At 38.8% G+C, this 120,586-nt stretch overlaps 2 protein-coding genes, 1 non-coding gene and 2 pseudogenes across 3 annotated transcripts; 1 reads left to right on the top strand and 4 right to left on the bottom strand.

Annotated features, from left to right (window-relative positions):
• Positions 1-4,072: 4,072 nt before the first annotated feature.
• Positions 4,073-4,454, bottom strand: LOC150021389 (small ribosomal subunit protein uS10-like; annotated as a pseudogene).
• A 5,554-nt stretch (positions 4,455-10,008) lies between these two features.
• On the bottom strand, positions 10,009-49,436 carry TOMM70 (translocase of outer mitochondrial membrane 70). The gene is made up of 12 exons (XM_090276089.1): positions 48,742-49,436; positions 33,096-33,269; positions 30,777-30,903; positions 28,333-28,442; positions 25,648-25,796; positions 21,033-21,240; positions 18,594-18,728; positions 17,555-17,662; positions 16,214-16,330; positions 14,009-14,106; positions 12,517-12,639; positions 10,009-10,310 (listed from the first exon to the last, which is right to left on the bottom strand). Exons 1-12 carry the CDS (start codon positions 49,066-49,068, stop codon positions 10,157-10,159), a joined length of 1,830 nt encoding a protein of 609 aa, XP_090132215.1. The 5' UTR covers positions 49,069-49,436; the 3' UTR covers positions 10,009-10,156.
• Positions 49,437-60,588: 11,152 nt separating this feature from the next.
• Positions 60,589-61,032, bottom strand: LOC150021387 (protein mago nashi homolog 2 pseudogene; annotated as a pseudogene).
• Positions 61,033-71,192: 10,160 nt separating this feature from the next.
• On the top strand, positions 71,193-85,420 carry LNP1 (leukemia NUP98 fusion partner 1). The gene is made up of 3 exons (XM_090257945.1): positions 71,193-71,354; positions 80,660-80,890; positions 85,271-85,420. The coding sequence occupies exons 1-3, from the start codon at positions 71,193-71,195 to the stop codon at positions 85,418-85,420; spliced, it is 543 nt and encodes a 180-aa protein (XP_090114071.1).
• Positions 85,421-87,002: 1,582 nt separating this feature from the next.
• LOC150021385 (U6 spliceosomal RNA) lies at positions 87,003-87,109 on the bottom strand. Its single transcript, XR_016513429.1, has one exon. It is a non-coding gene; the product is annotated as a U6 spliceosomal RNA (small nuclear RNA).
• Between the last annotated feature and the right edge of the window lie 33,477 nt (positions 87,110-120,586).

Raw genomic sequence — 120,586 nt, 5'->3', positions numbered from 1 at the left:
CCTCCCCTCTGATAATTGTTAGTCTGCTCCTTGTTTACATGCCTCTGGTTCAATTTTCCTCTTTTGTTTGTGTTGTTCATTAGTTTCCTGTATTAGGTGAGATCATATGGTATTTGTCTTTCGTTGCCTGGCTTATTTTGCTAAGCATAATTCTAGTTCCATCCATGCTGTCGCAAATGGTAGGAGTTCCTTTTTCCTTTCTGCTGCATAGTATTCCACTGTGTAAATGTACCACAGTTTTTTGATCCACTCATCTACAGATGAGCACTTAGGTTGTTTCCAGCACTTGGCTATTGTAAATAGAGCTGCTATGAACATAGGGGTGCATAGGTTTTTTTTGAATTGGTGTTTCAAGATTCTTCGGGTATAATCCTAGCAATGGAATTGCTGGTTCAAAAGGCAGTCCCATTTTTAGTTTTTTGAGGAAATTCCATACTATTTTCCACAGTGGCTGCACCAGTCTGTATTCCCACCAGCAGTGCACTAGGGTTCCCTTTTCTCTGTATCCTCGCCAGCACTTGTTAATTTGTTGATGATGGCCATTTAAAAATTTTTATTTTATTGTCTGATCTTATTTTCTTCTGCTTGCTTTGTGTTTCATTTGCTCTTTTTCATATTTTTCTTAAAGTGGATGCTGAGGTTCACTAATTGAAGACCTTTCCTCTTTTCCAGTAGTTGTTTAATGCTATAAAATTTCCTCTAGGTATTACTTTAGTTGCATATCCAACCTTAGGTATGTTTTAATTTTCATCCAGTTTAAAATATTGTCTAATTTCTCTTAATTTTTTTCTCCCTGTGATCCAAGGGTTACAGGATTTTCCAAATCGTTGTGGAATTAAATGGTAATTACCATTTAATTTCATTGTGGCTCGATGACATACCTTGTGTAATTTGAATTCTTTTAAATAATATATTGAGACTTGCTTTATAGCCCAGAGTATGATCTTTCTAAGTAACTGTTCCACATGCAGTTGAGAAGGTGTATTTTGCAGTTGTTTGGCTGAGGTTTTGTAATGTCAGTTAGGTCACATTGGTTGATAGTGTTTTTAAGTCTTTTATATCTGTACTGATTTCCTGACTACAGTAATATGCATTAAGTTGTTAACAGAGGGGTGTTGATATCTCTAGGTATAATTGTGGATTTGTCTGTTTATCATTACAGTTTTATCAGTTTTGTTTTCATGTATTCTGAAGCGTTGTTACGTAAATACTGTTATATCATCTTGATGAATTGGACCTTTTTCCATTATATCTGTTATTTTTTGCTCAAATAACTTTAATATTAATAATGTCACTTTTTATTAGTATTACCATATATCTTTTTCAATCCATCCTTTTAACTTCTTAAAAATTAAACTTTTGGGGATGACATGAGTTGATAATAACATAAAAGTTTCAGGTGTACATCTGTGATATGACATCTGTATATTCTATTTGATGCCTTTACCCTTTTTGTTCTACCCCCACCCTTCTTCCTCTCTGGTGACCACCATTCTTTTTTCTGTATCTTTGAGCTTTTCTGTTTGTTCGTTCATTTGTTGCTTTTGTTTTATATTCCACATATGTGAGTCATATAGCTCTTCCCCTTTTCTGTCTGATTTATTTACTTAGTATAATACTGTCATGATCCATCCATGATATTGCAAATGGCAATGTTTTTTCTTTTATATAGCTGAGTAGTATTCCATTGTCTGTACTCACCATGTCTTCTTTATCCAAATATGGGTTGACAGACACTTAAGTTGTTTACTGTCTTGATTATTGTGACTAATGCTGCAGTGAACATAATAGTACATACATCTTTACGAGTGTTTTCAAATTGTTTAGGTAGATACCCAGAAGAGGAATTGCAGGATCATATGGTAGCTCTATTCTTAATTTTTTGGGGGGAACCGCCATACTGTTTTTCATAGTGGCTGCACCAAATTTACATTCCCACCAGCAGTGTGTGAGGGTTCCCTTTTCCCCACATCCTCACAGCACTTGGTATTGATAATGGCCCTTCTGAAAAGTATGAGGTGGTATTTCATTCAGGTTTTGGTTTGTATTTCCCTTATAACTAGTGATGTTGAGCATATTTTCATACATCTGTTGACCACTTGTATGTCTTCCTTGGAAAAGTATATTCAGGTCCTCTGCCTGTTTTTTAATGGGGTGGTTTATTTTTGTTGTTGAATTATGTGACTTCCTTATAAAATTTGGATATTAGCCCCTTTTCATAGGTATTGTTTGCAATTATTCTCTCCCATTCAGTTGCTTGCCTTTTCTGTTGTTGATTGATGATTTCTTTTGCTCTGCAGCTTTTTAGTTTGATGTAGTCCCGTCCTTTTATTTTTGCATTCACTCTCCTTGCCTTTGGGGATGAGTTTACAAAAAACGCTGAGACCAAGGTCCATAACTTTAGTGCCTATGTTTTCTTCTATGCATTTTATTGTTTTAGGTTTTATATTTAACCTTTAACCCATTTTGAATTAAATTTTGGGTACTGTGTTACATAACAGTATAGTTTTATTCTTTTGCAAGTGGCTTTCTAGTTTTCCCAACACTGTTTATTGAAGAGCCTTTCCTTTCTCCATTGTATGTTTTTGACTCCATTGGTGAAAGTTAGTTGCCCATTATGAGTGTGGGTTTATTTCTGGACTCTCAATTGTTTCATTGGTCTGTGGTTTTTCCAGTACCATACTGTTTTAATTACTGTAGCTTTATAGTATAGTTTGAAGCCAGGAAGTGCGATACCTTTGGCTTTGTTCTTTTTGCTCAGGATTGCTTTTGCTATTTGAGATCTTTGGTTCCATACAAATTTGAGGATTTTTTTGTTCTATTTCTGTAAAAAATGTCATTGGGATTTTGATGGTGAGTGCATTAAATTGGTATACTGCTTTAGGTAATATGGCCTTTTAAAATATATATATTTATTTGTTTAGGGAGAGGAGAAAGGAGGAAGAAAGAGAGGGAGAGAGAAGTATCCATGTGAGAGAAAAATATCAATCAGTTGCTTCCCATATGTACCTGACTGGGGAATTGAACCGACAAACTTTTAGCTTTGTGGGAAGATGCCCAGCTGAGCCACATTGGCCAGGGCAGTAATATGGCCTTTTTAACAATGTTAATTCTTTCAGTCCATAAACACAGAATATTTGTGTATTCCATTTCTTTGTATATTCAATTTCTTTCAACACTCTCTTAGTTTTCAGTGTGCAGGTCCTTCACCTCCTTTGTTAATTTTATTCCAATGTATTTTTTCCTTTTTGTTGCAGTTGTTAATGGGATTGTTTTCTTCATTTCTCTTTATCATATTTTATTGTTAGTATATAGAAATGCAGCAGATTTTTATATCCTTTAACTTTATAGAATTTATTATTTTCTGATAGATTTTGGTGGAGTCTTTAGGGTTTTCTATATTTGTAATCATGTCATCTGCAAATAGTGAGTTTTACTTCTTCATTCCCAGTTTGAATGCCTATCATTTATTTATGTTGTCTAATTAGGACTTCCACTATGTTGAAAAAGTGGCAAAAGTGGGCATTCTTGTTCCTGATCTTGGAGAAAAAGCTTTCAGTTTTTCACCACTGAGTAGGATGTTTAGCTGAGGGTTTGTCATATGTGGCCTTTTTAGGTTGAGGTACTTTTCTTCTACACTCATTTTGAGTATATTCATCATAAATGTATGTTGTTTTTTGTCAAATACATCATAAACTTTTTATCTTTTGTTAGTGTTGTATATCACATAAATTGATTTGCAGTTGTTGAACCATCCTTGCTTCACTGGCATGAGACTTGATCATGATGTGTGATTCAATTTGCTAGGATTTTTGTATTTCTGGTCATCAGAGATTTTGGCCTGTAAGTTTTTAGAATCAGAGTAATATTGGCCTCAGAAAATGAGTTAGGAAGTATTTCTCCCTCTTAAATTTTTTGGAAGTTGACAAGAAATGGTATTAAATTTTCTTTGAATGTTTGGTAGAATTCACTCGTGAAGCCACTGGTCCTGAACTTTTGTTTTTTGGGGGGTTTTAATTAGTTCCTTTTTTTTTTTTTAACAACTGATAGTCAATTTATTACAAAGGTTGATTTAAGCATCTGCAGTGGTGAGTTCAACCTCCATTCTTGGTTCACTACTAATGAAACTAATCTGGTTAACAACCTCAGAAGGACTACACAAGTCAGTGAGGATCCTGTGGATCCTCATCTGAAAATGATTCAGTCTCTGCACCCAAAACTAATACAAAATAATATTGAATGTAAAAACTCCCCCAGGGAGTTTTTCTTATAGTGATTCTCAATATTGGTAGGTATTTTAACTGGTCCTTTCACTTTGAGGTTCTTTTCCTTTGCACCTCTAATCAGTCAGCACACACCTCCAAAGATTTTACATCGCAGCTGCTTAGATATTCTAATTTGGTGAATCACACCTCTGGATCCATGGGTGTCTTTACAGTATCTTTTAAAGCCATGGCTTTGGCATGGCTTCCTGAGCAAACAGCAGTGAGGCAGGAGCAGAAGAGGGCCGAATAGATTCCACTGCAGCTGCAGCCTCCTCGAAGAGCTGATAACTGTTTCAATTCCTTTACCAGTGATTCATCTATTTAGTTTTTCCAATTCTTAATGACTTGGTCTAGGAATGCTGTAATCTAAGAATTTATCCATTATTTCTAGGTTATTGAATCTGATGGCATATAACTTTTCATAGTATTCTCACGTAAGCTGTTGTATTTCTGTGGTGTCCATTGAAACTTCTTCCATTTCTGACTTATCTTTCCAATGTGTTCTTTTTTTATTGTATTTTTCCATTCATTTATCCCGTGTACTCTCTCCCCTGTGCAACCACCACATTGTTGTCCATAAGTCCTTTTTCCTCAATGCCTCCACCCTCTAACCTCCCCCTTGCCCAGAGCTGTCAGCCTGCTCCCTCTGAGTCTGTCTCTATGTTGCTTGTTAGTTCCGTTTGTTTTAGAGTCCACATGAATGAAATCATATTGTATTTGTTGCTGACTGGCTTATTTCACTTAGCATAATGTTCTCTAGGTTTATCCTTGCTGTCACAAAGGGAAATATTATCCTTTCTACAACAGAGTAGTATTCCATTGTATAAATGTCTAATAGCTGTGTTATCCATTCATCTACTGGTGACACTCAGGCTGCTTCCATATCATGGTGATTGTAAACAATGCTGCAGTGAACATAGGGGTGCTTTTGTTCCCTTGAATTGGTGTTTCAGGTTTCATTGGATAAATTCCCAGAAGTGGGATCACTGGGTCAAAAGGCAATTCCATTTCTAATTTTTTGTGGTATCTCCATACTGTTTTCCACCAATCTGCATTCCCACCAACAGTGCACTAGGGTTCCCTTTTTCCACATCCTCACCAACACTTGTTTGTTCATTATTGATGATGACCAGTCTGACAGATGTGAGGTGATATGTCATTGTGGTTTTAACATGCATCTCGCTGATTAGTGATGTTGAGCATCTTTTCATATGTCTATTGGCCATCTGTGTGACCTCTTTGGAGAAATGTCTATTCCGGTCCTTGGCCCAGTTTTTAATTGGATTGGTTTTTTTTTTTTTTTTTTTTGGTGTTGACTGTTTTAAGTTCTTTATAAATTTTGGATATTAACCCCTTATCAGATGTATTGGAGAATATGTTCTCCCATTCTATGGGTTGTCATTTTGCTAATGGTCTTCTTTGCTGTGCAAAAACTTTAGCTGGATATAGTCCCATTTGTTTGTTTTTCTATCTCCCTTGTCTGAGGAGATATATCAGAAAAAATACTGCTATGAGCAATGTCAGATTTTACTGCCTATGTATAGGATTTTTATATTTTCTGATCTAACTTTTAAGTCTTTAATCCATTTTGAATTTATTCTTGTGTTACAAGAAGGTGGTCTTGTTTCATTTTTCTTCACGTATCTGTTCAAATAAACTATTGAATAACTTGCTTCCTCTGTCAAATATTAATTGACCATAAAGGTGTGGGTTTATTTCTTGGTGCTCTATTCTGTTCCATTGACCTATGTGACTTTTTATGCCAGTACCATGCTATTTCGATTACTATTGGCTTATAGTATAGTTTGATATTAGGTAGTATGATTCCTTCAACATTGTTCTTTCTCAAGATCATTGTTGCTGTTCAAGGCCTTTTGTGGTTCCATATAAATTTTTGAAATATTTGGTCTAGTTCTATGAAATATGTCATTGGTATCTTGAGAGGAATTGTGTTCAATCTATAGATTGCTTTCGGTAGTATGGACATTTTAATGTTAATTCTTCCTATCCATGAACACAGTATGTTTCCACTCATTTGTATCTTCTTCAATTTCTTTTCAGTGTCTAATAATTTATCAAGTACAGGTCTTTTATATACTTGGTTGGATTTATTCCTAAGTATTTTACTCTTTTTGAATAGTGAATGGGATAGCTGATCAAAATGAACCTGAATTTGGTTCCCTTTAGACCATTGCAGTCTAAAATATTTAGAAAATATTTTAACTCATAGCCCTGTACTCTTTTTAATGAGTTAGGCAATGCTGTTTTTGAATACTTTGAAGACTGCTATCACATGTTGGAATCTGTCACCTGCAGTTTAGATAAGTTAACAGATTTAGCTAATTGAGGTGACTTCCTTACAGGGATGATAATGTATGCTGAAATACGGCAGGGTGTGCTGCTTGACTTGGACCTAGCTATTTGAAGTTGAGCTAACATAATGGGTGTTTTGTTGGTTGCAAATGAAGAAATGACTAACATTACAGGGTTTAAAAGGACTTTAGTAGTAGTCAGATTGTGACATCAAATGGATTTTTAGGGAAGGATTCCTTGCTGCCACCAGAAATTAGGTCCATGCCAGGTACACTAAGTGAAAAAGGGCTTAGACAAGAGTTGAGGTTGAAACTAGTGCTCCACTGGCTTGTTTCGTCGTTTTGTGCTGCCTCTTCAGCACTGCTGTTTAGGTTTTGGTGTTAAGTGGGTCTGATGAAGCCAAGGGATTAAAAGGGAAAAGGTGTGTCTTCTGTGATGTTCCACTGACCAAACATATTGCTAGTGCTGCAGGCTTCGTGTGGACTTTTCTCCTTGGTGCCTCACCTTTGTGTTGCAGTTTCGTATTTCATCAAATTATCATTCAGCTGGTTCCTTCTTGAGTGCAGGTTGGAGGATAGGTGAAGCCTAGTTGTTGGAAGACAATGCACTTTAGGATAGAATGTTCTTGTTAAAAGCAGGAATTAAGCAGCCCCAGATCTACAGATACCTAAAACACATACCTACAAGGGTACTTATATACTTATTCAATGATTACTTCGTATCTGGTTTTTAATTCACCAAATGAACAAGAATCTGGAAGAATGGAGGAGCACGGTAGGCAAAATATTGTGATTCTGCCTCTTCCTGAAATATTTTAAAGCCTGCAAATGTATTCCTTTGTGCTCAGCTATTCTTATTGTGTCTGTAGATTCATTCGCAATTTTTCCCTCAAAACAAAACAAAAAATATGCCAGCCTGTAAGATTTTTTTTCCACCCAGTTTCTTAAAGGACTCATTTCTGCACAGATGCCTGCAGCCCTATTCTGTCCTCACCATTCCACTTGTACTTCCTTAGCAAAGGTGACTGAAGATCTATTTGCAACTCTGTTTGCCTCCCTGAAACCTAATGCCATTATGAATTTGGTCCTATTAGCTCTCTGACCACTTTCTCATTGCTACCTTTGTCCCCTTAGATGTTGATGTTTCCTTGGGTTTTATTTTCACTGTTGTCAGTTTTAATGCTGTCCTGAAGTAACCTCATCAGCATGTATGGTCTTACATACATGCTGATAATTCTCAAACATGTAGTCCCACTATTGGTGTCTCCTTAACCAGTTAAAAAAAGTACATCTTACTGGACTCTTAACTAGGATGGCTTATTTTCAGCTCAGACTCAATGAACTTCACTTAGAATTTTAAAAACTTTTGGTTTCCCATCACATAAAAAGGTCCTTACCTAAATCCTATTTATCCCTCAAGTCCCAGACAAATTTACTATCATCTGCGTTTCCACACCATGGTATATAACTTTGGGCATCCATACTGGAAATTCTCCATAATTCAAGATAATTTTCCCAGCTCAAGATCCTTAACAGAATCATGTCTGCAAAGCTTATTTTTGTCATAGCTCATTTCTGTCATATAAAGTAACAATCACAAGTTCCAGGGATCAAGATGTGGCAATCTTTTGGGGGATCATACATTCTATCAGTGTGCTACAGCTTGCAATTAGATTTCAAGAACAGATAGAAAAGCTTGAATGTAACATTTATTTGGTGAATTTACATGTGAGGTCATTTACAAAAGTAAAGATACAGACAGATGCAGCTTTCAGTGCAGGTTAAAATATTTTTCAGAACAGGCAATAGTCCATGAGGATTTGGAATGACAGTATTGAATGGCACATGCTTCAGTTTCCTCTGTGTTTTTCTACCCAACCCCAAGGGGTAGGAAAGGACAAGAGCAGAAGAAAATATCAGTGTTCATGTAAACAGCCATGCAAATAAAAACATTTTTTTTTTAAATCAGGTTATTCAGAGCTGTAGAACATTTCTGTATTCAGAGGTTATTGTAAGAGCATAATTTGAAAACTAAAATGCAGAGTCATCTTAAGTTACATTAACTGCCCCCTCTAATTAGAGGCCCCCTCAGTGTTCTCCAGACTCTGACTTTGGAAGGGAGTCATTTCTAAGTTGTTAAGAAGATAGCATTTATAGACAAAGTCTTTTTGGTTTCAGGATAAAGCACCCTTTAAAAGAGGGGTAAAATGTTCCTTTACTCCCAACAATGTAAACTCGTAATTCGATTTCATTTCCAGAAAAGCATAACTAAAGGCTGGATGTTTCATTATTCTCAGGCTTCAATAAACCTTCCCATCCCAAAACAGCAGACCCCTTGAGAACACAACCACCAGAAAAATGCAGCATATAAGCAAAACGACAGTCTATAAAAGTGACAACTGGAAAAAACAACATAAAGTGGTTTCTAAGTAAGAAGGTATGGTAAAGAAAGAAAATGAACAAAACAAAACAATCTGCTGTCAGTATTCCTAGTGAAGACCTGGACATGGGCAGTCAAGCCAGCCTTAGAGACCGAGGTTAACTCAGGACTGAAAAATGCTCCACACACCCTCAGCATCTTTGAAAATACTGGCTCAAAATTCCTTCAGCACGTTTAGCCATAGCTGAAGCACTAAACTTCAGAAAATACTATGCTTCTGGCTCCAAGAATTATATCCTTTTTGAACCTTTAGCCACATTTTCTTCATTAGAAGTTTTAAGCTAATTAAATACTCCCACATGTCACAATTTTTATACATACAACCAACTTGCATTTTTTTAAAAAGTACACTATTTAAAAGTGCTACTATAGAAAATATCCATGGGCAATTAAAAACACTTCCATTTCACCTTACCTCCTTCCTGGAGTCTTCCAGCATGTATATCAATTAGAATATTAACTTCTGCGTAATTTATGACTATTACAGAAACCAGCTGTTGTGGACTTGAAGAATGATGTACATTATCCTTGAAGGGGGTCAAAGGCTTAATAGTTGCCACTGAGTCTAACTTTCTGTAGAATTAGAGGCATTGTGCATGCTGACATTAGTTAAAAGGGTTCCTCAATTTTGCTGCCTTAAAAACAAAATCCCCATTTAAGCTTTGTTTCCTTAAAAACAAACAAAAAAACCTAAAAGGGATTAATTGAATCTAAAAGAAACCTATTTTTCAGCATGTAAACTATGTTAATTTAAAACCAACAAGCTGTACTTATATTACACACAAAGACAAAATCATCCAGAACACAATTATTACCCCACCCTCCTCAAAAAAAAAAAAAAAAATCAAGAGTTTTTATTTGCATGGCCAATTATCACTTGTACTCTTTGCAACTTTGTTTTAATAACCCTTGAACAGGTTCTAAGCTTTGTTGCACAGGGAATAAAAGCTGCAACACTGCACACTTTCTTCAGCAGCCACACCCGCACACCCACACACGGGACAGATGTAACACAGGACAGCAGCACAACAGGAAACACCAGCTTCCACCATTCAACACAGTTCATGACTGTCTTTAGGGTTCAGTCAAAGGGGGGGTAAACTTCTTCTAAAAAGAGGGTCATGTCCCTTCCCCCTATTTTATAATGTCGGTGGTTTTAATCCATATTTCTTTGCAACTTCTGTCTGGGCGTGGGCAGCATCACAGAGTGAGTATAGGTGAGCCATCTCCATTTCCGACTTGGCCAGGTTAATAGCTTTGTTGAACATGTCAATGGCTTTCTCCATGTTTCCTCTAAAAGAACAAAAATTTTAAGCATTTCATTCAACAAACACTTCACAGAATGCAAGGAAGCTGTTGTTTACATGGAATCTGACTAGTGAGTTTCAACTATGATTCTAATAAAATGCTTTTTAACAAAACAATGCACACAGAAAGCAGTCAATGAATCTTAGCTACAGTTACAAATATGTGCTTATTATTATACCTGTTGTAGTCTTATTTTACAGAAAAGAATGGTGAGATACAGAAATCAAATAACTTATTTACAGTCTTCCTGTCGGGTTCCTAAGTTCTACATGGAAGTGACAGCCTCACTGCACAGTGATGGCACTGCGAGGCCTTCCCCTGTTGCACTGTCACACCAATACCTACACATACTGCTCAGATTACTTGCTGCCTCTGCTAGTCAAAGCCTTACCTTCCTAAGGCACAGTTCAGATCTAGTATCTTCATGAAAACTATTTCCTGCCCCTCCCCAGTGTTCCTGTTGTTCTGTGGTCATTCTATGCATAGTCAGATATTTGTTCATACACAATCTTACTAAATCCTTACTGGAAAACTCAATTTCTAGAACCCAGTACAGTGCCTGGTAACTATTATCTGATTTTTTAGTAAATGGGTATATTTGCTTGGTCAAAAAGTATAATTTACCTCTGACAGTCTAAGTATGGTTTGGCTTTATATAAATACCAAGAACCAAGAGCTGTTTTAAGTAGTATTCACTATGTATATATGCATGCATACATGTAACCTTACAACAAATACTTATTAAGGCCCTACCATATATATGTCAGTTAGACTCTTAAGAAGTACAATGTACCTTTGGGGTGACTTTTGAACCTCCTACTACAATAGCTGACTTATTTTTTTAAAAAACCTTTCAAGAGTTCAGATATCAGGTAGACAGATTTGCTAAATCCTAGGGTAATCAGCAATTATATTCATCCATTCACATTTATGTGTAACACAGGATTTAGAATGAATTCAAGTACAATTAACACAATAATTCAAACCCCATAAGTCTCTATTAACAACTTAAATGCAAAGTGTTTTTACATGTACATTATTCTAAGAAAAGTCCACAGGTTTGCTCAAAAAAGATTAAGAACTGCTACCCCATCCTATTCTAATACAAGAATATTTTATTCATTAACAGGCTGGCAATAAGTAGTTTAATATTTACATGCAGCTGCCAGCACTGAATGGTTCAAAAGAACCACAATAATTTCCATCAGCATCAGCACATATATATATCTATATATATATAGATATATAGACATATATCTATATATATACACTGCCTACTCTGGAACAGAAAGAGGACCCCAGGAAGGGATGAATGACGGAATTAAAGACAATTTCTACTGGTTCCTAACAAACAATAGTGGCAAGATCAGGTTTTCAGTATGAGTGAAATATGGGCTCAAGTTCTGTACTTGGCTCACTTAACCAATCTGGACATCAGTGTCTGTACTTTTTAATTACACTGAGGATCACATAATTACCTTCTAATTATAAAGACAGGTGTAAAGGTCAATAGAAATAATATTTGGAAAACACCTCAAGTGCAGTACCTGGCCATAGAGTAGATAGTCAAGTGGATGGCAACTCCAGTATTAAGATGGTATACTGCACTGAATTCTATAGCATCAACAGTTGTCACTTGTTAACGGTGGGTCTCAAGTGCAACTCTGAATAAATATTTACACAAAACAAGAAGTTACAGGAAGTGAGAGTTGCAAAAAATCTTACCCAACTCCCTGATTTTAAAGAAAATTTAGGGACTCAGAGAAGATGTTGCAACTTTCCCAGTCACCTGGCTGGTTGCTTCTTTGTAGCAGGATCTAGAGCTTCTGGCAACCTGGCTACCAATCCTTATGCTATCCTGCACTGCCTAAACACACTGCAGGCTTTTGTCTCCAAGAGGAATAATACAGGTGAAAAGAGGAAAGAACACAACAGTAATTAGAAAAAGATCAAGTTTCCCTTTGTAATGCTTTTGCTTGATTTAAACAACTTTTATGACTTTTAAATTGGACTAAAAAATGAAACAAGACAAATAAAAATTGTATAGTTTTGAGGGAAGCTTGTCTCAAAGACATAACATATTAAGACTTAACTTAATGGATATTGACAATAACACCTATAATAAGAGATGAAAAGATAAAATATCGATGGAACTGCCTTTAATTTCCTAAGAACAGACTCTAGAAGTTACCTTTGCACTTCAATAGTTCCCATGGTTTCATAGGCAAAATCACATTTACTGTCAATTTCAATAGCTTTACTGATAAGCTCCAAGCCTCTATCCAGATCTTGCTTCCACTGAAGTTGAAGTAAACTGCAAATGCAAAAAGGCAGTCAGATATGACCACGGGCCAGTATCAATAGGAATGTAAGTGCGTGACTCAATTTCTGCCCTCAATAAATTTATAATTTCATTTACAAGGGAAAAAAAATCTAAAACAGTGTATAATCATCATCAAGTTATTATTTCTCAATTATATTCATTTTGTATTCTAAATTCCTTATTATGATTAAAGTGTCAATGGAAACAACCCAAGTATCCATTGATGGGTGCAAGGATAAAGACAACATGGCATCTTTCACACACACACAAATATCAAGTCATAAAAAAGGAAACCCTGCCATTTGCAACAACATGGAAGGACACCGAAGGCATTACGCTAAATGAAATAAGTCAGACACAGAAAGTCAAGTACTGTATGATCTCACTTATACGTAAAATCTAAAAACCCAACCAACCAACCATCAACCAACTCATAGATCCAGGGAAGAGACTAATGGTTGCCAGAGGCAGGGGGTGAGGAGTGGGTGAAATGGTACAAACCGCCAGTTATAAAATAAGTAAATCATGGCAATGTAATGTACAGCATGACAACTACAGTTAATATTTGAAAATTGCTAAGATAACAGGTCTTAAAAGTTCTCATTACAAGAAAAAATTCTAACAATGTGTAATAACAAGTTAAGACTTATTGTGATAATCTCATATTTTTCTTTTTTTTTAGAGAGGAAAAAGAGGGAGCAGGGGCAGGGGGTGAGTAGACAGAAGGAGACATCAACTTGTTCCACTTATCCATGCGTTCATTAGTTGATTCTTGTTATGTGCCCTGACTGGGGATTGAACCTGCAACTTGGCTTACTGGGATGACACTTCAACCAACTGAGCTACCCGGCCAGGGCTCATTTCACAATAAATATAAATATTGAATCATTACATTGTACACCTGAAATTAATATAATGTCAGTTATACCTCAATTAAAAAGACTGTCCAATAATCTGAGCTCTATTACTAACTTAACTTGTAAACTTAATTTTTCACTTTGTATAAATTTAAGTGAAGTTTCTTTCTGACGACACAGGATAATTCAAGTCTACAAAAACGGTAAAAGCTTATTTTACATGTTTCCTATTTTGACACAAGTAACATTTGACAGGATGTTCAGAATTGAAATCCTTAAGCTAGAGTGAAAACAATATATTGATTAATTGCTATATGAGAATGAAATTAAGTAAAATTTGAAAGTTAACAGTGAAGCAGCCACAGCATTAATAAGTTTGCCAATTAACTCACTAATATTCTACACCACAGTCTCCTTCCTCAGTGACCAAAAGAAATCCATCTTATTACTATGCAAGAAATTTAGTTTCTCACTAGAACAAACAGAATCACAAAAATACATACCCTTTATGAACATATGTTGTGGCATTGTCTGGTTCCAAATCAATGCATTTATCATACATTTCATCAGCTTTACCAAATTGCTGTTGATCTGTTAATGCCTAGGTGAAGAGATACTTTAGTTATATTAACTGTCAAATAGTTAAAAGTATATGACTTATTATTAAAATTTACTTCATTTACTCATTTTCTTAACCAAATTATGACATTTGGGGGGTACAAACTTATTTCAAATGTTACAGCTTAATTATTGGAGATTTTACATGGCATTGTTATAAAAAGGAAATCTTAACTGTCCTCTATTTTTGACAAGTGGTTAAATGTAAATGTGGTAGCTGGAGAATACATAAGATCCCACTCTTGGTGCCAGTTCTAACACCAGCTTATTCATAATTTACCAAAATATATATATCCTAAAAGAATTTAAAGACAATACTCATTTGGAAGTATAAGTTCAGCTATGTGTGTTAAGTGTTATAAGTCACTCATTAAAAATCGATTGAAGAAAAACAGCTACAATTAACTATTTTAAGGCAAACCCCATGGCAGAAATGAAAAGGTTGGTTATGTGGATACCAGATCACACCCAAATGTAACTCTTGATTGTTGGCCAGCATCTAAGCCCAAATTTTGAGTTTGTTTTTTTTTTTTTTTAAGTTATACTGTGTAACTATATATAACTATATGTATATGTATATATAAAATTACATATAACTAAATATACAGTGAGGCAAAAATAAGTAGTGAAACCAAAGGACAGACATTTAGTGCAAACAGACTGTCACAATGCTAGTGCTAAGAAAGGAGCTCAGGTAAGTCCAAGCCCATCTGAAGGTGGCACCGTGGCGGGGAGACATGCCACTAGGAAAACCCTGTGAGAGCTGCTCCTAACACTGGTATCTTTAAAAAACTATCAGTGGCTTTGCTCTTTTAGCTGCTTATAGAAATCTGCACCAAGAATGCCTTTTTGAATTTCATTTCAGTGATGCAGGTGGTGCCACCTGGTTTGCCCCTAATAATATAAGGCATAAAACCAAGGGTACCTACTCAATACAAAGGGCATACAATTATAATGTGCATTTGTCCATCTTAACTTCTACACATTCTATAACATTTTATATAACACACGCTTTCTCAATTAATTAAACAGAGCAACCAGTGGTAGTCAGCAACTAGTGTTTCTTTCTTTTTTCTTAAGTTATCACCCCCTGCCTTGCCTTATAACTTAAGAACAAAGACTGAATAGATAAGATTACTTCTCACTGAAGTTAAGGAACTTCTGGGTTTACTTCAATTATTACAGAATTATGCACAACTATTAAAGACCCTCATGATAAACCCTCAACAAAAGTTTCACCCTGTGGAACTTTTTTTTTTGACTTCACTAAAAATAGTAGAAGAAACTTTAGAAGAAAAACAAGCAACCTTAAGAATGGGTTTAAAGCAGAAATCTACCACAGATGGCCATTTTAAAATGTCTCCTATATTTGAGATGTGTAGGTGGGTGTGACAACAATTCTTTGGAATTAAAAAATTAATATAGAGTATTGAGTATTATGTAGATACAAAAAGCAACTTTTAACTTAAAGGCTAAGAGAAAACAATCATTCAGAAATCATTTGGTTGGAATAAAAAGTCTTAACTGTGGCCATAAGAAGCTAATAATTTTCATTTAAATGGCTGATTAAAAATTAGTAAGTTTTCAAAGATTCCAGACTATAATTAAAAAGTGAAAATAATTCAAATTTAAATCATACTTCCCAAAGCTTCAATCCTAAAGAATTTTAGACAAACCAAAGAAGAGTTAAAAATGAACTGTTATAGCATATCTAATCATTTAAAAAGACAATGGTCAAAGAGAAACAAAAACCCTTTCCACAGACATTTTCCTTACCAACTGAGTATAGTAAAATGTCCTCAGTTAATTAAACTTTACAAATCCAATCCAAATGAAAACACAAGGGAAATGTTCTGCTTAAGCTTCCCCATGTTATGTGTTTAGGGTCATGGTTTTCAAACAGTGTAACAGGAACCCCTCCTGAGGTGTCTCAGGACTATCCTGGGGCCCAGAGAATCAGGGAGGAACAAAGCCATCGGCTTCTGCAGAAGCTGCATTCAGGGAAGCACTGTCTTCCCTACTGGGATTCAGCATACAAGTACAGATCTTTTAAAGAGGACTGGCAACTAAATATGAAATATCACATTTACCTGGGCATAGAGTGCATAGCCTTCAGCACACCTGGGAAATTTCTTTATGACCTCTTCAAAACCTTTCATAGCTGCTTGGATTTGTGAAGAATTGTTTCCTGTATATGCCTGGCGATACTGTTTTAAAAAATATCAAGAACTCAAAACTCATGGAATGTTAACATATTACAAAAGTCACACAAAATTACATAAATACTTCCAGAAAGGGAGGTGATCTCCTAATATAATTTACTGTATCTAAAAGGGTTCCAAGCGATGGGGGGAAAAAAATGGGACAACTGTAATTGAAAAACAATAAAATAAATAAACAAATAAATAAAAGGGTTCCAAGGAAATGGCTCAGCAGTAGGACACCCACTGTGCTACCAGTCATATAAAAAAAGTGTAGCACATACAATTATGAAAGGTACATTAACACTTGATACTGATATAAATGACGTTATTGATTCATGTATTTACTATACTAAACACTTCATCGCTATCTCGGCATGTACTCTTCCTACTTATAAAATGTTTGCTCAGAAACAGCATGCTGTTACGCAGGCAGCAGCCTCATACATCTCATGTTTTACCACATCTCTTAACTTCATCATCTTCTTGTACTTGATTCAGTAACACATTGTTTGGCACGGTAACGTGCTGTGCAGGTTTGTAGCCTAGAAGGAATGGGCTACACCGCACAGCCTACGGTAGGAGGCTGCGCCATCTGAGTGTGTGGTAAGTGCTCTCTATGATGTTTGCACAGAGACAAAAATCGCTGAACGACACTTTTTGCAGGACACTTCTCGCAGAACGTATCTTCATTGTTAAGTGGCACCTAACTGTAAATTTGTTTGTGACCCAACTTCTTTCTTTAAAAGAAAAATTATTTTAGGGCTCAAGCTATAGAGCTAACTAGAAATACCTCATCACTATCAATGCACTTATTTTACTTGATTTTCAGCATTGCGTTTCTGAATATTAACAGCTTTACAAAGGCGAGATAAGAGAGCAGTTATGTGGTGTTATGGTTGCAGTAATTCCTTCAAAATTCTTTTGTTCTCTGTAACAGCTTATGGTAGAGGAGTAGCAAGAACAGTGCTACTCAGAGGAGTGTAAAAATCAGGGATAAACATCTATCAAGATAAACTCGAATAACACATTCAGAGAAATACAGGAGCAGCACCTTAATGTATGTATATACTTCTAGTTCTCTAAACTAACATGTTTCCCCCCCATTGGCATCCTTTGGGGGAAAAAAGAAAAAGATCATTTTGTAGACAATGAGATACTCATTTTTTTTAACAATGGGGAAATAAACATCATTATGTTTGGGAATATACAAAAGAATGTAGAACCTACCAATGCAAAACATTTCTGAGCTTGTGCTAGAGCAGACTCAGGTCTTAATCTAATACATTCATCAAAATCTGCCACTGCTTCTTCAACTTGATCAAGCAGTATTTTCAACTAAGAGAGGGAAAAAAAACATAAACACAATTCAAAATAAAGGTGCACCACCAGTTAAGTACTTACTGTCTTATCACAGCTCAGCATACTACTAAACATGTAATAATTATTCAATATAGAATTACTTTCTGGAAACAGTGAACTAGAAAATTTATAATTTTAAATGAAAGCTTCTAAAGCTTCAAACTAGTGTCCAATTTTTTTCAAAGCACTATAAACCCATTTTTCTGTACTGCAATTTTGACCACCCTTAAGCAAGAAACCCTCTCTTCTAGAAAACCAGAATTCCAACACTTCTTCAAACCTTTCAGAAAGAAATATTAAGTAAAATTCTCCATTAGAAAGAACTTCAGCTTTTCTGTTATCATATGGATAGCCCATGCATTCCAACAAGTCATGTTAAACAAGCAGATTATAAAGCCATGTTTTCCCCAGAGGAGGCTAAAATTGGAAATGGTTTTCTTCACGACATATTTTTTACTAATGAACAAATATGCAGATTGTAAAACTCCATTCAGAAAAAAAGACTTCTTTTGTACTGTTTGAATAGTCCAGGCTAAATAACTTCTTTACGGCAAGAATCCCACAAAAAACCATTGTGTTGATTCTAGTACTAGCTAAAAATGCTCATTAAATGTTTTTAATGTTCTATTCATTAAAAACCTGTGAACTAGAAACACCTTAAAAACAAACTTGAAACAGCAAGCAAACATTTGTAGCCTTCCTTTTCTCCTTTTTAATAAGTAAATACTGAAATTATAAGAATAAATGTTCAAGAGGGGACTAAATAAATGTCAAAACAAAACGTAAACCACTGTGACAGTTTGTTCAGAGCAATTAGAAGTGATATAAGAAAACTTAAAGACATTCTCAGATATGGTACCAAATTCCTCAATCCAAAGGCCAGAACTCTGGGTAAGAAAACACTCACCTGTCCTCGGTGATGATACACATCTGCATTCTGAGGATCGATGTCTGCAGCCATGTTAAAGTCCTGAGTAGACAACAGAGGCTGCTGCTGCTGCATGTACATGCTGCCTCTTTTGATGAGTGCATTTGCTCGAAGCTACGTGCCCAAAATGAAAAGAGGTTCATCATTACTACTTTTTATTCCAATTTAGTTAAAGAAAAAAAAAAAACTGTATTGAGATATAATTCACATACCATAAAGCTCACTCATTTCAAGTCAGTCGTTTTTAGTATATTCACAGAGCCTTGCAACCATCACCACTGTCTAACTCCAGACCATCTTCATCACCCCCCAAAGAAACCTTATACACATTAGTAGTCACTCCTCATTTTCCCTCTATAATCTGTCAGTCTATTTTCTATTTCTATGAATTTGTATATTTTGGGCATTTCACAAAAATGGAGTGTTCTTTTGTATTTGGCTTCTTTCACTCAGCATAACATTTTCAAGGTTCATTTGTGTTGTAGTATATATATACCAGTACGTCATTATTTTTTGTGACTGAATATTTGTCTCGGAGAGGAATTGCCAGTCATAAGATTACTCTGCTTACATTCTTGATGAACTCCCAAACTAATTTTCAAAAGAGTTTTTACCATTTTACATTTCTGCCTGCAATGTATGAAAGTTCCAGTTTCTCTCACTGGTGCTTTTAATTGTCCATCTTTCTGACTACAGCCATCCTAGTGGGTGTAAAGTGATATTTCATTGTGATTTTGATTTGAATTCTCCTAATAGTTAATGATGCTGAATATCTTTTCCCGTCCTTATTGGCCATTTTTACATATTCTTTAGAGAAAATGTATATTCAGATCCTTTACCTGGTTTTTTAAATTGAGTTGTCTCTGTAAGAAGAGTTCTTTATGTATTCTGGATACAAGCCCCTATATTCTGATATATGATTTGTATTTTCTCCCATTCTGTACAATGTGTTTTCTATTTCTTGATGGCATCCTTTCACTCAAAAAAGTCTTAAATTCTGATGACATCTTTTCTTTGTTGTTGCACTCTAAGGTACTGAAGATTTCCTATGTCTTCTTCTTAAGAGTTTTATCATTTTAGCTCTTACATTTGGGTCTTTGATCTAATTTGAGTTATTTTTATTTTTTATTTTAAAATGAAGCCTTTTTTATTTTTTTATTTTTAAAGGTTTTATTTATTTTTAGAAGAGGGGAAGGGAGGGAGAAAGAGAGGGAAAGAAACATCAATGCGTTGTTGCCAATCACGCACCCTCAACTGGGAACCTGGCCCGCAACCCAGGTATGTGCCGACTGGGAATTGAACCCAAGACCATTTTGTTTGCAGGCCAGCGTTCAATCCACTGAGCCACACCAGCTAGGGCTGAGTTAATTTTTGTACATGGCATATGACAGACATCATTACTACTTTCCATTAAAAGAGAAAGTCATGATCATAAAGATACAGACTTCTCCAAAACCTTTTCAAGACAAAATTACATATAAATGTTTTCCTGAAAGAAACGAACAACAATGCCCCACAATTATAACAAAAACACTTAACAGAACATATATGTAATCATCAGGAACATCAGCAAATTAAAGATAATATTACTAAGATATCTTTCATTTTAAAATCCCATTTTAAAAAGAACTCTTAAATACTTAGTTGTAATTACTTTTGTTCACAACAATTTTAGATACTTGTTAACAAATACTTAGGCCTTGATAACAACTTTTATATTCCACAAAAACATGAATGATTCATTTGGAGGTGAAAAAAGCCAGTTTATTACTTCATTCAATAAGAAAAGATGCCACAGAGTTATAAACAAACTGGTAAGAAATGGGGTTACTTGGTAACTAAGTTCTGTCCTGTTACTGAGTAGAAAGCTTACATAATTCAACAGAGCTCCCCATCTTAATTATGAAACTACATATACATAAGAACACCTGGAAAATGAAAAAATGTCCAATGACACAACTGCAAAAACTCGGTATATTTCAGTATGTATATCATATTTTTAGAACCTGTTTTCTTCTTCAGGTTAAAAATAAAAAATTTTTGGCATCATCATAAAATCTTTCAGAACGTATTATTAAATGTGCTTATTTTTATCAAATGCATTTTATAACCTTGTACTACATATTGCATGTTACTTAAATAATTACCTATAACATTATCCCTACCCAAATATACCGTAAGCAGTGCTGTAAGGGGAAGCTGAAGCCTTCCTTTCCTAGCTAAAAATAAACATCATTGATACTTATAATGCAGTTTCAGTAGCCAACTCGATCATCATTAAGTGTAGTTCCTTGCAAAAAGAAACAGACTTCTGGAGAATGGCAACTGAAATGCAAAAAAATTCGGCAAAAAATTATCTAAAATCCTCATTTTTATTTATTAGTTTTTCACACACACAGAAACTTTTTTTTAACATACCTTCACATTAGCTTCTTTCAGACTGATGACCTTATCTAAATCTGGTTTTGCTGCGTTAGCATTGCCAATAAGCAGGTAGAAGGTCGCTCGTAGTAATAATGCTTCTGCCATGTATTTGCCTTGGGCATCTATTTCTTTTGAGCATTCACTTATGATCTTATCATAGTTTTCTTCTTCCATATACTGTTTGGCCTTTAAATATCCAGAACTGAAAATAAAAACAAACGCAGGAAATTATTTACTAAGAGAGAATCAAATGCTGAAACTTGCCACATTTAGTATACCCCCTTAATGAGTCAGTCAGTCAGTCTGTCTGGGACTGCAGTAGGGCAGGAGGGCAGGAGGGTAACAGGGGTTTTGATGCAGACTGGGATTTTCTTGATGCCTTGCAGAGTTTTAAAGAAGGAAACAGCAGGGTCAGCAGCAGAAACCTAGGGTTACTGCCCAGGTCTCAATATTTAAATATGCAAAAAGATAAGTGACTAGGGCAAGTCTTATTAATCTTCATATCTGTGGCAGGTTGATGGCACTAACAATTATTTCACGACTAACAGAAAGGATAGAAAAACAGGAAATAATCAAGTCATTTCAGGGCCACAGAAGCCATGGGAAGAGATGCGACCCAAATTGAACTTTGTAAAGATCAACAAGCGGGCAAGACCAGATGCAGAGAAGTATCTGAAAGGCTCACATCCAGAAGTTGTGTTGTTTTACCTGTAGAACAGCCCTAGAAAGAATAGGTAGAAATATCAAAAAAGCAAATTTAAAGGTAGATTCTTCCATAAAAAGGGGGGCAGGGGCACTTTAAAAAAACATCCTTCCCTACTTCTTAAAATACAATGACCACAATATCCTTATTCTGTTATCAAGGACACTTGCAGAAAGGATTTCTTTGAACTGAAAAGGAATTTATCCTAAATGAATTTTAAAGGGGTCTTGCAAATATAAGGTACTATACATTAAAGTTCATTTTCTCATTTCATTTGTTATATACTCTGAATAGAGAAAACTGGCAAATGACTTAAAAGTTGTTGGTCAAAATCTTATAAAGTCTGTGCTAAACCTTTCCTACAATTACATTCTAATACCCCCTATACTCTAATTTTGTTCCTCAGGTCACCAAGCTAAGAAAATATAATTATTAAATCATAATGGAAGTAATAATGGTTCCTACTTATTGAGAACCTAAGTGTTAGATGTTTACAAACCTCATCTTTAAAAACCTCACAATAATCCTCAACGGTAAGTATTATATCAGTCCCTGTTTAAAAATGATGAAGCTAAGGCTCAGAGTAAAATGGAATTAAAAACCTCAGGTCCAGTTCCAGTTAAGTGTTCTGGTGAGCAGGAGCTATGTCCTGCCACCTCTCAATATAGCTTTTAGAATAATGGTATTCTCTTCATTGTAGTTTTTCTGGGAAAGGGACTTTTTCCTAATCAGAAGAGGAAATTATTGGCATCATTTTAAAAATTTCCTTCCCAAATATAATTTTCTGAAAAGACTCAGTATCAACTAACTAAAATTTTAACATCTTGATACAATTATGAATAGTATCCTCACCCCTTAAAAGGTGGCCAAAAATGTTGGAAAATTGGGAGATACAAATTAAAAACAATCTATTTCCTGGACCTGAAGAGTATGATGCTAAGTGAAATAAGTCAGAGAAAGACAAATACCATATGATCTCACTTATATGTGGAATCTAATGAACAAAATAAACTAACAAAATACAAACAGACTGACAGCTGTTTAGAGTGGAGGGGGGCTGGGTGAAAAAGGTGAAGGGATTAATGAAACAAGCAAAGACTTCACAGACAACACCAGCACAGTGATTACCAGAGGGAAGGGGGGGGGGGAGTAAAAGAAGATCAAGAGGAGATAAATGGTTATGGAAGGAGACCTGACCTGGAATGGTAAACACACAAAACAATATACCCATCACATATTATAGAATTGTATACTTGAAACCTATATAATTTTTTAACCAATGTACCGCCCCTCCCCCCCAAAAAAAGTAAAAATAAAGAACTGGCTAGAAAACACTAAAAAAATATTTTTTAATTAAAAAAAAAAAAATCTGGGACTTCCGGCCAAGATGGAGGCTTAGACGGACACGCTAGGTCTCCCTCTACAACTAGAGAGGAATACAACTACTTCAAAACAAAGGATAACTAGAAATTCCAGAAAATAAAGCTACACGGAAGCCCAACATATGAAGTTATAAACCAGCGGTGCCATTTGGGCAGGTAAGAGTTAAAGAAGGCAAAGCTGTTTGCGGAGCGGCGGGGGGGGGGGGGGGGGGGGGGCGGCGAAAAATCCCGGAGGCAATCAAGCCCCTGGCGTGCGGGACTCCAATCAAGCCCCTGGCGTGCCCGACTCAGGCGCTGGGGAGCAGCCGCAGCATCGCCTTGAACAGTGAGGCCCAGGGGGGCGGGAGGACGGATCCCGGTCTCCTAGCTGAATAACTGTGTGAATCCATCTTGGACCCCCGCCCCCACAGAAAGCACCACAGAGCTGCGAAATAGGTCGCGGACGGGCAGGCGCCGGCGGTCGCTGATTTGTGACGCGTACGCAGGCACTGCCCCCTGCCCCCGACAGCCGGCCCAGGAAAACAAAACGCATCTGTCAAAATGAGGCAGGCAACTATAGAGATCCCGGTAACACAACTCACCAGGCAGCAGATAGAGAACCTGACAGATGAACAGATAAGAAACCTGTCAGAGGCTCAGTTCTGGGCCATTGTTATCAGGTGGCTTACAGAATTCACAAAAGAGCAGGAAAAAGACATGAAAGAAGCGAAAAACTTTCATAACGAAAGGAACAAAACCACATACGAGACAGATGGTGAGGAATCCAGAGTCCATTTCAACAAACTGGAATATGGAGAAGGAACAAGCAGTCAACCAATGCAGCGAGAGGAAATGGCAAGCAACAATGAGAGGATCAGAAACCTCTGGGACAGCTATAAAAGGCCCAACATAAGAATCATTGGTTTGCCAGAGAATGAGGAAGATGAACTAGAACTTGAAAAATTGAGTGAAAATATAATAAAGGAGAACTTCCCAGACTTGGGGAAGGGAATAGACTTGCAGATCCAGGAAGCAAGGAGAGTTCCCAAGAGACTGGACCCAGGGAGAACCACTCCAAGACACATTATAATCAAAATGTCAAAAATTAAAGATAAAGAGAGAATCTTAAAAGCAGCAAGAGAGAAGAAAAGAATTATGTACAAAGGGGTCCCAATTAGACTATCAGCTGACTTCTCAAGGGAAACCCTACAGACAAGAAGGGACTGGCAAGAAATATTCAAAGTAATGAAAATCCAAAACCTACAACCACGAATACTCTATCCAGCGAAATTGTCATTCAGAATAGAAGGACAGAGAAAGTGTTTCCAGGACAAAATAAAACTGAAAGAGTTCATTAGATCCAAACCACTGTTATATGAGAAGTTAAAGGGACTGGTTTAAAAAACAGAAGCTAGGGAGATGAAACAAAGGCAAACGAAACAGGCAACGAGAATGGAAAAGGAACTGTGGGTAAGGGAAACATAGTGGGGGGAGGCCAACAGGGAGGGGGAGTGGGGAGAGGGAGGGAGATGATATAGGAATTGGGGATCATGGTAGGAGGGAATGGAATAGACGGAGAGAGGTTGGGAGGAACTGTAAGCACAACTAATGGACATAATCTAAAAGGGGGGGGACAACTGGAGGGAGGGGGCCACCGGGTGGAGGGGAGCAGAGGGAAGGGAAAGGGGCACAAATGTAATATTTTAATCAATAAAACACATTAAATCTGAAAAAAAAAATAAATAAATAAAAGACAAAAAAAAAAAAAAAAAAAAATCTGTTTCTTTAAACCTTCCAATATGCCATAGATGCAAAATTATGCTTTGCTATGGAAATAACATTCCCTTTTCTTCCAAATTTTCTAATTTTAAAATGTCACTTTGGTAATAACATTGTAGCTTCTCTTACAGAGGAAAGCTAGCCTTAACAGCAAACATAGATATCGATAAATATAAAATGAATTAAGCTGGCTAGATGGCTTGTACACTAGAGTATATCACTGATCTCCAGTTGTAAACATGGCATCCTATTACTGCTTTCTACAAGAGCAAACACAAGAAGCCCTAGAATGGCATTTTCCTAGGCAAGCAGAAAAAATTCTTGAAGAAAGTCACTTTTGGGTACTCCTAAGCATTTCACAGTTTATAAATTACAAATTTCCCTGCACTAAAAGATTTGGATACTCAACTACATAATAATTTTTAAGCTATTGCCTCTATTCAAACACAGCCAATCACTTGTCTCACTGGAAATCCTCTTGGGAATATCATGTAGGACCCTAAAAGCAGGGCAAACTCCTGGTAAGAAAACCGTTAAGTCACCAGAGAAGTGACTCTCAGGGTGTAATAGATGTGTGAGAAATATTTTTATTATAATGCTATCATTACATTTAACTTTCATTGTATTTTTATCTATATAGTTAAGATTTTCTTTAGATGATTCAGAGCCCCATTTAGGGGCTATGGCAGCAAAAACAAAAAACAAAAAAACAAAAAACAAAAAGTTCACCAAAACAATAAGTAGATGCTAAACTTGACACACTTACTTTTCTTTCACTTCTAAAGCCTCCCCTTCCTTGTCTTTATCTTCATCAGACTTCTCTCCTTTCAGCATGGGCTGAGAAATTATATCATCAGTGAAAGAACTGAAGTAAGATTTGATAAATTGTGGAGACGGCATTAGAGGTTCACGGTTCTGAAATTTAATGTTTAAATACATCAAAATGAGAAAACACAAACCAAAAAGCAGATACATTTGTAGAACACTGAGAATGACTTGTAAAAACTGGAATCTCTTTTTAAAGAACCGAGGAATACTAGGCTTCATGCCACAGGATCACAGAAATGGTAAAGCTGTCAGTTCCAGCTGCTCGAAGCAGGTTTTAAGTGAGAACCAGTCCCCTCTCCAAGGTGTAAAATATCAAGAACTCAGATCCACTAACTAAAAGTGAAAGTAAAAGTAAAAGAAGGTAAAATCTGGAGCAAACGAGGCAAATAACTGCTGACTGAAAATTATCTCCTCTCCTGGTCCCTGTCCCAGAACTAACATCTCAGTTTACCACTGAAGACTATGTCTTGCACAGGCGCCGAAATGTTAAGAATGTTAAGTGCACATCCCATGGGTTCTCATCTGTCCTGCAGTTGTACTGCACCTGAATATGTCCACAACAGTAAGTGCCATGGAAAGTCAAATGAAATCACATTTCCTGTTTGAATTACTACTTTTTGGCATGGCACCTTACTCGTAATTATAAGAGTATTTTGTTTCTCCTTATAGTGCAATTATGAGAGAAGAGAGAGTAACAGCCAAAGGGCTTCATAATATATATACTGCATCCTTTATTAACAAAATCCAACCAAAAAATTTTTAAATGAAAACAGGGTATTTTAGAATGTATATCAAATATCAGTTTTGTTAGTTTGGTATATTTAATATCTATTTGAAGGAGAAAAAAAAGAATGGCTATGTAAGTAAATGTTCTAGTAATCTTGGATAGATGAGATTTCGAAAGAAGAAAACTGAATAGAAAATCAAAATCAAAAGGAAAACCTATACCTATGTGCTGTCTCTGGGGAGAGATAATAAATATTTTAAGTCAAATGGTGACCCACCAAGAAACAAATATACCTAACTTCAGTGTTTCACAGGAATATATAGTGGTAATCATTAGCATGTTAGGGGAAAACTTATGTAAAACACTTTTTTTTAAAGAAAAAACTTAAATAGCACTTACTGGAGGCTGAATAAATAATGTCTTTTAGTTTTTTATTTCAGTGTAGAAATGAAGCTGCCACCACCTCCCTGCCTTCCCCAGAGTTAGAAATTTAAAATGAAAATAATATTACAAGTAATGGACCCAAGTATCAAAGGAAAAAGACATAAATTCTAGCTCTCCCACTTACTAGCTATGTGACCTTGCACATTGTCATTTTCAGTTTTCTCATCTCTAAAATGCCAAAAAAAAAAAAAAAAAAAAAAGCCTTATTTATCTTACAGGGTTGTTATAAAGATCAAAACAATAATATGAAAAATATTTTTGTGATTTACAAAGTGGCATACAAACATTAGAAAGTACACATGGAAACTAATTTGGAACTGTGTAAATGAAGGATAACGTATTTTTTTACCACCCTGCAATTCAACCAATACTCAATAACAGCATCATGTAAATAAACACACAGGAACTAGGTTCCATCAAGGTTCAATTTGTGAGACTAACAAGATATTTTACAGTGTTTTCAGAACAATAGTTCTATGAAACGCTCAGGAGCAGAAAATGACGCACAGTTTAGAGACTGAGAACCACTGTAACTGTTTTCCTCTTAGAGATTTACAACACATCCTAGTACATAAAAGTCCTGCAGTGAAGGAACCTGTCTTAACTCTGTTTATCTCAGTTAATATTTGAAAATGTTAAGTTAAAAATAGACACAGCTTGTTAAAATTAATTTAAAAGAGAAACAAGTTATTATCAAGAAAAAAAATGATCAATTGCTAAATTCTGAAACTTAGCAGAAAACCTCCAGTGATATTTAGCGATGACTGTGGCATTCACAAAGCACCCCACTCAGATCCTCTGTGACACCTGACCATTCCATGCCTGTCATGCTTGTTACAGTCTCCCTTACTAAACTGGAACTCTGTAAGGGCAACGACCATGTCTTTGTACCCACGCTTCTAAAATGCCCACCATAAAACTTTGTTAAAAAAGAAGTTTCCTGAAGTAAACCATCTGTTACTGACTGCTTAAAACTAATACCCATTTATACAGTGCAACTTTAAAAGTTTTAATGATATAGAATAGGGATTGGCAAACATTTTCTATAAAAGGCCAGAGTAAACAGTAAATATTTGTAACCACTCTGTCATAACCACTCAACTTTGCTGTGGTGGCTTAAAAGCAGCCAAATATAATGTGTGAGTGGCTGAGTTAAAATGCAACACTATTTGTAAAAACAGGTGGCAGACTGGCTTTGACCTATAGGCTATTGTTTGGCAACTCCTAATATAGAGGTATTCTTTCAACATTATCCAGGTGAAATACTGAACACAGCCTACATTCTTATTAAAAAAAGAAGCCACAAAAGCCCAAGTTCAAAGGAAAAATAAATATAATTCAGATATAATTGCAGTTATCATTATAATTGTGCCCAAATTTAAGCAATATAAATTAGAAATGTCCACTCAAAATGTACACTCCCCCTCTATTAACCAACTCAGATTAATTTACCTTGTATTTTTCTTTGGCTTTCTCTTTTCCAAGAAGTTTAAGAACTTTATCAGCTAACAGCATGCTTTGTTGATTCTGGAACCCTTCTAATATACACACGGCAGTGACATCTAGAAATGATGGAAAAACAAGAGCTAAGTATGAATTTAGTGCAAAGGTGATTAGCAGCATCAAATGGGCACAATGTTAGCACAGAAAGCCAAACTAAATTCATAGCCTTATGTGGCTATCAATTTCATTTTCAATAAATTGATTCTTAACACTTTAGTCTGGCCACAAAAGTCTGTTCTGTTTTTTCCATAAAATAAAAGATACTTTTCATTTCTACCAATAACTTTATTGATGTGGATATTTTGAGTATGTCAGCTATCTCCCACTATTGGCTTCTAGTGGGTAGAGGCTAGGGGTGCTGCTAAACATCTTCCAATGCATGAGACAGCCCCATAGCACAGATTTGGCCAAAATGTCAATAGTATTAAGAAACTTCAAAACCACTTTTGACACATTCTATCAGTCACAGCACCTTCCCCACACACTGCACAGATCTTTTTGTGTGTTTCAGTTGCATTTTTACCTTTCATGAAATAATAAAGCATACTATGCCGAAAATCTTGCACATCTTCTTCCACCTTCAATATTAAAAGTTACACAAAAATTCACCGATTTTGATAAATTGCTTCGAACGAAATTAAAGACAACTGAGCACTATTACAGTCATCATATGGAAAGAACAGAACAGACTTTTTGGCCAAAGCAGTATTCTATGACCAAACTCAAAGCTTGGCAAGTCACTCCACTTCTATGGAATTCACTTTCCTCACCTGTGAAGTGAAAGGGACTGAAGTACATGACTTGTGGTATTTCTCACGGCACTAACATTTTACATAGTAAATAAAACAAAGAATCCAGAAACATTGTCTTTGGGCGAGTGACTAAAGGCTAAATCAACATAATGAGGCTCTCTCACATATGGTCTTTTTTATAAGCCTCAGAGTTATTCCTTGTTTCCAGAGTCATCTTGCCAGAGCTCTCAATTAAAGCTGCTTCAAAGTGCCATTTTCATCAGGTTATGCCACACCTCAAGATACAGTGGTTTAAAATTTAAAAGATAAGTGGTTCCTTAATCTCTCAACCTTTCATTCAAGGTACTAAAACAATGGCTGTCCACTTTTTCTGAACTCAATTTCTTAAAATTCCCAATCCTTGCTCCTCTGAACAAGTCTTTCTGCTATTATGTTCCCCTGACAGCCTGGCTAATGCCAGTATTAATGTCTTTTTCCCATCCCATTTTTCCTATTAGAACCTATTTAACCTCCTCTCCACAAATTATCTCAATAACTTTAAGATCTCACTCAAAACTCAGAATTCTCTTTTCCAAAGCAACACTACCATAGTTTGTGACACCATTAAAACCTCAAATTTTTCCAAAATGTTCTTTAAACCACTCTCACTTGTTAATCCAGACTTTTATAAATAAAACAGCATTTTTTCTTCTAAATAATAATGTTATTAAAAATAATTATGGCTAAATATTCTGTTTAGTCATGGTTTTAATCATGTAAGATTTAAATGTGCAATGAAAAGCACTTTCAGATTGTAGAGATTACAGTTTTGTTTAGCTCCATGTCACCCAACAGAATGTATAGTATTTAAAAAACCCCAGTGGTCTGCACTCTTAATTGAAGTTTTGGTAGCAGCATATTTACAGTATTTACTAAGAATGGCAAATTCATTTCATGCTCTGATCCAATTACATAATTTCTAATTGGGTATAAAGTAATGTTTGAAAATACCAAGGGTAAAATACAGAAATATTTTCTTTAATGATTCATTTCAAAATTATTTCACATTTACACAGGATATTAACTGAAAACATGTAGAATCTTGTAAACACTCTTATTTATGAAAACCTCTTTTCTGACTTCCTATTCATGGAATTACACTGGTGCCCATTAGCTGCCAAGTTTAAAATGTACAGTGTATAAACTCTAAATCTTAATATTCATTCATTTTCTTATCCTCATTTTTTTCATTGCTTTTGGAGAAAGAGGAAGGGAAAGAGAAACATTGACTGGTTGCCTCCTGTACACACCAAGATTAGGGATTGTACACCCTAGACAGGAGATCAAACCTGCAACCCAGGCATGTGCCCCAGCCCTGGAAATGGAAACAACCACCTTTTGGTTACAGGATGACGTTCCGACCAACTGAGTGGAGCAGACCAGGGTAAATCTTAATATTCATTTAATTCCATAGCTGGAAACGGAGGTAATACTCAACTATCAGCATGGTCAATTTAAACCAGAAAACTAAGTCTCAATTAGGGAAGAGTTGAACTTTTAATAAAACTAATTTCTCTATTCTCAGCCAGAGTTTCATATAAATTTACCAGTGACTATAAAGCCGTTAGTAATTTTCATAAGGAAACACAAAAATACCCTCACCTTCTAAACATTCCTTCTTATTGTCTAGCTTCTCGTGGGCTTTTGCACGTCTAAAGAGAGCTTTCACATATTTGGGATTAAGTTCAACAGCCTTTGTACAATCTTGTGCCACCTCTTTCCATTTTTGCTGAAATTGAAAGTATTAAAAAAAGTCACACTATAGGAAGCACTGTTCAACAGAAATCAGTTTTCCAACCTTAATAGGCTGAGTGTTAACAGTCCCACAACACACACAAAAAAGTTTCTATAGACACCAAGAATTAATATCCACAACACATTACACAGCTCATATAAATATCTGTAACTTGATTTTTAAAAACAGGGCAAGGACATCTTTCCATCAGCAAATCTACAAACCTACCTGCATCTACGTGCTCATCATCTCCTTCTTCCTTCCTGTTAGAACTGAGGAAGCGCCCCTCTTCATGAGAGGCCAACCCTCCGCTTGTGGAGCCACACTCTCCACACTTCAAGGACTTCACTGTTAGCCCTTCTCCCTCTCCATTACTCTGCTTCTCACTGAATCATCCCCAGGAGCATAAAAACACCTGCTCTAGTGTTTTCCATCTTCTAAAAACCCTCCGATGATTCCATTAATCCCTTCAGCTACTGACCCATTCCTCAGCTCCTCTTTATTGCCAAACCTTGAAAGAGTTGCCATTCTATTTGATTTCCACCAACCTCACTGGCTGCTCCTTCACAATTTCTTTCACTGAATTCTCCCTCTCTACCTGATGTCTACAAGCTGGAATCCTCAAAGCCTCATCTCTCTCCCTAAGTGATCACATCTATTGTCCTGGCATTATATAACATCTAAAGTTAGATGATTCCCAAATTTATCGCTTTGGCCCAAACCATTCTCCTAAAATAGACATTTCTCAAATCAACTGTCTACTCAGCTGTTTCATTCCTTCCCCACTCCACTGTCATTAAAATTCCTGCTTCCTTTCACCCTTCACATCCAGTGCTGTTGGACTTTAGCTTTCCTTCATGTCTCACCTAGGTTACTACAACATCCTTAGTTTCCCTGCCTCCACTCTTGCCACCCTCCAATAGTCTTGACAGAACAACAAAAGCAATAGATGATATTTCCCATTACACTTAGAATCAAACCCAAACTCTTTACTATTGCAAGGCTTTGCTTGATCTGGCCTCTGCTATTTCTCTCAATTTCATTTCTTTATACTCCAGGATCCTTTATACTTCATTAGTCACACCAAACTCCTTCCTGCTTCAGAGCAATTACACATACCATTTCTTCTATTTTTAACACTCTCTTCCCCACTATTTTATGTACCAACCTCACCCCCAGTCATTCCTCTATTGTAGAATCATGTGTCTTTCAAAGCATTTATCAAAATGTCATTTAGTAGTTCACTGTTTAGCTATCCTCAAGTTCTATGCATAATTGTTTGCTTCTATAGACCCAGATCTTCCTACAGTAACCTTCCACATATGACGTAGTCAATAAAATATAGTTGAACAAATAAATACAGAGAATACAAATGTCCAATAAACATAGAAAAGGATGGTCAATTCAGCAACACCTCAAAAACTGCAGATAAAAACAATTGAGACAGTATTTTTCTCCTACCAGAGTGGAAAATATTAAGACTGATAATCACGGTCAGCAAGAATACTGAATATCAAGCATGCTCATTGCTCACATGTTATTGTTGAAAGTTGGTATCAATGCTATCTTTTTATATTTCAATCTCTAGAATTTTATCCTCCCAAAAGTATGCAAAAAATACTTACAAAAATATTTACTGCAACACTGACTACAACAGGGACAAGAGGAAGCAATCCAAATGTTCGATAACAGGGAGATGTTTTCCACTATACAACCATACAACAGCTACCACATAGTCTTTAAAAAGAATGAAACAGATCTACGTGTGCTATGAAAGCTGTATAAGATAGGCAACTGAAAAAATATGCTGCAAACAATATGTATAATAGGAACTCATCTTTGGTCTTTCCCCACCCCCTACCTTTGCTACAATTACATATATGGAGACAAAAAGTTTAAGAAATAGCCTCAAACTATTAAGGAGAACAGGGTCTCCAGAAACTTTAGCTTTCTGTATTAGCTAATTTTATAAAATCTGATATATATAAACAACTCTGGATTACATTTGTAACAAGCAAAATTATAGTTCTCAAAAATGTTATGTAATTGAAGGACATAAAAATAAAACAAAAATCTTATAATTTCAAGATTTTAAAAAATATATTAATTTATTTGAATGGCATTACCTAAAACATCATACGAATAAAGAGATACAAAAAGAACAGAAAACAACTTAGGATACCTACCAACTGTTCAAAGGCAGCAGCTCTGTTTTGATAAAACGTGGAAAGGTCAACATTCTTCTCTGTAGGGCATAAACTGATAGCCTCTGTATAACACTGAATAGCTTGTTCATATTTTCCTGCTTTAAAATATTTGTTGCCTTTGTTCTTGGCTGCTTGGGCTCTATCAAGCGAGTTCTGAAATGAGGAAATAATTATTAACTACTTATGAATACTCAGGAATAGATAAGAGATCACAACTATTAAATGACAAACTGACAGAAGAGAAATAGAAGGGCAGAATGGTTCTTTACAGTGCAAGTTGCTTCGTATAAATATCTTCATGGGATAGTCGCAGTAATAAGATTGCTAAATCAAAAGGTTTATATATTTTTAATTTGAGACACACTCAGACTCTTCCCCCCAAAAGGCTTTAGTGCTTTAATGTACCACTTTCTTGCCAGCCGCAGGTGTGATCGCTACCTTTTACTATTCCAGTCTAGTAGGTACAAAACAGTGATTCCCAATTAGGGGTTATTTTACCTTCTAGAGCACATTTGACAAATGTCTGAAGACATTTTGACTGTCACAACTGAGGCAGGATTGCGGAGCTACTGGTATCTAACATTCTGCAATGCACAGGACTGCCCCTCCCAACAAAGAATTATCAGAATCAAATGTCAACAGTGCCAAGACTGAAAAATTAGGGTGTAAGATAATATTCCAATATTATTTTAATTAGCATTCTCCTCACTATTAATGAATTTGGAATTTTTTTCCTGCTTATTGGCCATTTGGTTTTCTTATTCTGAAAACCACTTATTCATGCATGTTGCTAGTTTTCTATTAGACTGTCAACAGTGAAGAACAGACACTAGAAACACTTTGCCGTCTTCATTACAATTATCCCAAATTTATTGTTTGCTCATCAATAAATTTTTTGCATCATCTTTATCTCAGAGTCTGATTCCTGGAACACTCAACTTACACTTTTTTTTTTAATACGTTTTATTGATTATGCTGTTACAGTTGTCCCAATGTCTTTTCCCTCTGCTTCCCTCCACCCAGTGAACCCCCTCCTTCCAGTTGTCCCCCTCTTTTAGTCCATGTCCATTGGTTGTGCATATAGTTCTTCTCAACCTCTTCCTGTCTACTCCACTCCCTCCTACTGTGCTTCTTAATTCCTGTACCATCTCCCTCCCTTACCCCCTTTCCCCTCCCTGCTGACCTCCCCCCAGTATGTTCCCCATGCCTATAGTTCTTTTTCCACTCTCATTGCCTACTTAGTTTGCCTTTGTTTCAATTCCCTAGCTTCTGTTGTTGATTGTTGTGATGCAGTTTTCATTTTAATGTTCATAGTTTTGATCCTCCTTTTTCTAAACCAGTCCCTTTAACATCTCGTGTAACAGTGGTTTGAATCTAATGAACTCCTTCAGTTTTACTTTGTCCTGGAAGCACTTTCTCTGCCCTTCTATTCTGAATGACAGTTTTGCTGGATAGAGTATTTGTAGCTGTAGGTTTTTGATTTTCATTACTTTGAATATTTCTTGCCAGTCCCTTCTTGCTTGCAGGGTTTCCTTTGAGAAATCAGCTCATAGTCTAATTGGGACCCCTTTGTACATGATTCTTCTCTCTTGCTGCTTTTAAGATTTTCTTTAATTTTTGACATTTTGATTATAATGTGTCTTGGAGTGGTTCTCCCTGGGTCCAGTTTTTCTGGAACTCTCTGTGCTTCCTGGACCTGTAAGTCTATTTCCTTCCCTAAGTTAGAGAAGTTCTGCTTCATTATTTTTTTACATAATTTTTCAATTTCTAGTTCTTCTTCTTCACCCTCTGGCAACCCTGTGATTCAGATGTTGGCCCACTTATAGCTGTTCCAGAGGTTTCTGAGCCTCTCCTCAGATTCCTTACTTTTTGTTTCCTCTTTCTGCACTGGTTGACTCTTTGTTCCTTCCCCATGTTCCGATTTGTTTATTTGAACTCCAGTTTTCCTTTCCCCACCACTTATGCGTTTTCGTTCGTTTCAGTATGTCTAGCTTTCATTCCTTCCCCATCTTGTTCCAAATCTTTTGTTAATTCTGTAAGCCACCTTATATGACTATAGCTCTGAACTGAGCCTCAGAAAGATTTCCTATTTGTTCATCGGGCAGGTCCCACAGCTGCTGCCTGGTGAGCTGCCATCACTGGGATTTCAATCATGGTCTGCTTCATCCTGACAGTTTTGTGTTTAGCTTTGCTTCCTGGGTGGGCTATAGGGGTTGTGGCGCCCCATGCACTCATCATTACCCGGTGACAGGCTGCAATCGGCAACCTTTTTCGCCGCACTGTGGCACTTTGTGTGGGGGTGGGGGTCCCAGATGGATTCCTGCCTTACTCTCCGCTGAGAGACCAGGATCCTCTTCCTCCATCCCCATACCCTCTGGGCCTCATCGTTGGAGGCAATGGGGGATCTGCCTTCCCCAGTGTTGTAATCGAGAGCTGATGGGTCTCGCCTGCAGCCGGGATTGCTCCCCTGGCGTTTATCACAGTCCCGCCGCTATCCCCGCAGCTACCACAGACAGCACCACCTGACCTTTCTGCTCCAATTTTCGCCCCTCCTAACAGTCTGGACGAGCACTGCTGGTTTATAACTTCATACGTTGGGCTTCCATGTAGTTTTATTTTCTGGAATTTCTGGTTATCTTTGGTTTTGAGGTAGTCGTATTCCTACTTAGTTGTGGAGGGAGACCGAGCATGTCAGTCTAAGCCTCCATCGTGGCCGGAAGTCGTAAACTACACATTTCTTATGTATGTACAATACAAAAAAAGTTGGTAGTTAATACCCATTAAGGACAGCTGTGAACATGTCAATCGACACGTGAGAAATATCTTTGTAGACAAATCAAGTTGTCCATGGCCCTCCTGCTGGGTCCAAGAGCTTTATGGTGCATCTCTACCCAAAACTCTGTTGTCAACACCAGCCTACTTTAAGAAATGTGATTATGAAACTCCTGTATCTCCAACAGGTAAGCACTGCTCCCTCAAATAACTTACAGGCTGTGAAAGTGAAGCTGTTCAGGGCCCAGGGCATCCCAGTCACAGCTGTCTTTTTTCCCTTACTCTCACTTCACTTTTCTTGGCTGCTTTTTTCTCCATTTACCTTTTGTTCTCTTCTCCTTTAGGCTGACTACAGCTATATTTAATTTTTTAAAAGTACAATGTGCAAAGAATTTGTAGGAAACTATCTACAATCAGAATATTAAGGAACTAGCTGGTGTGAACAAGGAATGTTGAAAACAAATATTTTAAAACTAGGATGCAGGAGGATGAACTAAACCAAATAAAGCACAAATAAATTAATAGATGAATATATAATCTTCCATTTGCCAATAGCTTTAATCATTTTCCATAAACTTGGACATTAAAATCCTCAGCACAAGACATACATGATAGAAGACATCTGGGAATCTCTTCTATAGCTATGGACCAGGGGAGGAAGGGCGACTATTAAGGCGATGGCTGGAAAGTGCATTTGAAGCAACCTCAACATTCCTTCCAGTCCACTAAAAAAAACAGAAGTCAGACTGGAGTAGGACTGTGTCAGCCAGACCTTGCCTGTCTTCCAAGAGACTGCACTGTCAAGAATTGCTAACATAAAGGAAAATTAATACCATAAAAGAGAGGTACCAAATTTGAATAGAAAATTAGTGTTTATGAAAGAATAAACTACACAAACAGAAAATTTAACATCAGAGGAATATGAGGTTATCAGTCATTTTAAAAAAGGGCTGCTGTTAAAGAGCACCAATTAGACACTGAAACCTAAAAAGGATTACGAACTCAGTGGATGGACTGTATATTAGAATGGGCATAACCGAGGAGCCAAGAAAGTCTGCCATAATGCAATAAAACAGAGGATGGGAAAGTGTGTTTGAAGGAAAAGTTAAAAGACAAGGAGTATAAATCCAGAAGTTCCAACATTTTATCTATCTGAAGTTTAGAAGGAAAGGTACAGAAAGGAGTATCTAAGGAAACATTAGAACCCAACTGGTGTCAGACAGTCTCCAACACTGGGTACTAAAAAAAAATAATGAAGTAAAAATTTCAAAGTTCTGAACATTATCGTCAACTTAAAATCACATAGTTAACCAAACTAACATTTATGGTTGAACACAAGAACAGAAACAGAAGTCTACAACTTCCTTAGCATTAAAAATAAACCTGTGGTGGGGCAGATGATCAATACAACAAAAAGCAGGAGGGGGTAGAGTAAAGGAAGAAACAAAACGGAGGGTACTTACGGCAGGAACATTGAATATGTCAATAATGACAATACATATAAATAGGTTACATCTCCACTATTAAAAATTTTTCAATTACTTAAAATAAAAAAACTACATGCTGCCTATAGGGCATGACCTAAATCAAAATGACAAGTCAAAAAATAATGTAAAGATACAGAAGGCAACTAATAAGAAAAAAGAAGGCAGTAGCAAATAAAATACCATTCAGAAGCCTTTGAGCACAGAACAGAAGTTTTATCAATAAAAGGTACAATCTTCCAAGAGCACACCAATCAGGAACCCTATATGCTTAATAAAACTACGAAATAATGAAACTCAACTGTTTTTGTTATCAAAAAGAAAAGAAAAATGTTTCAACTTCTTGCAAAAAGTATACAATGTTTCTAAGTCACTGAGAACATGGCTAATACACATACTAAATCACTCAAGTCCGTTTATATAAAAAATAATGTGGCATATTAAATGCATGTGAGAGGTATGTTTAACTACAAACATACTAAAGATTTATTTAGTATTTTTACTAAAGATTTGCAGATTAAATAGAACATTCTCTGGACAGAAACTTTGTTTCATTAGCACAAACAAATAATGAAGTTTTTTCAGTCTACTAGAAGTTAGACTACATGACATCACGCTGAACACAGGGAGAGACTGTCATAGCAAGAGCTGACAAATAAAAGAACAGAGAGGAATCTGGACAGCACACGAGACTTCACTTAGAAATATGGATACTTCTTATTTTTATTGAGCAAAGTCTCAGTCAACCTAAAACCAAGCAATGGAATCTTTCAATTAGCTATTTACCTCCATTTAGTCAAGCTTCATAACAGCTTCCTTTTTAAAATTTTTACAAATTCTTTAACTCTTAAAGCCAAAATCAGAACCTGTTAATCTCCTTTCCCTATCTTACAGGAGTGTAAAAGCATCAAATTACATAGGCAAAACACCAACTTGCAAATTTTCTTCCATTGCTCCTCCACCACCCATACAGAAGGCAACCAAACCACTTCCGCATAGATCTGAATCTTGGTTAACAACCCTATCACCTTCAGCTGACCACACCCCTCCCCCCATTACTTTCTGCACAACTGCTTTCCTTCATTAATAAAGTGGCAGAGAAAGAATGACATTTCAACAGGGACAGTGCAGTACAGAAAAGCTCATTATTTTGACCCACTGATGGAATTTAGGACAAAAAGCTGGTTAGTACAATGCCAGATTATCAGTCATCACCAGCTATATCAAAAACTAGACCCTATTTCACAAGCTTTGAGAGCAATATAAGGCAGAAATTAAAATAAATGCACTGGAGAAACAATGTTTAAAGCTACTAAGGAGATTTTTAAAACTGTAACTAATTTGTTAACTAGAAATCACTTTTGGTTTCAGTAGGTTCTAAACATTCCATAACATTTTACACTAAATTTCTGGGAAAATGCATCTTTCCCCGGCATTTCTTACAAGAAATTAGTTTCTAATTGATCTGAAAAATCATTTTAACAAGTAAGCTGAATTGTCATTTCCTGCTCAAAAGCCTCTAGTAACCTCCCACTACCATTGCTTACTCGCAAGAACTTCAAACTCACATTACTTCACTCCTCCCGCTCCTGCCTCCTGCATATAACTTTGGTGGGTTCAAAATTACTAATCTCCTTCCAAAAGAAAAAAAACAAAAAAACAATTGGAAGGCTTAGGTACTATGTCTTCAGTTTCCATAAGCAACAGATGGTCATAAATTTAAACTTAGTGAATGCTGCTAAGAATACAGGTGAATTATGAAAGATATCCATTTCTGCCTAGAATGTCAATCAAAGTATTAAACTACTAGAAAACTTAACTTTCTCCATTCAAGATTTGAGTAAGTTTCATCTCTTGATAATGAATGTCCACCAGAGTCAACTACATGAGCCTCAACAGATATCTGGAGTCAAATTTCATAGGGAATTCTGAAGTTAGAAGCATGAAGCACAAATCATTATTATTATATAGGTTTCCAGTATACAATTAACACATCTTCATTGTGTGTTCTCCACAAGGGTCAAGTCTCCTTCCATCACCATTTATCCCCTCTTTACCTTCTTCTATCTCCCCCAACTCCCCTTTTCCTCTGGTAATCACCATACTGTTGCCTGTGTCTGAGGTTTTTTTTTTTGAAAACTTAAGATGGAAGGTTCAGTGCTCTTATCTCCACTTCACATATAAAAAGACTGAAACCTAGAGACAAGAGATATTTGCCCACCACAGGATTCAAACTCAAGCAGTCTGACTCAGACTGCCTAAACTTAATTTCTGTACTGCACGGACTGTCATGCATGTTTTTGAGTATGAAGCTTTATTATTTGACTTACACCCAGATTCACACTCCGTAACTGAAACAAAAGGACACAGATTTAGGTATTACATCTTGTTCCCCACCACTGACTCCAAGATGAAAGGTCATTAACCAAAAGGCCAGAATCATCAGCACAATTAGATCTTTTTCTTTTTCTTTCGTTCTGCCAAGGAAGTATACAGTAGTCCCTTTCTATATCGCGGTTCACTTATCGCAGCCTCACTGTATCGCGGGATTTTTAAAAATATTATATTTAATTATTTATCGCAGATTTTTCGCTATATTGCGGGATTTTGCGGCACTGTATACGTATGTTGTTGAAGTTACGTAGGTTTAAGAGTATAGAATGAATGTAAGTTCCTACTTCACAGGGTGGGGCGTCTAGAATGTAATACTTGCGATAAGTGAGGGAATACTGTAATTGAATTCACTTTAGTTAAAAGCACATTTGATGTGACTCCACTGTACAACAACCAACAGGACAGTTTTCATTCCGAAGGGACACAAGAGGCCACTGTAGAAAACAAACAAGTATAAACTGGCAGCCTCTCAAAAGAATTATTACTGATCAAAGCACAGTTTACATAAAGAAAATATAACTAAGTGATTAGTAAATTGTATAACTAATAACCAAAAAATTATTAGTCCAGAGAGTAGGCGTAGCAACTGCATATATACAAAAATACACCCAAAACTATTTTGGTAAAACACAAGACTTAAGAACAAGTAACTCAGGACTTCCGGCCAAGATGGACGCTTAGACTGACACGCTCTGTCTCCCTCCACAACTAAGGCCTACAACTACCGCAAGAAAAGAAACAACCAGAGGTTCCAGAAAATAAAACTACAGGAAAGTCCAACATATGAAGTTATATAACCCAGTGGTGCTCAATCCAGACAGATAGGAGGGGCAAAACAGGGGCGGAGAGATCAAGCTGTGCAGCCAGCAGCACCTGCAGCCGGGTAGGCAGCAAAACTACCAGGGGAGCACTCCCTGCAGCAGTCAAGACCTGTCAGCTCGCAATTCCAACGCTGGGGAAGGCAGACCCTATTGCCTTAGACTGTGAGGCCCAGAGGGCGGGAGGACGGAGGAAAAGGCTAGTGGTTTTTCAGCGGAGAGTAATGGCAGGAACCCATCTTGGATTGCCACCTCCACACAAAGCACCGCAGTGTGGTGAGAAGGGTCGCCCAGTAGTGACGAATGCACGGGGCTCCGCCCCCTATAGCATAGGAGGTGTGACAGCCCCACCCAGGAAGCAAAGGTAAACACAAAAGTGACAGGATGAAGCAGACCATGATTGAAATCCTGGTGACGCAGCTCACCAGGCAGCAAATACGGGACTTAAGCGATGAACAAATAGAAAAGATTTCTGAGGCTCAGTTCAGAGCTATAGTCATAAGGCAGCTTACAGAATTAACAAAAGATTTGGAACAAGATGGGGAAGGAATGAAGGCTAGTCATACTGAAACGAACAAAAACACATATGAGACAAGTGGTGAGGAAAGGAAAACCAGGGATCAAATCAACAAACCGGAACATAGGGAAGGAACAAAGAGTCAACCAGTGCGGAAAGAGGAAATAAAAAGTAAGGAATCTGAGGAGAGGCTCAGAAACCTCTGGGACAGCTATAAGTGGGCAACATCTGAATCACAGGGTTGCCAGAGGGTGAAGAAGAAGAACTAGAAATTGAAAAATTATGTAAAAAAATAATGAAGCAGAACTTCCATAACTTAGGGAAGGAAATAGACTTACAGGTCCAGGAAGCACAGAGAGTTCAAAAAAGCTGGACCCAGGGAGAACCACTCCAAGACACATTATAATCAAAATGTCAAAAATTAAAGAAAAAGAGAGAATCTTAAAAGCAGCAAAAGAGAAGAATTATGTACAAAGGGGTCCCAACAAGACTATCAGCTGATTTCTCAAAGGAGACTCTGCAGTCAAGATGGGACTGGCAAGAAATATTCAAAGTAATGAAAATCAAAAACCTACAGTCACGAATATTCTATCCAGCGAAGCTGTCATTCAGAATAGAAGGGCAGAGAAAGTGCTTCCAGGACAAAGTAAAACTGAAGGAGTTCATTAGATCCAAACCACTGTTATACGAGATGTTAAAGGAACTTTTTTAGAAGGAGGAGGATCAAAACTATGAACATTAAAATGAAAACTGTGTCACAACAAACAACAACAGAAGCTAGAGAATAGAAACAAAGGCAAACTAAGTAGGCAACGAGAGTGGGAAAAGAATTATAGGCATGGGGAACATACTGGAGGGAGGTCAGCGGGGGGGCGAAGGGGGAAAAGGGAAGGCGATGATGTAGGAATTAAGAAGCACAGTAGGACGGAATGGAGTAGACAGGAAGAAGTTAAGAAGAACTATATGCACAACCAATGGACATGGACTAAAAGAGGGGGACAACTGGAGGAAGGGGGGTCACTGGGTGGAGGGGAGCAAAGGGAAAAGAAATTGGGACAACTGTAACAGCATAATCAATAAAGCATATTTAAAAAAACAAATAACTCAGGTAATAAATCTAAATGGTAACAATGAGAAACAGTAAATAAATGTGTATATTCTCTCTTCAATAAACACTGTGCTGAACTTGTCAAATAAGAAGCAAACATAGGAGCCAGTCCCCATCTCTCCCAGAGGCAAATCTATTCTGGAAAACAAGTAACATGTAAAGTCAAAACAACAGATATTGAAGTATAATCCAGGTAAATTTAGTGAAATTCAAAGTAAGAAAGCAATCACGGTTTGACAGTCAGTGAAAAGTTAGTTACTTATTAAGAATCTGCTCTGGAAGAACATGATTAACAAAGGACAGTCAGGAAAATACTCTAAGAAGGAAAAACAATCCTCCAAGGATTATTTAGCACACACAGAAGAAATTCAGAAGACCAAAAAAGGACCTCTAAAACAAGCTCTGAAATAATAACATAACGACATTACAGAAAGCTTTCACTGATACACATCTGGCAGTAAGCAATCACTGTAAATCATCTTAGCAAGTATTTATAAATTATCCTTACAATCACATGTAGTCACTGTGAAAGAAAATGAGCTAGAATTGAGTACATTGGTCCATGTATGAGAAAAATGAGCAACCAGTTAATAAACGAGGTGGCTTAATAATGCTTCTCTTAAATGATTTCCCTTTTTATTAAATTCCAAAAGTACATTTATTAAATTTAAATTCCAACTTTAGAAAGCATTCAACTCTGTAACATTTACTGAAAGAGAAACAATCTTTCAATGCATTACTGACCAGTTGTTACTTTTATGAGTCAGACCTATGATAAAAACACCTAATTTCCCATATCATATCCTGAAATTTAAAATATCTACAACCAACCCCACCTATTAAATCATAATACAGTGTGTTCTTTAGCTAAAAAGAACCTACTTATAAGAATGCATTATGACTGTAGTTCATACAAAATCAAGCAACTTATAAAAAGAATGCTTAAATGAGGTTTAAGACTGTTATACTAATTTCCAGGATCAATTGGTAAAATAAAAAGATAGGAAATTTGGGAAAAAATTCAACTTATAGAAAATATATATACAGGATGGGACAAAAGATTTACAGTTGTGAGTTTGCAAAACAGTTTATTCTTGTATTATTAATTACTGTATTATTTTTATACTAATAATTGTAAACCTACTTTTGTTCCATTCTGTATTTTCAGAGGGTAAAGAATGAAGGTTCATTCACTCAACACCTCTATTGTATTAGCATTGTATTAGGATGAGAATACAACAGTGAAAAAGAGCCATCCCAGTCTTCAGATTCAAGAGTAAGCAGGAAAGATATGAATAAGCAAGCCTAGTATAATGTGATAAGCACTACGGAAGGAAAAATTTCAGTGTCATGTAATAACATAGTGCTGTACTTAGGCAGAAAAAAAAAGGGGTTTCAGAATGACCTACATGTTGTGGCTTGAAAGCAGTGTTCACAGAACATCCAAGGTGAGAAACAAGAGGAAGTGAAAAGAAACGAAGTCGAAGAGGTAAGCAGGATCCAGATCATGAGTTTCAAATGTATCTTGTGGGCAATGAACAGAACACCACTTAATTGTTTCAAGCACAGCACTGCCAGGATTTACTGTGGCAGTGACAGAATGGATTGTGGGAAGGCAATAATGAGCAGCAGATACTCAGTTGAGAAATAATAGCAGTAGAAATGGAGTGGTAGTCAGGTATCTAAGGCCCAGTTTTTTGTACACTGGATGTGAAGAGAACATGAAAAGTCAGAAAGGATGATGCCCAACTTTCTGGCTTGGGAAATTAGTTGATATCCATTAATTAATTGATTAGGGGTATTCTCAGAAAAACAGGAGCCTGGATGTGAAATATTTGTGAAGTAATGATGATTCCCTTTAAATGTAAGCCTCTTGAGAGGTCTGGGCTACAGATAAGAAATTAGGTAGCCATCACTATATAAGCACTAGAGGGCAGGCAAGCATGCAGTGAAGATATGAGCATAAGAATGCCTATGGTAGAACCACGAAGGTCACCAAAAGGAGGGGGCAGAGAAAGAGACAGGAAAGGAGACTGAGTAGAATCAGCAGAGGGGGCATCAGGAAGTTTAAAAAAGGAAGGCAGGCAGGCAGGTAGACAGAAAGGCAGGCAGACAGGCAAGCAGGCAATCAGGAGAATGTAGTGTTTCAGAAGCCACAGGAAAAGTTATGAAATTAAGAAAAGATAATGTGAAATATTGCCAAGAATCATTTAAGACTGAAAGGTGTTAACTGAACTTATTTATATAGGCATGTCATTGGTGACCCTGATTTAAAAAAAAAATAACTAGAAACAGATCACTTCGGGGGAATTATTTAGATGACTGATAACTGCAGTTACTCTGTCTTTGATCCCATTATGAAAATGTTTAGACATATTTCTCCCTTCCAGTCTAGAGGGCTGACTTAGATTAGTGGTTCCTAACCATTTCATGTGGGATAATCCACTCCTGTGTAACATTAAAAAAATTTAATACTAGAATAACTGTATTTTTATAAGATTAAAAAAACAATTGGATTAAAAAATTACTATAAAGTCAATAATGCTTTTTAAATAAATGCACTTTTTTTTTTTAAATCACAGGTTGTTTAAAAAAGAAGTATTAAACATTTGTGTATTCAGGCCACCAGGCTTGGTGTATATGTGGGTGTGGTGGTCTCTTGTAATAACTCAGATCCAGAGATTGAGAAGCCCTACGGATAAGATGATCTTCAAAGAACTTTCTGACTCTGAGAATCTGTAATTCTTCAAGTTTTAGTTTTAAATTACTGAATGAATGGCACATCATGGTAGGTTTGATAATGGCCCAATATGGATGAGTTAATATTTTAAGTACAGCAGTCCCTCCTTATCCGTGATTTCCCTTTCCAAGGTTTCAGTTATCTGCATCAGAAAATTTTCCCAGCCATGGACATCGTCTGCTCCTGACATCCAACCATTAACATGGTCACCCAGAGCAAATAATCCTCCTGAAGGTCAGTAGCAGCCTAACACTACGTCACAGTGCCTGTGTCACTCACTTCACATGGTACCAGGAACGGTGAGTACAGTACAGTAAGATATTTGAGAGAGAGCTACTCACCACATTCACATAAATTTTATTACGGTATGTTGTTATAATTGTTCTATTTTATTAGTAGTTATTATCTTTTACTGTGCCTAATATATACATTAAACTTTAGTGTAGGTATGTATGTAAAAGAAAAGGCATAATATGAATCGTTCCTGACTTAACAATGATTTGACTTAAAATTTTTCAACTTTACAGAAGTGTGAAAACAATACACATTCCATAGAAACTACACCAAAGTTTTAATTTTGATCTTTTCCTGGGCTAGTGGTATGTGGTATGTCATTCTCTTGTGATACTGAGTAGCAGCAGTGAAATGCAGTCCCAGTCACCCACACAATCACAAGAGTAAACTAATACTCAATAGCATACCATTAAAAGCACTTTTGATAAACAATATTTTCACCTTATGATGGGTATATCAAGATGTAAACCCATCAAGTTGAGGAACATCAGTAAACACAGGATTACAACATGCTATCTGCAGTTTCAGGCATCCACTGGAAGTCTTGGAACATATCCTTTGTGGATGAGGGCAGACTACTGGACCACAATTCGGATGCTGTCAACTGTGACTAGATGCCTTTAGTGAAATCCTAAAATTTCCATTAATTAAACAAAATATAAATTTCTGCTTTTTCATTACAAGTGTTTGCTATCCCAGAAAAAAGACAACTGGATCTAGGCTATACTGCACGTGAAAATCTGAAACTCAATACAGAAAACCAGTAATTTTATTAATTTTACATAAAGGCAAACATAAGTCTAAAAACAAAAACCACTGGTTTTCCATATTATTCACTGATATTGAACCCTGAACTGACAATACTTGTCCATTCTTTCATTCTCTTAAAAATTATTGCTATTGATCAAGCAGATAAAAGGCATCAGAATTCTGCGAATTTTTCCATTAGTTGAAACAAATGTTTAAGTATTGGGTTTCCAAATAGTTTTTTTGTTTTGTTTTTTTTTACAGTGGCTCTAGTAGTACTTAGTTGTCTTTAACTTCATTTGAAACAATTTTGTTAGATTGTACTGTGACAACTGTCATATCAGTGTGCATTAAAAAATACTTATCAAATTGGTGAATTTCTGTGCAGCCATTTTAATACTGAAGATGGAAGAAGATATGCAACATTTCCGGCATGTTATGCTTTATTATTTCAACAAAGGTAAAAACACTGAAACGCAGAGAAGAAAAAAAAAAAAGATTTGTGCAGTGTATGGAGACTGATCGAATGTGTCAAAAGCGGTCTTGAAGTTCCTTGGTACTACTAACATTTTGGCCAAATAATTCTTTGCCATAGGGCTGTCTCATGCATTGGGAGATATACAGCACCCCTGGCCTCTACCCACTAGAAGCCAATAGTGGGAGAAAGTCAACATACTCAAAATATCCACATCAATAAGGTTACTGGTGAAAATGAAACCTGTATCTTTTATTTTACAGAAAAAAAACCATATGGACTTTTTGGCCAACCCAATACAAAACCCACTGAGGCTACCAATTTAAAGGTGCTACTCAATTATAGAGCAACTTATCCAACTACATATAATAAACAAATTACAATTAGGGCCAGTTATATTTAGATAGTCTAATAATAACTCTAAGAACTACACTATAAAAGAGAGAAGTCCTTCAGTATTTATTGGTCATGAATAGTAAAAATACAAAATCTTATTGTTGATTTATCAAAGAATCAGCTAGTAACTCAAAGCAAGATTATAGGTACAAGCTCACAAATTCCACAAGGTATACAACAGTTGTGCCAGTTTTATTTTGGATCAAAAATAATTATTTTAAAGCATTTCGAGTTACACAATAAGTTAATTATAAGGTCTAATTTCTAATGGCAGTCAGGTGAACAAAACTGATAAAACTACAAAATATCATGAAATCTAAAAATCACCACAGTGTTGACCCACACAATGCTGAAAAATTGAAAATGAGTTTGCTAGATTCTATCAAATACTAAATGCGTCAGGTGGGTAGTATTTGAAACTGCAATGAAATGTCAAAACCTAGTTTCATGTATGGAAAATACCTTTATTTTTGGTGATTACTATAGAATTGAGAACTTTTATGTATCTTTCATTCATCCACTACTTTTCTGTGATTAGAATTAAATTTAAAATGAACTAAGAAATGACCAAAGAATTTCAGGCACAGGAAAATGACATAAGTAATGACTAATTCAAAGAATCACCTGATTACCTCTCACTAGCAGCACTCACAATCACCATTTAGGGCTGGACGAAATGTAAGAGATCTAATTTTTAGTCATCTTATTTTACAGGATGACACTAAGGCCAGAGAGATAAATGACTTTCCCAAGGTAATTATGCCAGAGAACCCAATATAAAGTGCACATGTCCTAGCTCTCAGTCCATGTATTCTCCCACCATATTATAATGCAACTTCCCTATATTTAAAAAAAAAAGAGAGAGGCAATGTTTTACTCTATTGGAAAAACTATCTGGTTCTCATATGGCCTAGCATGACAGGCACATAGTAAGCATTAAACTATGGTAGTTATTCCCACATCAAAACTTCCCTTAAAGCCAATTTGACTGTTTAGCAACTAAACATGTCTTCAACGTGGAAATGACTTGCAAATGATACAAACTGGAGTTATTTAACCAAAAGTCTCTCTCACCTCTGATTTACTCTGGGAACTACCATTGTATAATCCTAGACTCAGATAAAACCCTCCACGCCACCCAATCCTAGTGTTAAATGTACCCTGGCCAACCCTCCCCCCGCCCCCAACCCCAACAGCTGTTAAGATACCAAAAGGATTTAACAGTTCAACAAAACCATACAAAGCAATTCACCAGATACTCCAATGCTTGGCCTAACATTAAACTCTGTTTCAGGCATGTCAGGCTCGGTCATGTAAATTTCAAGGTAAAATAAAAAATGCTTTTAAGATGTCTCTCCTCAAAATGTTTAAGAACTCACTCTCACAGATTTAAAAATGTCAATGAACACCACTTTGCTCTGTCAACCAACAGTCACTGTACAGTATTTGCATATCCCCCACCCTGAAACACTTTAAAAAAGGGGAGTGGCTCGTTATTAAAAGGTTGTTACCTATTAAGTTCTAGGCCTTGGAAATAACCAAAGCAATTCATAACACAACCTACCAGTCGTTACTGGAATTTGGTTTCTTTCACTGGGTCATTAAATATAATCACATTTGCAAATGTCCCTCGTGCCCACAACGCTAGGGATAAATGCTGTGTCACCGAGAAAAATATTTTTCTGAAACCAGAAGAAAACTGTCAAAGAAGGTCGCTAACCTGTGCCCTCGGGCTACAGCACTCCCTATAAAGGTAGGCAGAAACTACTCCCTAAGCCCACGTGCTGCTGCCTCATGGGAAGCCCCCTGACAGGCACAACCCGACAAGGAAAGGCTGCACCCTCTGGGTTCCACCTCCTTGGCCCAGGGCTGCTTCTCACCATTTCCAGGTGAGCACCAGGGCCTTCGAGATGTCCGCTACCCGGTGCCGGACTGGCCCTGCCCTCCGGGGTCTTCCGTTCACTGTTGCGCTTCAGGCCGCTACCGTCGCCTCGACCCCCGGCCTCTCGGCGCCGTCGCTGCCGGCTCCACAGGTACATGGCACCCGCACCCAGCAGCAGAGGCGCCCCGACCGCCAGTGCCAGCTGCCATCGCGGCAGGCCCCCTGTGCCCGGGCCCGCAGTCGTACCGCCGCCGCCCACCCCACTCCCGGAGCCGGACGCAGCCGCGGCGGCTACCGCCGCCTCGACAGGCTTAGAGGCGGCCATGACAAGTGTCCTTCGCCACCGCCTCCTTGCAGGTCGCTGGCGCCACAGTCACCAGTTGGCGTGGGAAGGAAAACCGGAGGGAGGAGAGCAAAGTAGTAAGCGATCGAGCACGCTAGGAAGCAGGAGCGTACAACAGAAAAGGGCCAGAGGTCACCGGAAGCCCAGGGCATGCCGGGCAAGAGCTGGCCGGCACTTCTCCTCCCTCCCCCTTAACCGTAGATGGGGAGGAGGAAGAGGGAGAACGAGGGAGAATCACTTCCGGGTCAAGAAAAACAGTTTGCTGTGGGCGTCAGGTGCGGGTCTCGAGCTGCCCTTTCTCTTTCAGGCCGCTGCTGTTTGTGAGACTATCTTCGCGGGTCTTGGGCCTTCGCTGGTAGCCGATGTCTAGCGAAGCCGAGGAGCGGCGCATATAAAGAGGGTTTTACGGTGCGCACGTGATCAGAGCAGAAAAAGGTTTTGCAGCGGCCCGAAGAATGGGCGAGAGTGGCAGAGGGGTTGTGAAGGTTATTGGCTGGCAGGGGTGGTGGGCGGGGCGTAGGCCGAGTTACCCAGTTTATTGGTGGAATTTGGACCCCTCGTTTTCTAGTTACCGCCACGTTGGCGCTTCTTAGGGTCCCACGGCCGTTTGCTAGGTTGTCTGGCTACGTGTCCTGGAAACTAAGGGATTGGAAGGATTTTTAAAACATGTGAGAGAAAAGAGATAAAAGCTGAAGATAATCTGCTGTATCAGCGATCTTATCTGTACCATGGTCAGATTTTAGTCTGGACTAATGTGAGACTATTGGGGCAACAATAGGTGGCAAAAATCAGGTTGCGTGGAAACCGGCAAATCTAGGATGGCTCAGTCGAAGCGGCTTGAATAGGGTCAGTTCGGCTCCCCGTCTGTACCCATTACGAAAGCGGTGACGTCCATATGTTGCTACCCGGTTCTCGAACTCAGTGGGTATCAACTCGAAGACCCAGAATTACCACCTTTTCTTAACGTATTTATATCTTGTACTGGATTCCGCCCCCGCCCCCCAGCCCACAAGATGCCCCTTGGAATACACCGCCCCCCCCAAGTGCTCTGATCTACCCAGTGTCCTTGTGCACTAGATGTGTCCCTCTTACCTCATTCCCAAATAGAAAGTTCAGAGCTATCACACATCTATAGCTTTGTCAGTTCCTTTGCCAGTGCTCTGCACCAGATCTCTTAAAACACAAAAAATTTTCTCTGCCAGGAATTGTTTGGAATTCATAGTATTTTTAAGAAGAAAAGACAAGTATTAATAGAGAATCAGAATTCAAAATTGGCTCCCCATTTGATATATACCGGTGTGCAGACATTTACATTAAAAATTTACAAGTAATCAATTGGGTACAACAGAGGATGTACAACATCACAGTAGAACTACATAAAGATTGAAATATAATTTATTAAGTGGCACCAAAATAGACTTATTTAGGCCTAGTTTGAAAGTTTAAGGATCATTGCTTTCCTCTTGCTTCATATAGGTTCCTGTTAGTAGATTGCTTTCAGGCAACAGGGTTCCTTAGCAACAGACTGAAAAGATGAGCTAAAGTTGATAAAAATAGAATTGAATTGATCAAATAGTAATTATTGCAGGCAAAGGGCTTCTCTCCCTGACTCCCAACCCCACAAATCAAGTCTTATGTCCCTTTACATAGTTTCTTCCTTGCCTTTTCAGAACAGAGTTATGATTTTTTTTCTTTTCTGAAATTTTCATTTTTCTGCAGCCTCACAGGGGATTGATATTAATTACTAACTATTGGTGGGAACTAAAACATTTATATAGTTTTTCAAAGAAACATGTGTTTGTTGGAATAGGTAATAGATTGTATGGTTACAACCCAAAAGTTACGTAGGGTTGCCCTTACTAGTGTGGCCCAGTTGGTTGGACGTCTGCTGCAAAGCAAGGGGTTGCCAAATCTTCTTCACCCCGGCACATGCCTGGGTTGTGGATTGGTCCTGGTCCAGTGTGTATTATACAAGAGGAAACTGATCAATGTTTCTCTCTCACATAGATGTTTTTCTCCCTCCCTTACCCTCTTCTAAAAATAATTTTTTTTTTTTTTTTTAAGTTACAACCTTGGCCGGTGTGGCTCAATGGATTGAGCACCCACCTGCAAACCAAAGGGTCACCGGTTTGATTACCAGTCAGGGCACATGCCTGGATTGCTGGACAGGTCCTCAGTTGGGGGCATACAAGAGGCAACTAGACATTGATGTTTCTCTCCCTCTCCCTCCCTGCCCCCTCTCTAAAAATAAATAAATAAAGTCTTTTAAAAGAAAGTTACAAAAGGTTTACTGTGAAGTCTTTCTCTAATCCCTGTCCTCGGCCACCCAGTTCCGCTCTCCAAAAGCAATCAATGTTAGAGATTTTTTTTTTTTCCTTAAGAATTTTATTTATTTATTTATTTATTTTTAGAAAGAGGGGAAAAGAGAGAGGGAGAGAAACATCACTGTGTGGCTGCCTCTCACGCGCCCCCAACTGGGGACCTGACGTGCATCCTAGTCATGTGCCCTGACTGGGAATCGAACCAGCGACACTTGCTTTTAGGAGACTAAATTTTCTTGGTTCTTATACTCTAACCAGTCTAGTTAAATGCTGCCCAATAGAACTTTTGGCGATGTTAGAAATGTTTTATAACTGTGATGTAAAGTATGATTGATAACCACTAGCCACATGTGGCTGTTGATAGCTAGTGTGACTAAATTTTGCATTTTAACTTGAATTCATTTAAATAGCTTTATGTGATTAATGGCTACCATACATCTTCCACAAGTATAGGAATCCTTAAGAATTTGTCCTCTTCTTTGTCTGCAATCTTTCTATTGTAGCCAAAGTATATCTCATTGCTGCAGGTATCAGTTCTCTGAAGATAACATCTCTTCACCTCTAGCACTACAGTTTCCTACTATATTTACTGAGCAGCTTTGCCTGGATGCCTCATTTTACTTTTTTTCATTTTTAATTTTTCAGTTGTAGTTGACATACAATGTTATATTAGTTTCAGGTGTATACCCCAGTGATTAGACATTATAGAACTTACCAAGCAATCATACCCATCTGACACCATACATAGTTATTAGAATGTTATTGACTGTATTCCCTATGCTGTACTTTACATCCCCATGACTCTCAATTTGTACTCCTTAATCCCATCATCTTTTTCATCCATTCTCCCAAACCCCTCCCATCTGGCAACTATCAAAATGTTCTCTGTATCTATGAATCTGTTTTTATTCCACTTATTTGTTTATTTTTTAGAGGGCATGAAAACGAAGAAAAATGTTTAAAAGATATTGCAAAGAATCATCAAGATTTCACAGCTGATCTTGTGTTTAGCTGTGTGTGCACCGGCACATCCACTTGTCCTTGGGTAGGTAGGGTTCAAAAAGAGAAAGGTCCAAAAAAGTTAAGGTTTCAATTATGGGTACCCAGTAAGGTAATAGTAATATTATGAGGGAAAAAGGATTACACAAGGGAAAGAATGAGAAGGAAAGATGACGAGTTACATATTTTAAAATGAGGCATTCAGGGTTTCTGTTCAAGATGGCCGCATAAGTAAACATGCTTGTTATTCTCCTCCTTCCACTACCACATCAAAATTACAACTAAACTATAGAACAACCATTATTCAGAACCACCTGAAATGTAGATGAATGGGAGTAATATTTCTATTACCTTACTGGGTACCCATAATTGAAACCTTAACTTTTCTGGACCTTTCTCTTTTTGAACCCTACCTACCCAAGGACAAGTGGATGTGCAGCTAAACACAAGATCAGCTGTGAAATCTTGATGATTCTTTGCAATATCTTTTAAACATTTTTCTTTGTTTTCATGCCCTCTGCCACTTCCCAGTTCGAATATGTGAAAACACTTAAAAGTATGTCTGACACATAACAGGTGCTCAATAAATAATATTTTCTTCCCTTTATTATCTTTTTCCCATTTCCTCATCTTTCCTGAATGCTGTGTCTCTTCTATGTGTTATTCTGCACCTTGATACTAGACTGATGTTTCCAAAGCATAACTCCAATTTTATTCTTGAGCTCAAAAACTCTCAAATCCCTGTAAAGTTAAATGTCTCTGCACACCCTCACCTCTTCTCATACACTTTGTTTCCTTGGTCCATATTTTAAGTGTTTAACAGTCTTTGAAATTTTTTATATGACCTGTCAATAGACTATAAGCTCTATGAGGAGAGAAACTTAGCTCCTCTTATACTCCAAGAGAACAAAATATAGTAAGTATAATGGTTAATTTTGTGTGTCAACTTGACTGCACCATGTAGTGTCCAGATATTTGGCCAAACATTATTCTGGGCATGTCTTTGAGGGTGTTTTTGGATGAATAAAGCAGATTGCCCTCAGTTGAAGAGCTAATAGAACAAAAAGACTGACTCTCCCTTGAGTAAGGGGGAACTTCAACTGCTTGACTGCCTTCAGCCGGGACATTGGTCTTTTCTTTGTCTTTGCACTGGAACTGAAGCATTGGCTCTTCTTGGGTCTTGAGCTTGCCAACTTTCTGCCTGGGCTTACACCATCATCTCTTTTGAGTCTTCGGCTTGCCAACTGCAAATCTTGGGACTTCTCAGCCTATAATTTCACAAGTCTATTCATATGTGTGTGTGTGTACACACACACATATATGTATACATATATATGTATATATACACATGTATATTACACTCTCAGTTCTTTTTCTCCAGAGAACCCTAGGTAATATGCATTTTGGCACTAAAAGTGGAATGCTACTGTAACAAATACCTAAAAATGTGGACGTGGCATTGGAGATGTTCGGTGAGTGGAGGCTGGAAGAGTTTTGAGTTGCATGCTAGAAAAAGCCGCAATTGCTATGAAGGAACTGTTGGTAGATATAAGGACATTAAGATGATTCTGGTGAGAACTCAGAAAGAAAAGAAAAGAACTAGAGACAAAACTTTCATCTTCTTACAGAAATATATAAATCATGAACAGAATGTTGGTAGAAATATGAATTTAAACACCATTCCAGTGGGGGACTCAGACATAAATGAGGAACAGGTTATTGAAAACTGGATATTTAGCAGAGGAGCCTTCTAAGCAAAGTATTGAAAGTGTTGCTTGGGTTGTCCTTATTTCTTATAGTATAATACAAGAGAAGAGAGACAAATTGAAGAAGGAACTGTTAAGTAAAAAGGAACCAGAACTTGAAAAGTTGGAAAATTCTGAGCCTATCTATATTGCAAATAATGAGGAAGCTTGTTCTGAGGAGAACTCTAGGGGTGTGACTTAACAACCATTTGATAGATCTTGAATGCAGTTCATGGGCTTAATCATCCATGTCAAGCAGAAGCCAGGGACAGAGATGGGATTATACCAGCAGAAACACTGTCAGGTGGGATTAAAGAGGGCTAAAAAATAGGACACAATGAAGGAAGACTGTCAGACTTTTGATATTTTACAAGATGGGACCACAGAACTATTCAGCTATGAACATTCTTTATCTTTCAAGAAATGGGAGAAATGACCTAAGGGCTCTTCAGATTCAGGCAGCCACTCCCACCACAAAACTAGGGGCAGAGCTGGTTCCTCTCTTTTAAAAGTGTGGAGCTGGCCGCCAGGATGCCTTCTCCCAGTACTTCAGGGCCAGGGACACCTTTGCAGAGAGTTGCTTGCATAGGGCTGCCCCCAACCCCACCCTAGAGTTGTGGAGGTGACACCACCGCCCCAGTGGGCCTAATGGAATTTGCCCTGCTAAATTTTAGGCTTGTGTGGAACCCATCACCCCTTCCTTCTTTCCTATTTCTTTCTTTTGGAATAGGAATGTCTACAATATGCATGTCATACCACTGTAGTTTGGAAGCATGTAACTAGTTTTACACATTCACAGCTGGAGAAAAATTTTGCCTCAGGGTGAATCATAGTTCACGTCTCACCGATACTTATTTTAGGTGATATTCAAGTGAAGCTTTGGACTTTAGATCTCAGAGTAGATGCTGCAATGAGTTAAGACTTTGGAGGCTGTTGGGATGAAATGAATATATTTTTCATGAGAGAAAAACATGTATTTTGTGGGGGGCAGGTGCCCCACTCCCTGTACCAAAATCTGTATTAGTTTGCTAGGGCTGTTATAACCACATATCACAGACTGGATGGCTTAAACAACAAAAGTTTCTTTCTCATAGTTCTGGAAGCAAGTCCAAGATAAAAGTTCTGGCCAGTTCTGTTTCTGGGAAGGGCTCTATTCCTGGCTTGCAGAAGGCCACCTTCTCACTGCATTCTCACATGACCTCTTTTTATGTGTGTGTGTGTGTGTGTGTGTGTGTGTGTGTGTGCTCACGAGGGGAGAGACCAAGCCCTTTAGTGCCCTTTCTTATGAGGGCACTAATCCCACCAGACCAAGCCCACCCACATGAAACCATTTAACCCTGATTACCTCCCAAAGGAAAGGTCTCCGAATACCGTCACATTGGGGTTAGGGTTTCAACATAAGAATTTGGGGGGACACACGCATTCAGGTTCTAGCAGCATAAATATTATTTTAGGGGAGTGATATGTGGGGGTATCAAGGAAGGAAAATATGGCACTCAAGATGGAACAGGTAGGATATTCATTTACTTGAAACAATATTAAGTGCATACTATATGTGGGCCCTTGTCTTAACTCCCAAAATATTTTTTTCTGAAGCTTTCTTAAAACATATCTTTCTACCTTGTTTTATAGAATTATACTGTGCAACCTCATCTACTAGACTATAAGCATCCCAGATCAGAATCTATGACTGATTTGTATCTTATACAGTGCCTGGTATAATGCCTCCTCTTACTGCTGTATGTCAGAGCAAAGGAGTATGTTTTCTCCTTTTGCGTTGGACCATAAAGTTCATATTTCTTCCCCACAATGACCCCATTGCCATAATTGTTTGTTTTCATGTATGCTACCAATACTCAATTCTGAGTCGTTGAAGGTGGGACCATGTTCTAATAATCTTTGTACTCCTCTCTCTGTTATGAGACTGGGCATATAATGGGTGTTGGTTAACTTAACTGCCCACCATAAAACATGGTCAGTGCTGAATAAAGAGTTGGCGAAGCTTTTGTTGAACAAGTTCCTGATGGCTGTTTTGTCTCCATTATACTGTTGCCAACAGTGAAGATCTGGTACCACCACTGCTGTCCAACACCATTGCTGCCAGCTGGGAAATCAACTCCATGTTGCCGCCATCACCACCATCATCACAGACGCTAGTTCCCAGTCCTAAGCATGCTGTGCATAGTCACTGCTGCCAGCTCCACCAACGCAGCTGCTCCCTTTGGGACCTGCTGGGTTTGTCCTGTGTCCCACTTATGATAATAGAAATCCCAGTTACCTCTGAGCCCCCATGCTGTTAATTATTCTCTAGTCTTTCTCCTGTTGGTTTCTGCCTTATTCAGCTTCCATCAAAGCATCAGTTGAGTGGGTGGTAATGCTTTGCTTCTCAGGAGGAATGTCACCTTGTGATTCAATTATGTGGCTGCTCTTTTGACTGTCAGAAGAAGCCTCTGCATTTATCTTCAGGGAACAATCAACAGTAACCCCAGTTCCCTCTCCTTAGCTATGACTGATAGCTCATATTATGCATTAATGTGCTCATTTGCTACCTTTCTGCCCACTCACACAGATTTATAAGGTCTTTCCATCCTCATCAACTTAGCTCATTGCCACCCACAAGAAATTGTGTCATTTGCAAATGTAGAAATGTTGCCTTGCATTTTATATTATAAAGATATCACATCTAGGTTAGACTAATTGTGCCCTGAACAAGGATGGTGAAGTCAGCTTGCACTTGTTCATCGCAGTGTGATGTTAGGCTATGTCTGCCCTGGGGAAGGTCCTCCTTTTCCCGATTTGCATGAAGATGCTGGTCACCACTAAGTGATGGGCCTGCAGTGGAGCGCCCAACTATTTAAGAGCATCATTTTCTAAGTCACTCCTATTAGACTAGTAGCCTGGTTGTGCAGGCCTGAACTTAGCAGTGGTATAGTGGGATAGCACTGAACCTGAGGACCTCTAGCCTATGCTTTCCTATCTTTTATCTTTTTAGTTTTCCTAAACAGTGGAAAATAAACTCAACTCCAAAAATGAGTAGGACACTCAATTTTATTACATTATGAAAAAATGTAAAACCATGAAAAATAGCTTCTGTACCTATGTTCTAGTTATCTATTACTGCTTAACAAACTATCCCAAGTGGTAGTGGCTTAAAATAACTATTGTATTACATCTCACAGTTTTGTTGCACAGGAATTTGGACAAGGCTTGGTTGACTTTTCTGCTGGTGTCAACAAAATTTACTATCCTGGTGGCTGAGCTAGTCTGGAAGGTTCATGATGGCTTCACTGGGTGTCTGACACCTTAGTGAAGATGCCTTGAAGACTGGACTGGTTTGAGACTCTCCAGTGCAGTCTTGTGGCCTTTCCAGCATGGCATTAAGGGTGGTCAAACTAATGTGGCAGCTCAGATTCCCTATAGAGTGTCCCAAGAGCCTCAGGCAGAAGCTGCAAAGCCTTCTAAAACATCACTTCTACCACATTCTGAGGGTCAAGCTTGTTACTAAGGCTAGCACAGATTCATGAGGAAGGGAATTAGACTCCAACTCTCAATGGGAGAAGTAGCAAAAAAGTTGCAATTATTTTTGCCACAATCTTCTACCAAGATTTAACCAGTGCTAATATTTTGCCATATTTTTTGTGACACAATTAGAAAACATTTTTATTATAAAACCTAATAAAGACCACTTGAAAGTCTAAATAAATATAATACTTAACAGTGAAATATTAGTTTTCTTATTGAAGTTAAGAACCAGTCAAAGGTTCTATTACATAGTACTGAAGGTGTTGGCAAAAATAATAAGACAACCTGGCTGCTGTGGCTCAGTGGATTGAATGTCAGCCTGTGAGCCAAGTGTCGCTGGTTCAGTTCCCAGTCAGGGCACATGACTAGGTTGCACGTCAGGTCCCCAGTTGGGGGCGTGTGAGAGGCAACCACACAGTGATGTTTCTCTCCCTCTCTTTCTCTTTTCCCCTTTCTAAAATTAAATAAATCAACAAACAAATTAATTAATTAAAATAATAATAAGACAAAATAAGGAAATAAAATATGTTGGAAAGAAAGAAGTAACATTTCATTATTTGTAGACAATATGGTTGTTGTCAGGGCAGCCTTGCTCTGAGAAATCACCGGGGAACGGGGAACGGGGACTCCCGGTCCTCCTCGTGGGCCCGTAGGAGTCCCACCTGCACTTCTGCAGGGACTTTTTTATACTTGTCAACCACACATTTTGGTGAGGGTGAGTTTGCTTATCAACATGTTCAGTAGATCATTTACATCTGATTGCCCGCCCCACCCCCACACACAGACACATCAAGTTAGTTAACATATGGGGCTAGGTCTATTACCATTTCCCCTGGGAATGGTTTCAGTCCATCAGCATATCTGTTGGGAACTGCTAAATCCATCAGCATATCTTTGAGAATGGCTAAGTCCAGGGCCAAGTTTATTAGCATATACCAAAAGTCCAGGTGTGCATTCTAGATGCCTCCATGTTCTGACAGTTGTCTGCTTAGAAAATCCAAGAAACTGTATAATCTACTAAGAGCAATAAAATAATTCAGCAATGTTGCTGGATAAAAGTTTAACACTTTAATATTGGTCCCTAGTACTTTCCAAACTATTAGCTATTTTGTGGTTCTCCTGTTCTCAGGTCTGGCAGATGGTTGCTTACTTCTTTTTCCTGTGGACAATTATATTAGGTTTTAGCTGTTGGTGGTTTGACCCCTCACCCTCCACTTGGGGGTAGACACATCAGATCACCTATACTTGTTGCAGAGTTGTCCATGGTTGTTATCCTCTTTGGTTTTTATGTGGGGATTCAGAGAGATTAAAAACCAATCTGCCCTCATTATTATCCTCCCAGAACACCTGTAGCTCAATAGCATTTTGATCCTGTAGCTCTCCATTTAGAGAAGTTTCTTTTTCTTGGTACTGGTCATTTTTTTAACTTGTATTATGAAATGATTATGGATTTACAGGAAGTTACAAATAAATGTACGTGGAGGTTCCATGTACCCTTCACTCCACCTCTCTCAGTATTGACAGCTTGCAAAGCTGGAGGACAATATCAAAACCAGGAAATTGATAGATACAATCAACAGTACTTACTCAGATTTCACTAGCTATACATTCATTCTTTTGTATGTCTTGTACTTTTGTGCAGTTTTAACACACATACGAGTATAGCTTTGTGTGTAACTAACACTACAATCAAAAAACAGATCTGTTTGATCACCACAAAGCTCCCTCATGCTAAACTTTCATAGCCACAACCTGCCACCATCCCTAATCTTTGACACTCACTAATCTGTCCTTCATCTCTAAGATTGCATTTATTAAACAATGGTATGTAAAGAAAACCATACAGTAAGTATCCTTTTGAGATGGGGCTTTTTTACTCAGCATTTTAATAATCTGAAGACTTTCCATTGTTTATTGAGTAAAACTTTAATCTTTCCAGGTTCTTTTACTAAATGTCATAAGTATTTTGCCATACTTCCTTTAAATGTTTGGTGCTCCCCTTCTTTATTGTACAGTGCAAAAACTTTGCCCCATTTATAAGTGAGACTCATAGGACTTTAATTCCCTCAGTTCTCCTCTGAAGCATTTCTTAGGAGGTGGTGAGATATTACCCTTAGATTCTGTGAAATTGCAGTTAATACCTAGGAAGAAGCCTTTTGTGAAGTATGACACACTGACGAATTGGACCATTAAAGTTTTGTACATAGTGGTAAATTTTAACAAATAGTATGTTCAGTCTGTTTTAGAATAATAGATTTTCAGGGGTCAAAAAGACCTTGAGAAATCATGCAACTAATAACACTCCTAGAGGCAAAGCTGCAAAGATGATCTTCCATCTCTGACACATGAAAATCAATGCTGTGTTTAAAGGTCTCCAGTAGAAGAGATGATGAATTGTCTCATAAAAACCTATTCCAGCCCTGACTGGTGTGGCTCAGTTAGTTGGGTATCATCCCACAAAGCAAAGGTTCACTGGTTTGAATCCCAGTGTGGGGCACATGCCTGGGCTGTGGGTTCATCCCCAGCTGTGGCGCATATGAGAAGCAACCAATTGATGTTTCTCTCTCACATCAAAGTTTCTCTCTTTCTCCCTTCCTTCCTCTCTCTTTAAAAATAAATAAATAAAACCTTTTTAAAAACCCTATTCCAACATCTAACAACTTTGTGCGTGTGTTTTCAGATTTTGATAACTTATTGGAGCAAAATTTCAACAAAACATGGCTTTTATTTACAGAACTTAATTTCTGTTGGGACTGTTCAGCCCACTTTAAGCCTGTTTATGTATTTTCTAATTTTCAGCTTGCATACAAAAAATGTGTTCACTTCACATACATAAAAATTCCAAAATTGTAAATGACAACACGCTCTTACCAATCCCTTAATTAAATATAAAAACAGCTTCAAAAAAACATAATTTAGATTGGTTTAATCTTGAAATGTAATCCAATAAGCCTAAAAACTAAATGTTTCAGGTCCTGTACCAAATAGTAAAATACTCAAAGTCCTTCAGGATCCTTTGACTGATTTACATCAGTAAGAGAACCTATTTTTGATGCAGTAAAAGAAATATGTTCATCTCCAGTTACAATGTTAAGCTCCTGTTGACCAACCCTGTCAGGGAGAGGCCACAAAGCATTATCTTTTGTAATTTCATTGTCATCAATAATTCTCTTCAGTTCTTCCATTACACTATTATATACATAAGCCTCTTTTCTGATCATGACATCATTTTTATAACTGCTGTTGTTGGCATATCTAAGCTTTCTGTCTGGCTGAAACTTGAACTCCAGAAACTCATGTCCAAACTTGCCCTTGTGCCCTACATAGTAGCTCAGGTAGAAATCACTGGCCGTAGCCATTTTTGTTTCTTCTGACGACTTTGTTATGAAGCCTACCATCAGCCAAAATCCTGTAGAACTTAATGTATAGACACTAGATGCCAAAGTAACTGGATATTTATATAACCAATATTCTTGTAGGCAAAACTCTGAAAACACATACTTATTTTCCTCATATTTTTTACACTGACATTGGTCTATTTTAAAAATAATTTTCATAATATAGGCTGCATAGCTTTTTAAAATAAAAATAATGATGATGTACTCCCATGCACATGCTTTAGGATACTTGGTTTACCAAACAATCTGTTTCTTTGATGACCATCACAAAAGGGTGGCAAATTTTACAGTGTAACTTGATAATATTCATGGAAATGGATGACTATGTTATGGCATTCTGCCTACAAAAGAATATTTTGACAATCAAGATATTAAATAGAACACAGCACACAATTTCAAGTATTCAAACACCGCTTTACAATAAGGAAAAACTGTCTAAAATCATCAATGTATTTTGAGTGTATATATTAAAATTGATGTAGCAGCTTAGTTCTTCTATACATAGTGTTTCTTTTCCAGAATGGGACTGGCTCAAGCAAGCACAAAAGCAGGGTAAGGAATAATTTCTTCCCTTTAACTATTAAGGAAAAGAAACTAAAAAACTAAATTACTATAACAATAAGGGCTATGGAGAATGAAATACCTAAGGAAAACAACTGAATGAAAGAGAGAATGAAATAAATAAAAGGAAAACCATCTGTTCATTATTGCAGTCTTCTGAAGCAGATAGAAAGAGCGGTAAAAAGCCACTTCATTTTTACATAGCCCAGGGATAATTTTCACTGATTACCTGGGCACCAATCATGTCTGGTTGCTTTATGAGAATACATACAAGCCTCCTACCCTCTAAAAGAGGGTAGTGCCTTTCAAGTTAGGCATGATAAAAAAAAAAAAAAAAAAGCACACTCTAACTGCAACTAGCTGTCTCTGCTACTTGACACTTTGGGGATACCCTGTGGGTTTGGCAAAGCAGAGCATAGAGCAGTGTCAAAGGGCAACTCCCTTCCGTCCTATGCCTCTGGCAGCATCTCCTCAAGACAGGTGTCCAGGTTCCTTCCAGGGAAAACTGGCAGTTGTTCTCCCAGAGTGGAGTAGGGCCTCATCCTGGGCCTGGGGGACAATCCCGAAGAGCAGCTCCCTGTCCCTTAGCTGCTGGGACTTGACACCTGCTGCTGCTCCTGCTCTTCTGCTGCCCCGGTTTGTTATAAGAACCTTGGTCCAGACAAAGTGGGAAAACATCTTTCTTTCTCTCTTACTTTTAAAGAAATGGGATTAACTAGAAAAAAAAATAGAGGTGAACTAATTTTATATAATATAGACCAAGTTGTTTTTCTTCTGGGGGTAAATTTATATACCTTGTTGCCTTGGGAGAACTTTTGGCAAAAGATTTGAAAAGTTCCTTTTCTTTCCTGTATTGGGGTTCCTGAAGGCCACCCCCAGGTCTGCTGACTCTCTAAAGGACTCACAGGGCTCAGCATGTACTTTACTATACTATAACTACTTTACTACAGTGATATAAAACAAAATCAGCAAAGTGAAAAAAGCAAACAGGTGAAGCCTGGAGAAAACTTAAGCTTCCAAGAGTCTTTTTCCAGTAAAGTCACATAGGACATGGTTAATTCCTTCAGCAGAGAGTTGTGACAGCACATGCAAAATGTTTACCAGGCCATGGATGGGTAGCTCAGTTGGTTAGAGCATTCTCCTGATAGGCCAAGGTTGCGGGTTCAATCCCTGGTCAGGGCACGTACAAGAACTGACCAATGAATGCATAAATAAGTAGAACAACAAATCGATGTTTCTCTCTCTGTCTCTCCATCTCTTACTTTCTCTAAAATCAATAAAAAATAATGACAAGAAAAGCAAAGTGTTTACCAGGGAGCTCATTGGAGACCCAGAAAGACTTCATGTTTAGAAATGGGTTAGGACAAAATCTTGAATTTTCAGAAGTTTTCAGAATGTATTTACATAATCCCCACCCCCTTTGTCCTGATCCTTTATTTAGTAAGCAGCCTAGAAAAGATCAATCTCTATTTGGGGACAGATATGTTTAACAATCAAACTCTCTGACTAAGCAGAAAAGTGAGTGAAGTACAATCAGATAAGCCATCCATTCTTGCAAGTTTCAAATAATCTGGAAAGCTGAACGCAGCCAACAGCAGTGAGACATCCCTGAGAAGGGGCCAAAAGTCCCATCTACCCGGAGTGGGTAGAGAGATCCCTCTCCCCATGATGTGCTCTCTCCCAACTTGTAGCTCTCAACAAGGTAGGTTTCTTGTAACCAATCATCTCAGATGCAATTAGTCCTCTCATTAGAAATACAGAGCCACCAGCAGCTTGGTTTCAGATGGTCCTCTCAGAGAACCAGTCCTTCCCCGTGGGCATCTGTCACTGTCCCATGTGGTACAGGCAGCACCCAACATGCATTTTATTATTTATGGCCCATGGAAGGGTGTCTTAAATCTGCACTGGTCCCAGAATCTCAGTTCTGTTCATTGATTGACATTATGTCTGTTTTCAGAGATTGGAATAGTCGTTCACAGACATTATCAGGTTTCAGCCCACCATCAGGTCCAGGCAATTAGGATCTCTGGATTCAGCATTCCAAAAAGCCAATGACTTCTTTCTCAGCAGCGGAAAAGCCAAGAGACAACAGGGTCAGGCAGTGGGGCTCCAGTCCTTCTAAGCCCTTTTTATCTTATCAGTTTTAGAGTCCAAATTAACGCATTCTAAAACATGCATCTTAGGCTGGAAAATCATCAGCTTCTGCAGGTCAGACAACTGACTTTACAAGAACTTACTAGCAAACTAAACACTGCATTTTATTTTATTTTATTTTATTTCTGGGGAGTAGGTAATGGGTTTATTGAGGGGAAAGGGGGGGAGGGGGTGGAAGAGAGAGACAACTCCCAGGCTGACTCGAGGACGTGTAGAGCAAAGGGAATGGGGAGCAAGGGCACGGGGACTCTTGGTCCTCCACATGGGCCCACAGGAGTTCCCTGCATTTTAAAACTCAGGCAAGCCTGAATGGCAGGTATGTGGTTCAGCTTCTCTGCCCTGAAGTGCAGACTGAAAGTCACCTTAAAGGTTCCTTGTGTAAGTTCCAGCATAGCAGACTTAAAGATCATATGTGATCATTTGCTGCTCTTGTTGTGTTTCTGCAAATGAACAGGATAAATTAAAACTGGACTTAATGCAGTCCCTTCAATGACAAGGAGGGTAATCTTAAGGAGAAAAATCATGATTCAAGGAAAATCACAATGCTTAGTGGTAGACTATAAAGTAGTGCAGCTAACTGTCTTTAAAGTTTATTTTCATTTGAAAGTGAAATTAGGTCTGTGACATCATCAAAGATGCTTAATTTACAGGCAAGAAGAATGTCAAATGCCTTGCAATTGGATGCCTTCCCAATAAGACAGTCTTGCAGATTTGGAGACTGGTTTATGGGTTATGTTGCATAAATTAACATGTATGTTCTGTTTTCATAGGGCCTAAGCCTATGATCTCATTACCTGAGTGATTGTCTGCACATATAGGCCTCACTTAATCCTGTCTGCATCACTGCCTCCTGAGACTCAAAGGTTTGGCTGAACTAAGTGGCTGGGTTGGTAAAGTATCAGGTGGTCTGTGGACTTCACTTTAAAACTGGTTTCTCTTTTCTATCCTAATGGCTTGGACAGAAAGGGCCCAGAGGTCTGAGACAGGGGAAACCTAAAATACTCCTCTCAGCTCAAACCAAGTGTAGTAGGCAAAAGGGCTTTGGACAGGTGTGATGTGCCTTGCATACGTTCCTCCAAAGAAGCCTTTTTTTTTCCCTAATGTGGGACATTGAAAAATTAATTCCTGCCTTTTGTCATCTAGTGGTTATGGTTTTAATGATGCCTTTTAACCCTGTTGCCAAATCTGTTGCCCCCAGAATACAACAAGGATGCCAGCCTGTTAAACCGAGCACACCATTGTCCGGGGACAGCCAACTGACTGGAGTCTACAAGATCCTTCCCCATGTGGAAAGGCTACCCTCTCCTCCACACCCCCACTCTTATTAGGGATTTCTGGATGCAAGGGTAGGTAGGACAATGACCACGTCCAGCTTAAAGCAGCTAGAGGAGCACGAGACCTTCGTCCATTGTCCTGTATAAAATTATAAAGGGTCTTAAGTCTGAGAGGAGGAAATTGTTACAGAGCGGGGGTACCTCCCCCAAAATAAATAAATAAATAAATTAATTAATTAATTTAAAAGATTTACATCTTAATATCCTAACACAGTATAAGAGGAAAGGTTTTCCCTTTAACCAAAATATATTTGTGACAGTTTATAGTTTTTGATTTTAATTTTTCTCTTTCTACCCCATTATATGTAACCAAGTTATATTTAAACACTAGGAGAGTTAATTATTGTATTATGTTAGTTAAGAAATGCAAAAAGATAAAACTCAGCAAAGAGAAATGGCAACTATCTTGGAAGGAATTTGTCTATGTAAGATGGCTTTCTTTGTTAAATTTTCTCCTAGAGCAGTCATTTTTGATGATTTCGGATCTAACTCATTACAGTTTAAATGTGTTGTCTAAAACAAAAACAAAAAAGGTGTGTTTTCCTTTTATGTTGTCTACCTTTTCCCATAGCCTCCAGCAGGTGACAATCACAGCAAAAATGATTAGTTATGGATATTTCAATACTCAAATACTCAAAGAGTTTAAATTTTAATCCATCCATTAGCAACGAAAAACAGGGAAGTCATTTTGTACTAACAACTTTTATAGGGCAACTTTCCCTGATGGGGAAAATCCCTTTAGCATTTGTGACAAGATAAGTATATAATATTTTACCTCAGTTTTTATCATACATCCAGAAACAATAGCCACAAAATAAAAAGCCATTTAAAAAGTTTCTCTCTCGCTCGCTCTCTCTTTCATTGCCAGTTTACTCAAACCGCAAGCAGCAAATTCAGCACTTCCAGGATTGCCTGAGATCCCAGCTGGAATGCACCAATGGATAGAGTGTTATTCTCCCACCTCCTCCACCGCCTCCTTATCTTCTGATTTATCTAAAGTTAGCGCTAGCCTTGGAACTGACTTAATCTTTCCCCCTCCCACTTGGAGGAGGGATTGACAGAAAGAGCTACCATGTTAGATCACCTGTAACATTTTTGGGAGGAATTTTTGGACCTTTTCCCTCCCACCTAGAGGAGAGAATGAAACCCACAGACATCACCCAGACTGCACATTTTTTTTAAAGTTCCTTTAAAAAAAATGCTTTATTGATTATGCTGTTACAGTTGTTCCAATTTCTTTTCCCTTTGTGCCACTCCACCCAGTGACACCCCTCCCTACAGTTGTGCCCACCCCCATAGTCCATGCCCATTGGTTGTGCATATAGTTCTTCTCAACAACTTCTTATCTACCCAACTCCCTCCTACTATGCTTCTTAATTCCTGTACCATCTCCCTCCCTAACCTCACTTCCCCCTCCCCGCTGACCTCCCCCCCAAGCGTCCCCCATACCTATATTTCTTTTCCCACTCTCATTGCCTACTTAGTTTGCCTTTGTTTCAATTCCCTAGCTTCTGTTGTTGGTTGTTGTCATACAGTTTTCATTTTAATGTTCATAGTTTTGATCCTCTTTCTCCTAAACAAGTCCCTTTAACATTTCATATAACAGTGGTTTGAATCTGATGAACTCCTTCAGTTTTACTTTGTTCTGGAAGCACTTTCTCTGCCCTTCTATTCTGAGTGACAGCTTCGCTGGATAGAGTAATCGTGGTTGTAGGTTTTTGCTTTTCATTACTTTGAATATGTCTTGCCAGCCCCTTCTTGCCTGCAGAGTTTCTTCTGAGAAATCGGCTGATAGTCTTATTGGGACCCCTTTGTACATAATTCTCTTCTTCTTTCTTGCTGCTTTTAAGATTCTCTCTTTACCCTTAATTTTTGACATTTTGTTATAATGTGTCTTGGTGTGGTTCTCCCTGGGTCCAGTTTTTTTGAACTCTGTGCTTCCTGGACCTGTAAGTCTATTTCCTTCCCCAAGTTAGAGAAATTCTGCTTCATTATTTTTTCACATAATTTTTCAATTTCTAGTTCTTCTTCTTCACCTCTGGCAACCCTGTGATTCAGATGCTGCCCGCTTATAGCTGTCCCATAGGTCTCTGAGCCTTTCCTCATTTTCCTCACTTTTTGTTTCTTCTTTCTGCACTGGTTGAGTGTTTGTTCCTTCCCTATGTTCCGATTTGTTGATTTGATCCCTGGTTATTTTCCCCTCACCACTACTTTCGTATGTGTTTTCATTCATTTCAGCAGGACTAGCCTTCATTTCTTTCCTGTCTTGTTTAAGACCTGCTGTTATGTCTGTAAGCATTTGTATAACCAAAGCTCTGAATGGTGCCTCAGAAAGATTTCCTATCTGCTGCTTCGTTAATTAGATATTTGCTGTCTGGTCAGCTGCGTGATTGGGATCTCTATCATAATCTCTGCCATCGTGACAGTTTTGTGTTTACCTTTGCTTCCTGGGCGGGGCTGTCACACCTCCTACGCTATAGGGGACGGAGCCCCGTGCACTCCTTACAACTGGGTGACCCTTCTCACCATGCTGTGGCATTTTCTGTGGGGGTGGGGGTCCAAGATGGATTCCTGCCGTCCACTCTTCGCTGAGAGACTGGAAGCCTCCTCCTCTATACCCACCCACCTCTTGGCCTCACACTCCAAGGCAATGGGGGGGGTCTGCCTCCCCCGGCATTAGAATTGTAAGTTGACGGGTCTTGTCTGCAGCCGGGGATGTTCCCCAGGTGCTTCTTGCCTCCCCTTAAATATGGGTGTCTGTACTTACCACCATTCCGCTGCCATCGCCGCTGCTGCCACAGCCAGCACGGTTTGACCTCTCCGTCTTGGCTTTGCCCCTCCTACCCATCCAGACGAGCACCACTTCTTTATAACTTCATATGTTGGACTTCCATTTATTTTCTGGAATTTCTGGTTATTCTTGGTTTTGCAGTAGTTGTGTTCCTTCTTAGTTGTGGAGGGAGACAGAGCGTGTCAGTCTAGGCCTCCATCTCGGCTGGAACTCTCCTGTGTGTGTTTGCCTCTGTGTCTTAGGTAGAGCTGTCACTCCTGTTATGTTGTAAGGGGCGGAGCCTTAGGGACTCACCAGTACAGGGCGACCTGTTTCACCACGTTGTGGCACTGTATGTGGGGGAGGGGTCTGAGAGGGAACAATGCCGGATGCCCAGCACTCGCCCCTTTTCCAGGCACTTCTCCCACTTCGTATGGACTGGCACCTCTCTAGCTGCTGCCCTGGCCATTGTTCCCAGAGTGGATAGGTCTGCGGACATTCTAGGACTGTGGGGCCCCTTTAAACAGACTGCACTTTTTAATCCCTTAACTTTAGCTACCATGATCAAAGCAGCCAATGGATCTAGTGAGCCAACTCTCCTAGGGTTGGATCTATCAGTTTTCAATTACATAGGTAATCTTCACCTCACAGCAGACATCATTTCAGCAACTGTTTCATATGACAGATGGCTAAGTAGCCACTGGACATTGAAGGCTCATCGTTGTGTCCCCTTCATCCTTCCTTTGCTCAAACATTGCTTTAGCCACATTTCAATGAGTCAGGGTGACTTTAGGAAGTCTTGCTTCTGACACCAACTATCACCCCTAGTTGGAATTTGCTAGAATGTACAGGACTCAGCATATAGTTGTACTTATGGATAAGATTTATTGCACCAAAGGGATACAAAGCAAAATCACAAAAGGAGAAAGGCATATTGGGTGAATCCAGAGGAGACCAGAAACAAGCTTTCAAAAGTCCTATAGGATGTGCTTAATTCCTCCAGGAATGAGTTGTGGGAATACATGTGAAATGTTGTGTACATGCTTATTAGAGACTTAGTGCCCAGGGTTATTACTGGGCGCTGGTCATGCAGGCTGGACTGTTCACGTAAGAAACATCCAAACCTAAAGAGAATTTTTAAGAGTTTATTTGTGCCAAACTGACAACAATCGCTGGGAAGCAACATCTCAATGGATTGAGAAAATGCTCTGGGGAACTGGCAGCGTTGCAGCTTATTTTTTACATTACAATCAAAGGAGGAGACTAAAGAGGGTTACATGAAATTCACTGGTGGTAGATTAGGGAAGCAGGAGAAAGCAAAGTGGGAAAACCTCAGTGATTGGATAAAGAGTAAAACAGACAAATACTTCTTTTACTCTGGTAAGTATAGGACAGTTAGCAACGAACATTTACAGTACATGGAAATGGTCTGTGGGGAACAAGATAACAAAGGGGGTTCCTGTGTCCCATGTTCTGGTGCAATGGGTGTCTACTGAGGGGTCCAGAAAAGGGACTGCTCTGATATTCCAAGGGTGTGTTATCTTAGATGCAAAAGGCAATAAATAGGCAGACTCAGTAAAGGTTGAGATTGACCTTTGTCAAGGAAGCTACAGGCCAATTGTATGACTACTACTGGCACTCACTTTTAATTAGGAGGTTTAAGTTCAGATCATCCTATGTGGTTACTGTGGATCCCTGAGTTTGTAAGGCCACCATGCAGGCCTCCTCTGAGTTTGTCGGGTTTAGTATGTGGCCCCTTTTTCATTCACATTACAAAATAACAAGCATTTATCTCTATTTGAAACAAGAAATAAAAATGTTGTAAGCTACTTTATGCTTTGGTTACTTTCCTTTAGGGATTTATAAATTGTGGTAACATGCTCTAGGAACATTGGTCACAATTATCTTCCTTTTTGCAGCACAAGGAAGAATGTTCACATGGAAAATGGCCAAGAATGCCTCTGTTAACAATGTAAGATTTTTCAAAGGTCTGTTTAGAATACTGGAAGAGGGGTGAAAAGAGCCTAGATTTTGTTATTTTACTGTGTGCTTCAATCTTGGCTGTGCTGCTTAGTAGAAATTCCCTTGGGCAAATGACGATCTCAATTTGTTCATCCATAAAATGTGATACAAACCTCCCAGTCACAGGGCTGTTATAATGAAAACAGCATATGTACAACACTTGACTCCATACGTGACACAAAGTAGGGGCTCAATATATGTAATATTCTCCTTACTTTGAAAAAAAAAAAGCCACTAAAATACCAAGACCATAGAAGCTTTGTTTATAATAGCCCCACTGAAAACAATCCGAATGAGCATCAGTAGTAGACTGAGAAAAATGTGGAATATTCATACAATACAATACTATACAGCATGAACTACAGTTACTGCAAAAGCACGAATAAATCTCACCAACATAACATTGAATGACACAAAATAATGCATGCTCTATAATTCCATTGAAAGAAAGTTCAAAAGCAGGCAAAACTCATTTATGATGACAGAGGTCAGAAGTGGTAATTTTTTGGAGGGAGGGTGGAAAGAAGAAAGGGGGAGCCTGCTAGGGTGCTGGAAATGGTCTATCTATAGCCACATGGTGGTGGTTATACAGGGTTAAATGTATGGGGAAAATCATCAGATCGTGCACTTAAGATTTGTACATTTTACATGTACCTTATTTACATTTGCATCTGTATAAATAATGTCAATTAAAAACCTGTCCCCTTTGCCCTAGGAGCTGGATTTTATATCAATATCAAGTCTATTTACTAGGAGAGTATCCAGCTCTGGATATGATGTGCCAATAGCTGGCCATCTTGCAGGCTGCGGTCAGTCTGTCCCTTGCGAGTGACCCCATTTTAGAGCCAGCCTGGAGCTGACAGGCATATTATGAGGGTCATGCACTATCATCATTGACAGCTGGAGATGCCATCACATGCCACCGGCAGCAAAGCACTGGGAAAATCAGGCAGTGGACTGTGCTTCCCACCCTTAGGCTGAGAGGCATAAGCCCTGGCAATGGAAGGATTAAAAAGCCTCTCAATTTAAAAAGACAGGGGGAGGGGAAGGGAATGTGGGCTGCACAATTTATAAATAGATATGGCCAGAGGCTGCCTTATGGTGAAGGGATTGTTTAGTAACTCTTTCTCCTGTAGGGATCTCATTATTAGAGACCATTTGAAAATACCAGTTTCTTTCAGCTTTTGGAGATCCTAGGTTTCATCAAGTTAGCTGAGCTTGATGACATTTCTGTCTGCCAGATTTAGGAACAGGCCCTGAATATTTTGAATCACCTTTACATGGAGCATAAACATGATGATGATGATGATGATGATGTGACTTTTGCCAAATGGATGAGCAGCTTCTGGGGTCACAGCTGGATAGAGGAGGAAGAGAGAGGACTCCGGGACCACCACAGATCACAAGACACCAGTTTGAGGAAAGCTTCCCTGCCCCGGCCAGTGAGTTACTATTGAACAGGGGAAAGCTGGACTACGGGAGGGGTTTCTCTTAGGTAATTTGAAGAGTACTTTGGTATAAAGTTTTCTTTGGTTGAAAATCAATACTTCCAAATCTTTTTTTTTATATCCACAAAAATACCTTTTATCATTTTGTTTTGTCCTCCAAGCGATGTGATTTTCTTCTTTTAGGTAATGATTTCTTAATTTTTAATAACATAAGATATCTTTAACTTCTATTCAGAGCTCCTGATAAACCTGAGATAATCCTACTGACTGATAATGTAATTCAAGTCAAAGGAAAGAAACTTGATGTTATAGTTAGTCTGTGTATCATTGATGTGGATCAATGTATGATTTCCAATAGTCTTTTTTTTTTAATCGATTTTAGAGAGAGAGGGGAAAAAAAAACATCGATTTGTTGGTCCACTTATTTATTGCTTGATTATTATATGTGCCCTGACCGGGGATCTAACCCTTAACCACAGTGTATTGAGAGGATGTTCTAACCACCTGAGCTTCCTGGCCACAGCTTCAATAGTCTTTCTGAAATACTGAATATAGCTTCACTATTTGATGACTTCTAAGAAACTGGGGATTCCACATAATAAATTACCCCCCTTTGATAAATTCGATACACTTTTTTTTCTGGTTCCCAATTGGTTTCCTGATGGGAGAGGGAGCCAAAATTCTCCCATCCTCAGCACTACTTTCCTGTGTCTATGCAGAGCACCCAGTGTCTAGGGAGTACAGTATGAGCGGGAAAGCTCCTGAGAGGGAAATGGGTGGGCCTGGCAAGGTGCAGACTCAGCAGTTGGTACAAGCAGGTCTCTCTCTGCTCAACTGTGGTGGTAGAAGGCTCCGGAGTAGACATGTATGTCCTCTGCTTCACAGTTATACAGTGACACGATAGCTTCTCTTTTTTGTAAGTCACTTAGAATTCCAGTTACTAGAGGATCCTTCTCCAACCCCAGAACCAAGTGACTTTGGCGTTATTTTATTTTATTTTATTTTAAGCTCCAGAGTTCTCAGATGCATAATGCATGTGAAGTATGCTAAAGTACGAAAGACAGCCTCTTTTATTCCCAGTGATCAGCAAGGTGGAGGAATGAGACTTCTTTGAGACACAAATATTTGAAAATAGATCTCTTACCAAATGCATGTTCAAGGACAAAGGGCAAGTTTTAACACCTCTTTGAGTTTCAGGTTCCTGAGGTGAAAAGAGATTGGACTGGATGATCTCTGAGAACCCTTCTAGGTCAACTTTCTATGATCCTGTTATAAAGTAAACACCTGCTTATCACACTCTCATTTTAATCTCTATGTTCCTCACCAAGTGAGGTATTCATAATGTGTGAGCCAAGAGTATGATTAGTTTCCTGTTTCCGGGGAGAAACAAAGAGAAAAAAATGAGATTTATTACTTATCACAATAGCCCTTTGGAGCCACAGAAAATATGAGAACAAAGGAGGGCATGTGACATAAAATATAACGTCTTAAATTTTACTATGTATTAGACCTTAAAAACTGAGATAATCTACTTTACTTAGAGAATCAAATTTTAGGTTGCTTTTTTTTTTTGCTTTAAACTATCAGGGAATAACAGAATTTGTTATGTATAACATTTTGAAATCGTGTCCATGTATCTTTTTTGGTTCGTACTGGTTTGGGGCATTTGTCTGAATTAACCTGTTTAGATTATCTGAGTCAACAATGAATTCCACAGTTATTACACAGACATGCAGAAAGCATGTGCTCACTTAAGGAGACAAGGCATGGAATAAAATGGCCAAGTGACTGAATAGAATACAGAAGCTACAAACATAGAACACAGACCAGGGTACCCAGGGTGATGTGGGCAGTCTTGGAAAACAGGGAGTCTGATTCCTTATCTTTATTCACATAATAACATATATTTGTGAAGTGAATTTGTAATTGGATACTTAAATTTTTCTAACTCTAAGATGTATTCAAATTTTTCTTATGTTAGTGATATGAGAACTATTAGGATTTAATTTGTGTGTTTTGCTTTGAGGTCAATAAAAATAACTTAAGAAAAACTTACTCTTAGCCTTACCTTTTTTCTTCTTCCCCCACTGTTCCAATATGAAGCTCTTCCCTCTTATAACCTGTTGATAACCACAGCAGTAATACAATACATGCACAAGAGAGAAGAATTTTGCCCTTCTTTCCTATTTGAATCTAATAGGAAATGATTTCAGCCTCATGATTAAAAAAAAAAGATTTTATTTATTTATTTTTAGAGAGGAGGGAAAGGAGGGGGAAAGAGAGGGAGAGAAACATCAAGGTGTAGTTGCCCCTCGAGCTCCCCCAACTGGGGACCTGGCCCACAACCCAGGCATGTGCCCTACAACCCAGGCATGTGCCCTGACTGGGAATTGAACTGGCAACCTTTGATTCACAGAGCAGCGCTCAATCCACTGAGCCACACCAGCCAGGCTTCAGTTTCATGATTTTTGCAAAAACATAGTAATGAAGCATTAATTCATTTCACATGTTTATTGAACGCCTACTATGCCAGGCATTGTACAAGGTGCAATACAATTATAGGGTAAAAAAAGACACAGGTGGTCTCCATACTTGTGGAACTTCAGTCTAGCAGAAAACACAAATTTGGCAGAAAGAACAAGGTATGGCAAGGGGTAAAACTTAGTCCTCAGAGAAGACTGCTTTTCAACCAGATTCATTATAAGCTGTAATTGCTGGTTTAAAGTGAGTCACAATTCAACTTTGTCTTGATTGTCCTTGGTGAAAAAAAAGTAATATGACCTCTCTCATTACTGAGCTCATTTGCTCTCTCCTCCCTCATCACGTGAATACAAACTCAAAGTAAAGCAGTTTCCATATCGCTTATTTACCTACTTATAAAAAGGGGAGTTTTAATACTTTATTCATTCTCTTTCTAGTCATCTCCTCTTTCAGCTTATGGTTCTCTCAACATTGTTCTATATAGTTTGGGCCTAGTGGGAGGGAGAATTAAAGTGAGTGAAAGACTCTGCCAGGGTCCACTGAGTTCATGGGCCTCCAAAAGGACTTTCTCCGTACTCCTATGTTCCAAGGTAGCGGATACATAGTAAGCCTCTGCTTGCCTGCACCCAAGGATTTTTTATTTGCTTCTTTCTTAAAAGTCATGTTTTCCCCAATGTAATAGTCTCTCTTTGTATTCTCAATGCAAAACAAAGATATTTTTCCATCTTTATTTTTATTTCTGACTGACCTCAGGGTGGTAGACACTCTCCATCACTATAGCATCTCACCACAGGGTGGCTCTCCTGCAGTTGCTCTCCACAGGGTGGGTGGGGCATGGCTCCTGGGAGGCTTTCTCACAAGCCCGAGAGGTACTGAATTATGTTTCTGTGAGGTCAGGAGGGCAGGGCCCTGTCAGATGGGCTTGTGAACTGGTTCCTTCTTTCTCTTCACACGCAAGCACCAAGGAGAGGCCAAATGAGCACACAGAAAGAACGCTGCCATCCTCAAGCCAGGAAGGGGCTCTCACCAGGAAATGCTTTGGCTGTCACCTTGACCTTGAACTTCCCAGTCCTCAGATTTGTGAGAAATAGGTTTCTGTTGTTTAAGCCACCTAGACTGTGGTATTTTGTTATGGCAGCCTGAGTTGACTAAGACATGTTCATACCAAGGATGATGGTCACTGGACACGGAGACCTCGCAGGAAGAAGTGTTGCTACACAAAATTGAATTTGATAGCATCTGGAGTTACAAATTCAGTGGCATGCGGTTTGGATGAGCTTAGTTTAGCTACTTCAGTTTCTGAATGAGTGAGACAAGTTCTTGAATTGTTCCCAAGGAGAAGGTTCTAAGTATCTGAGGCATGGAGCATCATGAGCTCCAAGAAATTTTCCTTGTAACTCTCCTTTGTTGACCTTATGATATAGGGTCTTCGCAACAGTTTCACATGGATGCAGTGTAACAATATGACAGAGCAGGATCCATTTAATTTTCCAATTTAAAAAATCATTTAAATCGTAGTTTAATTTATCCTTTAGTTTCCCTAAAGGACATTCAGTAGATGGTATTGAGCTTATCTTTATTATTTCTAAAAGAGCTACCTACCACTTTATATATTTTTTCCTGATGCTCTTTCCATATGTCGACTAATTTACAGCCCTCTTGGCTCTTATGATATCATTAGATAATATTATATATTATTCCTCACATAAAATTCTTATTTGATATAATTCTTAAAAACTTACAAATTATTATTATTACTTTTTTAGTGGAATTCTTCTATGTCTGGTACATTGTTGAAAGCCACCTTTACAGGCAGTTGTGCATAGAAATAGTATGAAGTTTTTGCTGCAGTTCAGGATAAAAGTTTAGAATTATTAATCTAAGAAAGAGATGTCTCGTGCTCAAGCATGGCATTTTATTTCTCTCATAATAAAAATAAAATTTTATTTTAAAAGTTTGGCCAAACTAAGATTCATTTTCCTCATCTGTAAAAGAGGAAGAATGACCTCCTTGTGGGATTTGTTCTGAGGTTAGAGTTCAAGGTCATTGTCCTCAGAGCACCTGGTACACACTATACACTAAAACTCAGCATGGGTCTTACTATCCCAGCAGCTGATCTTTTGTCTCATTGTTGCTCATCTTACTGTTGTGGGTGGCTCAGGTGCTTGTGTTTACTCAGAGGGCAGGAGGGGTACAACTGAAGGGTGTTTGCGATGAAAGCCAGGATAAAGGACATCAAGTAGTTAAACTCTGAGTGAACATATTCTGTAACCAATATCTTTAAAATGAGAACTTGTGGTCAGAGAGTTCATAGGGTTTTTCTTTGACAGCAATGGTTTTCTGGGACCACAGTGGAAACAGATAAGCTGTTTAGAGGACCCTGCTGTAATGAAAGTAGTTATTGCTGCGAAAGTCAGTGCCAGCTGCAGACTCTGTAGCTGCAGCCCCCCTGCCCCACCCCCACCCCTCGGGAGCTCAGCTGGTGAGATCAGAGTGTGGGCAGTCCCATCCCAAGTGACAAAACCTACTTCACAGTGTAGGAAGTAGACCCACAAGGTTAGTCCATGACTGTGGAGAAGACAAGTACATACTTTGTAAAAATAACTTACGGAGGGCATCAATTCATGTCTTTGTGGGGGAAATTATGTTAGGAAGGCATGTAAAATTCCAAAAGTAGAACTTGCATAATAAGTAACATTTTTAAAAGTGGGAGCTTCACCCTGTAATCAATTAGAATGCTCTTTTAAACTTGTTTCTCACAAAATCCCACACCAAAATCAACAAACTGGAAATTCCAGCTGCTATAAGGAGATAGTAAGTGTATATTTATATTGTGATTGAAACTCCTGCCATTCTTTTCAGGCCCCTTGGTGGAAGAAGAAATCCACATTTTACTCAGTCTCGAATTTTAAAATTTTGTTTAAAAATTTTGTTGTGGTAAGAACAGTTAACCTGGGATCTACCCTGTTAGCAGATTTTTAAGTATACAACACAGTATTGGTCTACATAAGCACAATACTATAAAGCAGATCTCTGGAACCTACTCATTTTGCATACTTGAATTTTATATCCACTGATTAGCAAATTTCCATTTCCCCTCCTCTTAGCCCCTGGTAACCACCATTCTTGTTTTTCTTTTTCTCTTCTATGAGTTTGACTATTTTTAGATGCCTCATATAAGTGGAATCATGTAGTATTTGCCCTTTTGTGCCTCAGCCTCAAATTTTTAAAGGTTATCATTTTTCCTGATAATGTAATACACAATCACTGTAGAAAACTTGAAAAATACTGAAAAGGAGAAGGAAACAAACAATCCCACATCAGAGAGAAAACCTTTGATCACAGTTTGGTACGTGCTAAGATTGCTCATCTGCTGATAGCACCCTCCTTCAGACCCTCAGCACCTCCCCATCCCCGCGCTCTCTCAGCTTCCAGGCTTCTGTGCTCTCCGGCGCCCCCAGGCCTTTCTTCCCTCGCACTGCAGGCTACTCCTGTGACAGGGCCCACGCACATACGGCGTTCATCCTTGCGCAGGAGAATGTTCCTGTTCTCTAATTAACGCTGCTCATCCTTCAGATTGTAGCTCAATCAGCACACCTGCCTAGGAGTCTCCCGCTAGTTCTCCCAGGCATCCCCAACACCCCCCCAAATAGACAGAGTTTTGCCGTTACACCTTCTCATTGCTCCTTGAACCTTCGCAGCATTTGGCCACAGAAGTAAGCACGTGCCCTGTTTGTTTCATGTCTATCTCCTATGCACACATAAGCTCCAAGATGGGCACACTCTGCCTGTTTTGCTCCCCAACTTATTCACAGCACCAACTACCGTAAATGGAGTTATAAATACAGATTTCCAATACCTCGCGTATCTTAGCAGCTTGACAAATCTTCAACCATATTTCCAGTTATTGTTTGACTGTAAGTTTCTAGACAAGTGTATTAGTTTGGACTGCTGTAACAAAATACCAGCCTAGGTATTTATTTTCTCACAGCTCTGGAGGTTGGAAGTCCAAAATCAAGGAGTAGGGCAGATTTGGTTTCTCCTGAAGTCTCTATCCTTGGCTTGCAGATGGCCTCCTTCTTGCTGTGTTCTCACAGGGTTTTTCCTCTGTGTTAACGTATCCCTGGTGTTTCTCTGTGGGTCCAAATTTATCTTCTGTTAGGACACCAGTCCGACTGGATTAGGGCCCACCCTAATGGCATCTTTTTAACTTAATATTTAAAGGTTATCTCTCCAAATGCAGTCACATCTGAGGTACTCACATAGAGCTTCACTATATGAATTGGAGGGGTGGGACACAGTTCAACCCATAACAGCACTCAAGAGATGGATCCCAGAAGGGGAACACTTTAAGTCTCTTGACACATTTTGCCAATGGCTTTCTAGGAAGGTGCGTACATTTATAGTCCTATCAGCCAGGAATAACAGGCCTGTCTCCCTCTACTCTTGCCACTGTTTGTATCATTAACAAACATTTTATTTTCCTAACCTAAAAGGAAAAATTGTTCATTATTTCATTTTATATAATCTTTACTAAAAATAATAAATAATTTTTAACAGTTGGTGTTTGTTTTATTTTTCTTTATATATTTATTAATCCAATATATATTTAGTAAACTCATGCTGTGAATAAGGCAAGGTGCTGCATAGTACTGGGATTCTAGCAGAGATGGAAACATAGCCCTTAATTCATGGAGCATACAAGCTAATGGAGAAGAAAGACATGTAACAAAATTACCTAAATTATTAATTATGGTTGTGATAAGTATCATGAAGGAGAAGTATGAGATCCCAGAAGAACTTCTAACAGGGACCTGAACTGATCAAGGTGGTAGGACAGGCTTTCTGAAGATATGCAGTTTCAGGGGTGACTGAAGGATGACTAGCTATTAGTGAGGTAGAGGTGATGGGTGAAGTCACATTCAGAAAGATTGGGGGGCCTTGGCTGGTGTGGCTCAGTGGATTGAGCACCAGCCTGGGAACCGAAAGATTGCTGGTTCAATTCCCATTCAGGACACATGCTTGGGTTCCAGGCCAGGTCCCCAGTTGGTGGCATGCAAGAGACAACCGATTAATGTTTCATACATCGGTGTTTCTCTCCTTCTCTTTCTCCCTCCTTTCCTCTCTCTCTAAAAACAAACAAATAAGTAAAATATTTTTTAAAAAAAGAAAAAAAATCAGAGGGAAACCACGAAGGTACAGTGGTAGAGGGCAAGGGAAAGAGTGTGTCCAGAAGGGCCCTCAGGGCAACAGGGTTAAATATACTGAGTTAAGACCAAAATGTTCACAGAACTTGGCAATATTGAGACCAATATTGTGACCAAAATTAGTTGTGGGTGCAATTAGATTGGAGTGGATTGGGGAGTGAGTGGAATTTAGAGAGCAAGTGTCACAGTTCTTTCAAAAAGTTTGATTTCTTTGAACTATTTCTCCTTTGATCACTTTCCAATGTGATTTTTAACAGTGATGTCATTGTATTACATTACCGCTCTGTTCTTCTATATGTATGTAAGATATACTACGTATTGTCAGGATATTTATTAAACATTAATACAATAACATGTAGCACATGTTTTTGGCTTTTTCCTACTATTTAATTTTAAGTTGTTTTTAATACATATTAGCTTTATTTTTGCATATTTAAATTAATTTTTTCCTTATGACTCCTTCAATTGTTCTGCTTAGAAATTCCTTCTTTGTACAGAAATCACATAAATATTCATTTTATATTATTTATTTAATAGGGAAATATCATTTATTTTATTTAGTCTTATTTTTCATTTTTTAGAGAGAAAGAGAGAGAGAAACATTGATTTGTTGTTCCACTTATTTATGCAATCTTGATGTATTGGGGATGATGCTCTAATCAATTGAACTACCTAGCCAGGGCTATTTTTTAAATATTCTTTCTTATCAGAGGCAGATTAAGGTTGGTTGAGGTCCTGAGTACAGAAAAAATATTGGGCCCCTTAAAAAAAAGAGAAAGACAGGGAAAATAAAAATAGATGTTAACCATATTTTTAAATAAATAAAAAATATTATGTACTACTAATGTTTTATTTCCAATAAAATTTGAATATAATATATGTATAATAATAATTAATGATAGCATAAAAATAATCACAAAGTACATATCCAGAAACTAATTTACATCCCTGCGTATTTGCATATATCATAAGTCTGCACTGCAGGAGAACTTTTGTAAGTACAAAGTAGCAAATACAATTCTATTGCTCCAGTGAGTGGTAGCGCAGCTGCGCAGGGTCTATGTAGCGTAGTATGTGTATAATATGCAGCATAGTAATGAAATAATGAAAATAAGCGAATATAAACATCAGGTTTTACCGCCAATTGGAAACTTGTATGTAATTAAAATTGCACATATGAAACCAAACCTGGTGTCATTAGAAAAAAGTGTGAAGTTGGGGTTTGGCGGGGACTTTCAGAAGTCAAGGCCCAGGGTATGTGTCTGGTGCGCCCGCCGTTAAATCCGCCTCTGTTTCTTAAACATTTATGGCTTCATTAACATTATTTGATGATTTTGGGGATTTCTGACAGTACCAGTTCAAGGCTTGGGATGCTTCATTATATTGCCCTAATGGTGGAGGAGCAACAGAGCCAGTCTTGGGATGTTCTACTCAATGTTTAAATTAATTGATTCTACTGCTTCATTGAAGAAGAAAGGTCCTACTGATGAAAAAGATAAACTTTCAGTTCAGTGTGATATTTGTTTAGTTAGTAATGTATGGATATTCTGTCTCTGTGCGAATACCGTTTAGTCTCTTTACATTGTAAACATTTCTACTCTATATTTCCAGTTTCCTGTGCTTCCCAGAGTCATGTCAACTGGCAGCCATCCTAGAAGGCATTCTCATGAGGACCAGGGATTTCGACGTTCTACCCACATGAGGGATGACAGAAAATGCTCAGGGGATGGGTCATTGAAGGAGCCATTGGAATCAAAAAGGAACTCCCATTCCAAAATTCAGGCAGTGTCAGAGTCTTTTGAACAGCAATTGTGCTTTAGAACCAGACGCTCTGTCTCTTTGGTATGTAACAGTTATTGAATAATTAAGCCACTTAATTATTTGAGGAGAACAGATCTAACTTTTTCTTTTACAGCTTGGTGATGAGATCTTTGAAAAAATGACACTCGGTTTTACATAGCCCAGATGTACATAAAAAAATTATTGTTATTTTTACTGGAAGTGTCTGGTGTGAGAATAATTCCTGGAGGATCATTAGTGGAATGTTTTTGTTATTGAGGTCCTCTAGTTTTCTGAGACTGCTTTCATCACCTTTAGTATAAATAATTGTGACTCACTCTCCTTTCACTGTTTGGAGAAGAGTAAAACTGCTCCTGCTGCTCCTGTGCAGTATTTAATCCAGTAGCAAGTAGTCTGTGATGGTGTCGTGTGCCCCTGGACTTAAAAAAAACATGTAGAGGGAACTCTCTGGACACTACCCAGTAGATAGGAGTGGCCCAGGTGTCCACAGTGGCCTCAGGGGAGTCTCAGTAACACACAAGGGAGGCAGGCATGAAAACGAAAGAATAGAAACTCCACTGATGATGCCAAACTTGGTAGATAAAGTAATAAACTGAAGATACATTAATTTGGGGGTATAATTAATTTGAGGCACCATGCTCATTGAGTGACCTTGAGCAAATGCTTATTTTGTGGTCCTTGGTGTCTGTTTTATTTTGCAAAACAGGAATACTAATATGTTCTGCTATATAGCAGCCAGAGCAAATAAGTGAACCTAGGTGTATTACCACCTGGCTCTTGAGCTATGCTCTGTGCACAGGGGAAGATGCTCAGGTGCTTTCTACCTCATTGTCCATCTGAGTGCAATGCTTCCTGTCTAGCAGTGACGACCATTGGGAATGTTACTGTGCATCTTTGCCTCAGTTTTTCCAGAGTGACCCTGTGTATATATGATCTCCTTTTAGTAAGCCGCTCTCTTCACCTGATCATAAGAGAAATACAGAAAGAAGAATAGTAAACAGCTGCCACTTAAAGAGTTCCTGTGTTGTCCTTTTTTAATACTGCTTTTTAAAAAATATGGTTTCAGAATTAGAGCAATGTTACAAGATAGTACAAAGAATACACCCTTCATCTCGATTCCCTCCAAATGTTAACATGAGTCATATTTATCTATACCCTCTCTCTCCTTCCCATCCCCAAACAAGGGCACAAGAACATTCTCCTACATGAACACAGTACAATAATGAAACTCAAGAAATTACCACCGGTGTAATACTTTTGTATCTAATCTATTAACATTATTTATATTTTGCTTGTTGTCCTGATAATATTCCTTATGAGAGATTCTAGATCATGTGTTGCAAACAATTCATGATCTTTAAGCTATTTTATTCTAAAGCAGTTCCTTAGTCTTTACTTGTCTTTTCCAATGCTGCCATCTGAAGAGTACAGGGCAGGTCGTCGGCAGCCGTCCGTCTCGAGAGACGATGGTGTAGCTTCTTAAGAGTCTATCTGCACCGCCGAGAATGGTTGTCCAGTCCGACTCGGGAGTGACACGGTATCTGTCTCCTCCCGTGTTAAATCGACATCTTGTGATGACGCTGGAGTGTCCTCTCCAGTGAAGCTGAAGCTACAGAGCCTGGGCAGGGTGATATGGAGGGTCTGCTGTTGCCCATGCAGCAGACACCCCCTCTCTTCGCAGCTGAAGGGTCCAAGGGAAAGACGGAGTCAATACAGCTTGGCTTCAGGTGCGCCACAGGAGTTGCTGGTGATGACTACAACGTCAAACCGCCTTAGGGACTCCGGCTCCGGATTTTCTGTCGGGGTTTACTCCCCTAGCCTTTCCCCTGAAGAGGTATGCCGCAAGGCAGCGGAGGTTTTTTGGAGTCAGAGTTTTCCTTCTCTGATACAGGGCAGGTATGTTTTGGAATAACATTCAGTTTGGGTTTACCCAATATTTCCTCAAAATTAGATTCATATTATGAACTTTTGGCAAAAATAAAACAGAAGTGAAAAAATTCCTATTTTAAGACTACATGTTGCCCTGGCCCATGTGGAGTGTCCTCCTGTGAACCCAAAGATCACAGGTTCGATCCCTGGTAGGGGCGCATACAGGAAGCAAACAATCAATGTGTGTGTCTCTCTCTCCCTGCAATGGAAAAACAAAAAGCACTCAGGTTAGAATTAAAAATTAACAAACAAACGAAAGAAACCCTACATGTTAAAGTGATTAATTATATTCATTCAGAAAATTTATCTGCCTTAAATTCTTCCTGGAATGGTCCTGGCTGGTGTGGCTCAATGGATTGAGTGCTGGCCTGCAAGCGAGAGGCGTTTCTCTCCCTCTTTCTTCCTCTCTCTCAAAACAAATAGAATCTTTAAAAAATCCTTCGAAAAAATGTAATCTAAACACTTCTTTGTTGATTCTAATGGCCTCAAAATTTATTCACATAATAATACACAATCTCATATAATTACTTATTGAAATCATTTGCTAATATTATAAGCCCTAAAAGTAAACGTGAAATCAGTTTTTATTGAAAGAGATATTTATCACATTATTCCTAAAATATAACATGTTGTTCCGTTCATTTCCCAGCTTCTTCCTTTTGGATGCCAAGATAAACAAGGCATCATTTGCAACATTTTAAAAAATCCAATAACTCTTTCCATAGGTATATACTATAATAACTAAAAACCTGCTAGGAATTTATAAAATTATTTAAAATTTTTTCATATGATAAAAATATTTATAGTAAATAATTTTAAATTAAATATTTTATTTTATATCAGTTTTTAAATAGCATATTATAAAGTTTATCTCAATTAAAAATTAAAAATTCAGAACAGATATACAGGTACTTTAAAATCTTTTTCTATTTAAAAAGCGACACATTTTTCAAAAGCTAACTACAAAAAGTGATTTGTTAGTGAATTTAAAAATGGTATCTTTTGTTTGGGGGCCAAATGCAAACTAACCTGTAGATTTAAATTTTATATCTTTAAGTATCCAAAAGAACCAGAAACTGCTCTTGTAGTTGATCATGGTCAACAACATTAAATTCTTTCATTTAGATATTGAAAACCTCAGTTGGCTTATACTGATCATTTTCACATTTTGTTTCTAAGTGACTAAGATAAGAAAAATATTTCAGGTCATTATTTATGAGCATTTCTTAGTCTACTCTCAATAAGGAAAAAGTCAAATTGGAAATAATCATCGCTGTATTTTTATGCTATTCTTTTAAGTATTAGAGACATTCATGACTGCTAAATATAAATTTTTCAGGCTGATGGGTCTAATACAGTTGCTGGATCTGATGAAAATAATCTGGAGGCACATTTATAGAGGTAGTACTAACTTTAAGTTCCTCTTAATTTGTATCTCAGCTTTGTCATTTGTTTTGCTTTCTGACTCTGACTAATAGACTATCATAGGTAGAAATCAGACAATCTAGGTACTGTGTAAAAAACAATTTAACATTGTAGGGTAACTGACAGCCATGCAGGGCTGAGTCATGACCTGCTCGTCTGACTGCCACTCACCACTGTTTACATTAACTTGACAGGGTTTTGGGGGTTCCCCATCATTTCCAGATGGAATGGAGGAGAAGAACAATGATTTTATTTCTTTACTCTGAAAAAAAGAAGTGTAAATAGATGGCATCACCACATTTATTAATACCTTTTGTTGTTGTTGATAACTCCTTTGAAAAGCAATCTCTGACTGTGGAAATGAAGGAAGCACCCCCTCCCACTACCACCACTCTGCCAGTAGTTCCCTGCCATACCATCCTGTTTATAACCATCATTGCACCTAACATTATTTATTATTCTCTTGTTTCCTTTTAGACGTATTGATTAATTGTCTGTCTCCTTCCACCCACGTATAAAATGTAAGAAGCTGAGTCTCTGTAGTTAGTGCTGTATCTCCTCATCCTAATGAATATGGACCCCTGGGTAACCTGTTGGGGACTTTTAATGGGTTTGGATGTTATTTTGACACTTCAATCCTCACAGGGTCCTCACATTAAAACTAGTGCAAACCCTACTATTCATATAATTTAAGAGAGTGGACATAGCAAGTTTAGAATCATTGCATGAATGATCCACTTAGCACATTTCTTTTCAAAAAGCACCAGGGGACTATAATTTTATTGTACTGTGACATCACATCCCTCCGTACATCAGAGGCAAAGAGTGTCATGTGCAGGTTGAGCTTCCTCCATAGACCATCTGCTGATGTCCGAGCCCCCCACTCTTTAAATTTATGACTAAAACCCTTAGCACCACCCTTAGGCTTATGTTAGTTTATTATAAAAAACTAAGATGGTGAAGTCTTCTCAATGATCAGGCCTTTCTTCATTTCTGATAATTAAGAGAAATGTAAAATGTTGTCAGTCGTTGGGACATTTTTATGTTTTTTTGATCCTTCTGTTCCAGGGACCTGAAAGCAAAAAAGAAAGAAATGAAAGAGAATGCCTGCGGATGGAGATAAGGTCCCGCAAGAAAGTGCAAGAAAGAAGGAGCTCTAAGAAGGAGGAACATGGAGAAGCATACATGGTTCCTCTCTTTGTAAAAGGACCCAAGTAGTACCTTGTTCCCACATTATGACTACAAATGCTACTGTGTGTGTGTATGCTTTTTAAAAATATTTATTTTTAGAGAGAGGAGAAGGGAGGGAGAAAGAGATGGAGAAAAACATCAATGTTTGGTTGCTTCTCATGCACTCACAGCAATCCAGGCATGTGCCCTGACTGGGAATCAAACCAGCAACCTTTCGGTTTGTAGGCTAGTACTCAATCCAGTGAGCCAGACCAATAAGGGCACTACTGTGTGTGTGTTGTTTTTTTTTTTATAATGTTTTTTATTGATTATATTGTTACAACAGTTCCAATTTTCTCCCCCCTGTTCCCCTCCACCCAGCACCCCCCTCCCCCAGCATTCCCCCCCAAGTCCATACCCCTGGTTCATAAAAATTAACTATCCCCCCCCTCTCAAATATTAGGACCCTTTGTAATCTTGTAAAGGACAATGGGCGAAGGTCTCAAGCTCCTCTAGCTGCTTCAAGCTGGACATGGTCGTTGTCCTACCTACCCTTGGGTCCAGAAAACCCTAATAAGAGTGGGGGTGTGGAGGGGAGGCACTACTGTGTGTTTTGAGTGCAGTATACTATGGTTAGGGGTGGAAGCTGTGAAAGCTTCTCTGCAGGTGCTTAGTGATGGGGAAGTGGGGCAGCTGCTCCCCCAGAAGACTCTTGTCCTGCTCCAACCGCTTCTGGCATCTTAGTTGAGTGTTTGATCTGCTTTGTTGCTCTTTTATTGGAATAAGAAGAATAAAAGGCATTTAACTAGAATAAAGTAATTCTTGAAAACATAAAGAAAAGTATTGAAAGAGCCACCCACACATCTTTACCAACCCTTCTTCCACATCAGTATCACAAAAATCTTAATAAATGTCATTAGTGCAACTCTAAGCATACTTCCTTATTAGAAGTAATTATGGAAGTATGGCTAATGATCTGCACTTAATGACAATAGTCATTAACACATCAAGTATTAAACTGAAGTCTTTAATGCATTACCTAAAACACTCCTCACCGCTCTAAGGTGGGACCTATTCTCTTTGCTTGCTGGCTGAGGAAACAGATGTTTAGAAAAGTTCAGGACCTCGCAGCTCTGGTGACAGAGTTAGAGCCAGAGCCAAGTCCATTCTGATATGCTCCTAACCTGAGGCGGGGCCTCATTTCCCCTTACCAGTGGGTCCTGACTTAGTACGTGGGTGATGGGTGTGGAAATGAGCAGTGTGAGAAAAGCAGGGATGGGGGCAGGTTACCATGGGTGGAGACTGATTCTCTGAGATCTGCTTCATGCTCTTGGTTATAACTTTATGAGGCCATATTCTTTAATATTTACTTATTAATTATTTTTATTGAAATATAATTGACATATAACATTATATTAGTTTCATTAGTACAACATAATGATTTGATATTTGTGTATATTTTGAAATGATCACTACAATAAGGCTAGTTAACACCCATCACCACACAGTTACTATTTTTTTCTTATAATGAGAACCTCTACAATCTACTCTCTTAGCTGTGTTCAACTATACCATACAGTATTCTTAACTATAGTCACTATGTTGTATATTACACCCCATGAATTATTTATAAAATAGGGAATGCTTCATGAATTTTTGTGTCATTCTTGTGCAGGGACCATGCTAATCTTCTATATGTTTTTCCAATTTTACTATATGTACTGCTAAAGTGAGCACTTGTTTTTTTTATTGTTTCAGCTTTATTAAGATATAATTGACAAATAAAGCTGTATATATTTAAATTGTATCAAACAATTATTTGGCATATGTACACTGTGAAATAATTACACAACCAGGTTAATTAGCCCATTGAGGCCATATTCTATCACTATCCAACCCCACTGCCCCATCGCCTGGAAGGAAAGACTCTAGAATTCTCTAATACTCTCCTGATTTATTCTTCGCCTCTGTCTTGGATTTTCAAATGCCCAACGGCAGCTAGTCTCCATATAGTAAAGAAGAATATCTTCCAAATCTGCTGCTTATAACTAATACTATAATTGATAGATTAGGTAAGACACAAAGTAACTTTGACATAGACAGTAGAAAGAAGGTAAAAAGAGGGAAACAGTAAAGGAAAAGTAAAATACTGATCTTTGACTTGAATATCTTCATTCATCTTGTGGCCTTTATACACAGTTTTATGTTTCTGACCCATGTAAAAGGAAGCTTTTACATGGTGATGGTGGCCTGTTACTTGCCATCACCGAGGGGGAGGATGGGGCCTGGCCTGACATCAAGGGCTGTGTTATGCTGTAGTTGTGGGGAGAGCAGTTGTTTCCCTAGCTTTCCTCTGGGCACTTTTCAGTCTTTCCAACCGAGTTCAGATTTGGGGACAGTCTGCTCCTCGGCCCTGGCCCCTATTATAGAAAGGGTTTGGGAGAGATGGCGCATCTGTGGGAAGAGGACACAGCTGCATGGAGCTCCCTCAGCCCAGTGGCTGGCTGGCTGAGACAGGAGCCACTCCCTCCCTACCCCAGCCAGGACACCTGTGAAGGTTCTTCCCCTCCCTGAACTCAAGAACAGCAGGACTTGGAAAAATCATGATTAAGGATTTTATAATATATTTCATTAAATAAGAAGGAAGTCTATTTCCCACATATTTTCAGGATCATAGTATATGAAGGGGGGGGCGCGTTCTGAAAATGAAGTCTCAAGCTTATTACCTTCTTTATATCACAAAACAATATCACAAAACAACTCCTAATAAACAATACAGATACAGAAAAAGAATAAAACTTAAAATCTTTTTATTATACCTACCCAGAGATAAATATGTTTAATACTTCAGTACATGTCCTTCCAGAATATTAGCTCTATATACACACACACAAAAACAAAACCCAAAAAACAATTTTTCAGACATGAGCTCCTTTCAGTTAACATATCATTAGCATCTTATCAAGTCAATTAAATAATCTAGTGCATAACTTAATGGTTCATTTCCAATAGCCTTTAAACGTGCTCAAGTCTCTTCTCCCTTAAAAACCTTCCTTTATGCCAATAGGTACTATCCTTGATATCCAATAATTAACACCTTAACTACCTTTTCTTTTACAGAAAATGACTTGAAGAGTACACGTTTCCCTTAATTTTCAGTCTGCAGCAATGCGATTCCTATTCTTATGCTCTATACAAACTGTTCTCATCAAAGTCACCCATGACTTCCTCACTGTCCAAGGAATTCTAGGACAACATCACTTTACTTCCTTTGCTTGATTTTCTGGCAGCATCTGACATTGCTGACCACCTCCCCCTCTTTGGCCAGCATGACCTATATTCTTCTGGGTCTTCTTGTACCCTCTAATCACTCCTGGCTGGAGTTTGGTATATGATCATTATCTCTTATATAAGGGTTTTCCTCTGGTCTCTGACAGTCACTTTCCATACTCTCTTGATTCTCTCTGGCCAACCTCACCATGCCAGCTCTGTGTGTATTGATCATCCTCAGATCTATCCCTGTCGTGCAGACCTCTGTCTTGAGCACCACAGTCACATACACAGCTGACCCTTAGACACAGAACTGGTTGCAGGTTTCATAGGCTCCTCAAATTTTCTTTTAAAAGTAAACTATTACTTCTTGCTCTGTCTGCCCACAATGTACCCGCCTCCTGTGTTCCCTATCACAGTGAATGGTAGTAAGATTTGCCAGTTGTTAAGCAAGAACCTTGTCAAGTTTGAAGCCATCTTATACTCTTATTATTCTCCAACCAAATAATCATCAACTTTTGCCAATTTTGCTTCAAAATGTCACTTAGACCTACCAGATTACATCCATTTTCATTGTCATTACCCCATTTTAGGCCCTTTATATCTTGCCTTGATTCCAACAAAAGGATAATATTTTGGCTATATTTAATTAAATTAAATAGATTATTAAAATTAATTTATCTTTTCCCCACCCTGCTTTTAATGTGGCTACTAGAAAATATTACAACTACATCCCACATTATATTTCTATTGGACAGCACAGATCTATATATCCTAACTCTCAGGCCTCCTTTTATATTACTTGAATTTTACTTTTTATTTCTGAGCTTAAAAAGTATTGGAATTTAATTATTTATTGATGTCATTTGGAGTTAACTGGCTTAATACTAGTTATAACATTTTAAAGTATGTTATACTTCATTCTGTCTTTCCTTTCTTCCATTATTCTTTCTTTCCTTCTTTTTCCAAATAAAAATGCCTCTGTCCTTTCATATTCTCTTCAGTGCCATAGTATAACTCATGTAGGTTTTATCATATAATGTAATGATTTCCTTACATATCTGTCTTCCCACCTAGACTATGAACTCTTAGTGACAGGAACCACATCTTAATCATCTTCGCATTCCCAGAACTTAGTAGGTGCATATCACATAGTAGTGACTCAATAAATATAGTTTGGAATGAAAAGTGTATTTTTGGTTAATACTTTCCACTTAAAATGGACACTTTTAACTTATAAAATTAATATCTGACACACTTTCAAATAATGCAGAAGCCCAGTGTCAGAATTAAGAACAATACAGTTCACCTAACAGTCAAGGCACTCTGGTTTCTCTACTGTAGGGGGCAGACTTGAGCTGACAGTGGGACAGGTAATGCTGCATACACAGACGCTTCAGTGTTTGGCCAAGGACGAAGAAACCATTACCATTCCTTTCAAACAGAAAGGAGACAGCTGCAGCATGTCTTATCAAAACTCTCAGAGGTTTGATTAAACGGATTAAATGTTAGGTAATTTTTATGACTTATCATTACAATTTGTTTAAAAGTCTCTGCACGGGAAGGTGACAAATTGGTTATTTTCATGGGACACAAAAAGAGAAAGAGTGCTTAAAACACTAGTAAGGTGATTTACACTTGTGCAATGGGAAATTTTAAATTGGTGAAGGGAGGAATTAAAATTCTAATTTTCTCTGTTTCGGGAATTTCTTAACCACCTATTCTAACCTTGGATTATATATTTCTGTTTTGGCTAATTCCTGCTATAATTTGGAGCCAGTAATCATACTAATTGGCTGAGCAGACTTCTTCCCCATCTGCACATATGAAGATGTGACGGAAAAAAAAATTGTGAATGGGAACCCTTGTGCACAGTTAGGGGAAACATAAATTGGAGCAGCCACTATGGAAACATTATTGAGGGTTTCAAAAAGTTAAAAATAGAACTACAATATGATCCACCAATATTTCTGGATATTTATCTAAAGGAAATAAAACACTAACTTGAAAACATATGTGCACTCCCATGTCCACTGAAGCATTATTTACAATAGCCAAAGTGTCCATCAATGGATGAATGGATAAAAGGATGTACATACACAAAGGAATATTATTCAACCATAAAGATGAATGAAATCTTTCCATTTGCAACAGAAAGGATGAACCTTGAGGGCATTATGCTACATGAGATGAGTCAGATAGAGAAAGACAAATACTGTATGATCTCATTTATACATGGAGTCTTTTTAAAAAAGCTCATAGATCAAGAGAATGGATTGGTGGTTGCCAAAAGCTGGAGGGTAAGGAAGGGATGGAGTGGGATGGAATGGGTGAGGACCATCAAAAGGTACAAACTTCCATTTATAAAACACGTAAGTCCCGGGGATGTAATGTACAGCATGGTAACTATGATTAATAATGCTATACTGCATATTTGAAAGTTGCTAAGAGAATTGATTTTAAAAGTTCTTATCATAGGAAAAAATTTTAACTCTATATGGTGATGGAAGACATATTGTGGTGGTCATTTCACAATATGTACAAATATTGAATCATTATGTTGGACACCTGAAATGAATAGAATGTTATATGTCAGATGTAGCTCAACAAAAAATAAGCAAACACAAAACAGTAGTGCAATAAGAAACCCTTTTACCTTACCCACCCTTTTTGCCCCAGCTCACGCTTTCATGTGTGCCCAGCAGCTGTTAAGTGACTTAAACACCAGAGTGTGGCCACACCTTACCTTGGCCCATGATCTCTGAGTCGCCTTACTTAATGCAAGGATCCACCTGTTCATTCAACAAAGATGTTTTGACTGCCTGCCCTGTGCTGAGGATACCACAGTGAGCAATGTAGATAAAACCCTTATTGTTTAGGAACTCCCATTCCAGCAAGGAAAACCAATAGTAAACAAAATTTACACATCACTGGCCAGCAGATGACTTGTAAAAAACAAAAGAAAACAAAACATTGTGTCACTCTCTAGCTTGAAGACCTTGGCAGGCTCCTTATTATTTACAGAATTAAATCAAAACTTTTTAGCATGACATCAAACACCCATCTAGCTGGTTTTCAAACTTTAATGAAAACATTGTTTCAAATTCTTCTTATCTCCCTTTTTCTCCCTCCTCAGTGTTTGGTGCACACACATCTTTCTTCACAGCTCTTGTTTTCATTGTTATTGTGTAAATTGCCTTCAAATGTTTTGGTGGAGGGATAAGTGCAAACAAATGACAACTTTATAATGACTATTGTGTCTATTTGTTCAGATTTTACACTTGGGATGGGCACTGGTTAACCATTAATTAAGGGGTAATAACGTTGTACTGGTCATGAACCATTTTAACATGATTAAGGAGCCAACCAAGGACTTTCCCAGGAATCTCTTTTCTCATCTCTGAAATACATCTATCACCTGTGTTTAAAGGCTGTCCACTACATTCTAATAAACAAGTGGCTTTATTTCTCACCCCTCACTTTGCAAACATAGAAAGATAATGACAAGTCACCATTTCCAGAAAGTGCAGGGACAAATAGGAAAACAAATAAACAAACACATATTAAGGACAGGAAATGAGAGAAACAAATCATAGGGCTTTTAAAGATCATCTGATAAATAAGTACTAGGTATGTAATATGCACATGATGACTATAGTTACCACTTATGTATGATACGTATGAAAACTGTTAGAGTAAATCCTGAGTTCTCATTACAAAGAGAAAAAACATTCTCTCTCTCGCTCTCTCTCTCGACCAATCAATTTCTTTTTATTGTATCTATATGAGATGACAGATGTTAACTAAACTTATTGTGGTAATCACTTCACAGTATATGTAAGTGAAACCTCTATGGTGTGTACCTGAAACCCATACAGTGATGCAAGACAACTATATCTGTAATTGGAAAAATAAAAGATCAAATGATCCAAGGCTCTCTCATCCAAATTCCTACTCGAGACACAGGCACACCCTCTGCAGTGGGGCTGCCGGGTCTTCCAGCCCCCACCTGGCTGACTGCCAGAGCTAGAAGGCGGCCTGCGGCATCGTGGTGAAGCACTGTTAGCTGATGCTGTTATCCTGGCCTTTCTCCCCCACCACAAAAAAAGGTCCTTTCCCTTCCTGAGCTGTAGCCTCCGTTTTGGAAGAGCTCCTTCCACATGGAACGTTGTCTTGTTCTTTCCCTGGAGCACTCTGTGGCCGAGGCCCCTCCTAAGTGATGTCACTGCAGCTCTAGAGGAGGCCTTTCTCCGCCACTCTGGTCCCAGGGGTTTCCTCAGGCGGCCGCGCTGTGCTGCCCACCACCCTTTCTCACGGAGTCTGAGTTACACAGCCCAGCATCCCGAATGCCTTCATTACACTCCCTAGTCTGTCAAGATTTTCTTTAAAATATGGCATCCATAGTAACAGAAATGTCAATAAAAATAAAAGCCTGTTTAACACCCAAATTTGCAAATATTTTTAAAAATTCTCAGAGTTTGGGGAGAGTGATGTGTGATAGAAACAAGGAACAGACTGACAGCTGTAGGAAGGGGGGGGCGGCCAGGTCGGGGCTGGTTGCAAGAAGGTGAAGCGATTGGACAAAGAAAATATAAGAAGGACCCATGGACACAGACAACGGTGTGGAGTTTGCCGCAGGGGGTGGACCGGTGGAGGGGGCAAAGGAGGAAAAACTGGGACAACTGTAGTAGCAGAAACAATAACGTAAAAATAAAATAAAGTAAACATGCCCTTGAATTTAAAAAAAGTAAAACTTTGTTCAAATTTTCTTGAAAGTAGTTTGTGTCTCAAGTACATTAAAACTATTATTACTATTTTACCTGTAAATTTCCTTATAGAAATCTATTCTTAAAAAATAATATTGGTGGGATAAAATATTTTTGCATAATGATGTTTTATAACATTATTTTATTTAAAAACACCATTTTAAAACAGCTTTATCAAGGTGTAATTGACATATAATAAACATGTCATAAAGTATACAATTTGATAATATTTTTTATTTGTAGTTAAATATGCATAACTAAAGTTTACCAATTTGATAAATTTTGACACGTATATACACTCATGCTACTTAGTAAGACCTTTCTCTTTCTTCTTCCCATAACCCTCCTATTCTGCCCCAGACAATCACTTACCTACTTTCTGTCACTATAGATTAATTTGCATTTTCTAGATATTTGTAGACATGGAATCACACAGAATAAATCTTTTGTCTGACCTCTCACTCTGCTCACTTATTTGGAGGTTCATTCACCTTAATTATTACTGAGTAGTATTTTAGTATATGGAGGTGCCATAATCTGTTTATGCATTCATCTGTTGATGGAATACACACCATTGGTCTTTATGGGGATGTATGCTTTGATTTATTTAGAGAAAGAATGGCTGGGCCATAGGGTAAGTATATGTTGAACTTGTTAAGAAAGTGTCAAACTGTTTTCTGAAGTGGTTATTTTATATCTCACCAGCATTATATGAGAATTCTATTGTTCCACATCATACAACACTTGGTGTGGGCAATCTTTTCAGTAGGTATGTAGTAGTATCTCATTGTGGTTTCAATTTTCTATTTTCCAAATGACTAATAATATTGACTGTTTTCAGGTGCTTATTTGACATTAAGTATATATATATATTAATTTTGTTCAAATATATGTATTTTATTTTATCAACTTTTTTCAGAGAGAGGGGTGGAGGGGGGAGAGAGAGAGAGAAAGAGAGAGAGAGAAAGAGATTTGTTATTCCACTTATTTATGCATTCATTCTTTTGGTTGCTTCTTGTATGTGTCCTCATCAGAGACTGAACTGCGACCTTGGTGTATTGGGACGATGCTCTAACCAACTACCCAGCCAGGGTCTCAAATATTTTGCTTATTTAAGAAAGCTGAGTAGTTTTTTAAAATTTTTATGTCTTATATATTCTGGATATAAGTCCTTAACAGATATGTGATTTGCAAATATTCTTCTCCAGTATATAGCTTATCTTTTCAATCTTTTAATAGTGTTTTATATAAAGGAGTTCTTGCCCTGGCTGAGTGGCTCAGTTAGTTGGAGCATTGTCCTATACACCAAAAGATTGCAGGTTCAATCTCTGGTTGGGGTGCATATGGAAGGCAACCAATTGAAGTTTCTCTCTCACATGTATGTTTCTTTCTCCCCACCCCCACCTCTCTCAAATCAATAAACATATCTTTGGGTGAGGATTTTAATTTCTAAAAAGCAGAAATTCTTAAATTTAAAATCCAACTTATCATTTTTTTTATAGATTGTGCTTATGGTGTATTTAAGAAATCTTTACCTAACCCAAGTAGAAGAGTAAATCTAGTACTTGTTACTCTGTCTTGGCTAGAAACATGTCTATATGTTATATAAATTTTAAGTAGCACATAAGAACTGGATGCCAAGTCTCTCTTATCTACTACATAATACTGATAATCACCATCAAATGAAGAAGACTAGAGTTCAAATCCACTGTCTCTCAAGTCATCTTTCTGTGATTTTGATTACCCTGAAAACAGCTCTTAGAGTTTATTATTATCCTCTATATAAATATATGTCAGTATACAGTATTGTTTTTTTTCTACCTTTTCTGTTTAAAGACAAGCCCTGGTTGAATGTTGAATATGATTAATAAATGATAAACATTTACTAGCAATTCATGTAATTAATCAAACAAATAATAGAAAGTTTTTTATAATTTATGATAAAATGGAAGAAATGGAAAAAAATTCCTAAGGAAAAGACTAACATTATGATTTATCAAACTCACACTAGCTACAAAAATATGTATAACAAACCAGAATTTGTTATGTAAACATTATAAATATTTCTTAAATTTTGATATAATTTTTATCTGACAGACTTGAAAATTTATTTTGAAAGGGTCATTACCATTGTTGCTCTTCATTGAAGCATAAACATAGCTTCTCATCTTCTAAAGGGAAAAACACACACACATATTAAGAATCCTGTTATTGTTGATTTCTCTATTTCCATGGAAACACCAGCAACAGGTACATCTGAGCTCATGATACCATCTGTAGCCACACATGCATTTTACATAGTCATAAAGCTGGAAAGCACTTAAAAATACCACTACCTCTCTAAGGACATCATTCTTATTTAAATCAATGAGGAGGCTACAGATAAGCTGCGTATTATGGTCATCACTGATTCCTTCGCAGAGGTTGCTATGGACTTAACTTTGAAAAATAATTTATCTTTATCTCCATTAGAGTAATTGAAGCATTTAGTTTTAGAGAAACAAAGAACAAAAACACAACAAAGTACTCAAATATTCACTTAACAAACTGTGTTTACCCTATGTGAAGGACCTACGCCACGGACCTCAGTATGGTAATACTTTGAAAGTAGTTTGTAATGTGAGGTAGAAGAACTCAGCCAATCTCTCTTTATCTCTTACTAGCTTACAAGTTAGGCAATCATTAAAGTGCCTTTGAACTTCAAAGTTGATAAGAGAATAAAATGAAGTAATAGTTATAAAGTCACTTTGAAAACTATTAATCATGATAGAAGGGGAAGGAATTTTATTAGAAATCGCCTTTTTTATGACTTCAGTTATATAGCATTTTTACAGTTAAAATATTAATCACTACCCAGATGTTTTTCTATTCATAGCCCCTAAAATTTTCTATTCTTTAGCCCTAGTTTACTGTGAGTGTGTATGTTTATAAATCGGAGGATGTATTTGTCAATAAAAGGAAAACTCTGACTCCAAAAAACCTGCGCTGCCTTGCGGCATACCTCTTCAGGGGAAAGGCTAAGGGAGTAAACCCCGACAGAAAATCCGGAGCCGGAGTCCCTAAGGAGGTTTGACGTTGTAGTCAACACCGGCAACTCCTGCGGCGCACCTGAAGCCAAGCTGTACTGACTCCGTCTTTCCCTTGGACCCTTCAGCTGCGAAGAGAGGGGGGGTCTGCTGCATGGGCAACAGCAGACCCTCCATATCACCCTGCCCAGGCTCTGTAGCTTCAGCTTCACTGGAGAGGATACTCCAGCGTCATCGCAAGATGTCGATTCAACACGGGAGGAGACAGATACCGTGTCACTCCCGAGTCGGACTGGACAACCATTCTCGGCGGTGCAGATAGACTCTTAAGAAGCTACACCATCGTCTCTCGAGACGGACGGCTGCCGCCGCCGACGACGACCTAACCCAAAGTCACAAAAGATTTTCTCATATGAATTTTAGAAGTTTTATAGTTTTAGGTTTTACATCTAGGTCTAAGATCAATTTTGAGTTAATTTTTGCATATTTTGCTAAGTATGGACAGAGGCGGGTTTAAAAAATTATTTTGTCACATGAATACTCAATTGTTACAACAATTTGCTGAAAACACTATCCTTTTTCCATTGAATTTTCTTTGTACCTTTGTCAGAAGGTATCCAGCCATGTAATATGAAAAATAGAGACATTTATTGAAGAAGGTAGAAGATACAAGAAAGATTGTACATAGGACAATGACATCTCAGTCCCTTCAAAGTGTCAGGCTGCCTTTGCTCTGAGAAATCACCCAGAGAACAGTCTAGAATTTTACACCAGATTTATTGAAGAAAAGGAGAGAAAGGGATAAAAAGTAAGAGCTAAACTCCTGGACCAACTTGAGAGTCCATTGGAGATGGGGAAGAGGAAGAACAGGGGAAGGAGGGAGTGGAGACCCCTGGTCACCCAGGCGAGCCTGTAGAAATTTCTTCCCTGTGTTGGTTTCAGGAACTGACTCCACACTTTTCTGAACATACATTTCTGTTAGGGTGACTTTACCCATCAATACATTCAACAGGTTATTTATATCTCCCTGCTTTTCCCCAGTCAATATGTCATTCTAGGTCCATCATCATTTCTTCTGGGAATGAGCAAAGTCCATTTTTATTTCTTATGGGAATAGCTGGGACCAGGTTAATTCGCATGTGGTTGCATATGTCAAAAGTCCAGGCAGGTGGTCCAGCTGCCGCTGTGTTCTGATACAAAGTAGGCACCTTGGGACCTCACAGTTCTCCCAGTCACCATTAGCTGCCCAGTCATATTTTCTTGAATCTTATCAACAGTTTGAAATCTCTTTCCTTTCAAAGGTGATTTTAATTCTGGGAAAAGTCAGAAGTCACAGGTGCCAAATCTGGGCTGTAGGGGAGATCAGTGACCTGGGTGATTTGATGTTTCACCAAAAATCTCTGCACGAGATGTGATGCATGAGCGGGCGTGCTGTTGTGATGAAACTACCAATGATCACTTACCCATAGTTGCAGCCATTTTCATCTTAGTGTATCTCTCAACTCATGAAAAATACTGAGGTAGTACTCCTTCTTGTTTGGCCTGGAGGACCGTACTTGTGATGGACAACACAATAAAAAGACACAGTTAGCATGGTCTTGATCTTGCTGCGACTTTGCTGTGCCTTCTGTGGGTGTGGAGAATAATGCAACTTCCATTGGGATGACTGGGCCTTCATTTCTGGATAATAGCTGTAGACCCATGATTCATCTCCAGTTATGACCTTCTAGAGGAAATCTGGTTCATTGGTAGTGGTTTGAATCCAGTCATTAGCAACTGCAGTACAATATTCCTCCTGCTCTAGTAGCAGAAGCTATGGAATGAATTTTGCCATGACACATTTCATGCCAATATCCTGTGTCAAAATCTTGGACATGGTAGTTTTATAATCCCCAGATCAGCTTCTAGTTCTCACACTGTCAGTCACTGATCTTTGTTGATTGCAACTTGCACAAGTTCAACATTGCAGACCTTGCAGAATGTGAATCACTTTCAGGAGTCTCAATCACCTGTAAAGCCTTTGTGCCATGCTTTTATTTGTGCTGCGCTCATTTCATTGTCCCTGAAAGCCTTCTGAATTATCTGAATAGTTTACCCAGAGGAATGTTCAAGCTTAATGGAAAATTTGATGCAGATTCATTGCTCACTAGCTCAGTTATTTTGAATGTAATAGTCACACAGTACATGTGCTAACTCAATGACATCTGTTGCATCCACAGACTAGTACAGTGAAGTCATCACTGTTCACACATGCACATTCGAGTCCATTCTCCTTGGCCGCCTGGTCACATCGTGTCAGGCAAACCATTCTCATTATATGTACATGTGAATTTATTTCTTGACTTTCTATTCTGTTCCATCAATCTATTCCATTATTTTATTTTAAAATACAATTATTTTTAAGTGTAATATACTACATGTCAATTGTTGAAAAATTGGAAGGCAAAAAAGAAGTAGATAAAAAGTTACCCCAAACTGAATTGTCTAGAGATAAGTGTGATTGATATTTTGGCAATGTTTTTCCACTCTTTCTTTACTAAGAAATTTTTTTCATATTCATTTTTCAGAAGAAGCTTTAAATTCTTTAAGAAATTATATAATAAGCTATCATATTTCCTTCCTCTCTCCCTTCCTTCTTTCCTTCTTGTCCAATAGAGAACAAGAGCTAGTAAATACTCCAGCCTCTCATCCTTCAGGAGAACACCTTTTTTAAAAAGTATATTTTATTGATTATGTTGTAACAGTAGTCACAATTTTTTTCCCTTTGCTCCCATCTGCCCAGTAACCCCCTTCCCTCCAGCAATCCCACCTCCCTTAGTTTGTGTCCAAGGGTCGTGCATATAAGTTCTTTGGCTTCACCCTTTGCTGTATTATTCTTAACATCCCCCTGCCTATTTTGTACCAATCAATTATGCTTATTAATCCCTGCACCATTTCCTCATTTCTTCCCCTTTCCTCTCCCAGCTGATAACCCTCCAAATTATCCCCATACCTATGATTCTGTTCCTATTCTGGTTTACTTAGTTGGATACTGTTTTTATTTTTTAGATTCAGTTGTTGATAGCTATGAGTTTGTTGTCATTTTAATGTTCATAATTTTGATCTTCTTTATCTTAAGTAAGTCCCTTTAACATTTCATATAATAATGGCTTGGTAATGATGAACTCCTTTATCTTTGCCTTGTCTGGGAAGCACTTTATCTGCCTTTCCATTCTAAATGATAGCTTTGCTGGATAGAGTAATCTTGGTTGTGGGTCCTTGGTTTTCATCACATTGGATACTGCTTGCCAGACCCTTCTTGCCTGCAAAGTTTCTTTTGAGAAATCAGCTGATTGTCTTATAGGCACCCCTTTGTAGGTAACTCACTGCTTTTCTCTTGCTGCTTTTAAGATTCTCTCTCTATCTTGAATCTTTGGCATTTTAATTATGATGTGTCTTGGTGTGGTTTGCCTTGGGTCTAGCTTTTTTGGAACTCTGTGCTTCCTGAACTTGTGTTTCTATTCCCTTCGCCAATTTGGGAAGTTTACCTCCATTATTTTTTTTATATAAGCTTTCCATTTCTTGCTCTTCTCCTTCTATTTCTGGCACTCCCATGGTTCAAATGTCGGCATGTTTAAAGTTGTCCCAAATGTTCCTAAGCCTCTCCTCATTTTTTTCAATTCTTGTTTCCTAATTCTGAACTGGTTGACTGTTTTTTTCTTCCTTATGTTCCAAATCATTGACTTAAACCCCAGTTTTCTTCCTTTCACCATTGGTTTTGTGTGGATTTTTCTTTGCTTCATTTAGCATAGCCTTCACTTCTTCCCTTATATGTTTGCCATACTTAAGCATATCTGTCAATCCTGTGAGCACCTTTATCACCAATGTTTTGAACTCTATGTCTTTTAGGTTGACTATCTCCTCATCACTTAATTCTCCCACTGGAACCTTGATCTGTTTCCTCTTTTGGGCCATACTTTTTTGTCTCCTCAATTTGACAGGCTTCTGTGTTTGTTTACTTCTCTGTCTTAGGTAGAGCTATTGCACCTGCTACATTGTAAGGGGTGGAGCCTTAGGTATTCATCAGTACAGGGTGACCCATTTCACCACGTTGTGGAGCTCTATGTGGGGGAGGGGTCTGAGAGGAAACAATGCCGCTTGCTCAGCACTCACCCCTTTACCAGGCACTTCTCCCACTTCCGTATGGGAGTGGCGCCTCTCTAGCTGTTGCCCTGGTTGTTGTTCCCAGAGTGGGTGGGTCTGCAGATGTTCTAGAACTGTGAGGGCCCTTTAAACAAGTGGACTCTGCTGAGAGACTGGCAGTTTCTTCCGCTACCCCAACCCCCACTGGTTTGCACAGTCAGAAGCAATGAGGCTTTATTTTCCCTGGTGTTGGGACTGTGAGCTAAATGGTCTGGTCTGGTGCTGGGAGCACTCCCCAGGTGTCCCTCACTACTTTTTAAAATGTGTTACTGCGTTTTCTGCTGGTCGGCCACTGCTGGCCTGCCACTGCTGCTGCTGTTGCCACTGTCACACTGCGTCCTCTCTGCTCCAGCTCCACCCCTCCTACCTGTCTGGATGAGTATTTTTTCTTTATTTCTTTGTTTGTTGGACTTCCATGCAGCTTGATTTTCTGGAACTTCTGGTTGTCTCTAGTTTTGAGGTAGTTGTATTCCTTCTTAGTTGTGGAGGGAGATGCAGCATGTTTGTCTAGGCCTCCATCTTGGCCGGAAGTCCCAGGAGGACACTTATGGGAAGCATTCTGTAGGATTCTCAAGTTGTCCCTGTCTATGCTGGTCCTTATGACCCACAGTGGTGACCTGGATAACACAACCTATGGATGGCTCTTCCTCCTTCTTTGCTTGTTCTCTCCGCTCCCTCATTTCTGCTTTTTGGAATCACTTAGCAAGTGAAATATCTGCATCCAAGTTCGTACCACAGGCTCTGATTTTGTTTTTTTTTTTTTTTTTTTTTTGGTTTTTTTTTTTTTGCAAGGGGTGGGGGAAGAAGGCCAAACCCAAACTAAGGCATGTTACTGATAGGAGTATGGAAAACTGATAATTCAGATAAGCCTCTAGAATCAGATCACTTACTGGTGCAATGACACCAAGGATCCCCTTGCTATGGAAAAGGGACAGGGATAACTTCTGGCATACTCTAGCACCACAATTAACACATATTCTCACCTTTCATGAATTGGAATGAGAGACCAATGGAAGAGTAAACACTGAATTATGCAGTAGGGCCAGAAACAGTACTAAGAGAATAGATTATATGAATTGGCAGGCTTTTGTTATTCGCCTAGAATGCCCCAAAGAAGAGAATGACGACTCAGTTCAGCCAGCTATAAACTAGATCCAGGCTGTGAAAGCCAGAAGACCTCAAAGGCAGTGTTTAAAGAGACTCTTCATCAGTTGCAGGGATCATCAGGGTTCTGGTGATGAAAACTAAGCCTGTGATTTAATAGAAAATGTAGCAGAGCTGCAAAGGAGACTGAACAAGCAGCCTTAATACATCTCCTCTGCCAGAGCTCTGACAAGGAAGTGGGAGTTGGAGACCTATGATGGAGATATTTGAGCAGATGTGCAAGAAAATCTTGAGCTCCCAGATTTCCCTAAAGCCTTGAGCTTTGGCAGAAGCAGTCGCCTTTCTTTGTTGGAGGAGAGTAGTCTCACTTTGCCTGGTAACCATGACAGACTCTTTGAGGTGGCTGCTTCACAGGGCAATGTTCATCCACCTTAAGTTTTGCCCTACTCTACCTCACTGCCTTAGACCAACAGCCCAAGTACAGAAATCTGATTTCATCACTCAGACGAAGTAGCTTGCTTCCCCACAGAATTACAGGACCCAGCTAATATGAACTAGCAGGAACAGAAGAACATGTGTGAACATTGGAGTACATTGGATGAAATGTAAGACCAGATACGGAAGAGTTTATTGACATGGTAGCACTCTTGACTTATAATTTAATGACCTGGTCAGGACATTTTGGCTCCTTGAACCTTGGGCAATATTTATAATAAAAGAGTTGGCATTCAAAACAAACAAATGAGCAAAATAGAACCAGAGGCATGGAAACAAGGAACAGACTGACAGTGACCTTAGGGGAGGGGGGTGAGGGAGAAGATGGAAAGAAGGGAAAGGGTCTAGTCAAGGAACTAATATAAATGACCCATGGACATGGACAACAGAGTGGGGATTGACTGTGGGAGAGGGGGGAGGTAGACAAGGCAGGGTAGAGCAATGGAGGAAAGATGGGACAACTGTAGTAGAACAACAACAAAAAAAAAAAAGGAAAAAAAAAAAGAGTTTGAAATGCTAGAATTACCTTGGCACAGTTTTGAGGAAGGGATCAGAGGGTACAGGAAGTTGGGAATTAGAGTCGATTTGTTATATGAGACACAAGAGAGCCCATCCTTTGGTTATGTTACCCAACAGGGCCCAGGGGACACTTCATTTATTAACACATCAGGAATTCGCCAGTGAGGGGGTGGGACAATTCATGTGTTTGAGCAGTGGTGGTCATCCACTGCATGCTAGGGTTGCTGGTAGGAGATGCTGCACAATGCTGGGCTCCCTAAAAGCAATGGTAAGATTTTAGAAAATGAGAGTTCAGGTGAAACATCTACTCTCAGAATCTACTGTGGATTTAATGACTAGAAAGCAAAAATTAAGGCCAGAGTAGCAACCATAAGGCCCTGACTGGTAGGAATCTGTGGTAATGGCTGAGACCATGGTGCTCCTGCCAAGAACTGTGAAGATTCTGATATTTTACCATACATGTCAGCTAACAAGTTAATCTGCCACAGTATCACGGATGATGACAAAGAATATGAGACTCCTGGGTCAGAGACAAAGGCCAATGTATCACTCACAGTATTGACAGCCAGAGTATCACCATTTGAGCTGTTTCTCAGATCCCTAAATGGTATAGAATGAGAGACAGTTGATGCCTGAGCACATGGTTTCTGAGCTTAGAAAACCCCAATATTTTATAATAGATTACAAGCAAATTTTTTCTCCCTCTGCCCTGGAAGGAGACAGTATCTTTACTATTAAACAAAATGCCCCCTGCTCCGAAAGAAGACACTATCTCTGTTTCTAAGGCTGTTTGCTCTGCAAACATTCTTGAGTTGGACAGTGAGTTGAGGCAGACTGGAGTGCCTTTGAGAACCAAAGTGCATCATTGGTCACTTCAGTCAAAAGCATGGAGTAAATTTGCACCAGCTTTTCTAAGCTGATGACTCCCATTGTAGGAAAAACTGCCAGCAGGGTGTGCATAAGTAATGAGTCATTTGTCCCTCTGGAAAGCATCTCCAGGTAATCAAGGTCAGTCTCGTTTTTGAGAGATCACTGTGACCTGAGAGCTCTACATGATCTGCTGGTAGTGTTTGTTTAAACACTTGTAGTGTTCTTATGACTATTCCTAAGATGCAACTCACTATGTTTTGGGGTGGGAGACAAGTTAATACCTGGCTCTCATTTCAAGAATTATCCTCTTGGGAACTTCCGGCCAAGATGGAGGCTTAGACAGACACGCTCGGTCTCCCTCTACAACTAGAGAGGAATACAACTACTTCAAAACAAAAGATAACTAGAAATTCCAGAAAATAAAACTACACGGAAGCCCAATGTATGAAGTTATAAACCAGCGGCGCCCTTTGGGCAGGTAGGAAGAGCAAAAGTGGGTGGTGCTGTTTGCGGTCGCACCAGGGACAGCGGCAGGGAGAACAATCCCAGCGGCAGGGAGGACGATCCTGGCTGCAGGGAGAACAATCCCGGCTGCAGTCGAACCCCGGCAGCTTGCAACCCCAACGCTGGGGAAAGCAGCCACCACATCATCTTGAACAGTGAGGCCCAGAGGGCGGGAGGACGGATCCCGGTCTCCTAGCGGAATAACTGTGTGAATCTATCTTGGACCCCCACCCCCACACAAAGCACCACAGCGCTGCGAAATAGGTTGCAAGAAAGGTTGCGGAATGGCGCCGGTCGCTGGGTTGTGACCACAAAGCACCACAGCATGGCGAAAAAGGTTGCTGGACCACTGCCGGTCCCTGGGTTGTGACGACAAAGGGCCACAGCACAGCGAAAAAGGTTGCAGATTGCCTCTGGTCGCTGGGTTGTGACGAGTACACAGGCACCGCCCCCTATAGCCGGCCCAAGAAAACAAAACGCATCTGTCAAAATGAGGCAGACAACTATAGAAATCCCAGTGGCGCAGCTCACCAGGCAACAGATGAAGAATCTGACAGATGAACAAATAAGAAACCTGTCAGAGGCTCAGTTCAGGGCCATTGTTATCAGGAGGCTTACAGAATTAACAAAAGATCTGGAAAAAGATGAGAAAGAATCGAAAAACACTCATAATGAAAGGAACAAAACCACATACGAGACAGATGGTGAGGAAATAAAATCCAGAGTTCAAATCAACAAACCAGAACACAGAGAAGGAACAAACAGTCAACCAGTGCAGAGAGAGGAAACAGGAAGCAAGGATGAGAGGATCAGAAACCTCTGGGACAGCTATAAAAGGCCCAACATAAGAATCATTGGTTTGCCAGAGGGCGAAGAAGATGAACTAGAAATTGAAAAATTAAGTGAAAATATAATAAAGCAGAACTTCCCAAACTTGGGGAAGGAAATAGACTTACAGGTCCAGGAAGCACAGAGAGTTCCAAAACAACTGGACCCAGGGAGAACCACTCCAAGACATATTATAATCAAAATGTCAAAAGTTAAAGATAAAGAGAGAATCTTAAAAGCAGCAAGAGAGAAGAAAAGAATCATGTACAAAGGGGTCCCAATTAGACTATCAGCTGACTTCTCAAGGGAGACCCTGCAGGCAAGAAGGGACTGGCAAGAAATATTCAAAGTAATGAAAAGCAAAAACCTACAACCACGAATACTCTATCCAATGAAGCCGTCATTCAGAATAGAAGGGCAGAGAAAGTGTTTCCAGGACAAAACAAAACTGAAAGAGTTAATTAGATTCAAACCACTATTATATGAGATGTTAAAGGGACTGGTTTAGAAAAAGGAGGATCAAAACTATGAAATCTAAAATCAAAACTGCATCACAAGAAACGACAACAGAAGCTAGGGAATTGAAACAAAGGCAAACTAAACAGGCAACAAGAGTGGAAAAAGAACTATAGGTATGGGGAACATACTGGGGGGAGGTCTGCAGGGAGGGGGAAGGGGGAGAGGGAGGGAGATGATAGGAATTAAGGATCATAGTAGAAGAGAATGGAATAGACGGAGAGAGGTTGAGAAGAACTATATGCACAACTAATGGACATGGTCTAAGAGAGGGGGACAACTGGAGGGAGGGGGGCCACCGGGTGGAGGGGAGAAGAGGGAAGGGAAATTGGGACAAATGTAACATTATAATCAATAAAACACATTAAAAAAAAGAAAAAAAAGAATTATCCTTTTGGGGACACACATGGTGTCCCTGGAATAACCAGGGTGTTGACAATTGTTGGGGTTGCTCAAGGGAGTCTGCAGGAGTGCGACTTGTGAGGGTGCAGATTGACAGTGCCTCCAGTGTGGCCTCCTGGCCAGTTGGTAAGCCTTAAGTTTCCAAGTTAAGTTAGAATAATTGAGGCTAGTCCTTGTTTTTGGAATACCTGAGGGTGGTTAGTCCAACCTCTCTTGTTTGTCTATACCACTAGCTGAGTGATTTTGTTTTGCTTTTATCCCATGGGATGACTGAGAATGGGAGTGAATAAAACATTCAGAGGTGTTGAAGGTGTTCTGTGGGCAAGATACAGGAGCTGGAGCCATCTTTTGCTATTTCCAATAGACTTCTTGGTAAGGTTAAAGGGAATGGTTCTCAAATTGTGGTCAGAACTCTCTGGCAGGGGATGACAGACCCACAGTGTCATCTAAGATGCTTGCAACAGCTTGGGAAAATTGTATCAAGGCATTTTCCTTGGGACAAAGGCTCCAGGGGAAGTTATGAAAGAAAAAGTATGATTAATATTCCCTCCACATTATCATGTATCCCAGGGTTTCTGGTGTCCCTCCTCAGATGCCAGGGTATGGATCTCCCTTCACCTCTACAAAATGGGTGTGTTCGTTCCAGTAAGTATAACCTCACCTCTTTCCCAGTCATACTCTATTCACACCCACTTTGGTCCAGAGGGTGAGGCACAAGAGGGACAAGCACTTATAGATATCTCTTATGTCCCGCTGCCCCACCGCCTCCTGACTTGGACCTGTAGGGAACTCAGTGAGCAGTATACTCAACCAAACATTCATTAATCTTATGATCTAGGACAATGACAATCCAACAAGAGAATGCAGGTGGCTGAGCTGGAATTAATTTTGAATCCCTAAGCCCCCTTTGGGCCAGGCTGTCACCTGAAGGGGGTACCAACCCAGCTGGCCTCGTGTGTTGCCATCAGGGAAAAGAATGAAGCATCATGCCCAAGAATGGTGAGGGCAGAATTCCAAATTTTCAAAATACCTCTGTGTAATCCTCCACCCCTTTCATCCAGAACATTTCTAGAAAGTATCTGAGAGGTGATTATCCTTTCTGGAGAGAGCTGCATTCAGTGACCAAACTGCTTTACTAAGTTTTGTAGACCAGGAGGAGGTGAGGGAGAGAGAGTTAGATATCTTTCTTGAAATTAAACTTAATTTTGAGATAATTAAAGGTGCACATATAGTTGTAAGAAATAATACAGAGAGATATTATGTGCCCTTTAACCAATCTTCTCCAATGATAACATTTTTCAGAATTATAGTACACTGTCCCAGCAATATCCCATAGATATAGTCAAGGTACAGAACATTTCCATCACCACAGGGATTCCTTATGTTGCCCTTTTATAGCCACGCTTATTTTCCTCCCACCCCTCCACCTCCTTAACCCCCAGAAACCATGAATTTGTTTTATTTCTATAATTTTGTCATTGCAAGCACATTATATAAGTAGAATCACAAAGTATGTATGGAAAGACTCTAATCTTTCACACTAAATGTCATGTTAGCTGTAGGTTTTTTGTAGGTGCTCTTACCAAATTATGAAAATTCCCCTCTATTCCTATTTTTCTGAGCATTTTTATGATGCTGAATTTTGTCAAATGCTTGTTCCACATCGATTAATATGTTCGTGTGGTTTTTCTTCTGTAGGCTGTTACTATCACGTGTTGATTGATCTTTGAATATTGAACAAGCTTTACAACCCTAGAAAAAACCTACCTGGTCATGGTGTGTAATTTTTACGTATTGCAGAATCCTATTTGCTAATATTTTGTTAAGGATTTTAGTGTCATATCTAGGAGGGATATTGATGTAGTTTTCTTTGTGTGTGTGTGTGTGTGTGTGTGTGTGATGTGTTTGTTTGGTTGTATATCAGAGTAACAAAGTCTTCATGAAATGAATTGGAAGTATTCTCTCTTATTTTCTGGAAGAGATTATGTAGAATTAGTGTTAATTCTTCTTTAAACATTTGGTAAAGTTGTCCAGTAAACTCATTTGGGCCTGGAGATTTTGTATTTAAGCTATGGAAGTATTTAAAGCATGAATTAAATTTTCTTAATAATTACAAGTATATTCAAATTATTGATTTCATATGGGGTGAGTTGTAGTAATTTGTGCTTTTCAAGGAATCTGTCCATTTCACTTAAGTCATATTTATGCGTGCTGTTTTCTTATTTTCTTTTTGATGTCTGCAAGGTCTGTTTCATTCCTGACATTGGTAATTTGTGTCTTCTTGTTGTCGAGCAAAAGGGGGTTCTTTCATGTGGTGCCTTGGTATAAGACCCAACAATTAGTGTTGAGGAAAACAGGTCTTTATTTACAATATTCTCACCTGGGGGAGGTGGGGAGCTGGGAGCACTACTGCTCAGAGCCCTGTTCTCCCACAAGACCCAGCACTTCCCTTGCTCCCCAAAAGGCTAAAAGCCAAAAACATGTCCAGATGTTCCCTGTTCATTATCTGTCAGCTCTCTCTCCTTCAGGATCTGGGGTACAATGTCATCAGCCTTCTTATAATAGTCCAGGAAAACCTATGTCGTGTTGCACTGGATCATGGTGAAGTCCAGAAAAGTACAGAAAGTCCAGGTCTGCAAAGCAGGGTTCTTGGTGGCTTGGGAGTCTGCTGAAGTTGCCACAATTAAAGCAGCATCAGACCGGCTTTCTTGCCAGCCCAGGCCACATGGCCAAATTATCCCTACCAATTGCGTAGCTGCTCCTTCCTTCTCTCAGACCGCATGGTTTTCCATCTACCTCCTTGCAAACCGTGTGGCTTTCTCCCTTTACAAACTGCATGGCCTTCTCCTTTCCCTTTCAAAAACACATGGTTCTCCTCCTACAAATGGCTGCCACTTTATTTTTAAATTCCTGACTGCGCTTGTGACTGTGACACAGTGGGTGTGGATCAGTGGGTGTGGTAATCCAGTTCTGACCATTAGCAGAATCCTGCATAGGCCCCATAAGCTCTTTTGTCACCATTCTATGGTCAAAACCCTTCCCATCTCCTCAGGGCCTTGGAAGAACCAAACCATTTTCATAACTAAGACACTAGCTACCAGTCATAGATGTGCAAAGGCATCTCTTAGGAAAAATGTCTGTGCTCCACTGAGTTCCATCCCCCATGCCCCAAATCCCAGGCTCTGGGGAATTTTTGGGGGGACCCCTTTTTCCACCCTGTAACATTATTTATTTCTTTGTCCATCATGCTAGTAGTTTGCCAATTATATTCATCTTTGTAAAACCTAGCTCTTTGTTTTCTCTTGTTATAGTCTTGTGAAGGTGGATGTCTAGATTCTCCACTTGGCCTTGCTAGTGTGGGAGTGGATGGAGCCACATGTTTCCTTCCTCCCTCCCTCCCTTCCTCCCTTCCTTCCTTCCTTCCTTCCTTCCTTCCTTCCTTCCTTCCTTCCTTCCTTTCTTTCTTTCTTTCTTTCTTTCTTTCTTTTTTTCTTTTTGTGTGTTTGGCTGGAGTATAGCCTTTACTATCTAAACTTTTTGTTTTAGGCTCCCCTTTCCTGGGCCTTTGGCAGAGAGGACAACTTTCCTTGGGCTCCAAGTCTGGGTCAATGAGACAAAAAGAAAACCCGGACAACTCACAATCATGCCATTCTTCAGGTCTCTAAATTCCTAGTTGGTGTGTCATCTTCCTCTTCTTATGTTTATATATATAAAGTCAAGCTTTTTAGTTGTACTAATAGAAGAAATAGAGAATATTATGTCAACTCTATCTTCTTGCAAGCAGAATTCCCCAGAAATCTTTCTTTAGTAGATTTTTGAGGAAGCTGTTCCAAGGGTCAATAAAATATCAGATGCCTGTCAATGGTAATGAGCATGGAAAGTTGATCATTTACCTTAACTATCAGCCCATTGTGATAAAACATGCACTCTCATCAGATTACAAATGTTTTGGAAAACCAAACTTTTGATTGATTTTGAGGGCCAGCCCTTCTTTGTGGGTTTCCCTGACTGCCAGTTTACGTGGTAAGCAGGGCCCTGTATGTTTGGAGGGTTTTGTGGAGATGTGATAACATTGCAATCAGGATGATAGAGACTAAAGTATCTGACCAGTGCACTGTGGCGGACATACCCTACGGTAGGCCCCTATGACCTCCACCTCCTGGCTTTTAGGAAATGCAGGAGCTAAGAGGAAACTCTAGGGGATAAGGGCAGCTGCTAGCTGACATCTGGAAGGAAACTGGGGACTCAGCCCTGCTGCGGCAAAGAAATGAATCCTGCAGCAACCTGGAGGAGCTTGGAAGTAGATTCTTCCCCAATCAAATCTGCAGATGAGAACTGTCAACATAAGTAATGGCCAAATCTGTAAGAATTTTTATGAGTTTGTTTGAGACAAACTGATGATAATTGCTATGAAACAAAACCTCAATGGATTGAGAAATGTTCTGGGAAATTGTAGTTTTGCACCTTATTTTATACATTACAATCAAAGTGAAGGCATTAGGGGGTATATGAAATCCACTGGTGATAGATTAGGGACGTGGGAAAAAGCAAAATGGGGAAACTGGGATTGGATATAAAGTAAAGTGATAGACACATACTTCTTTTACATAGGTGGGTAGAGGATAGTTAATAGTCAACAATTAACACCATAACAATAACAACGAAGGGATTTGTGCTCTCTGCTCTGGTGGTTGTGCCCAAGGGGTTTGGGAATAAGGGTAGTTACTTTGACATTCCAAAGGTACATTATCATATATGCAAAAAGACAACAGACAGGCTCACTTATGGTAAAGATTTTGTCAAGGGAAGCTCTAGCCTAGGACAATGACTGCCCATCATGACCTACTTTTAGTTGATAAGTTTTTCTTTCAGGCCATCCTTTGTGCTTACTTTAGGTTCCTAAGTTTGTAAGACTGTCATGCAAGCCTTCCCTGAGCTTGTCAGGTTTCATATGCAGCCCCTTTTCATTCACAGAATGCATCCAGGACAATACTTTGATTGCAGCTTTGTGAGACCCTGAGCAGAGGACCCTCAGAGACTGTGCAATAATAGATGTGTGGTATTTCAAGTTACTAAATTTCTGGTAATCTATTATATAGATAGAAATAGATAACAAATATACCAAGCAAGAGGACATTATCTATGTGGTGAGAAGCACTCATAATAAATTCTGATGCACGTATTCCTAGCAAATGGCATATAAGTTTATATACCCATGGTGCAGTGCTGCAAACATATATTGGAGACCCTAGTAGTATGCTGAGATAAGCTTCTTTGTGTCTTGGTAACATCATCTGAAAATGAAGATACTTATAATATCTACTTCATAAGGTGGTTGTAAGAATTAAATATGATCACGTGGGTCAAGCTGTTTAGTACCGAACCTGGCACCTTTCAATGTTTGTGGCCAAATGAGTGTGGCTCCTGCCATTTTAATATTTCAATGAGGTCACATTTTTGTCGACATCTTTAAGTTATAATGACAATTGACTTGCAAAGTTCAACCCCACCCCCGCCCACTCCCCTTCACTGTGTGCACAACTGGACAGCCAACCAGTCAACCCTTCCATGATTTCCTCAGAATCAATGCATTGTTAGGTGTAGCTCTGGTCTAATTTCTCACAAAACCAAGCAACATTTCTTTTTTTCCCCCCATCCAACAACAAAAGCACAAGACTAACCAAAACACTCCTGTAACCAACTCAAGCCTTTTCTTTGCAAGTGACAACCACCTTCTGGTTAATAAGGACTTTAATGAAGGATTCTTTAAGGCTTTTCCACCACCAACAACAATAGCAACATCATCAACAACGAAAACACTATCCTCTAGGAAGAGGCTCTTGGATTTTATAATTTACTCCCTGGGGAAAGTAGAGAGAATGAAGTCCTAAGGCCTAGCCTGAATGCCTTTTGGGGACATGGGCGTCCCTGAGACTGAGTCCCTTCCACTCGGAAATGCAGAGGACTTAAGCGAGTGAGGGGCGCCCCATAATTTCATCCTAAGAATAGACTGAAATCATCCTGTTTAAGCCAGCCTAACTGCCTAAAAGGATGGGAGTAAAAGGGGCCTGGGTGCGGAGGAGTCCCCTCTCGGCCCCAGGCCCCTTTCAGGTTCGCTTGCCCCGCCGAGTGCCACATCAGCGCCCGTGCTGCACTTCCAGGTTCCTTAAGAGGATGAAGGGAGCGGGCTCAGAGGGCGGGGGTGGGCCCCAGGCCTGCCGGAGTGGCGTGACGGCTGACCAATAGCAGCAAGCAAGGAGCTGCGACCACCAATGAGCTGGAGCTTCGGGTAGCCGTGGCGGCAGAGATTCGTGCCCCGCGGGGGAACCAGATGAGGCACATCTGGACAGCTGCGCTGAGGAACTGTGCAGCCCCGTCGCAGCCCGGCGTCAGCTGAGCACGTCCCCCACGTCCTCTCCTTCTAGCCACTTATTATTTATTTATTCATTTTCCCAAAGGAGCAACCAAGGATCCAAGTTTAAAACTTTCCCCCCCCTCTAATGCGAGACGGTACCAGATCCCCTCCAACACACAGTTTAATTTTCACGGGGCTCTGGGATCAAAAGAACAGAAACAGCAACAACAAAAGCACAGCCGCTGTCTGATTTAAACTGGCAAAGTGGGAAAAATAAAGTGTTGAGTAAACAGACCGAGTTGGGTAAGTTTTGGATGCGTGCTGAATATCGTATTTCTCCTGCTGTGATCTCTATTCTGAATCTTTCTGCTGCTCTCAGTCTTCTCTTCATCAGGGAAAGGGGGGGGGGGGGGACATATCGCTTGTTGCCACAAACTGCACAGAGCCTTGGCTTCCTTTTCTTCTGCTTTGCTAAAATTTTAATTTAACTTTTTGGTCCTCTGTATGCTGTTTTAAAATGTCCTGGGAAGAGAAATTTAACTGATATCCTGTTGTAAAGTCCTAACTTCAAAGTTGAACCTACTGATAAATTTGTTTTTTTCTATTTTTGTTCTGTGAAAACAGGCTATACATTTGTAAAGCTGAAATCTTTATATATCTCCCTCTCTCTGTCCTGATAGAAGATTAAGAAAATTATCTGGCTTATTCAGAATTAACAAAACTTTGCTTCTGTGAATAGGATGTTTAATATTAGATTACCTAAAACCTCAATTATATAGGTAATTGCTGTTTCACTTACATTTGAAAGCAATTGTAACCTAGATGTATCTTTTCTATATTCTCCTATCCCTAGTGGGGGGTCCAAATTCTTTTCTGATTGTTAAAAAGATCTTAAACATGTGACAGACAACTGTGTAAATCAATAACCTTACACTGTAATTGTATATTAATCCCATAATTCTATCAAAATAATATTCAGAGCAATCCTTTGATGACTATGTTTGCAAGTGGTTCTAGTATGTATTTCAGGATGGAGGTGATGGCAAATGTTCTGAGGCCTATTTCATTAGAAATATCTATAATTATCTCTGTTTAAGCAGTGTTTTGGATTTGAGAACTTGTCATATATTTTTTTACTATCATGGCAAATCTGTCCAGAACTGATCTTTAATTTCTGGCTTAGAAATCAGTAGATGGGAATTTGGTGCCATAATTGCAAGCAGCAGAACATATTTTCCATTCAGAAAGGCAATGCACACAATGGGTGGAACAGTTGAAGTGGTTTTCATGGAGGCAGGGTTAGAAGGAACAGTGTTGTAGAGAAACAATATAAAGAGCCAGCTGGCCTGATTCAATTCACAACCCAACTGTTTGACCTTGGGCAATTTACTCAGCCCATCTGTGCCTCAGTTTCTACCTCTGTTATGTGGAGATAATAGCACCTACCTCATGAGATTGTCTTGAGGACTAATTGCGTTAACATATGTTAAACACTTAGAATAACTGGGCCACATAGTAAGTCTTTGCTGGTGTACTCTTCATTACCTTCCCTCCCAGCTCCCCCTACTGCACATCAGTTTTCCCAGCCACCATTCTGACCTCTGCACTAGCAACTAGTAGTGCTGACCACTTGTTAGTGATGCACTGTAAAAGGCTGTAAAGGAGAGTGTCTTGAGAGAGGAGTGAGGTAGAATTTATCAAGTGACTTAGAAAGATCTAGAAGGTTCTGGGAGTACAGAGGATGGAAAGATGACTTCTTATTGTAGGATGGCTTCGTAGGAAGGTTGGCATTTCTGGGAAAAAATTTTTCCCAATGGTTTTAATTGAGAGGAAAGGGATCCTAGAACAACAGCAAGTGGCAGGCATTTTAGGAGGAAGAGAAAGCCTGGGCAAAGCACTGAAGCTGGGAAATGTAGATCCACACGAACACTGAATTGTAATACAGGACAATCTGTGAGGCGTTAGTGAGCAGAAGGGTTGGAAAGGTGGGAGTGGTGAGAGAGTGGCATGGAGAGCCTGATAGGGAAGGGGAGACTGGAGAGTTAGATGGGTGGGGGATGGCAAGCTAAATTGGCAGCAGTTACGTGGTGGAAGTGTTTTGGGAATGATCTGTCTCTGGAGTCTGGTCTCCACCTTTTGTCCAGCATACCTTCCCTATCTTCTTTATTGCTTCTGTGACATACCTTCAGGGTCTGCAGGCTCTGTGGGCAGGATGGACCAGTCAGTCTGGACCCCACTTTGTGGACTCATTCTGTGGTGGCTGTCTTGGAGCTCTGCTGTTGTGGTCTGGCATTCTAGGCTATTACCCAGGTTACTTTTCAGAAAACAGGCCACACCCTATAGTCTTGATGTGAGTGATTGTTGCACCTCTCTGCCACCCCCCCCCACCATGTGTGCAGAACAGCTCTTTCTTATCCCACTGAGAGAATTGTCTATTCACATGTTAATACTTACCACTTTATAATTTACATTATTGACATAGATAAGACTTGCAATATGCACCTAAGTGGAGAGTCAGTTTGGAGATCTCTTGCTTTCTCTTCCTCCAGGACATTGAGCTATGTCAGACAGAACCTGAGTCTGGCCATCATACTGCTGCTGACCACCTGTGTGTGTAACAGACATGACATTGAGCCATTATGGCCCTCTCTGTGCCATTGTCTGTAAAATGATCTCTAAAGTCCTTTCTCCCTTAGATGATCTCTTATTCTTCTCCCCCACAATCCCTGGGACAGTCTGTTGCTTACAGATAGCTATTTGATGCATCTATAGCTAACATTTTCTGACCACTTAATACATAGCAGACATTGTTCTAAATGCTTTACATTGCCCTGATCTGTGTTCCTCAGTTGGTTGGGCATTGTCCCAGAAAGCGAAAGGTCTCTGGTTTGATTCCTGGTCAGGGTGCATGCTTGGTTTGTGGATATGATACCCAGTTGGAGCATGTAGGAGAGGCAGCCCATCAATGTTTCCCTCCCTCTCTTCCTCCCTCCCTTCCCCCTCTCTAAAAATAAATTAAATCTTAAAAAATAGAAAGATAAATGCTTTACGTGTCTTAGCTTATGTAAGCCTCTCAACAACCCTGTGAAGGTTGGTACTTATTAGCTGATAAGGTAGAGGCACAGGCAGATTCAGAAACGTGCCCAAAGTCACAGTGAACAAATGGCAGACGCAGTCTTGACACTGTAATACAAGATCCCAAGCCCTACCCTCTAGTCATACTGCTTTAGGTTTAATACAGTTGGGCTGCTCTTCTTCTTTGTGGTGGTGGTAGTCAAGAAGTCCATGGAAGAAGGATCATTGAAGGGGCAGGGAACATTTGGAGGGTCAAGTTGGTAAAATTTCCCTCGATGTGCTGCACATGGAGACACGAGATGTTTTATCTATTTATTACATGGAGTGTGTTGCAGGCAAGCACTCTGTCTTCATCTTGTTTCAACAGACCCACTATAATCCTGGACTTAAAGTACACATTAAATAAATGTCAGTTGGATGATTGTCTTCTTTGAAAAATGGAAACAGAGTGTATAAAAGTCAAAAGTAATGCTTCCCCCTTTGTTTACCTCTTTTCTTCCCATTCTACAACTCTCTCCAGAGGTAACTTTTGTTAATAGTTTGATCACTACCCTTCCAGTCCTTCTCTAAGAGTCCACTCACAGGTATAGAGCTAAACATAAATATAATTAAAAAATATAAATGAGACCATGGTATTTTTATTTAAAAATAGGGAAACTATAAAATGTTCCAAGGCTTATGGGAAAATGGGGCAATTCCAGGCACATATTCTGCCCCTATTTCTTGGGGATTTTGGCTTCTTGTATGATTTCTGGAGATGCTTTGGTTTTAGGATGAGAACATGGTGAAGGTCAATGTTGAGCAATTTTAGGTGTACTATTATTCTTAATTATAATAATCAAAATCCAGTCTGGATTTCACATCATTTTGGGAATTTATTATTTAAAATTTTAATGCATTGATTCAACTTAAAATATCATTTGAAAAATATTTTAATTTGCTTTTTATCTCATTACCTTAATATAGTCACTCTTTTTAGTAGAATGCATTCACTTATTTCATAGACTTGGGAGTCAGACCGTGAGGATTTCAATTCCAGATCTGCTTCCTACTAGTGCAGCGGTTCTCAACCTGTGGGTCATGACCCTTTTGGGGGTCGAATGACCCTTTCACAGGGGTCGCCTAAGAACATCGGAAAACACATATATAATTACATGTTGTTTTTGTGATTAATCACTATGCTTTAGTTCTGGTTGGGAATCACCACAACATGAGGAACTGTATTAAAGGGTCATGGCATTAGAAAGGTTGAGACCCACTGTACTAGTGTATCTTGAGTAAGTCACCATTCCTAAGAGGATTTTTTTGTCTGCACAGAAGTCGCAGAAGTTTACATTCCCTTCAGCAATGCACAAGGGTTCCAGTTTCTCCACATCCTCACCAACACTTATTCTTTTGTTTTTAAATAATAGGCATTAAATGAAAAAATCAATTTACGTCATTTAACATAGTGTCTGAATTTTAGTAAAGCCTATAGATGTAATTCATTTTTATTGTGATAAAATATGACACAAAGTATGCCATTTTAACCATTTCTAATTGCATAGTTCAGTGGTATTAAGTACATTTACATTGTTGTGCAATCATCACCACTATCCATCTTCAGAATTTTTCATCAAACTGAAACTCCATATGCATTAAATAATAACTCTCCTTTACCCTGCTGTCAGCCTCTGATAACCACCATTCTACTTTCTGTGTCTATGAATTTGACACCTCTAGGTACCTCACATAACTGGAGTTTATATAGTACTTGCCTTTGTATAACTGTCTTATTTCACTTAGCATAAGGTTTGCAAAATTTATTTATATTTTATTATGTCCCAGAATTTCATTAGTCATGCATTGCTAAATAATGGGAATACATTCTGCAAAATGTGTCCTTAGGCAATTTCCTCATTGTTCAGACCTCATGGCGTGCACTCACACAGACCTGGAAAGTAGCCTACTTCACACCTAGGCTATATGGTGCAGCCTATTTTGTGCTTCTAGGATATAAATTGAAACAGCACATTACTGTACTGACTACTATAGGCAATTGAAGCACAATGATAAGTATTTGTGTATCTAACATAGACAAGGTACAGTAAAAATGTGATGCAAAAGATAAAGTATGTGAAAAAAAAAAGTTAAAGTGTGGTGTGTGTGTGTGTGTGTGTGTGTGTGTGTGAGCCTGCTTATGGGGTGGGGAGGGCAGGAGGAAAGCTGTGGAGGGAGGCTCCTTCTGAGGGGGCGTAGAGCTCAGGAGGACAGAGGGAGGATGTGAGAGAGGGAAGGAAGAGAAGGGGAGAGAAAGGGAGAGAAAGGGAGAGCAGAGATCAGAAGTGAACCAGAAAGGTAAAGCTTGAGACAAGAAATAATAAAAAGGAAAGGAGGAAGAGAGAGGGTGAGAGAAGGAGAGAGAGAGAACAGACCTGGGAGGGAAGAGAGATAAAGAGAAATAGAGGAAAGGGAGGGAGTTTGTGTTCAGGGCATGCAGCTGTGCATGTGTATGCAGGGGCTCCCTCCTACTAGCCCTCTCTTCTTGCTGCTGCATCAACTCTAGGCCCAGGCCTCAGGGTGGGCACAGGGCAGACAGACAACATGCTGAGCCTCCTCATCTATTTCAACCTTGCAGAGCTAGCAGTAAGTTCAAAGTTTTGTTGGGTTCGGCCTTTTTTTTCAAAGTCACAAATAAACTTCTTTATTATAATCTATTTTAATCTTATGAGACCACTGTCATATATATGGTTCCTTGTTGATGAAAAATCACTATTTGGCACTTGACTATAATTTTTTAAGGCCAAATAATATTCTTTTGTATGCATATGCCACATTTTGTTTATCCATTCATCTGCTGATGGACATTTAGGTTGTTTTTATCTGTGATGGCTAATTTGTTATGTCAGTTTGGCTAAGCCACAGTAACCAGATATTTGGTCAAATATTATTCTAAATGTTTCTGTGACAGTATTTTTTTAGATGACTTTAATATTTAAATTACTAAACTTTGAGAAAAGCAAGTTACTCTTCATAATGTGGGTGGGCCTCATCCAATTATTTGAAGGCCTTAATAAAAAGAGACTGATCTCCCTTGAAGAAGGGGGAATTCTACCAGCAGACTTGAACTGTAAAATCAGCTCTTCCTGGGTTTCCACCATCCATCTAACCTTGAAGATTTTGGACTTGCCAGCCTCTACAGTCACCTGAGCCAATCTGTAAAATCAGTATCGCTCTCTCTCTCTCTCACCATATATATATATGGTGAGAGAGAGAGAGAGAGAGATGTTTATATCTCCTGTCGTTCTGTGGAGAACCCTGACTGAATACACTATCATTTTTGGCTATTGTGAATAATGGTGCTATGAACATTGGTGTACAAATGTTTATTGGAATTCCTGCTTTCAGTTCTTTTGGGTATGTACCCAGAAGTGGGGTTCGGGATCACAAAGTAATTCTACTTTTCATATTTTAGGAAACTGCCACAGCGGCCTCATCAGTTTACATTCCCTTCAGCAATGCACAAGGGTTCCAGTTTCTCCACATCCTCACCAAGACCTATTCTGTCTTTTTTAAAAATAATAGCTATCCTTATGGAGTATTCATCCCGATTTTTATCCATCACACGAATGTGGGACTGCCTTTCCCACTGCCTCTCTGCGCCACTCCTTGTCTCCATGCCTTCTTGTGCCTCTCTACCTCTCCACGCCTTTCCATGCGTCTCTGCATCTCTGCCCTCCTACCCATCTGGGTGAACGTGACTTTTTAAAATCCTTGGTTGTCAGACTTCCATACAGCTCAATTATCTGATAAATCTGGGTTATATTTGCTTTGTAGTCTAGTTGTAATTTTTTGCTGTAGTTGTGTGAGGAGGCAAAGCATATTTACCTATGCCTCCATCTTCTCCCCCTTTTTATGACCAAGTAGTATTCCCTTGTGTACCACAGCTTAAAAAATTTAAAAAAATATATTGTACTTATTTATTTTTAGAGAGAGGAAGGGAGGGAGAGAAGGAGGAAGAGAAACATCCATGTGCAAAAGATACACTGATGAGTTGTCTCTCACACATCTCCAACTGGGGACCTGGCCCGCAACCCCGGCATGTGCCCTGACTGGGAATCAAACTAGTGCTCTTTTAGTTTGCAGGCTTGAGCTCAATCCACTGAGTCACACCGACCACAGCACACAGCTTTTTAAAACATATATATTTATTTATTTTTAGAAAGAGGGAGAGAGAGGGAGAAAGAGAGAGAAACATCAATGGGTTGCCTCTTGCACATCTCTAACTGGGGACCTGGCCTGTGACCCAGGCATGTGCCTTCACTGGGAATTGGACCAGTGACCTTTTGGTTTGTGGGATGATGCCCAACACACTGAACCACACCAGTCAGAGCTACCACAGCTTTTTTATCCACTCATCTACTGATGGGCACTTAGGCTGTTTCCAGATGTAAATAACGCTGCAATGAACATATATTCTTTGAATATATGAATGCATATATTCTTTCAATGAATGCATATATTCTTTCAAATTACTGTTTTGGGTTTCTTTGGTATATTCCCAAAAGTAGAATCACTGAGTCAGAAAGCGGTTTCATTTTAAATTTTATGAGGAAACTCCATACTGTTTTCCATAGTGGCTGCACCAGTCTGCATTTCCACCAACTGTGTACCAAGGTTCCCCTTTCTCCACATCCTTGCCAGCACTTGTTATTTGTTGATTTTTAAATTGTAGCCATTCTAGGTAATATCTCATTGTGGTATTAATTTGCATTTCTCTGGTGATTAGTGGCATTGACCATTTTTCATATGCCTATTGGTCATCTGTATGTCCGCTTTGCAAAAGTGTCTATTCAGGTCCTTTGTGTGGCTCTGTTTTTTCCCCCTTACAAAAAGTAACCAACATTTTCCATGGCAAGGAAGTGAGTAGGGTGTCCTTACCTTTCTCCATGGTGCTTGAAATTCTACAGCTTCTAAAATATGTAGATGTCATTTTTTTTTATGAGGCATATAATGTCCTATTATTCAATTTATTTTTCTATTTTTTATTTAATTTAATTTATCTGTTTTTAGAGAGAGGGAAAAGGAGAAAGAGAGGGAGAGAAACATCAATGTGTGGTTGCCTCTCACACGCCCCCAACTGGGGACCTGGCGTGCAACCTAGTCATATGCCCTGACTGGGAATCGAACCAGCGACACTTGGTTTTCAGGCCAATGCTCAATCCACTGAGCCACAGCAGCCAGGGCTGTAGATGTCATTTTATTGAATTCCCTTTAATAGATGAGAAAATTGGTTTTTAGAAAAGTACTATTAAGTGCCTAA

This window comes from Furipterus horrens, unplaced genomic scaffold (genome assembly GCF_987537825.1).
Source record: "Furipterus horrens unplaced genomic scaffold, mFurHor1.1.pri manual_scaffold_1, whole genome shotgun sequence".
NCBI classification, from domain to species: Eukaryota; Metazoa; Chordata; class Mammalia; order Chiroptera; family Furipteridae; genus Furipterus; species Furipterus horrens.
This window is presented reverse-complemented; position numbering and strand designations above follow the sequence as displayed.

Coding starts and splice junctions, on each gene's coding strand:
- TOMM70 (XM_090276089.1), bottom strand. CDS start 49,068: ATGGCCGCCTCTAAGCCTGTCGAGGCGGCGGTAGCCGCCGCGGCTGCG. Junction 33,270..48,741: donor CTGGTGCTCACCTGGAAATG/GTGAGAAGCAGC, acceptor TCCTCATTTCAG/AACTCGCTTGATAGAGCCCA. Junction 14,107..16,213: donor GCTATGCACTCTATGCCCAG/GTAAATGTGATA, acceptor CTCTTCACCTAG/GCATTAACAGATCAACAGCA.
- LNP1 (XM_090257945.1), top strand. CDS start 71,193: ATGGAGCATAAACATGATGATGATGATGATGATGATGTGACTTTTGCC. Junction 71,355..80,659: donor AAGCTTCCCTGCCCCGGCCA/GTGAGTTACTAT, acceptor CTATATTTCCAG/TTTCCTGTGCTTCCCAGAGT. Junction 80,891..85,270: donor CCAGACGCTCTGTCTCTTTG/GTATGTAACAGT, acceptor CTTCTGTTCCAG/GGACCTGAAAGCAAAAAAGA.